The sequence below is a fragment of the Coenobita brevimanus genome, chromosome 85 (assembly GCF_032717465.1).
Source record: "Coenobita brevimanus isolate Jiangsu-jjx chromosome 85, ASM3271746v2, whole genome shotgun sequence".
Taxonomy (NCBI): domain Eukaryota; kingdom Metazoa; phylum Arthropoda; class Malacostraca; order Decapoda; family Coenobitidae; genus Coenobita; species Coenobita brevimanus.
Window position 1 is genome coordinate 8339047 of NC_137038.1, and position 144179 is coordinate 8483225.

General features: G+C 42.3%; 4 protein-coding genes and 1 non-coding gene across 5 annotated transcripts in view; 2 read left to right on the forward strand and 3 right to left on the reverse strand.

The window, feature by feature from the left end:
- Positions 1-9943: 9943 nt before the first annotated feature.
- sloth1 (sloth 1) lies at positions 9944-22217 on the reverse strand. Its single transcript, XM_080280499.1, has 3 exons — positions 22116-22217; positions 12340-12507; positions 9944-10453 (listed from the first exon to the last, which is right to left on the reverse strand). The coding sequence occupies exons 1-3, from the start codon at positions 22117-22119 to the stop codon at positions 10380-10382; spliced, it is 246 nt and encodes an 81-aa protein (XP_080136625.1). The 5' UTR covers positions 22120-22217; the 3' UTR covers positions 9944-10379.
- A 1041-nt stretch (positions 22218-23258) lies between these two features.
- Etf-QO (electron transfer flavoprotein-ubiquinone oxidoreductase) lies at positions 23259-100542 on the forward strand. Its single transcript, XM_080280568.1, has 11 exons — positions 23259-23292; positions 44808-44921; positions 54319-54471; positions 69821-69979; positions 70877-71073; positions 80307-80524; positions 81321-81491; positions 81867-82075; positions 82581-82763; positions 88130-88351; positions 98771-100542. Exons 1-11 carry the CDS (start codon positions 23259-23261, stop codon positions 98932-98934), a joined length of 1824 nt encoding a protein of 607 aa, XP_080136694.1. The 3' UTR covers positions 98935-100542.
- A 16332-nt stretch (positions 100543-116874) lies between these two features.
- LOC145410435 (putative transcriptional regulatory protein Cagg_2594) lies at positions 116875-124251 on the reverse strand. Its single transcript, XM_080280586.1, has 5 exons — positions 124071-124251; positions 123634-123746; positions 120562-120695; positions 117556-117703; positions 116875-117072 (listed from the first exon to the last, which is right to left on the reverse strand). The coding sequence occupies exons 1-5, from the start codon at positions 124237-124239 to the stop codon at positions 116875-116877; spliced, it is 762 nt and encodes a 253-aa protein (XP_080136712.1). The 5' UTR covers positions 124240-124251.
- Positions 124252-125034: 783 nt separating this feature from the next.
- On the forward strand, positions 125035-125153 carry LOC145410502 (5S ribosomal RNA). The gene has a single exon (XR_013899292.1). It is a non-coding gene; the product is annotated as a 5S ribosomal RNA (ribosomal RNA).
- Positions 125154-127945: 2792 nt separating this feature from the next.
- LOC145410416 (uncharacterized) overlaps positions 127946-144179 on the reverse strand; it is a 159657-nt gene continuing 143423 nt past the window's right edge. Inside the window, exon 14 of the mRNA XM_080280569.1 lies at positions 127946-128246. Within this exon, the coding sequence (XP_080136695.1) occupies positions 127946-128246 (301 nt within the window). The remainder of the gene's footprint in view (positions 128247-144179) is intronic.

Sequence of the window (144179 nt, forward strand, 5' to 3'; positions counted from 1 at the left end):
ATGTGACTGACCTTCAGACACCCATTAGGCTTCATTATATGAAATAGTGCTTTTAGATCTACTTGTCTTATTGAGGATTGTGTTTATGTTTCAGTGTGTGTATGATGACAAAGAGAAGGAATGTTACTGACAATTATTGTACTAAGGTAAAATATTCTGTACAGTGTGGCGTGTTAAAAACCTTGTTGCACTGACAGTATCTATTGATTATATAGAGGTTAAGTGGATGGGAAACTGAGAAAAGAAGGACCAAGAATGAGGTGAAAGGATAATGTGGAGTACACAAGGGAAGGCACCTTAAACCTTTTAGCTAGGATTTCTCTCAGCTGAACAAAATTCATCTGGTATTAGCATTTTAATTCCTAGGTATACCAATAGCAGAGAAAGTATTACTCAAGATGCTTTGTAAAGCCAGTAACTACTAGGATTTCTCACCTGAACAAAATCTGTCTGAGCCTAAATAAAATACCCAAGTACACTAGCCATAGCAAATGCATAAAATCTCACCATTATGATGATGCTTCTTTCATGTCATTCAAGCATATTATATCATTCAGCTCAGGATAGAATTTTCGAAGTGGTGGAGTTAGATATTGCCCTAACCAACCACTTCACTGCTGGGATGCTCTCATGAGCTCAATAAAACTGGACGGGATACAGGAATAAATTAAAAATGCATCATTGAACTGAAAGGGTTAAAGTGGTAGGAGTGACTGGGTTATTGTTATGGCCTTCCAGAATGTTCTCTGAGTTTAGATTTCTTGCAGCAGACAGACAGAGCTAACTAGTACAATATTTCATATCTTATTATATAGGTGTGCAGGAGTTTGGAGGAAAAAACTGAGGGCAAGACCTGTGTAGAGGGAAAGAATTCAGTTAGGAGACAGGGACCATGATTATAAGGTAGAGTATATTTATCTGTTTGGAGCTTTTTTCCTTGTGGACTATAATGTCCTGAAGTTATTAGGCTTGGTGGTTCATTACATGAAAAATGTTGTATTGTAGAAATGGTGATTTTGATGTTTAGGATGTGTAACATAATGAATATATATATTCCTCACTACTGTACATGAGTATAGTAGTTTTAATTAACCCATTTTAACCTTGCATACTAAATACATTAGCCCTTTCACCGTAAGAATTTCCCTTAAGAAAATAAAAAAAACTGGGTGCAGCAAGAATTGTTCATTCATTCATTCGTTCTTGAAGTCTCCAACATGCTTGCATGCATCAGCCTTGGTCACCTAATGGCGGCTCTCCATGCTGTCCGATCTCTGGCAGCTTCCCTATTCAGTCCCTTATCCATGAGGTCACACTTAATGACCATGTCCTAGGTGTTTTTTGGTCTACCTCTCACAATCCTACCCCTAGCATTAACACATCACTTTCTGCACCCAATTATCATCCCCCATCCTCTCCACATGCCCAAACCATCTCAGTCTCCCTCTCCTCATCACAACATCAATACACTCCAGTCCCATCCTACCCCTCAACTCTTCCATTGTAAACCTAGCCACCCCAGGCCTCACACTCAGGGATGCACTGCACATCCACCTAATCATTGTCATTTCTGTACATTTGAGCCCAAATACGGCATTACACTCCTAACACATGCTGCATACAAAGATCTCTTAGCATGTAGGGAGAGCCCTCTCAATGTCAGGAGAGGCAACAGCTCCCTGAACTTCTTCCAACCACTCCTCACTTGAGCCAACCCCACCTCCATCACACAACATGTCTCCCAAATGATAAAACTCTTCCACACACTCGTGAGACTCACCAGCAAGTTCAATCCTTTCACACCTGACAATCTCCACCTGCTCTCCCCAACATACCGCACACATGAAATCAGCATTATCTTGCAGTCTGCCTTTAATACCACTACATTTCTTAACCCGAGGATTGCAAGCCACAGCTCAGGCTGGGTAGCGTCATGTTGCCAGCCACAGCTCAGGCTGTGCTGGCCGTGCATCACCGTAAACAACTTGACCTCTACTCAAAATTTATGCATGGCACTACACCCACTGCAGATTGACTTAGGACCTCTACACAGAATTGCTATGGACGAGTTGTCTGTCTTTGCTTTGTGTTTCCACCTCTACCAAGTAAATTTTGGGGGCAAGAAGTAACTGGCAACTCCTCTGGTGTTGGTGGGAGGTGGTGAAACACTCAGCACGTCAGTGCTTGCCCAGAAGCGAGAGTGAGAGTATATGTTACCATCGCTCCAAGATTGCACCTCCCTCTTTTTTCGTATGCATTAGTTTGTCCTGTTATTTTCCTAGCGTCGAGTTGTCATGCCTGGAAAGTATTGCTCAAGGGATGAGAGGATCTATATCATTGCATGGAGGCAGGATAATGTCCCTATCAACACGATCTGTGAACATACTGTATGCGCAAAGTCGACCGTCATGAAGATTCTTGCTGCAGCGCGCGGCCTGCCACCTGATGTCGTACCAGAGCACAAGCATGGCGGTGGAAAGAAGAGGACAACTTCCAGAGGTACAGATATGCTTATGAAGAGGGAAATAATCATGAATCCTTGACTGACAGCAGCAGAAGTGAGGGGAATGCATCCCCAGCTGTTACAAGACATCTCAATTTGAACTATCCAACACCTCTTGCAGAAGCTGGGTTTGCCAAGCCACACCGCAGCCAAGAAACCTCTTCTCACTGACAGCATGAAGAAGCAGCGCATTCAGTTTCCCAAGAAGTATGCACACTGGACATCAGACAAGTGGAGAAAAGTTATGTTTTCCGATGAAAGCACATTTCAAGTGTTCAAGGTGCGTTCTGCCAGGGTTTGTCACCCTGCCTCCCATAGTCGATATGACCCTGCTTACATGGTGCCGAGTGTTCAGTAAAGGTATGGGGGTGTTTCTCTGGTGAAATGGGAAGGGGATGCCTTTACTTTCTTCCAAAGAACCTGATGATGAATGGTGGCCAGTACATTCAAGTTCTGAAAGATCATTTGTTAAACTTTTTTGCTATTCATGGGTCCGACTTTTTCATGCACGATTCAGCTCCATGTCACAAATCAAGAAAGGTAACAAAATGGCTTCAGGATAATCGGATTGAGGTCCTCGACTTGCCTGGCAACAGTCCAGATCCAAATCCGATAGAAAACTGCTAAGCAAAGATGAAGAAAATCATGGCAGAGAAGACACCCAATCCGGACAACCTCAAGACTGAACTGACAAATGTTGAGTGCAAAGAAATGTCCTTAGATTACTTTAGAAATCTAAGTGATTCCATGCCAAAACGCATCCAACTGGTCCTGAAAAACAAGGGAAACATGATTTCATATTAATGAATGGCATTTCATGAACATTGTGATATACTATGATTTCTGTTTTTTTATACCTTGTAGGGGGAGGTCCTAAGTTAATCTGCAGTAGCTGTATGCAAAGATGGAGAGAGAGAGAGAGATTTTTTTCTTTTCACCAGATGATGCCCTGGATGGTTATCTTCAAGTTTATCTATCTGTCTATCTATTGCCAGACGCCTTAATCCCGTAAGAGGTGGCCACAAACAATTTGCCTCCATGTCACCCTGTCCCTCGCCACTTTACTGCCCTGCTCACAGCTCACACCCCCTCTCTCATATACTCTCCACTCCATCCCTCTATCTCATCCTTGGCCTCCCCCTCCCTCTTCCCCCTTCCACCCCACTCACATACACTCTCCTCGTTAGTCTCTCACTCTCCATCCTCTCCACATGGCCAAACCACCTTAGTGTGTTTTTCCTGATGCTTCCTGTCACATCCACATCCACAGCACAATGATCCTTCACTTCTTTATTTGTCAATCTGTCTCTCCATGTGACCCCACATGCTTCTCTCAAATAACTCATTTCCACAGCTCTTACTCTTGACTTCTGTCCCTTCAACTAGGTCCAAGCTTCACTTCCATACATTAGAGTTGGTATCATAATACTGTCATGTAGTAACTTTTGTACTTCCATGCTCACTTCTCTGTCTCCTATCACTGCCTTCAAGGAACCAGCAACCTTTCGTCTTTGTTGTACCTTTTCAAGCACTTCACTCTCTAAACTTCCATCCTTACTCATCACACTACCCAAAGAATTAAACGCACTCACATTTTCCATTTCCTCCTCATCCAACCTCACTGTACATTCACTAACTTCATCTCTCTCGAAGACCATAACTTTACTCTTCCCTACATTCACCTTTAGATTCCCTTTCTTACATACTCTCTCAAACTCACCCACCAAGCCTTGAAGCTCCCCTTCGTCTTCACTTAACAACATAGTATCATCCGCAAACAACAGTACAGGGAGTTTCCAAATGCTGCCCTCTCTCACTAGGGCCACTCCACATCCACTGCTCTACCTTGTATCTCTTTTACAACCCCATCCATATACAGATTGAACAACCATGGAGACATGACACATCCCTGTTTCAATCCAACCTTCAAACAGAACAATTCACTGTTCACTATCCACATGCACTGCAGCCTTAGCACCCTCATACATACTCTTCACAGCATTCAACAACTTCCCATTTACTCCATATATTCTTAAAACTTTCCACAATCCTCGTCTATCCACACTGTCATATCTATCTATCTATCTATCTATTGCCAGACGCCTCAATCCCGTTTGGGGTGGCCACAAACAAATCGCCTCCAAGTCGCCCTGTCCCCTGCCATTTCACTACCCTGCTCCCAACTCACACCCCCCTCTCTCATATACCTCTCCACCCCATCCCTCCATCTCATCCTCGGCCTCCCCCTCCCTCTTCCCCCCTCCACCTCACTCACATACACTCTCTTCGTCAGTCTTTCACCCTCCATCCTCTCCACATGGCCAAACCACCTCAGTGTGTTCCTCATAACGCTCCCTATCACATCCACATCAACACCACAACGTTCCTTTATATCCTCATTCGTCAGCCTATCTCTCCATGTGACTCCACAGGCTCCTCTTAAATAACTCATTTCCACTGCTCTCACTCTTGACTTGTGTCCTTCCAACAACATCCAAGCTTCACTTCCGTACGTTAGAGTTGGTATCACAATACTGTCATGTAGTAACTTTTTCACTTCCATGCTCACTTCCCTGTTTCTTATCACTGCCTTCAAAGAACCAGCAACCTTTCTTCCCTGCTGTACCCTTTCAAGCACATCTCCCTCCAAACCTCCATCCTTACTCATCACACTACCCAAGTACTTAAACGTACTCACATTTTCCAATTCCTCACCATCCAACCTCGCTGTACATTCACTGACTTCACCTCTCTCAAAGACCATCACTTTACTCTTCCCTACATTCACCTTCAAATTCCATTTCTTACACACTCTCCCAAACTCATCCACCAAGCCTTGCAGCTCCCCTTCGTCTTCACTCAAGAACACAGTATCATCTGCAAACAACAGTACAGGGAGTTTCCAAACACTATCCTCTCTCACCAGGGCCACTCCAACATCCACTACCCTACCTTGTACCTCTTTTATTACCCCATCCATGTACAGATTGAACAACCATGGAGACATGACACATCCCTGTTTCAACCCAACTTTCAAAAAGAAAAATTCACTTAGTTCACCATCCACACGCACTGCAGCCTTCGCACCATCGTACATACTCTTCACAGCATTCAACAACTTCCCATCTACTCCATATATTCTTAACACTTTCCACAATCCTTGTCTATCCACCCTGTCATATGCTTTCTCCAAATCCATGAAAGCCGCATACAACTTCTTTTCCCTTCTAGAAACTCTTCAACTAAAGATCTAAGAATGAATATCTGATCTACACAACCTCTTCCCTTCCTAAAGCCTCCCTGTTCTTCTCCAACTAATTTCTCTGTTCTTTCTCTAACTCTGTCAATAAGTATCCTACCATACACTTTTCCTACTATACTAAGAAGACAAATGCCCCTATGATTACCACACACTTCTTTTTCCCCTTTTCCTTTGTACAAGGGAATAATTATACCTGACTTCCAATCCTCCGGGACTCTACCTTCCTCCCAGGCTAATCTGCACATCTTCCACATCCATTCTACTACTATCTCTCCCCCATGCTTCAGCATTTCACCACACACTCCATCAATTCCTGGGGCTTTCCCCGATTTAACTTTCTTCATTGCTTCCACAACTTCTATCCTACTGATTTCTTCCTGTCTTCTCACCTCTCTCCTTCTCCCAGCCATTCCCCAGCCACTTATACTCGTCATATGCTTTCTCCATATCCATGAAGGCCACATACAACTTCTATCTCTTCTCTAGAAAAATTTCCACTAAAGATCTAAGAATGAATATCTGATCTACACAACCTCTTTCCTTCCTAAAACCTCCCTGTTCTTCTCCAACTAATTCCTCTGTTATTTCCGTAACTCTGTCAATAAGTATCCTACCATATACTTTTCCTATTATACTAAGAAGACAAATGCCCCTATGATTACCACATACTTCTTTTTCCCCTTTTCGTTTGGACAGGGGAATAATTATACCTGACTTCCAATCATCTGGGACGCTTCCTTCCCCCCAGGCCAATCTGCACATGTTCCGCATCTATTCTACTATTTTCTCTCCCCCATGCCTCAGCATTTCACCACACACTCCATCATTCCTGGGGCTTTCCCCATTTTAACTTTCTTCATCACTTCCACAACTTCCATCCTACCGATTTCTTCCTCTCTTCTCACATCCCTCCGTCTCCCAGCTATTCCTCAGCCACTTATACTCGCATTACTTTCATTCTCAATGTTCAACAGTTCATTATAGTGTTCTCTCCATCTGCTCACTTTTTCTCCCTTCTCCACTAGTAATCTACTATTTTTATCTTTCACTCCCCAGCTAACGTCTTTGGCACCCTGTCTAACTCTCTTTACCTCTTTCCAGAACATTTTCTTAGATTCCCTCCACTTTACAGTCAAATTCCTTCCAAATCCCTCATCCACTCTCTTCTTACTCTCTCTTACTAATCTTTTCACCTCTCTTCCTCTCTACGTTGAACTCTCTCTTCCGTCTGTCAATTTCTTCCACGCCCGTTTCTCATCCATTCATTATATGCTATCTTCTTTTGTGCAACAGCCTCTCCCACCCCTTCATTCCATCATGCTGTTCCCTGCACCCCCTTTCATCTTCTCTTCACCCCACACACCACCTCACATGCTGCACAGATTTCTTCTGTGAATATCTTGCACACACCTTCCACGTCCCCCATGTGCTCCAATCCATATTTACCCAATCACTTCTCCACTTCCCTCTTATATTCTGCCTTTTTTTCATCCTCTTGTAACCTTTCCACCTTCCTTGTACGAACTACTTCCTCCTGTCCTTCTCTTCTTCTATTTCTCCATTTCATTTGGACATTGATTCTGACTACCACTTGGTGGTGGTCAGAGTCCACTTCCCCAACCAGTATATACTCTTGCATCCATTACACACTTTCTTATCCTGTAATCCACACATACATATTCAATCATCACCTTCCGTTCATTCAGTTCACTATCCACCCTTCTCATCACTCGCCACGTATACCTGTGGATCAATTTGTGCCTGAAGAGGGTATTGGCTATCACCAACCCTCTTCCGGCACATATGTCCACTAAAGCACTGCCATTCTCATCCATCTCTACAGGCACACCCCACTCACCATCTACTCCATCCACCTTCACATTTCCAACTTTTCCATTCATATCTCCAATCAAAAACACTCTCTCATTCCTTTCAAACTTCTCCATGCACACTTCCACATTTGTCCAGAACTCTTCTCTCACTGTGCTTGCATGGTCTTGCGTTGGCACATACACGCACATAATTGCCCACATTTGTAGTCCAACTTTCAATCTCGCCCATACAATCCTTGAGCCAACTGATCCAAACTCTCTTATATTCTCCTTCCATCTGTTACTCACAACAATACACACTCCTTCTTTTGCCCTCTCATTCTCACCTACTCCCGCGCATATACTCCATCCATACTCCCATTCTCTCATACTCTCACAACAAAAACTAAAAAAATACTTTTTCTTCCTTCGTTTTTTGTGCGCCACAGGATGGGATAAAAAAAAGGTCATTGTGCAATCCATGGGTTAAGCACCCACTTACCACAGAGTCACAGACTCTGCACAAGACAGAATTACTTCCCACATCCTTGTGGCAAATCGCACATGGCCACTCTCCCTCTTCTTTGACATTACCGTCACCAGCCCTAGATACCATCACTTTTGTTTCATCTGCATTAATTCTTAAGCCCTTGTGCCCCATACCTTCTATCCACTTCCTAAATCTTTCCTCCACCTCCCTTTCATTCTCTGCAGTCAAAACTAAATCATCAGCATACAACATCTTTCGAAGGCTTTCTCCAAATCAACAAAAACAAAGCAGTTCCCTTTTCTGTCCTATATATTTCCCTGAAGCTGTCGAACAATGAGTATGGCATCAGTGGTCCTTCTGCCTGGCATAAACCTAAACTGCATCTCATCAATATTTACTCTTTCCCTTATCATACCTTCTAGAACTCTCTCTATTACCTTCATTATTTGGTCTAAAAGCTTTATGCCTCTATAATTTCATCTTTCCAGGGCATCACCCTTCAATTTGTACACATTTACAATTACTGTACACTCTTCAGCCAATCATCTGGGACGACACACTCATATATAATCGTATATACATGCAATCAGGTTCAAAGGGTTAACACCTGTGTTGACTCAAGAGGAGAGGGCTGATGATGATACTGATAAGTTTACAGTAAATAACAGCTGAGTAACGGCCAGAAATATTACCCTACTGGGCTGGCGTGGAGCACTGGGTGGAAAGACACAAATGCAGCATCCATCCGGGAACCAAACCACACTCTTCCCCATGCCTTGCTATGGTGAGACACTGTCCACTGCAAGGGAACATTGGTTCACTGCACAGGATGGGCCCTGCAGGGGCAGTTGCTTGCCTGTAGTTGATGGGTATGCTCAGCCAGACAGATCAGGGTTCCTCAATGACAATGGAAACCTTTAATATCCTAGTTATCTGCCATTGTACCCTCGAAAGCTATAACTGGTAATCCCCCCAGAAGACGTCATGGTCACTAAACGGTGCAATTATTCTATCATGAAACAAACACCAACAGGTGAGAGCGAGGGTGAGTTTACATTGAGATGATGGGTAAGACAGTGGAAGGTGAATGAGAATACTGACCTATGATTTTGTCAGCTAGAGGAATAACAATTACTGCTTTCTTTTTTACCACACTGTTTACACAAACGACAAATGATAACAGATAATTTACGAAGTTTAAGCTCTGCATCTCACAAGAGAATGGACATATAGTATATACAAATCTATATATTATTTAGTTTTATTCACAAGTGACAGGGGGGGTCAGATATGACTATGTCAGTCCGTGTTATTATGTACAATCTTTTGTGTATTACAAGAAAAAAAAAAAACATCAATGATTCAGAATATTACAGACAATACCATCATACAATTTCAGATGAACTGGTAGCTATACAGTAATTACAGTGAAGATCACATGAAAACATCAGTTTCAATCTCCATTTTGAAATATTAAACAACATTAATTTATCATATAGCTACCATAATTCTTTACTAACAGTATATGTACTTTATGATCAAGCATTATGTAATCCAAGAGCCTTAGTAAGTTTTTGCTGAAATTAATTTACATACTCAATCAGCAATGAGGATCAGCTACCTTTCACCTTCTTCTCTTCATCTTTCTTTCTTTCTTTAGTTACTGTGTCTGTCTGTGTGCTTTCCATTAATCCTGCTTCTGTCCCAAACTCAGAGCGGAGCTTCTCCTTCTCTTTCTCGATCAAGGCTGCAATGTCCTCCATGGGCCTGTAGTAAATATGGACTGTCTGTGCCCCTGCCATCATAGAGAGGAATGCAGCACAGCTGTATCGCAAGTATGCACCCCACGTAACACCAGCAGGCATTTTGGAGGTACTGTATTTCACAGTCTTTTGTCAGTTGAAATGGATTCAAACTATTTTTACATACAACTGATTTAAAAATTATTTTCAATTTCTATATTTTCATAAAACTTTTACTTTCAAAAATCCAACCTGACTTGCTTTTATTGTATACTGTATAGCCTACCCTGTACAATACAGTACTAAAGTATTGATTGTTTTGTTTTCTCAATATAACAGTGCGTGTTGTATCAAGATCTGGTGACCACGTTACTTCTTGGTTTTATGATACCGTCCAGTACATACTGTCAGGATTTCCACTGCTTGGTATGAGTGTGTTTGTCTTGCAATTGTACCAACAAAGTACCTTAGTCTATATTCAGCAGTAGCACTTCAGTAAATACAGCCACTTAAACAGAGCACAACCATTTACACTAAAAGCACTATAAATTAATTTGGTCTGGTTAACTGTTTATGCACTCATTCGTTCCTCCTGCAACTCCTGAATGGCTGCCTCTTTAGCTTGCCGCCTCTTAAATGTACGATCTGAGGTGAAGAAAAAAGAAAAATAAATTAATTTACCATGAAAAGGATTTGTGGTTACAGTAACATTAAAAGGGCATTCACCACCCACTCACTCAATGTAGTGCTGCTTTGGGTATCTGCCCTTTCCTCTCTTCCTCCTTCCTCTTCTGTCCTTCTCTCCTTCATTCTTCCCTCTTCCTTCTGCCTGCAGGTGACTTTGCACTCCCTCTTCTGTCTTTCTTTCCTTCATTCTTTCCTCTTCCTTCTGCCTATGGTGACTCTACACTGGGTGGTAGCCATATAACCAATTTATGGCGCCTGGTGGTTTAGTGAGTCATTAAGGCGCTCCAATCGGATTGAGCTGGTGCAGGTTTATATCCAAGGAATGGTTGGAGTTAACTGCTCACGTAATGCCACTCAAGGATGAATGAGGCTGATCATTCTCATCTTAAATGTCAGGACCAACTTGCCTAGCCTCAGGCTCCAACGCTCCTCATGGGGCAACATAGGAATGGATGATGGATGGGTGAATGGATAAAATATTACTATTGTACTCTATTCTATGCATATTTTAAGCTTACAGTGGATGAGATAATGAACTGGTCACATAGACTACATTTAATTACATCTTAGGCAGTGATAATGGAACATTAAAGTAAGGTTAATGGTAAAAAGATGCATGAAAGACAAAGATGATCATGGTTTGATAAAGTATATATATATATATATATATATATATATATATATATATATTTTTTACTCGATATCTCCAGACAATTATATTCACCTAAGAACAAAATTTTCAAGCTGGAGAGGTTAGATGCAGCTTTCATTTATCCCATTAATACAAGATATTTTTCCCAAGTTAGATCAAATCAACTGGAGGCAGCATGAAATAAGTGAATACCTAAATTCTCAGGCTGAAGGGGTTTGAATACTTAAGATGATGAAACACACACACACACACACAATATTAAATGACCATTCTACTTCCCATGACAGCAGTACAAGACTGAAAAATCTCTCCAGTAACATCTTACAGATAGAACCTATGCAAGGCTGTCACCAACTGGGCTAATTTAACTACAGTACTAGATCATCAGCTGCTTTTTTTTTATTTTTTATTATTGTGCTGCAATCGGATTGAGCCGGTGAAGGTTTATATCCAAGAGGTGGTTGGGGTTGATTGCTCATGTAATGCCACTCAGGGATGAGTGAGGCTAGTCACCCTCATCTTAAATGTCAGGACCAACTGCCTAGCCCCAGACTCCTATGCTCCTCGTGGGGCAATGTAGGACTTGATGATGGATGGATGGATGGATGAAACCATTTACAAGGCAGGGTTGTAACCATTTAACCAGATCACTGAGTTAAGTGGAGCCGACCATGGTGCCCAAGTTAAATGGGTGGAGACACAAATGCAGCAACTACCCAGGAACCAAACCTCCACAATTTTCCCCATGCCTTGCTGTAGCGAGCCACTGTCAACCACAAGAGAATATCAGTTCACAGCACACGATGGCCCTGGGGTGAGGCAGTTGCCTGACAGTGGCTGATGGGTCTGGAAGCCACAAAGACTGTGACTGACCAAGAATAACTGTCTTTACATTTTGAAACAGTGGGCAAAATGTGTGAATATGTTCTGCAGAAAGTTTTGATCCATATTTGCTATGGTATTTTTATCAATACAGCCTACATAAAGAAATTTATATGTCATATGAGCTAAACCATTCATTCAAAAATATATGCTTGAGGAAAATATGCACTGAAGCCTTTGCCCAGGGTTGGACAAAAAAAAAAAAAAGCAACAACACTCATGGTGAAAACAATGATCACCTCATGCAGGGTAGGTATTTTTCTTGGCTGAATGTACAAGCCTAGTTTTCAATTTTCAGGGGATAACTTACAGAAGTTGACTTCACCAACATGCCAGTTGATCATGGAAAACTCCAGTGCAGCACCGAGACCAAAGAAGAGTGGAAGGAAGCGGTACATGCCAAGTGTCCTTTTGCCTGGCCACTTATCCAACAGATGCCTGAACTTCACACTGTAGAGCTTCTTACTAATACCCATACCTAAAATGAGGTTATTTATTACTGAAAAAAATATGACTGATGATTAATGAAATAGATGTCTATACCTGTTTTATAAATTTATCTTACTTTTAGCATCCTGTGTCCCACTGTACTAAACCTCGATCTTAACTTCCATGAATCAGCTATCAAAAACAAGGAGTACATCATCATCATCATCTTCGTTTAGCATCCTTCTCTTCCCAGTGCCGGGGTTGGACGTGATGTGAGTCATCTCCACATACCTCTGTCCTCCACGTCTTCTTTTCTCATATTTACATGTCTCATATCTTCCATAACCACTTGCCTCCAAGTTCTCTTTGGTTTTCCCACTGGTTTCCTCCCTTCTACTTCCAGCTCCATAGCCCTTCTCAAAATGTTATCTTGCTCTCTTCTGCGCACATGACTGAACCATCTCAATCTCATTCTCCGAATCCTATCCTCTATGCTCTCCACTCCACATCTTCTCACTTCCTCATTTGACACTGTCTTTTCACTTAACTCTTGCCATATACCTCAGCATCCTGTGCTGCCCATGTCTTCGCAGCATACAGCAGCACAGGTCTGATGCAGGCGCAGATCCTTGCACGGTGAACCAACAGTATCCCCTGGTTCATTAACAGACTGGCCATCTCTCTGCACATTCTCCAGGCGCTTGTGATCCTGGTCCTCACTGCTGCCTCTGCTCCACCCTCACAGCTCATGGTGTCACCTGGAGAGCAGAACTGGTCTACCACCTCCAACACACCACCCTCCACTGCTATCTCCTGTGGTCTCACTACTGGCCCTCTAACACACGCTGGGCACCTGAAGTTCCCTCCAGCTCTCCTTACGTTCCTGAGTCCACAGCATCTGCCACGGCACCACGTTGAGCAACCTGAACACCACAGAGTTGACACCTACTCCCCCTCCACACACTCCGCATGGATACATTCCTCTCTGTGGTCTCACTGCTCGCTCCCTTCCTACCACCATCAACTTTGAGTACGTGCAATGGCATATCTAACTTAATAATTTTGGGGTCTCACTAATCTGAATGACAATTGACACCGAATGACGAATGACAAGGGTAAATGTACAGTAAATAACAGCCAGCCCTACTTTCATTCATCATTCAGATTGGTCTGGCCAGGAAACCGAATGACATTAATATCATATGGAATGACAATGATATTACCTGTCATTCCAGTGTATACCCTCTGTCGGCACCCCATTGCATCTTTAGAAAACCGAATGATAATATCACATGGAATGACACTGATATTACCTGTCATTCCAGTGTCTATCCTCTCTCAGCACCTCATTTCATATCTAGCAAACTGAATGAGTGGTATCATATACATTGACACTCATATTACCTGCCATTCCAGCTTATATTTCCTCTATACACCTCATTCAATCTTCACGAAACTAAATGATATTAATATCACATGGATTGACACTGATATTAGGCTAACTGTCATTCCTGAGTCTAGCCTGTTTCTGCACCTCATTGGATCTTTAGCAAACTGAATGACAGTATTATCGCATGGAATGACACTGTTATTACCTGTCATTCCAGTGTATACCCTCTCTCTGCACCTCAGTCCATCTTTAGCAAAGTAAATGACAGTGGTACCATATCACATGTAATGACACTAATACTACTTGAAATATCAGTGGAAATCCTCTCTCTACACCTAATTCCATCTTTAGGAAAATGAATGACAGTGACATCACATAGAATGAGACTGATATTAACTGTCACTCTAGCGTATAATTTCTCTCTACACTTCAGTCCATTTTCACGAAACTAAATGACATTAATATCACATGCAATGACACATATTACCTGTCATTCCAGCAGACAGCCTATCTCTGTACTTCTTCCTATCTTTAGCAAACTGACTGACAGTGATATCACCTGGAATGACACTGATATTACCTGTCATTTCAGTCTATACCCTCTGTCGACACCTCATTGCATCTCCAGGAAACTGAATGACATTAACATCACATGGAATGACACTGACACCTCATTGCATCTCCAGGAAACTGAATGACATTAACATCACATGGAATGACACTGATACTACCTTTCATTCAAGCGAATAATTTCTCTCTACACCTCATTCCATCTTCTGTGGAAAGAATGACAATATTACATGGAATGACACTAACATTACTTGTCATTCCAGTAAATATCCTCTCCCTGCACCTCATTCCATCTTTAGCAAACTGAATGACAGTGATGTTACATGGAAAGACATGGATATAACCTATCATTCCAGTGTATACCCTCTCTCTCTCTACACCTCATTCCAGAATGACATTAATATGACATGGAATGACACTAATATTAACTGTCACTGTAGTGTACTCTGTTTAAACTGGAATGACAGGTAATATCAGTGTCATTCTATGTTAAATTAATATCATTCAATTTCCTAAAGATGCAACGGGGTGTCGACAGAGGGTATACACTAGAATGACAGGTAATATCAGTGTTGTTCCATATGATATTAATGTCACTCAGTTTCCAGGCCAGACTAATCTGAATGACGAATGAAAGTAGGGAGCAGCTAGTATTTACATTTATCAGATATCAGATATCACATAGATCCTCGACGCAGGCCAGAGGCCTCTATGTCCAGATCTACATAAACAATCCACGTACTGTACTCGCGTTATCCGGTGTCTAGCCAGCATAACCTCAAGTCTGCCTCGATATCAAAAACCACCTCCTGCCTTGACCAGTATCTACTGTATCTAGTCTAGCCTTGAATGCTCCCAAAGTTAAAGCACTAACAACCAGGTCTGGCAGACTATTCCATATGTTCACCACACGTGCAGTAAAATAATTTTGTCTAATTTTAGTATTGCTCCTTATTTTCACCATCTTATATGAATGTCCTCTTGTAATTCCATCTCCTCTAATATGTACTTTCAGTGATGCTGTGTGGTCATAAATACCTTTGACGATTTTGAATACGTTAACCATATCTCCCCTAAGTCTCCTATATGCTAGTACAGGGAGCTCAAGTTTTTGCAGGCATTCCTTGTATGACAAATTTCTTAATCCAGGTAGCATTTTGGTTGCCCTCCTCTGAATGTTTTCCACTGAAATAATATCTTTCTTTCTGTATGGTGACCAAACTGAATTACCATATTCTAGGTGCCTTCTGACTAGAGCAGGGTACAAGTACTTGAAGGACATGTGATCCAGATTTACAAAGGTCCTTCTAATTAAGCCCATCATTTGGTTGGTTTTGTTGACCTTCTGCTGAATATGCTCTTCTATCTATTGCCAGACGCCATAATCCCGTAAGGGGTGGCCACTTGACTTTGAGTTTCCTGTTTTACGGGGAGGGGCACTAACCCCCACCAACCCACTTGTTGACACGTAGGGAGCACGCATGGGTTGGTTATATGGTAACCACCCAGCGTTGTAAATGGTTTCTTGGCTTACAGGAAATCATTTGGCTTGTCACTCAATGTAAAGCCACCTGTGAAGGAAAGAAAAGCAATACGTGGTGACAGGAAAGATGGGAGAAATAGGAAGAGAGGAGGACTGACACAGAAAAAGAATGATAAAGGCTAAGGAAGAGGTAGGTAGCACTACATCAAGTGAGTGGATGATGGTCGCCACCACCTACCAGATCTTCAGATCTTAAATTTTTATCAACTATAATTCCCAAGTCTTTCTCTAAGCCAACCCCTCTGAAATCCTCTACATAATCATTCCTGAAAGCATCCACATCTTGCACAGTATAAATCCTTGGATACTTAGTTTCCCGTCTCAAGACTGTCATTGTACAACATTTGTCTGGATGAAGTTTTACATGTTACTTATCTGACCACGTTAACATTTTATTTATATCCTCTTGTAGCATTTTCTGATCACTGTCTAAGTCAGTCTCTCAAAAGCACTTTGTGCCATCCGCGAACATGAACATTGGAGAACTGATTTCATCAGGGAGATCATTTATGTAAATCAGAAATAGAGTTGGACCAAGTGCACTCCCCTGAGGCACCCCACAAGTTACCTCCACCCAATCCAAGTACTGTACTCTCCTACTACCCGTTGTGTCCTGCCTTTTATAATATCTCAATCCATCACAGTATCTTTCCCCTGATTCCATACCCTCTTACTTTTTCCAATAAACACTGTAGTGGCACTGTATCGAATGCTTTTCTGATATCGAAGTACGTCACATCTACCTCCTTATCTTCATCCAAGACTTTCGTCCACATGTCCATCACTCTAAGCAGCTGCAATGTGGTTGACCTACCCTTCATAAATCCATATTGGTTCATACTAAAGAGCTAATTTTCCACCATATGCTGTACAACTTCATCTCTAATAAATGATTCAAGTAATTTACACACAACTGACGTTAAACTAACGAGCCTATAATTACCCAGGTCTTGTCGACTGCCTTTTTTTTGTATATTGCTGTTACATTAGCCTGTCACCACTGTTACATTAGCCTGTCTTACTACTGTTCAGTGAATTGTTAAATAATATAGCCAAGGGCACACTTAGCTCTCTGCTTAACTCACTCAACAACCTTGGGTGTACATCATCTGGTCCCTGCGATTTATCCATCCACACTTTCACCAGTTTCCTCCTGACTACCTCCGGAGTGATTTTTATGTTTGCAATTGATTTGTGCCACATCTTGCCTCCAAACTCTGCTATAGTTCCCTCAGGTTCAGTTGTGTAAACACTACCAAAATAGTCAGCCAAAACCTAAGCTTTTTCCTTATCTGAATTTGTTTTATCCCCATCCTGTCTTTTTCTTTTCAGATCTGCTACTCCTGTTGTTACCTTCATTCATTCTCTGATGAACCTCCAAAGATGTTTTGGGTGATCCCTAACATGTCTTGCTATCTCTCAAGCTCTTTCTGCTGGGCCTGTGTTCTTCATCTTACCTGGTTTCTAAGTTTGGTATATTCCTTGTACTTTCCCAGCTCCCTGGTCTCGATATACCTTTGCCATGCTCTATGTTTTTTCTTGACCTTGAGATACGTTTCATCATCCAGTTTCTCCTTGTACCGTCCATCACTTCCCTGTCCTACTATTTGACTAGGCACTTACTGTTCCCGTGCATCCTTCAGTAAATTTTCAATTTTCTCCTATTGTTCTTCTACATCCAGATTTGCTACCTCTTTGTTCCAATTCCTGTCTCATAAGGCCCAAATTTCCCTATAATTTCCTGTGTCGTAAAGATATCTCCTATTTTTTATTATTTTCTCTGCCCTGCAATGTAGGTTAAACATTAACAAGCAGTGATCACTCTTACCCAGTAGAGTGACATGCTTGACATCAGAAACCATGTGCTGTTCACTAGTGATTATCAAGTCTAGTATATGTGGTACATCTGATCCCCTACCACGAGTTCCCTGCTCAACATGCTGATATAAGTATGCATTGCGTAATGCCTCAACACACTTAAATTCCTCTGAATCCATGCTACTTTTGACTGTCCAATTTGTCCAGTTAATGCCTGGATAATTAAAATTCCCAGCTATCAGAATAGATGCAGTCCTATTTTCCCCTACTTCGGTCAGTAGCTTCCTCAGTTTCTTATTGTTGTCAAGGGTACTGTTTGGACTTCTATACACACGGCCAATGTTACTGTTCTCATCATTTTGCATTTTCAATTTAATCCACAGCATTTCCATGTGGAAAGGATGGAGGGTGAAAGACTGACGAAGAGAGTGTATGTGAGTGAGGTGGAGGGGGGGAGAGGGAGGGGGAGGCCGAGGATGAGATGGAGGGATGGGGTGGAGGTATATGAGAGAGGGGGGTGTGAGTTGGGAGCAGGGCAGTGAAATGGTAGGGGACAGGGCGACATGGAGGCGATTTGTTTGTGGCCACCCTGAATGGGACTGAGGCGTCTGGCAATAGACAGATAGATAGACAGATTTCCTCAAAGTCTGTGCTGACTTTTATCTCTCTTGCCGATAGGGAAACCTCAGTACGGTACTGTATACGTTGCCTCCCCCCTTTCTGAGCCACTGCAGTTTGACATACCGGTATATAACTCACACCCAAGAATTTTATATTCTGCAGGAGTCGGGACATATCTAGTAGATTTGGGGTACACTTCAACCACAAGAATAACCATAGGTTTGCTTTCTCCACAGCGAACTCTCAATCTTAATTCCTCCATTTTATTTAGTAGTGAGTCTGGATTGGTATACAACACTCTGAGTACGGTACATTTTGCTCTTTCTTCACACTGCAACTACCTAAATTTCTGCTCCTTGTCATCTCTGACTTAATTTGATTGGGATGTGATGCACTTACTTTTTTTTCTGAATCTTCATTGTCCAGAGGCTGTCTGATGTACCTCTCACTCTGTATATATACTTTCCCGATTGGCCCTCTCTCTCTCTCTTCATTTCGCTTCCTTCTGTAATGCCTGCCTGTTTTCCTGTGGTTTGAGTATAGTCATGGTCAATCGAAATTCCAGCAAATTTACCAGTAGCATTTGCAAGCAAACTCAATCTGCTCATAAACTTGTACTTCGTGGCCTCAGAGTCCAGCTTTACTAACAGTGGCCTATTCTTACCATCTTCCTTCTTTCCTAGATGCATTGATGATATTATATTGGCTGGTGTAACATCTGGGATATATAGCAGCCTCGAGTTTAATTCACTCACATATCTTTTATCCATCTCAATAGATAGATAGATAGATAGAACTTGTTCTGTTCTGTCCACACCTTCCATCTCCTCATCATTAAATATGACCAGATTCTTTTTACGGCTTTCCTCATCCCGTAGCTCTCTTATTTTTTTGTCCACAATTGCTTCATGATCTCCGACAACACCCATCCCACTGTTCTCACCTGCATTATTTTGTTTAACTAGACCTATGGTCCCCTAGTTATACCCTTCCTTAGCCAATCCATTCTGCACCATTTTAGTGGCCTTTGGCAATGAGCAATCTATTGCATCAGGAACAGCAACCTCTATTTCCCTTGAAAGATTCTTCTGTATGGAAAGATCTGGAGCTGCCACCTCGTCCGTCAACTTTCTCTCAAATTGCTGCTGCCTCCTAGTCATTTCACTGTATTGTTGTCTCCCCAAGTTGATCACCATGTGGAATACTTGTTCACACAACTCCTTACAGTGGCTACAGTTCCAATGCAGCTGTTCTCCTGCTTTCTCCTCAGTGAAGAATTGGTATTATTTTACATGTTGCCGATATGCAGTTCGGGAACTTTAGCACCATTAAAGTATAGTATATTCCCTAAGGATCAAAATGGACCCCTATAACCCCATTTGGAAATTTATATTTTCAGAGATAATGAATTTAATTTAAAATTCCAAAAAATACATACCTTGGATCTTCACTCGGCCAGTCTGTGTTAAAAATGCATGCATTCCTTGTTGTGTTTCTCTTCCCTTTGACTGTGCATGCATCTCGTAGGTCTGTATCACCCACTCATAGGCCTACTTTAGGTCACGTGATGGTATTCTACCAATGAATTTGAAGAGCGGTCATTGATTCCTTGTGGATAGAAAATTCAAATCCTTCTCGGTATGGCCTCTGAAGAAGAAAGATGTGCTGTGTGTCCCAGGTGTGATATTGATTATTTACAGGTGTTTAAGCGTTTCCACTCGGAACCTGAGGAGGCTACTGAGTTTCTTAGAAGACATGGCGCAATACCTCTGGAAGTTTATTGTCCAGACTGTCAGGAATTGTGTAAATTTAGAAGACAGACATCATGGGTACTGTGGTCAGTATAAAAAGTACGCAAAAACCAAGAAACGGGTAAAGACCCTCATCCTGGACCATTGTATCTACCGTAGGTAAACATTCCCCTAGGATAGGTTAGGTATGTTGGGTTTGGTTTGGTTAGGTTTAGTTTGTTTGGTGAGGTTATGTTACGTATTCTTCTAGGATAGGTTAGATATGCTGGGTTAGGTTTGGTTATGTTTAGTGTGTTTGGTGAAGTTACGTTACATATTCCCCTAGGATAGGTTAGGTATACTGGGTTAGGTTTGGTTAGGTTTAGTGTGTTTGGTGAGGTTACGTTACGTATTCCCCTAGGATAGGTTAGGTATGCTGGGTTAGGTTTGGTTAGGTTTAGTGCGTTTGGTGAGGTTACGTTACGTATTCCCCTAGGATAGGTTAGGTATACTGGGTTAGGTTTGGTTAGGTTTAGAGTGTTTGGTGAGGTTATGTTACATATTCTTCTATGATTGGTTAGTGATGCTGGGTTAGGTTTGGTTAGGTTTAGTGGAGTTACGTTACGTATTCCCCTAGGATAGGTTAGGTATGCTGGGTTAGGTCTGGTTAGGTTTAGTGTGTTTGGTGAGGTTACGTTATGTATTCCCCTAGGATAGGTTAGGTACCCTGGGTTAGGTTTGGTTAGGTTTAGTGCGTTTGGTGAGGTTACGTTACGTCTGTTTGGTTAAGTTTCGTCTGTTCGGTTGCATTAACTGGTGGTGCAGTATATTTTTTTGTTGGTTTTTGATGTGATCTGAGTTGTGTTTTACTTCATTTTTTTTGGAAAATGCTTGATTTCACCTACTTGTCCAAAGTTCATGATTGGAAAAGGGGAAATGAGGCATTTCCAACAAAAATGAAGGTCAAAAACATTCAAATCGCATCAAAAACCACCAGAAAAATATATTGCACTAACTGGGGGGTGTACTGGCAACTTTAATTTGTATACATGGGGCAGGATGCCCTCACAATTTGCATGACACTATTTTTGACATATCTCACACTGCAACGCACTACCATCTCCTCTGATCTCCCTGCTACATGATCTACACATATTTGTGGTTTTCTCACTAGCTGAATCCTTAAGGTGCTCACTTTGCTTGCCAGTTGTTTTAGGCCTGCAACTAATTTCATTTCCACCTACCACTGCTCCTTCATCCACCAGGTTACCTGGACCGCCATTTTCATCTCCCACTTCACTCTTTTTCTCCTTTCTCCCTGCATTCCACAAACTGCTGCTTCTAGTACTCATCTCCTTCATCACAAGCACCAAACTGACCAATATCCAGAACAAGCTGAGTGTACCTACTCTCAATCACTTAAAAAATATACAATTTCCTGGAACACCACTAGCCACGTCCTACTCCGCCAGACGCCAGAATGAAAGTAGGATGTGGCTATTATTTACATTTACCCTTGTCATTCGTCATTCGGTGTCATTTCTCATGCAGATTAGTGCGACCCATAATTTTCAAATAGGCAATGACATAACTAAATAAAAAAACAATTACAAGACATTTTCATTCCCTCTTACTGGAGTTCTCTCATGGCTAAGTGGCTACCTGGATTCACTAGATGCATTCACGACAATAAATTTGTACTACTCGTTTCCATTTTGTTTTTCACTTTACCAAGTTTACTATCTATTATTGATTAAAGAATTACATTTGTTCACCTGAGTTAGATTAGGTTTGATTTGGTTAGGTCTGTGAAGAGTGGTAACCATATTCTACAAGAGTACCCAGGAAAAAAAAGGTTACACTCTTTAGAGGACGAGTTGGGTTACCCGGTGAAAGTTAGATAATGTTCCTAGGCTTGAGCAAATATACCTGGCTTTATGGAGACACAGTGCGCTTTAGAAAGATGTTTTTCTACATTAACTCACCCATTCACCTGATGATTCTGATCAACTTCTTAAAGAACAACGCGATACTTGATACATTGCAGTGGTCAGGCACCGGTCACTCAAAATATGCACAACTGAAACAGCACATACGCAAAAGTTTTCGAGTGCAAGATTTAAAAATTCAGCAGTTACAGTACTTTATAGTAAAATACGACTAAACATTACACTGTAAACTGAAGTACTTTTGCATCAAAGTCTAATGTAGTTACGTCATGGAGTCTAGTGCGCTCAATGTCCAATAGGTGGCATTGTAAGACAATAACAAATAGTTCGTGTTGCTTGCCAAAGGGTGAGAAAGTTAGCTTTTTAGAACCCCCCCCCAAAAAAAAGAAAATCTCACAACGACGGGGGAGGCACTTACTATGGTTGGACGTAGAGTACTATATGACCATTTCTTTGGTGCCAAATGCACTGAAACAGTTACGTGTGACTCCACCCAAATGTTGTACAAACAGCTGATGTAACAGTTGCCATGCAGGCTGTTAATTCTCTGTTTGCTCACATTTCAGTTAACATATGTTGATTAAATATTAATGGTTAATGATGAAAGGTATATGAAAGAAAACAAGCAAAAAGGAATATTTCATGTTCTTCCCTACTCTTTATAACGATATGGCAACAAAACTAGAAGACAAGTGAGAACTGGGTATGAGCTTGCATAACCGTATTTTCTCTTCAGAGTGTACCAGTCATTTAAAAAAAAAAAGTTTAAGAAATATGATATAAATAACCAGTATTTTCATTTAATATAATGAACACAGAAACTGGATTAGTTATCTCTGTGATTCTATAAACATAGAATCTGACACCTAGAAATGTGATACAAAGTTGCCATTAATTCGTAGTATTTACTTCCACTGGAGACCATGGTTCACTTCTAACGACAAGAAATCGTGTGATATTCACGATATCTACTCACCTTTATTGATAATCTGGAGTTTTTAACAATTTTATATATATACATATATATATATATATATATATATATATATATATATATATATATATATATATATATATATATATATTCTTTTTTGTGGGTTTTGTATTTAGCGGTATTAGCGAATTCCAAGTTTAGCGGTATATTTGACTTTCGAGTTGGCAACTTTGTTTATGGGCAGGATGGCACTCGTATGGAGGTGTACTTCTCTAGCAGGTGGGAATTTAACTTGTTTCTTTTTTCTTTTATTTGCTCATCTTAAGTTTACCGACAAAACTATATACAGGATAGTCTTGTGATTCATATTTGTCTGGTGAAAGTCATGAAAAGGTGATGGTGGGGATGCTTGGGGCCTTAGTTAACGGAGGGTTACGAAATCAGTGATGCAATGACCCAAATAGTGGGAACAGTAGGAAAAATCATGCAGCACGTTTAGTACAGAATCAAATGCCATGCAATGGAGTTGCTCATCGTAAAGCTTAGGTAGCAGATAGTATAGGTTAGGTAGCAGCCGGCTTTTCACTTCCCGCCTACCAGTGTGGTAGGTTAACTTCTGTCAATTTAACTATGTGTATTGCTAAGTACTCCATACCTTGGCTTAGAATACATGGTGTGAAAACTTGCAGTAATTTTCCTAATAGAAGACCTACCTGATTTGATGGGACTGGCAAAGAGCATAAGTGAAGAAGCTTACCTGACTAAAATAGTGTAATAATTCTTTAGTGGAAAAGTTTCCAAAGAAGGGTTTGGAGAAAGTATGTGACAGGGTGGATCGACAAGGAATGTGGAAAATATTAAGACTATATGGAATAAATGAGAAGTTGTTGAATGCTATGATGAATATGTGTGAGGGGGCAAAGGCTGCAGTGTGTGGATAGTGAACTGAGTGAATTTTTCTGTTTGAATGTCAGACTGAAACAGGGATGTGTCATGTCTCCATGGTTGTTCAGTCTGTATATGGATGGGAATATAAAGAAATACTAGGTAGGGCAGTGAATGTTTGAGTGGCCCTAATGAGAGAGGGGAGTGTTTGGAAACTATTGTTGTTTGCAGATGATACTGTGTTGTTAAGTGAAGGCAAAGGGGAACTGCAAGGCTTGATGAATGAGTTTGGAAGGGTGTAAAAAACAGAATCTAAAGGTGAATGTAGGGAAGAGTAAAGTTATAGTCTTCGAGAGAAATGAAGTTACTGGCTGTACAGTAAGGTTGGATGATGAGGATGTGGAAAATGTGAGTACGTATGCAGGTTCAGGTTCAGGTGTTGTCGGAGGTATTGCCTTTGCAACGGCACCTCCTTTCTCTGAGCTGTCTTTCTTCTTCTTTTATCCTCTTCTGTCTTCTAGTCCACATCTGATGAAGTACTTCTTTTTTCTCTTCCATTCTCCTTTTGTCAAATAAAAATTTTTCAATTATTTGTATTTCATTTTCCTGGTATGGCTGCTGTAGTTCTGTGGAAGTGAAGCTTGGACCTTGTTGGAAGGACACAAGTCAAGAGTGAGAGCAGTGGAAATGAGTTATTTGAGACCGCTTCCCGTCCGATCAGCGAAGTTAAGCAACGTTGGGTCTGGTTAGTACTTGGATGGGTGACCGCCTGGGAACACCAGATGCTGTTGGCATCCCTGCGTGTCAAGTGGGGTTGGTGAAGGATTAGTGCCCCTCCCTGTAAAACAATTAACTCTAAGCCCTTGACCACCCCGTCTGGGATACATGGCGTCTGGCAATGGATGGATGGATGGATTTGGAGTTACATGGAGGGAGAAGCAGACAGATGAGGAAGTGAAGGAGCATTGTGGTGTGGATGTGGATGTGATAGAAAGCATAAGGAGAACTACACAGAGGTGGTTTGGCCATGTGGAGAGCATGAGACCAATGAGGAGAGTGTATGTAAGTGAGGAGGAAGGGGGAGAACAAGGATGAGGTGGAGGTACGGAGTGAAGTTTATGAGAGAGGGGGGTGTGAACTTGGAACAGGGCAGTGAAATAACGGGGGACAGGGCGACATGGAGGCAATTCGTTTGTGGCCACCCTTTATGGGATTAAAGTGTCTGGCAATAGATAGATAGATTGACATTTTTCCCCCTAAGATTTAACCCTCTCCCCCTGTGCAACTGTAGACATTTTTTCTCCCATATAATCCCCTCCTGCTCTTCCTGCCTCAGCTGGTTTTATAACACGTACCTACAGGTGTAATTCTTCACAGATAAAAATTGCTGTTAATACTATACCAGTCTGTAGAACTGACTTTTTTTTTTCTTTTTTTTAAAATAAAGAACAGTTATTGCCATACTACTTTCTGGTTATGCTGGTATGTATATAAATGGTGTTGTGTTAGGGAGGGAAATATTGGATACACTTTACATTTAGGTTGAATACAGTTCCTTATGGCACTTGCACATATGCTGACTGACTCATACTTTCTGACTCATCTTGGAGAACTACAAAGATCTGGAACAGCCAGTCTGAAAGTTGTATAGTGGCCTGTCACTTTTTTGTATGGTTGGCTATATATTTCCTGAAGCAGGGCAAGGGTCACAAGAGCAGTCATCCTTTAATGCAACAGTTAGAGTCTACAGTGATGGATGCTTGTGACAAGCCAGGTGAGAGAATGCACGATTCTAGATTTCACGTACTGTAAATTATTTAAGTGATCTTGTAGTAGTAGTAGTAGTAGTAGTTGTTCCCTAGGCAGTCTGACCGAACAGCCCCCAGGTCCCTTAGGAAGGCTATGGCCGAGACCTGGCTTTCCCACAGAGCTCTCAGAGTGTATGTTGTGTTGTTGGTGTAGGTCAGGGGTCGGCAACCTTTTCAGTGCAAGGGCCAGAGAAAGCTTCTAAGAGTAGCCTGCGGGCCGGAGTGCCAAAGAGAACCCAAAAGTGATAGTGTACAAAAATTTTATAGAAAAGCAGGCAAACTAGTGACTAGATTATAAGAAATTTATTGAAAAACATGCAAATCATTGACTGCCAAAAACAATTTGTGACAATATACCCCCCAAAAAATATAGAAAAGCAGGCAAACCATTGACTAGATTACAAGAAATTTATTGAAATACATGCAGATTAGTGACTGCAGAAAACAGTTTATGACAATATACAAAAATTTTATAGAAAAGCAGCCATGATGATTGGCTAAAAAGAAAGAAAAATAAAGAATAAGCATGAAGTGCGAAATAATGATCCACATGTTTGACACGAATACATGCAAGACTTTTACATAGTTAAAAAAAAAAAATCCATCTATCTATAGTCCGACGCCCTAATCCCGCAAAGGGTGGCTGCAGACAAAATGCCTCCAAGTTGCTCTGTCACCCACCATTTGACTACCCTCCCCCCAACTCACCCTCCCCCTCCCTCATATACCTCTCAACTCCATCCCTCCACCTCATCCTCAGTCTACCTCTCCCTCTCCCTCCCTCCACCTCACCTACATGCACCCTCTTAGTCAGTCTTTCATTCTCCATTCTCTTCACATGTCCAAACCACCTCAGTGTATTTCTCCTAATCTTCTCAACCACATCCACATCCACCCCACAGCGTTCCTTCACTTCTTCATTCGTCAACCTGTCCCTCCATGTCACTCCACATGCTCCTCTCAAGTAACTCATTTCCACTGCTCTCACTCTTGACTTGTTCCCCTCTTGCAAGGTCCATGCCTCGCTTCCATACGTCAGGGTAGGGATCACAATACTATCATGCAGTGACTTCTTAACTTCCATACTCACCTTCCTATTTCTCATCACTGCTTTAAGTGTACCAACAAGCTTCCTTCCCTGCTGTACCCTTTCACGCACTTCATCCCCCAAAGTTCCATCCTTACTCATCACACTACCCAAGTACTTGAATGCACTCACATTCTCCATATCCTCACCATCCAACCTCACTGCACACTCTGTGACTTCATTCCTCTCAAACACCATAACTTTACTTTTGTTTACATTAACTTTCAGATTCCTCCTCCTACACACTGTCCCAAATTCATTCACCAAACCTTGCAACTCCCATTCATCTTCACTCAACAGAACTGTATCATCAGCAGACAGCAACACCGGAAGCTTCCAAATCTCACCCTCATTCATTAGAGCCACCCCCACATCCACTGCCCTACCCTGCACCTCCTTTACAACCCCATCTGTGTATATATTAAACAGCCATGGAGACATCACACAACCCTGTTTCAGTCCCACATTGAGATCAAAGAACTCACTCAGCTCACCATCCACTCGCACCGTAACCCTAGCTGCCTCGTACATACTCTTCACAGCACTCAACAATTTCCCCTCCACTCCATATATTCTTAATACCTTCCACATACCTTGCCTATCTATTCTGTCATAAGCTTTCTCCAAGTCCATGAAGGCAGCATACACTTTCCTTCCCTTCTTTAGATACTTCTCCACTAAACATCTTAGAACAAATATCAGATCTACACACCCTTTTCCCTTCCTAAATCCCCCTTGTTCTTCAACTAGCTCCTCTGTCATATGCCTAACCCTATCAATGAGTATTATACCATATATTTTACCAGTCACACTAAGTAGGCCAATACCCCTATGGTTACCACATACTTCTCTCTCCCCTTTTCCTTTGTATAAAGGAACAATTATACCTGATATCCAGTCCTCTGGAACCCTTCCCTCTTCCTAAGGCAATCTACACAACTTCCATATCCACTCCACAACAATCTCACCCCCATACCTAAACATTTCACCACACACTCCATCAATTCCTGGGGCCTTTCCCAACTTAATATTCTTCATCGCTTCCACTACTTCCGCCCTACTGATCTCTTCCTCCCTCCTCTCATCTCTTCTTCTCCCAGCCATTCCCCAACCACTTATACTCGCACTGCTTTCACTCTCCACATTCAACAAATCCTCAAAGTGCTCCTTCCATCTCCTCAGTTTCTCTCTCTTCTCCACCAACAATCTATTATTCCTATCTTTCACTCCCCTACTATTTCCCCTTTCACACTGCCTTACTTTCTTTACCTCCTTCCAAAACAATTTCTTACTCTCCCTCCATTTCACACTCAGATTCCTCCCAAACTCCTCATCTACTTTCTTTTTACTCTCCTTCACCAGTCTCTTAACCTCTCTTCTCCTGCTCACATATACCTCTCTCTTCTCTCTCTCATCTTCTCCCCTACCTCTACTAGCTAACCTTTAACTATATGCCTTCTTCTTTTGTTCCACAGCTCGTTTCACCTCATCATTCCATCATGCTGTCCCTTGCACACCCTTGCATCTCCTCCTCACTCCACAAAAAAAATGCATACAGTAATTAAAATTACGATACAGATGTCCACACAGTATTTTGTGACATAGAGTTACGCCCCTGTGTTGGGCATGGGCGTGCATGTGTTTGAATGGGCGTGTTTGAGTGTGCGCGCATGTGTTTGAGTAAGGCTCAGTAAGCCATTGTCTGATTTGGGCGGGCGGGCGGGACAGGACCTACCAATACGAGTAACTAGTGAGTGTGAATGTTGTGAGCTTGGAGGCTGGGTGAAATGGGTGAATGAAGAGAGAGAGAGAGAGTAGCAGCAAGAAATGCACTTTATATTATCCACATTTCCTAATGATAAAAGTACATTTCAGACTAAGAAAGTTTGATGCATACCTCTTCTCAGTATGAACTCCTACGCCACGGAGACTGGCTGCTGGCATGACCGTTATGACTGGTGAGGGAAGGCTGCTCATGGGACGTCACATGTAATGCAGAGTTGCCAGATGCCACGATAGTGGCCAGTCCCACGTCGGTGCCTCTTGACATGATCACGTGTTGCCATGTAGTCATTTTCTCCCTGATGATTTTCCGTGGTGCTTCTGTGGTAAAGATCTCAGTCATGCAAATTTGCCCCCCGCTACCTGCCGTGATCACGTTGCGAGGCGCCGACTTACTCATTTAGTTGGCTAGGCTGCTGCGGGCCGGATTGTTATATAAATATCAAGCAGGGTGACAGGCCATGAGTTCGGACTCTGCGGGCCGGATCTGGCCCGTGGGCCGGAGGTTGCCGACCCCTGCTGTAGGTGATTGTGTGCAATGCAGTTGTCCATAATGTGCTTAATAGTATGGTGTGCTGTGTTGCATCCTGGACAGGCATCAGCGACGGAGTCATCCAGCCTCTCCTGGTAGCTTAAGAGGGCTGGATGGTGCCCAAATCTCAGCCTGGCCAGGTGGACCCTGTCCTCACGAGGAAGATAGGATTCAGAAGGGTGGATGTCAGGAGGCTGTGCATGCAGTGACTGAATGGAGCGGTGAGTGATCTGAGTGTGGATATGCTTCTGGAAGCTGGTCTGAGGTGGGCGAGGGGGGAGAGATGGCAGTATTTGTGTATGGTATCGTGTGCTGGGTGTTGTTTTGATGTTCCTTGGTGTGGGTGGATGTGCTGCCATGTACCTGTACTGTAGTGGATGTTGTGGGTTTGTGGACGGCTGCAGCAAGAAACTGGGTGCCTCTCATGTCTAGGTGATCCTTGACTTTGAGGACTTTGGTTTCTTGATGTAGGTGGTCTGTGGGTGTAGTAGCTGTGCAGCCTGTGATTATTTTTAGGGCCTTGTTCTGTATGGTCTGTAGAGTGTTGTAGTGTGTTTTGGTCAGATTAGAAGCCCAGGCAGGGCTTGCATAATTCATCACTGAACGTATGTATTGTTTGTATACTGTGGTAGTGGTTTCTTTGTTGTGTCTGAATGTTGTATGGGCAAATGACCTCAAGGCATTGAGTCTTGGTGTTATTTTATTTTTAATGTCTGTGATGTGTTGTTTAAATGACATTGATGTATTGTATGTTACACCAAGAATTTTGTGTGTGTCTGTGTGCCTGTGTGGTAGGGGAGTGTTGTTTATGGTGAGGTGTGGGATGTGACTGTGTTCTGCTGTCCATTTTGTGAGAAGAGTCACTGTAGATTTGGCTGGGGCTATTTTGAGCCTGTTTGTAGTGAACCATTCATGTAGTGTGTTGAGGTAAGGTTGAATGATGTGTGCAGCTGTGTTTGCATTTTGGTGTGTACATGTAAGTTTTATATCATCTGCATAGGAAGCTATGTGTATCTGTGGTGTGTGGGGTGTGGGTATGTCATGCATGTATAGGTTGAAGAGTGTAGGGAACAAAGTAGATCCTTGGGGGATGCCGTTTGTGAAGTTTCTGATGTTAGAAGACTGACTGGCAAATGTTATGTGTGCACTTCTGCCTGCTAAGTAGTTTGCCAGCCATCTTTTTGTGTTATTGTGCATGTTTGTGTTGAGTATTTTGTTTGTGAGGTTGTGGCGGGGGATGGCATCAAAAGCTTTGCTAATGTCTAGTGTGATTATGATTGTTCTGTGTGGTGGCCTAGTTGAATTCATGCCATCAAAAACTCTCTGTGTAAGGTCTGTAAGAAGGTTGTTTGTGGAGTGTAGTGGCCTAAAGCCATGTTGTGACTGCACTAGGGGAATGTGAGGTGTGACTAGTTGTAGTACCTGTCGTTCAGTGACTAGAGGGGATGCAGAGGAGTGTGATGGGGCGATGTGAGGAGGGTAATGTGGGGTCTTTGTTGGGTTTAGGGATAGTGATGATATTGCCATGCTTCCAGATGTTGGGTATTATGTTGTGTGAATAGCTGTAGTTTGATATGTTGGTGAGTGCTTGTATGCCTTGTGGTCCAAGGTGTTTAAGGTGAATGTTGCTTATGTTGTCTGGTCCACAGGCAGATGAGTGCTTGAGGTTGTTAATGATGTGCTTCGTCTGGTTGTAAATGAAAGGTGCGTAGTCTGGGTCTGTGGGGAACTGTCTCATGTCGGATGATACATCGGTCTTCGGGATGGGGGTTTAGATGGCTGGCTTGTGAAAAGTGATTGATGAAAGTGTTTTCTTGTTGTTTGTTTGAGGGTATGGTGTCTGTTGTTGTGATGGCAGTGTGTGATTTTGTGGTGTTGCTGTTGGAAAGTGTGATGCTGTTTAGTGTTTTGTAGAGTTTGCTGATGTTTGTTTTATGGTCAAGTGTTTGGAGGTAATTTTTCCAATTTAGTGTTTGCTGTTCTGATATTTTATTGTTTATTTGAGTGTTGAGTTCTTGTATTTGTTGTACGGTGTCTTGTGTATGGGGTGTTGGGGAATGTCGCAGTGTGTCCTGTTGTCTGATGAGGCCTTGAATTTCTGGTGTGAAGTTGGGGTTATGTCTCTTTCTGTTGCCTCTAGGGATGTGTCTTTTGTCTGCATTTTGTATAATTGTATTGAAAGTGTGCACAGCGGTGTTGATGTTTGTGATGGGTGTACTGTTTAGTGTTTTGAGATGTTGTTCTGTTTCAGTTACAAAGGCCTCCCAGTTGGCTGTCTTATAATTAGTGTGTGTGTGTTTGTGGCCAGCTGGGGTGATTCTGGTTTTGGTAGTGATGATGATTGGGAGGTGTTCAGAACCTAGGGTTTTGACCACTCTCCATGATGTAGTGGGGGCAAGGTTTGGGGAGCAGAAGGTGATGTCTGGAGATTATCTTGTAGAGTAACATGGTGTAAATTCCATGTTTCCATGGTACTGGCATCTGGCTAGTGAGTGAAGCCTACACATTGGGTGTTGGTTGTTGGTGTTGTGGTCCCATGCTTATATAAATGCATACCCAGTGGACTGCAGGCTGAAATTATTCTTCTCTTGCAAGTAGAGACATTCATTCATTCATTCATTCATTCATTCATTCATTGCCAGACGCCATGTATCCCACACGGGGTGGCCAAGGGCTTAGAGTTAATTGTTTTACAGGGAGGGGCACTAATCCTCCACCAACCCCACTTGACACGTAGGGACAAGCTGTGTAAATGTATTGAATATTTTTGTCCCAAGCAGTAAACAAAATATGTAACACAAGATTAATATGATGATGCCAGTCATACTGTATTAAAAAAAAAAATAAAAAAAAAAAAAAATAATATATATATATATATATATATATATATTGCCAGATGACTTAGTCCCATAAGGGGTGGCCACAAACAAATCGCCTCCATGTCGCCCTGCCCCCCATCATTTCGCTGCCCACCCTCCCTGCTCATACTCCCCACTTTCATTTATTGTACCTCTCCACTCATCCCTTCATCTCATCCTTGGCCTCTCCCTTCCTCTTCCCCACTCCATCTTACTCACATACACTCTCCTCATTAGTCTCTTGCTCTCCATCCTATCCACATGGCCAAATCACCTCATTGTACTTCTCCTTATGCTTTCTATCACATCCACACCACAATGGTCCTTCACTTCCTCATTTGTCTGTCTCACTCTCTCTTCATGTAACTCGACTTGCTTCTCTCAGATAACTCATTTGCACTGCACTCACTCTTGACACGTGACCTTCCAACAAGGTCCAAGCTTCACTTCCAAACATTAGAGTTGGTATCACAATACTGTTATGTAGGGTAGTGGCGTGTTTTTTTTTTTTTTTTTTTTTTTTTTTTTAATAGTACATCCATGCTCACTTCTCTTTTTCTTATCACTGCTTTCAAAGAACCAGCAACCTTCCTTCCTTGTTGTACCCATTCTAGCACGTACTCCTGAAAACTTCCATTCTTACTCATCACCACCCAAGTACTATATTTAGATGCACTCACTTTTTCCATTTCCTCATCCTCCAACCTCGCTGTACAGTACATTCAGTGACTTCATTTCTCCTGAAGACCATGACTTTACTCTTCCCTATATTCACCTTTGGACTCTGCTTCTTACACACTCTCCCAAATTCATTCACAGGCATTACAGTTCCCCTTCATCTTCACTTTACAATACAGTATCGTCTACAAACAACAGTACAGGAATTTTTCAAACACTGCCTTCTTTCATTTGGGTCACTCCAACATCCACTCACCTACCTTGTTCCTCTTTTATAACCCCATCCATATACAGATTGAAAAACCATGGAGACAACACATCTCTTTTTCAGTCTGACACTCAGAAAAATTCACTCGGTTCACCATCCACACGCACTGCAACCATTGCACCCTCTTACATACTCTTTATGACATTCAGCAACTTCCTATTTACTCCATATATTCTTAATATTTTCCACATTCTTTGTCTGTCCGCTCATGTCATATGCTTTCTCCAAATCCTTGAAGGTTGCATACACTTTCTTTCCCTTCTCTAGAAAAATTTCCACTAAAGACCTAAGGATGACTATCTGATCCACACAACCTCCTCCCTTCCTAAAGCCTCCCTGTTCTTCTCCAACTAATTCTGATACAGTAATTAGAATGGTGCAATAACAATTTCTGTTTTTAAAGTACTGGATCACAGTTTGATATGTGTTGTTGTACCAGTCATGGTAGGAGGAGGAGGAGGAGGAGATAATATATATATATATATATATATACAGTAATCCCTCTAATATCCGGACGCCCAATAACCGAACATCCCCACTAACCGAACCTTATCGTCCTGGGATCAAACATTCCCAAAATGGTCCGAAAATCCAAAAAAATTGGAAAAAAAATCGATTTTTTGCCGTCCGTAATTTGAACTTGCCGCGCGCGCCGCGTGAGAGCATTGTTTTGGTTCGTCATTCCTCCGACGTCCGATAGAGCGCCGCTGCATCCTCCCCACTTCCCGCCTGTCTCTCACCGCGACAAGACCTACGCTCTTCGTCATGGCTGCCCACGTGCTCGCTTTTGTAGTGGTGCCGTACTTGCTGCAAGGCCTCCTGCTGCTCTCTGCCCTACTCTTAGTGTGTGTGATGATGGCCCCGCCTCCTGAGAAAAGGAAGAGAGTGGTGTTGACTCTGGAGAAGAAACGGGAGATATTGGAGAAGGTTGATGCGGGTTGGTCTTCCTCTCGCATTCTCCGCGAGTTCAACCTGGCCCGGTCGACTTTGTTTGATATCAGCGTTCCCAGAGACAAGCTCATGCAGTACACGGCTGACTTCTCGTCGAGAAGCAAAGCGCAACGTGGAGAGGAAGGTTATGTTTACTCCCAAGTATGCAGAGATCGACCGCTCCACGTTGATTTGGTATCGACAGCAACGTGCAGCTGGTGTGATGGTACGTGGAACGGAGCTGAAGGCTGCTGCTGAGAAGTTTGCAAGGCTTCACGACGCCCTAGACTTCAAGGCATCCGAGGTTGGCTCTTCGCGCGTTCAAGTTGCGACATGGCCTTACTAACCGTAAAGCACATGGCGAAGCATTGGACGCTAACGAAGATGGAGTGGACGAGTTTCGGCACAAGGTGAAAGGCTTGATCGACAGGGAGGGCCTCACTCTCGGTCAAGTCTATAACGCTGACGAAACTGGCCTATTCTATCGCTCGGTGCCAACGAACACTCTCGCCGATGAGACGGAGAAGCGTGTACCTGGCCGCAAGCTTTCTAAGGAACGGATATCTGCTTTGTGTTGTGCCAATGCTAACGGCATGCACCGGCTTAAGCCCGTTATTGTTGGCCGTGCAAAGCAGCCTCGGTGCCTTCGTGGGGTGATGGATGTCCTTCCTGTCGTATGGTACCATTCTTTGAAAGCATGGTTCACAGCTGTGATTTTCAAAGACTGGTTTCACCATCACTTCGTCAAGGAGGTCATACATTACCAGACGAAGACACTGGGAATTCCTCGCGACCAGGTAAAGGCTCTCCTTCTCCTCGACAATGCACCTGCCCACCCGTGCGACAAGGACTTGGTTGCTGAGAATGGCCGTATTAGGTGCATGTTTCTGCCACCTAATACGACTGCTCTCATTCAACCAATGGACCAAGGAGTGATCGTGGCAACAAAGCGCCTGTACCGTCGGAAGTTCCTGGACGAGGTGATGGTGGTTCTCGAGGACGAGGACGAGCGCAGGGAAGGACGTGACACTCGAGGCAAGCGGACTTTGGAAAACCTTCGCCGCTACAACATCAAGTCTGCGCTGTACAACTGGGCTAGTGCATGGAAGGAAGTCCCTGTGAAAACTCTTGAAAATGGTTGGTCTCGTCTGCTTCTCGGAACAGATGTGGAGTACGATTTCCTAGGGTTTGACGTGGATGACTTCCATGCACGGCTGCGTACGCACGGCGACGATGTTGATGTGGACGATGTTCGTGAGTGGTTGGACGACGACGAGGGCGATCCTGGGTATCAGACGTTGTCTGATATCGAGATCGCGTCTTCGGTTGCTGGTGTCAGTCCCGAACTTGAAGATTCCGACGACGTGAAGGCGATGATGATGCAGATTCCGCCCAGCAGGACACTACTCCAGCCATCCCCAAGCTGAGCGCACTCCGGGAACATCTAGAGTTCGTCCTAGACTACCTGGAACACCCGGACTGCGACAGGGAGATGGGGCCCTTGGGACTCGTGGAGGAAGTGCGTGCTTTCCGGCAGCGCATCATCAATCGCCAGAATCGTCGGTCCTTGCGTCAGTCAACGATTGACAGTTTTTTCAGGCCAGTGACCCCCGCTGTGCCAAGCCCTGGTTCCACTCCGTTGCCTCCCAAGACAGGCCCTCATGCTCCGAGCCACAGCCCAGCACATCAGCTACAGTGGAGTCACCGCTCGACGTGAGTTTGCGGCTGTCTTCAGAGTCTTCTGTAGTCGGTACGCCATCACCACTACCCACCGATGCACCCCTTGGACGCCTGCCAGTGATACTCTCGGGCTCTGACAGTGAATAAACAGCAAGAACTTCTCCACTAGACCACACGGGAATTTTGAGTGTTGTGCAGTGAAAAAAACGGTGTGTTGTGTTAAGGTTTTCAAGTTGGGAGAAAAGACTAAGTAGAAAAGAAATTTAACGTAACTAACCTTCTTTGTTTTGGCTTTGGAAACTTAAAAAATCTTGGGAAAAGTTAATGTGCAACACTTAAATTTAATGGAACATTATTTGGACTAAAGTGAACACTGTGAAAAGAACGGACTTCTGTGTGTTAGTGACTAAGTTCAGTGCAAGACTTCAGGAAGAGTGTAGTGCAAGTGCTTCAGGAAATCGTTCTTACTGTCAGAGTCCGAGAGGAGGCGGTTATTCATCGAGGTGGCCAGGGACTTGCTGTAAGTAGCCAAAATGTTTCATGTTGTACTATTTTCCATACTATATTTACCAGAATGTTTCATATTGTATTTTTTCCCATACTATACTTACCAGAAAGTGTCATACTGTACTTCTTTCCATACTAAACTTACCTCATGCATGTGCAGTAGGAATGTGTTTTTCAGAGTTCGGTTAGGTTCGGTTAGGTTAGGTTCGGTTAGAGTCCATAAGTACCAGAATGTTTATTAATGTATGAACATACTTCTAAACCCACATTTTATGTGTCTATTGCATTTATTTCAGTCATTTATGTGCCTTATTGGTGTGATTTGGGTGTTAAATAGGTGCTATGCATGTCCGGAGGGAGTTGTATAGGTGTTTCTCTGTGTTAGGGTCCGTAAGTACAAGTCCATAAGCTGGGGCCCAATATCCGGACAAAACCAATATCCGAACCTACCGATGGCTCTATTGATCCGGATATTGGAGTGATTACTGTATATATATATATATATATATATACGGGCAGGGGAGGGGAGAGGGTGGACTAAGTCTGGGTGGGAGGAATGTCTGAGGGATACATGTTCAACCACCAGAATAATAGGTACCATTTTGTTAACTCATTGAGACGAGACAAAATTTTTAGTTTTTTTTTTTTTTCTCCAGCTGAACTGGTTTATTCAGTTCAGAGGGCATCTTAGTTGTGAAGGAGGCCAAAGAATGTTGTATTTAACCACCCCAGTTTCAGTTGTTTGTCCTAAGATAAATGAAATTGTCAGGAGATGGCAGGAATGTAACGGAAAATCCATCACTTGATTGAAGGGGTTAAGGTCAGGGAGGAAGACCATATGCAGTCAGTCTAGCAGTCTTAAATATGATTATTATAGAAAACAACACTGTCTCATGTACTCTTGGTTGATTTTAGAGCCCTTTTTAATTGTATAGTACAGTACTGTAATCTTGAGTAAATGCTAAAAAGTTTTTTGAACATTAGGTAATCCAGGCAAAAACAGTCACAAGATAAACATACAAATTAAGGTCAAAAAGTTAGATTTGTATAGCAAAGGGTCCAGAAATGTAATTTAGCTTCAGTATAATCAGGTCAGACACAGTTCTGCTATTGGTACCACGTAATTCAATACAGTAATCCCTCTAATATCCGAACGCCCAATATCCGAACATCCCCACTAACCGGACATAATCCTCCTGGGATCCAATATTCCCAAAATGGGCCAAAAACTGCAAAAAATTCGAAAAAAATCTGACTTTTTTCCCTCCCATAATTTGAAATTCCCGCCTGGCGCCAAACAGCTGTTACACCATGGTCCCTTCACCCCTTCCTTCCTCCCCCTCCCCCCTCCCCTGTCAGGTTGCCATTTGGTATTTTTCATTACCAAGTGTGGGCCAATTTGGTAATGAAAAATTCGTTTGGTAATGCATTAGAATAATGCATTACCAAATGGATTTTTCACATGTATGAGGATACACAGGATGGAGATGGTGGATTGTTTGCTCTCTCTGATTAATCTGCTACCCTACATAGTGTGAAAATAATCAACATGGTGTTAGTTATAAGGAGAGTGATTACATGTATTTCCACTTGTATATATAATTAGTGAAGAATATATGCTAGCTTTACGAATTTGGTAATGAAAAGTTATATTTGACAATGAAAGTTGAGGAGATTGGTAATGTGGCTGTTGCGATCTGGCAACTCTGTTACCCCACCAACATCAACAGTCACAGCTTAACTCCGATGGAGAGCAGATACTCATAACAATGCAAGCCACAGGTGCTTGTTTTTTGTGAATAAACAGTGAATAAACTGCAATACCTTGCCACTAGAACACACAGGAATTTACAGTGTTGTGCAGTGTTAAGAAATTCGAATTTAGAGTGCAGAGGATTAACTGTGGACTGCAAACTGGCGGTTCAAACCAGTCCAAGACCAAGGGACTTGTAAGTACCCAGAATGTTTAATATTGTATAAACTCACCTCTAAAACCTCATTTTATGGTTCTTTTGCATTTATTTCAGTCTTTTATGTCCCTTATTGGTGTGATTTGGGTCTTAAATAGGTGCTATGCATGTCCAGAGGGAGTTGTATAGGTGTTTTTCAGAGTTAGGGTCCGTAAGTACTAGTCCATAAGCTGGGGCCCAATATCCGGACAGGACCACTATCCGGACCTGCCTATGGCTCTATTGATCCGGATATTGGAGGGGTTACTGTACTACGGTACCTGTTTCGTGGTTGGATTGTCAGTGACTAAACCAGCACCCCCACTAGTCTAGGCCAGTGAGGAGGGTGACTAGACACCCTGCAGAATGAAAAACAAGACCTGTCAAAGGGCCGATGAGCAATTTATATCCTCGGCCATCTAGTAGGGTAGGTGGAGCTTGTTAGCCTTGGTAGGCAATCCACCTAGGAAAAGAAAAACTTTGAGGTGAAACCTGGGTAGCCATAGTCAGGGATTCCACTCCCCTGTCCGTAGGCTAGTGGTGAGCCCTCTCCTGACTTGGGAGGTTGGGGTGGGGTTTTGCATCCCCTCACTGTAAAAAACAACCTCACACATATCAAGAGAAGGAAGAGGGATAGGGGTCAGTGCTTACACCTAACCCAGTCCCAGTTTTCCCGGGAGGTCCTCCCTCAGGTGTCGGCCTGGCAGGGCTTTTTGGGTCCTGTCTTGCTGACACCCACCATGGTGGCTGTTGGGTAAAGCCTACAGGACCCCAGCAACTGGATGATGGGGGGGGGGGACCCCCTAGCCCAGACGCTGCTTTTGATTTGCATCGGGGTTGCGCAGAGGACAAGTGAACCTGAGGCCCAAGCGTGGGGTTAGCCTTTGGAAGGCATTGCAGGTGGGAGCTTGGAATGTTCTAAGTGTTTAAAGGATGATTGACTGCCTTTGTTGTCAGTAGAGTTAGGGCGACTTGGGGTCAGCATAGCTGCACTCTCTGAAGTGAGGTGATCCAGGCATGGTGAGATCAGTAGGGATGGTTACACATACTACTGGTCTGGCTGTGACGATGGTGCTCATCTTAGGGGTGTCACTGTGGCAATTGCTGCTCACTTTATCTCTTGTGTTGCCAGGGTTACTTCAGTTGATGAGTATAATGCTGGTGAGATTAAAGCACTCCTTGGGCTTCATCTCTCTTATTGCAGTGTATGCTTCAGCTGAGATGAGTGATCTTGAGGAGAAAAAGTCATTCTACACCAAGCTTGACTGTTGTGGAACATTGTCCTTAATGGGATACACTCCCTTTCTTGGGCAATTTCAGTGTAGTTACTGGCACCTACAGGGAGGGCTTCAGGGATTGTGTAAGTCTCCATGGCAGTGGAACCAGGAATTCCAATAGTTCTTACCTTCTGGATTTCATAAAATCCCGTATATAAGATAAGAATTGCTGGATCCTGGTTCCAGCAGTCAAATCTTCACCACTGGACTTGGTATTCCAATACAGTACCAGAGGGGTTGCTAAGGAGATTGATCACATTCTTGCTAGTACTCCCTGGAGGATCCTTCAGAACTGCAGGGTTTCCATGTTCCATTTTGAGAAACTCAGGGATGAGGAGTGTGCAAATGAGTATGCAGTTGCTGTCTCAAACTGGTTTGAAGTGCTCAGTACTGTTGAGGATCCTATTGAACAATGGGATACCTTTAAGCATGCTACCCTGTCAGCAACTGATGAGTGTATTGGAGACTGCCTGAGATCAAGGTGGGGATTCATCTCACAGGGGACGCTGACCACAATTGAGGAGAGTCATGCCGCCAGACTGGCTGGAGATTGGGAACAACACAGACTTCTGTCTCGACGGGCACAAGTTTCGCAGAGATGGGACAAGGAGAGGTATGTCAGGGAAATTTCTGAGCAGGTGGAAAGCTGTTTTCATGCAGATGACCTTCGACCTGCCTACTGAGCCCTGAAGAACCTCCACTCCAGACCCACCTCTCAAGTTAACTATTATCGCGCCTGACGGAGGATGAGGATCTCCGGTGTCTGGGTGCAGGGAGGTCCCACCCGGGAGTCTGAGGGGCGGTCGGGAGGTTGCGGTCACTGCAGGTTGGGGACGCCGTCAGGAGTGAGCTGCGGTGTCGGGGTCCGTCAGGGGCATCTCCACCGGCTGTAGGGAGAAGAGCCTGGTGGTGGTCACAGGGCCTCTCCAATACTCCTCCTGGCTGGGGGCTCCCTCCAGGTCATGGGTAGGTGGACCAGGCTCAGCACCTGATGATGGAGCGGCTTCAAGCTGTCTCGGGCGGTAGGGCCCGGCTACTGGCCATGGCTGTCTCGGGACATCTTCGGAGCTGCTACCGGCCGCCTCCTGCAGGAGGGTAGAATGGCTACAGGCCGTCTCTCCGGAGGCACCTTCAAAGCGGCTTCTGGCTGTCTCCTGACTGGCCTCTGGAGCGGCTTCAGGTCATCTCTTGTAGGAGGGTGAGCGGCTATCGGCAGTCTCTCCAGGGGCGCCTACAGAGCAACTTCCAGCCATCTCCTGATGAAGGCGGGAGTGGCTACCGGCCGTCTCCTGATTGGCCTCCGGAGCAGCTCCTTGCGAGCGGCTTCAGGCCATCTCCTAGTTTCCTCCTGAGCGGCTTCTGGCCGTCTCCTGTAGGATGGTGAGCGGCTGTTGGCCATCTCAGGGGTGCTATTAGGAACTGGAGAAACAGTTCCACCCCGGTCTGATCTGTGGGCAGCTCGTCGGGTAGGTCGTCTTGTATTCCTGCTATGGTGGCGGCTGACAAGTTCCGTGTCATAGGGGCGCGCGGCCTGGGTGGACTTAAGCCGTTTCCACCTGGAGCTCATTCGCTCCGTGTACACTCCTCAGTGGGCTCCTTCTGGTGGCTCGTTTTGATGTCCTGCTGCATTTTAATATGCAAAGTACTTTTCCACCTCGTAGGAGAGTCATGTATAACACTTAGCAAAAGTTCCTGCAGTCAGTCCTGGATCTTTTTAAGTTCATCTTGAGCCATTGTTGAATGATAAAAATGAGAAGCAGTTGAGTGGCACTTGCGAATGATATCACCAGTTTCTTTTTTTGAAGCTGTTCCATTTTTCACAACTAGTTGGATCTTATGTACAGTGCAGTCTACATTATTTACACCTTAGAGAAAAAGAGCCTTTTTCATGTTTGCACCGGCATCACATAAGACACAACGAACACCAACTCCACTACACTGTGACTGCAGTGCTATAATGATAGTCTATATTCTATAACTTCCAACACTATGGTAAATGCTATACAGCTATATTCTTTTTCATAATACTGTATTATTTAGAATACCAGTAATTTATATATATATATATATATATATATATATATATATATATATATAGTACCCTCGCCTCCAACACGGTAATATTGTCATGCATGGGTCACGTGTTGGACCAAAAACGTGTTGGACAAACAGTAGAGCTTATGGGGAGAAATGAATTATGTCAGCAACCCTAGGAAAAGTCACCCTAAATACCTACCATATACCTATACATATATTGGTACTATTGTAATTATAATAAATGGTACTGTGCTATGAATGATACTAACCTTTTAGGATAGTGTTGGTGGGCTTGCTGGGAATGGAAGGTGGTATCCAAGGCTGTAGGTAGTCCTACTGGGTCCCTGGAGGATGGCTGCTGGTGTCTCTAGCGGGTAATGGCTGCTTCTGCTCCCCAACCTCCCTCATAAATCCTTTGAAATCACACTCAGAATCACTATCTTCGTCCACAGCCATGGAAGGTCCTGCTTCTGCCTGTCCTAGCACTCTGTAAGCCTTCACTGCTGCCAGGATCTTGTCTTGGTTTTTTATTATGGTCCTCATGTTGGCTTCATTCATGTCGTAGCCCTTGGCAATGTCAACTTTCCTCTCCTCTTTCTTTTTCCTCTTGATGCTTTTTAGCTTGGTGGCCTGAGGGAGGTCCCGACGCTTCTTGGGGTTCTCAAAAGGCTTCCTAGGCATCGTGAGCAGGGTAAATTGCAGTAACAAGGGTAGAAAATGCAGCAAGAAAAAAGCACCTTCCAATGCGAATTATGTGACTGAGTGGCGCTGTGGCGGGAGAAATTTAAACAAAACATCACGTGAGAGTAGAAGCGTTTTTAATTGGGCGGCATCACGATCACGTCATGATAGCGGGCGGGGAAGGCTACTTGATCAGAAGTTTTCATTGGGTATCATCATCATGGGAATGTCCAGTATGACCATGTTGGACCGGGGGTGATCGTGCTAGAGGTGAACTCTGCGGATTTCGCCCACTTCTCGGAGCTCTGTGCGTGTTATGCTAACACACTCATGTTGCAGTAGTTAAATCGTATTAAATAATACTAATTATTTGCTCCCCGTGCTGGACTTGAATCGTGCTGGACTAACGCGTGTTGGACGCGAGGGTACTATATATATATATATATATATACATATCATCATCATCATCAGCCGTTTGAGTATCCACTGCAGGACCGGCCCATCCCAACTGAAGTGGGGACGATACAGCCAATGTGTCTCTACCAAGTGGCTTAGGCTGTCTGGTAGAGGCTGTATGTAGGGTATGAAGTGCTTGTAAGTGTAATAGTTGTGTTGGAGTGGCTTTGGATGTGTGTGTAGTCTGTGAACCAAGTATAATCGGCTCATGCAAGCTAACTGGGTGCAAGCATACTTATATAGTAAGTGACAGAGGAATTAGTTGGAGAAGAACAGGGAGGCTTTAGGAAGGGAAGAAGTTGTGTAGATCAGATATTCATTCTTAGATCTTTAGTGGAAAAGTTTCTAGAGAAGGGAAAGAAGTTGTATGTGGCTTTCATGGATTTGGAGAAAGCATATGACAGGGTGGATAGACAAGGATTGTGGAAAGTATTAAGAATATATGGAGTAGATGGGAAGTTGTTGAATGCTGTGAAGAGTATGTATGATGGTGCTAAGGCTGCAGTCCGTGTGGATGGTGAACTAAGTGAATTTTTCTCTTTGAAGATTGGGTTGAAACAGGGATGTGTCATGTCTCCATGGTTGTTCAATCTGTATATGGATGGGGTAATAAAAGAGGTACAAGGTAGGGTAGTGGATGTTGGAGTGGCCCTGGTGAGAGAGGATAGTGTTTGGAAACTCCCTGTACTGTTGTTTGCAGATGATACTGTGTTGTTGAGTGAAGACGAAGGGGAGCTGCAAGGCTTGGTGGATGAGTTTGGGAGAGTGTGTAAGAAATGGAATCTAAAGGTGAATATAGGGAAGAGTAAAGTGATGGTCTTTGAGAGAGGTGAAGTCAGTGAATGTACAGCGAGGTTGGATGGTGAGGAATTGGAAAATGTGAGTACGTTTAAGTACTTGGGTAGTGTGATGAGTAAGGATGGAGGTTTGGAGGGTGAAGTGCTTGAAAGGGTACAGCAGGGAAGAAAGGTTTCTGGTTCTTTGAAAGCAGTGATAAGAAACAGGGAAGTGAGCATGGAAGTGAAAAAGTTACTACATGACAGTATTGTGATACCAACTCTAACGTATGGTCATAACAAGTTACACATGGTGGCCTCAGTAAGGTGAAAGTGAGGAACCAAGTACATTGTCTGATCCAGTTCCTGTAGAGGAAGAAGAGGATGCAGTCTCAGCTGTGTCAACATTGGACTTCAAGGGGTTTTTAGCCCAAGTGACTGGGTTAGAGGCTCGTGGGGAGGTGCTCAAGAGGAGTCTAGTTATGAGGAGGAAAGTGTTGGTGTGGTGGGTGGTGTGGCGGCCGGTGTGGCTGGGGCATTCTAAGTGTGTTGCCGCGCCTCGGAGCCCCTGCTATTTAAGTCCATCAGACCTGTCGTCTACTGTTCTTATGGTGACTGACCATAGTTTTGTTATTTTAGCTATATCTGTATTATATGTCCTAAAAATTTTCCCTTTTTTATGTCTCTAAGGTTAAAAAATTTTCAAGGTTTGAGGGGGTCCTGCCCATATGTTATTATTCCCATAAGATTATCTATTCACAGTGCACGAGGTCGTGGACTGCCCATCCACTTGCATATTGTGCGAGCCCACTGTGTATATACAGTATACAGTATATAATATCAGATTCTGGTTATATGGGTATATAGTTGATGAGGAAACTCTGAATGGTAGGTATGCATATATCCCTGTCAGCATCTATTATACTTTAGCAGTAATTTACTTTTTGAAAAATGTCTTTTTATCTATTGCCAGATGCCTTAATCCCATAAGGGGTGGCCACAAACAAATTGCCTCCATGTTGCCCTGTCCCCAGCCATTTCATTGCCCTGCTCCCAGCTCACACCCCCCTCTCTCATATACCTCTCCACGCCATCCCTCCATCTCATCCTTGGCCTCCCCCTCCCTCTCCTCCCCTGCACCTCACTCACACTCTCCTTGTCAGTCTCTTGCTCTCCATCCTCTCCACATGTCCAAACCACCTCAGTGTGCATCTCCTAACGCTTTCTATCACATCCACTTCCACACCACAACGCTCCTTCACTTCCTCATTTGTTAGTCTGTCTCTTCATGTAACTCCACATGCTCTGCTCAAATAACTTATTTCCACTGCTCTCACTCTTGACTTCTGACCCTCCAACATATGCAGAGAGACAGGAAATGCAGTTTTCATTGGTTTCTAATTCTGTTCATGTCATGGCCAGAGCCGCAGAGCCACACCCACTATTGAGGTACCGTTATGTTGCAGTTTATGGGTTAAGGGTAGATAACTGGCCTGCTTCTTGTAATGACATTATATGTTTTATAAAAAAATGAAAAAGCTACCTCTTAGAGATTGATCTTTGACAAAGGAAGTATAGCACTGAATATTTCCTTTTTTGACAGGTCAGAGGTTATGCAGAAGCAGGTTAGGCTGGCGATGGTTGTCCAGTGCTACTGCACAACGTATCACAACACACTACACTGTTTTACCACGTGACAAAGATCCTCGTTGGACAGGTGGGTATCCATTTTAAATACAGGTACAGTAAGGATTTATTACTTTATTTGTTGCCACCTCCCCCCCCTTTTTTTTTTCTCATGGATTTTTTCTTTGAGATACTGTACTCTCTTTGTCATTATTACAGGTATTATGATCTTTAATACAGTTATTATGTTACCATATTCTCTTAATGTCCTTTTTATACCTTGCCATTTGTGTTGAGTCCATTCTTTATGTCCCTTTTTTGGCTGTTTACTGTAAGTCCTCATTGTATGTTGCCTTTTTTTTTTTTTTTTTTTTTTTTTTTTAAATATATTCTTTCTTTATGTTCATCCTATTTGCATGGAGGGACAGTAAGTACTTTATTTTTATTTTTTAATTATGACCACAGTAAGCTACATAAATATTGATTGATTAAGTTCTATTGTTACCTCTAAAGCTTATTATTCTAATTTCCTCCATTATTGATTATCATCTGTATGGAATAAATTATATTTTGGGGCACATCCTTGTCTGTAATGAATATTGAAGCCCTGAAATACAGTGTCATTTTTATTTCAGTAAAACTACTTCCAGATGATGATGTTCAATCTAGGAAACATCGCAATCAGTGAATGGGTTAATTAAGGCTGTACCTAACTCCTCCTGTTAGAAAAGTCTCTCTGCAGTTAAATAATATAATTTATTGATAGTAAGAATAAAAATTAAGTCACCAGATTGAAAGGGCTAGTTAAGGCTATATCTAACTCTTCCTGTTTGAAAAGTCTCTCTGCAGTGAAATCTGTCTATCTATCTATTGCCAGATGCCATAATCCCATAAAGGGTGGCCATTTGACTTTGAGTTATTTGTTTTACAGGGAGGGGCACTAACCCTCCACCAACCCACTTGTTGACACGTAGGGAACACGTATGATTTGGTTATATGTTTACCACCCAGCGTTGTAAATGGCTTCCTGACTTACAGGAAACCATTTGGCCTGTCATTCAATGTAAAGCCACCTGTAAAGGAAAGAAAGCAATAAGAAGTGACAGGAAAGATGGGAGAAACAGGAGAGGAGGGCAGGGACAGAAAAAGAATGACAAAGGCAAGCAAGAAGCAGGCAGCACCACACCAAGTGAGTGGATGATGGTTGCCACCACCTACCACTAAGCTATTATTACTGTTAAGATAATGTGTGAAATTGCTTATGCAACAATTTTCAATAATAATTACAGTACAATCCCTGCTATCCGGTATCCAGACAAACGGAATACTCAGAAAAACGGGAAAATTCAAGGGCTGGTAAAAATGTCAGTAAGTTATAACTGTGCGCCATTTTGAATGGACCACCAAACCGCCGTTTTATCTTATCATGCGAGGCTGGGTGAAGTCGGACTAAGCAAGGTGAAGGCATTTCTGGCTAATGTAAATCCCTAGTAAATCCTCTTAACCAGCCCTCCTCTTCCCTCTTTCCTCCTACTTGAACTCAGTCATCATCCACACCCTCTACAATTTCCACAAATCACCAGTCTGCTTTTTACCACCAGACAGTAAACAAGCTCTCTTGCTGTTGTGTTGCTATGAATGGATGGTAATTTCAACACTCCAAAATGCCTAAAGAGCAAACTAAATGTAAGCGTGTCGTGCTTACCTTGAAACAGAAGCTGGACATATGCAATAGACTTGAAAAAGGCAAACATTATAAAACACTGATGACCTAATATAATGTAGGAAATCCAACGATTTGCGATATCAAGGCCCAAGCATCCATGCTCAATGAATTTTTCATGAAAAGCGAGACAAGTAAGTCCATTGAAAAAAGGCATACTCTTCATCGTTCGAGTGGTTTTGCTTAGAAAGATCTAGGGGAGCACCTATTTCTGGTCCTCTTATACAAGAAAAGGCAAGAGAGTTTCACAGTAAAATAAATACAGAAGTTGAATGTGATTTCAGTGTCGGATGGTTAAATCGTTTCAAAGACAGGCATGGAATTTGTAAACCAGACATCTCGGGAGAGAGCAAATCAGCAAACGCCGGTGTTTTTCTTCCTAACGGACCGACTTTAACTTGCACCACATAAATTCATCTTAGAACGGATGTATGCTGGCAGAGATGGAAAAAAAAAAATGTTAACAGGAATGAAGGTTTACTTTGTTGGAAGAAAAAAATATATACAGTATATGCTTGCACTTCATATGTACATCATGTATTTTATTTTGTGCAAAACAGCTGATTGGCAGCAGGTGAAGGGTGGAATGGTGGAGCTCAGTCGGGGCCGGGACCGTAAACAAAGCTTGTGTGGGGGCACAGGTGTGATAATTCTACAGTGCAGTCTTAACATCAGTTCACCAATAAATGTTCAAGAGTTTATTTCTTTATTTTTCCACTTTTATGAGTACAGCACATACAACGAATACTTCGGTAGTTAACAGAATGGTGCAAAACAGTGACAGAATGGTGGCGGTCAGTCGGGGCCAGGACCGTAACAAAGGTGATGTGGGGGCACAGGTGTCGTGATAATTTACCAATAAATATTCAGGATTTTATTTCTTTAGTTTTCCACATTTATGAGTACAGTACATACAAGAAATTATTCGGTAGTTAACAGAGTGGACTTGTGCATTTTGCAGTACCGGTACTGCAAGGCATTACATGCATGTGCATTATGACCATGGTGTGTGTTTACGAGGCAATATTTCAGGTGGAATCTCTTAGTGTGCCCTCTGATGTGAGTGGAGAGTACCTGAATTGTATTTACTGCTGTGATAATGATCGCCTTTGTATAGATTTGAATATCAGAACTACGGGAAAAATCTGTAACCAGGAAGGTAAATTCCCCAAGCCGCCCGGTTAATTGGGATTGTACTGTATTTAGAAGATTGAGAATTCAAATGTATAATTACCAAAGGGTAAAATGCTGGGTATAGTCACCGAGGGCATCACAACGCCCCCAGGAGGAGCCTATGGAGGGGCAGACAGAGCGCAACCCGACCCCGGGCGACAGGGACATAAGTCCGCCCGGGCCGTGCGCCCCTATGAACTCGCCCGCCGCCACCATAGCAGGAAACGGAGACTACCTTGCAGGTGAGCTGACCCTCGACAGGATCGGGGTGGAGCTACTTCCTTAGCTCCAAGCAGCACCCCAGCGATGGCCAGCAGCCGCGCCCTTCGTGATACGGCCAGTAGTCGCTCAGACCTTCAGGAGACGGCCTGTAGCCACTCGGAAGGCTTCCCAGAGATGGCCTGCAGCCGCTCTGCCCTTCAGGAGACGGCCGGTAGCAGCTCCCCCTTAAGAGCCACGGCCTGTAGCCAGGCTCAGGCGACAGCCGGTAATAACCATGCCCTTAACCCCTTAACCGCGGGGTGTCATTTTCGTGACGCTTGGGAGCAAGGGATCTTACCGCAGGGCGTCACTTTTGTGATTCTGTGTTATTTTGAATTCGCCTGGGCCCTACCTCCCTTCCATTACCCTCTCCTCTCGCCTGCCCGGCCGTGCTACGCTAAGTAAATCTTCCCTGGAATTTCCATTGATTTCATCCATTGAAATAAGCCCTATCCCCTATTCTTATACCAAATAATATATACAAAAAAGAAATAAGGTAAGTGATAGTGCCATACACCTGGAATTGGCTAACTATCACCTGACAACACCTCACGTGCACTCGTTCGCTAATTTTCGCTGTTTATTTCCCCTTGAAATATGCCATATAATTTATTCTCGTAATAAAAATACATATACAGTAAGAAAAGAAGGGAGAAGCCTACGTGATATTTACATTCACCTGGAACTACCTAATTTATTATGTATTGTCTAGATTTCCTACCAATCATTTCATAGCGTATATATTAGCAGCTGTCACCACGCTGACATTGGCAGCATTGCACTCCCCCTAGGCTACCAGTCCACCACACTGTATTCAGTTTACTGTCGTCTTTCAAGGTGAAACAATGTCGGATTCGCGCTTGTCCAATTCCGCTGTTTTTTAGCCCCATGCAAAGGGCCCTGTGACCTCTACCCCCTACTAAACCTCGTGTGGAAAAGGGTAAAGGGCTAAGTGACTGCTGTGGAACGTGAACTGGCTAATTTATCAATGAAAATGGTGGACAGTGACTACGATCTTCCTGGTGAGTAAAACAGTGCAAGTGGAAATGTAAATACAGTAATCACTCTAATATCCGGACGCCCAATATCCGAACATCCCCACTATCCGGACATAAGAATGTTTCATACTGTACTTTTTTCCATACTATACTTACCTCATTTCATTCTTGAATGCCCTTTATTGGTGTGAATAGGGTGTTAGGAGCTATGCATGTGCAGTAGGAAGGTGTTTTTCTGAGTTATGCTAGGTTAGGGTCCATAAGTATCAGTCCAGGAGCCAGTCACCAGAATGTTTATTATTGTATGAACCTACTTCTAAACCCTCATTTTATGTTTCTTTTGCATTTATTTCAGTCATTTATGTGCCTTATTGGTGTGATTTGGGTCTTAAATAGGTGCTATGCATGTCCAGAGGGAGTTGTATAGGTGTTTCTCTGAGTTAGGGTCCATAAGTACAAGTCCATAAGCTGGGGCCCAATATCCGGACAGAACCAATATCCGGACCTACCTATGGCTCTGTTATGTCGGATATTGGAGTGATTACTGTACCTGTAATGTGTAAACAGCAAGTGAAAGCAATGAATGTAAATATAAGTGAACAGTGGAAAATAATTTTATAAGTTACTGCAAGTGACAGTGCATAACACAGTGTAAATAAAATAGAAATGTAAATAACGTAAATAAAATAAAGAATGTAGATAGAAATGTAAATGAGTAGTAATATAAGAATATGAGTATATATGCTAGGAGTAATGAAAGTGAAAGTTTCACTGTAGCATGTATGAATACTATGAGTTATGAAAGTGGAAGTGAAAGTGACAGATTCACTCTCAGCGCTAGTATTCGTACTGTATACAGGACGAGAAAGTGAATGCTACGTATTTTACTGAAAGAGAAATTGAATGCCTACAGTGACAATAAACTACTATTACTGAAGGAAACTTATGGATAATGACTGCAGATATATATAAGTGTTATATAATAATAGAAATATAAAGTGTGAGTGTTTTTATGAATAATAAATGACAGAACACCAGCGGCGAACGAGTGAAAGTGGGAAGGACATACGCGCTCGTAATTTTCATTGCTTTCAGTGTTTTATTTTTTTTTTTGGAGTATGGATTCCAAACTATTTGAAAATCATAGAATAGTGTTTCTAGTGATAATATCATTCTGTGGTAATCATATTATGGGGTGTCGGGAAGTGTAAAGTGGAGACTTCGTTACCCAACTTCAGAGGTCTCCACAAGTCCTACGGTACTCGACAAAGGCTCAACAAACATCCCAGGAGAAAGCTGAAGGTATGTGCCATATGCATATGTAATTTTAGTATTCTAGGACTAATAACTGATTTTTGTCTAATAATTTTAGAGAGTCTGTCGAAGCGCGAATGTGCCCGAGAGACGCGCAAGTCAAGCAGAAACAACCCAGTGGTTTATGGGTTAAAAGGCCACAGCCTGTAGCCGGGCCACACGGCAGGAGATGGCCGGTAGCCACTCCCCCGTCAGGTGCTGCTATACCCCCCTACAGGAACCAGCGACGGCCGGTAGCTGCGCTGGGGAGAGAAGGGTATGTCCCCTCTCCTCGTGTAGTTGCCACAGAGGACAAGACACAGGCGACGGCCGGTAGCCGCGCCCATTGGCAGGAGACAGCCTGTAGCCACGCCCATTGGCAGGAGATGGCCTGTAGCCGCTCCTCATTGGCACGTCATCCTCCACACGGGACTTAAGCGACGGCCGGTAGCCGCATTTCGCCTGCATCCCCGTCAGAGAGTCGGGCCCAGGCGACGGCTGGTAGCTGTGCCTACGACGAAGGGACGGCCAGCAGCCGCCCTCGTTTCGTTGCCCACGGGAACCCAGCGACGGCCAGCAGCTGCGCCAGGGAGGAGTACCAAAGCCCCTCGTCCCTTGTGACTCCGCTACGAGAGGGCATTCTGCCATCAGACCTGCTGACCGGCGGGGGTGCAGACGACCCTAATGATATTGTTTATTGATAGTAAGAATAGAATAAAAAGTAAGTCACCAGATCGAAGGGGCTAGTTAAGGCTATATCTAACTCCTGTTCGAAAAGTCTTTCTGCGGCATAATAATATTGTCTCCTGATAGCAAGAATAAAATAAAAAGTAAGTCACCAGATTGAAGGGGTTAATGCAGTCCTCATGTAGCTCATTTACCTTTTTCTGTGGTAGGAGGTGGCAACCATCAACCACACACTTGATACAGTGCTGCCTAATTTCTTCACCTTTATCATTCTTTTCCTGTGTCTGCCCTCCTTTCACTATTTGATCCATCATTCCTGTTACATTTTATTACTCTTCTTTCCACTTCAGGTGGCTTCACATTGAGTGACAAGTCTAATAGTTTGCTGTAAACCAGGACACCAGTTATAACACTAGGTGATAACTATATAACCAACCCATGTGTGTTCGCTATGTGTCAGCAAGTGGGGTGGTGGAGGGTTAATGCCCCTCCCTGTGAAACCGCTAACTCAAAGACAAAACTTCCACCCCTTATGGGATTATGGTGTCTGGCTGTAGATAGATAGACCTTTTCCTGTATGGGTTTCTCTGGCTGTAGTTAGACAGACCTTTTACTGTTAACACAGTTAATTATTGTTAACTATTCTTAGTCTAAATGTAATTCCGAGGCATTGAAAGGATTGCTATAGATACTTATAAATATATTTTAGGGTATACTCAGAGCAGAGAAAGAGTTACAGGGTGCATCTACATTTATTACCTCTAAGATGTAGATGGGGTGAGAGATGCTGATGTTGCCAGTGTTGTGATGATGATGATTAATAATAATAATAAAAGAATAAATAAAACAGGATGATTTCTGTTAGAGTGATTGTTTTTCAGATGTGGACATGGAGCCGTATGCAGATGAAACAGATGTTGTGATGATAATAATTAATGTCAGGACAACTTGCCAAGCCCCGGGATCATATGCTCCTCATGGGGCGACATAGGATTGGATGATGGATGGATGAATAATTTCATTCATTCATTCATCATCTAATCCAGTGTTGCCCCATGAGAAGCATAGGAGCTTGGGGCTTGGCAAGTTGGTTGTGACATTTAAGATGAGAGTGACCAGCCTCTCTCATCCCTGAGTGGCATTATGTGAGCAGTAAACCCCAACCACCCATTGGATTTAAACCTGCACTTGCCCAATCCGATTGGAGCGCCTTAATTACCCACTAAACCACCAGGCGCCATAATTCGGTTATATGTTTAATAAGCACATTGTTAAACATAATTAGTGATAGACTATATGGTTTTCGCCACAAAAGATCCACCATTGACATACTCAGTGTCCTGCCTCATACCATCCATTAATCAATTGACCTACATGGAGAAGCTCATGCAGTAGCCCTTGATATTTCTAAAGCTTTCGACAGAGCATGGCACTGTTCCCTGCTGTCCAAACTCCCTTGCTATGGACTAACATCTTTTGTTCCTTTGATTTCTTCATATGTTAGTGACAGAAAAATGAGTAAAAGTAGATGATGTATATTCCAATTTCCACTCAATTAACGCTGGCGTTCCGCAGGGATCAGTCCTGGCGCCAACCCTGTTCTTGGTTCATATTAATGATCTCTTATCTGTCACCCACAATCCCATCCACTCATATGCAGATGATTCAACACTACATAGTTCATTCACACTCAGACACCCAGTTACAAAGTCTAATATCTCTAACTCTCAACCCAGTACATCCATCTCCATAAATAAAGACTTATCTACGATCAGTGAATGAGGACAGAACAACCTTGTCTCATTTAATGCTAGTAAAACTAAATACAGTATATACAGTTTACTAATAGACAGATATTGCCAGATTCGTATATTACCTTCAGTTCTACTAATGTTCCCATCTCCAAAAGTATTGAAATTCTTGGTGTCTCACTTGACAATGCCCTCAGCTGGACCTTTCATGTTAGATCACTTGCTAAAACCACCTCAAAGAAACTTGGATTATTGTACAGAGTCCGTAACTTCTTCACTGACGAGCAGTTAGCTATAATTTATAGGAGTCATGTGCGCTATCAGCTTGAATATTGCTCATCCTTGTGGAATGGATGTGGAGAGGTTACATTAAAACAACTAGACAAAATTCAGAACAAGGCTGTTAGAATTACAGTAAGACCTTACTATAACGGACTAATTGGGGCCAAAACCATTCCGAAAAATGCGAAATTCCGATAAAAGCAACATCCGGACTTCCCCCTGCTAACCCGAACTTTTTCCAATATATCAGACATTATTCCAGATTGCACCATTGGTTTATAATCTGTTTTGACAACCATTGCAGTACTGTACTGTGTTATACCTTCACTACAATAATCAAATGGTATAACATGTATAATAATACTGTACTGTACACTGATAAAGATGTCTTTTATTTACCTTATTGTGGTGAACATAGCTGAAGTGGTCAGGCAGTCCGGACTGCTTCTGGCTTTATCAGACTTTTTCCGATATATAGGAATTTAGTCCAGTGGCTCCACGATTCCAATAAAAGTGAATTCCAGTCTCTTGAAGTCTGTCATATCGAGGTTTTACTGTATTAACAACCCTGCCATTACAAATAAACTACCTCCGCTACAAGTAAGAAGTAATGTTGCCCCCCTTGCATTATTTTATTGATATTTTTATGGCAAATGCTCAGACAAAGTTGTGTCCATGGTGCCACCTCTCCATGCCTTCCCTCGTGCTGCATGGGCATCTGGTAGTGCTCATGACTGGAATGTCACTCAGCCATATTGCAGAACTTCTTCCTATCAGAATTGTTTCATTCCTCGAACTGCATCTCTCTGGAACTCGCTTCCCCAGAGTTGTTTCCTTCCAAACTTTATTGCAGAACTTCTTCCTATCAGAATTGTTTCATTCCTTGAACTGCATCTCTCTGGAACTCGCTTCCCCAGAGTTGTTTCCCTCCAAACTTAGTCTAACTGTTACAGATATCTTATGAACAGAGGACACCAGTAATCTGGTGTGTGGATTATTTTTTTTTACTCATTTGTTTTTCCTTCCTCTGTTCTGATATTAAAAAAAAAAACTAAAAAAAAAGAACAGGAAACTGTTTGGCTTGTCACTCAGTGCAGAGTCACCTGTAGACAGAAGGAAGAAGAAAGAATGAAGGAAAGAAAGAAAGAAAGACAGAAGAGGAAGGAAGGAAAGAAGAGAGGAAAGGGCAGGTACCTGAGAGCAGCACTACATTAAGTGAGTGGATGGTGAGCGTCCCCACCTACCACTAGTAATAATAATACTAACAATTACCGGTATTAATAAAACAGGATGACTTCTAATAGAGTGATTGCATTTCAGATGTGGACATGGAGCGGTATGCAGATGAAGCAGATGTTGTGATTGTTGGTGGTGGTCCAGCTGGCCTTAGTGCCGCCATCAGACTAATGCAGTTGGCACAGGAAAAAGAACGGGAGCTGAGAGTTATGGTGGTTGAGAAAGCTGCTGATATTGGTAACTTCATTTTGTGCATATATATATATATATATATATATATATATATATATATATATATATGTATCCATCCATCCATCCATCATCCAATCTTACATTTCCCCATGAGGAGCGTAGGAGCCCGGGGCTAGGCAGTTGGTCCCGACATTTAAGATCAGTGACCAGCCTCACTCTTCCCTGAGTGGTATTACATGAGCAATCAACCCCAACCATCCCTTGGATATAAACCTTCACCGGCTCAGTCCGACTGGAGCGCAATAATTACAGGTACTCACTAAAACCACCAAGCGCCAAAATCTGGTAATATGGTTACCACCCAGGGTAGTAAATGCTTTCCTGGTGTACAGGAAACCATTTGGCTTGTCACTCAGTGTAGAGTCACCCACAGGCAGAAGGAAGAGGAAAGAATGAAGGAAAGAATGACAGAAGAGGGAGTGTAAAGTCACCCATAGGCAGAAGGACAAGGAAAGAATGAAGGAAAGAAAGACAGAAGTGAATGGAAGGAAAGAAGGATGGAGAGGAAAGGGCAGACACCCGAGAGCAGCACTACATCGAGTGAGTGGATGGTGAGTGCCCCCACCTACCACGGCTGTACCTGTACACGAGTATGCAGGACTCAATAAAACTCATTTCCGAGCCTTGGTGATCATTTTAATGGCGAAATTCGTTGTTTCCACATCAAAATCTATCATTTTAGAAAAAAAAAAAAAAAAAAAAAAGGTCGAAAAATTTCCGGCACTGGGGTGACCCATAGGGCTAAAAATAGCCAGCATGCGGTGGGATAAATCAACCTAAACGCACAATTTTAGTCTAAAATATCATAAATATCGGTAAAAAAAAAAAAAAAAAAACCCATTGTTCAACCGGGGTTTGGCTATCGCTAGGAGGGGTATAGTGGTATTTCTACCCCCATCATTAAGCCGGGGTATCGCATCTAGGGGCATCATATATCGAGGTACAATAATCTCTCCACTATCTGATGTAATAGAGCCAAAGGCATGTCCAGAAAGTGGTCCCATCCGGAAAGTGGGCCTCTGACTGCTGGACTGGTACTTATGGACCCTAAACAAGCCTAACTTTGAAGGCCACCTAAATAACTCCCTACCAGACATGCATAGCACTTATTTAAACCTATTTAAGACCCTATTCACACCAATATGGACATAAAGCATGAAATAAATGAAAAGGAACCAGAGAATGAGGAATTAGAAGTGAATATGGGAAATACTTAGACCTAGCAGCGTACAGGATACTGTACCGTACTTACAGCATGTCTGTGGCAGCCTCCTCTAACTCTCTAAGGCTCTGGTAGTTGTGAAAATGCTCTTGAAGCACATACAGTAATCTAGTGTTGTGCTACACTTAATTCTTTTGCACTGTGAGTTATAACTGTTTAACACTGCACATTCTTCTTAAACTGAACCACACCAGTTTCAGCCGCCAGTTTCAACAGCCAGTTTGCACTCCACACTCACCCCACAGTTAATCCTTTGCACTCTAAATTCATATTTCATAACACTGCACAACACTGTAAATTCCCATGTGGTCTAGTGTCTAGGTATTGCGGTTTATTCACAAAAAACGAGCACGTGCGGCATCGATTACGATGGACGTCTTCCCTGAACGAAGGTTAGGCAGTAACTGGGACCAGGGTTGCCAGATCTGAACTCGGCCATATTACCAAACTCCTCAGTTTTCATTACCAAATTCTTAAAGGAAGCATTTATTCTTCACTAATTATATATACAAGTGGAAATACATGTAATCACTCTCCTTATAATTAACAGTGTTGATTATTTTCATGCTATATTGGCTAGCAGATTAATCGGAGAGAGCAGACAATCCACCATCTCCATCCTGTGTATCCTCATACATGTGAAAAATCCGTTTGGTATTGCATTATTCTGATTCATTACCAAACAAATATTTCAGTACCAAATTGGCCCACATTTGGTAATGAAAAATACGAAATGGCGACCCTGACAGGGGAGGGGGGAGGAAGGAAGGGGTGAAGGGTCCATGGTGTAACAGCTGCTTGGTGCCGCGCGGCAATTTGAAATTACGGTGGGAAAAAATTTATTTATTTATTTATTTATTTATTTTTTTTATTATTATTTTTTTTTGGGGGGGTTCCGAAGGTCCAGGCCCACAATATCTGGTAAGTGGGAATGTCCGGTAAGTGGGCGTCCGGAAAATACAGGGATTACTGTATTCTGCAAATGAACATACGTAGAATTTACTGCTCTTTATCATGGTTCTTACGGGAAATCGATACGTCCAGTAGTTTCGGAGTAATTGGCCAACAGACGTAGAATACTCCTCACCTGCACGCGAGATAAAAAACATTTTTTCCCTGCCTCACTCACGGCTACGTATTTTTGCTCGTTATGTTTTATTATTTTCTTTTTTTACTCAAAGTATACACGTAAAATATCATAAGGTTTTTGATAGTGCTCTCAGAAACTCGACATGACCACTAGTCTTTTTGCTAGGTTCTGATACTGAATCAGAACTTTCGTCCATCTCATATGTGTGTATGTTAAAAACATTACTTATTTGTGTAAAAAATATTGAACTATAGATATAGGTTAATATACAAAGCAACAAAATACGGGTAACTCACTTCCCCCAGAGATGTTGAGATGCTGGCAGTAGCTTGAAGATGAGGAGTTATGTAGTGTGTGAGCATGTGCGTGTATTTACCTATTTGTAGTATACAGGAATTGAGCAATGCTCGTGTTGTCCTGTCTCCATATCCACATTTATCAAGTCTACCGTTACACACATGAATGTTTTTCTCATGCACCACCTCTTTGTCTAAGTCGTTCCAAATATTTAAGTATTTACCTAATATACCTAATTGTGATATGCACGGAATGTACTATGCTCGTGGGTTTCCGTCGCTGTTTCTCAGTAAGTCGAATTTAACTTTAAACTCGTTTAAGTTTTTAGACTGGACGATCTCTTTGTCCAGGCTATTCCATAAGTCTATACTTCTGTAAGGAAAGCTATATTTCTTGATATCCTTCAAGCAGCTTGACTTTTTCAATTTCATTCCATGTCCTCTTGTTGCTCTCTTATCCCATACAAACAGATCTTCTTTGTCAATTTTATCTATTCCCACCATGGTCCTGAACACCGCAATCATGTCTCCCCTCTTTCTCCTTTCCTCTAAGGAAGGCAAATCCAGTTTTTCCAGCCTCTCTCTGTATGACAGGTCTGTCAGACTGGGGACCATCTTGTTTGCTGTTCTTTGTATTCTCTCAATCTTGTTTATATCTTTCTTTTTGTGTGGGGACCACACTACCGCTGCATATTCTAACGTGGGGCGGATCATGGCCACTATCAATTTTTTCATCATTTCCTCATCCATATAATGAAATGCTACTCTTATGTTAGTCAAGAGTTTATAAGTCTCTCCAACTATCTTGTTAATGTGCTTTTCTGGTGACAAACTATCTTGGACCAGCACTCCCAAATCTTTCTCTTCTCTCCTTTTTGTGATTAATTCATTACCCAACAAATAATTCAGTGATGGTCTCCTGGTACTTTTACCCATTTCCAATATTTTACATTTCTTTACAATAAATTTCATTTCCCACGTCCGGCTCCAATTGTGTATCCTATCCAAATCCTCCTGCAGTATTTTACAATCCTCCTCAACCTCTATCTTCCTCAAGATCTTTACATCAGCATCAAACAGACTTGCATAACTGTTCACTCCATCTACCATATTCATTCATTCATTGCCAGACGCCATGTATCCCAAACGGGGTGGCCAAGGGCTTAGAGTTAACTGTTTTACAGGGAGGGGCACTAATCCTCCACCAACCCCACTTGACACATAGGGATGCCAACAGCATCTGGTGTTCCCAGGCGGTCACCCATCCAAGTACTAATCAGACCCAACGTTGCTTCATTTACGTAAATCAGGAACATTACTGGCACCAACACTGAGCCTTGAGGGACTCCACTTGTTACTTCCCTCCATCCAGACATCTTTTCCTTTATTACTGTCCTCATTTGTCTGTCTCTCAGAAAGTCTCTCATCCATTCCAGAAGTTTCCCCTTTAGTCCTCCTATATATTCTAGTTTCCACATTAGTCACTTATGAGGTACCTTGTCAAAGGCCTTCTCTAAGTCTAAGTACACACAATCCACCCAACCATCTCTCTCCTGTACCACATCAATCGCTCTTGAGTAAAAGCTCAACAAGTTAGAAACACATGACCTTCCACTTCTGAATCCAAACTGACATTCAGCCAAAATATTCATCTCTTCCAGATATTTTATCCATCTGTCTTTCAGGATTCTCTCACACAATTTTGCGACCATGCTGGTTAGAGACACTGGTCTATAATTCAGGGGTTCTTCCCTGTTTCCTCCCTTGTAAATTGGTACCACATTTGCCCTCTTCCATTCTTTTGGCACTTTCCCCTCTTCCAGTGAGCATACAATTAAGCTGTGAATTTTATCTGCCAGTTGTTCTCTGCATTCCTTCAGTACCCAATTAGAAATTCCATCAGGTCCTGGGGCTTTCCTTACATCTTGAGTTTCCAGTAATTTATACACTTCCTGTACCTCCACTTTTATATCTTTCATCACCGGAACATTTCTAATCACTCCCTCCCCTTCCACAAGCTCCTTTTCTTTAGTGAAAAGTGACTGGAAACGTTTGTTCATTATTTCTGCTTGCATTGCCGCATCCTTAAAGACCTCTCCTTCTACTTTCAGCTTGGTGATTCCTTCCTTTTGTTTCAGTTTGCCATTAACAAATCTATAAAACAGTTTGGGTTCATCCTTGCATTTGTCAATTATACCTTTTTCAAAATTCCTTTCTTCTTCTCTACGTATTCTTGTGTATTCATTTCTTGTTCTTTTATAATCTTCCTTTGTTCTGTCGTTACCTCTCTTTCTCCAATTGTTCCACGCCTTATCTCTCTCTTTTTTTGCTATCATACACCTTCTATTAAACCACTCCTTTTTCCTGTTTTCTTTCCCTCTTACTCTTGGTACAAATTTTTCCACTCCCAAATTATAGAGGTCTAGAAAGATATCACACTTCCTCTGTATCTCTCTTGTTTCTCTGAATTTTCTCCAATCCGCATTTTCAAAAAAGTTTCTCAATCCTGTAAAATTTGCTTTCCCAAAGTTGTATCTTCCCTGTCTATGAAGCTCGTCTCTTGGCTCGACATTTCCTATTAACATCTGGAACTCAATGACCACGTGATCACTTTTTCCCAAAGGACAGAGATATTCCAATGATTCTGTTACATCGGGTTCTTTGGTGAACAGTAAATCTAACCTTGCTGGTGTGTCCTCACCTCGAAACCGTGTCTCTTCTTTGACCAATTGCATCATCACATTATTCATTATTATATTTAATAACATAGTACCCCACGAATCCCCGCCGCTTCCCGAGTACCATTCCTCCCAGTTCACCTCTTTACAATTAAAGTCACCCACCAAAATTATATTATTGCTTTTCTCAATTATTTTTTGCAAGTAGCTAGCCATATCTGAAAACATCTCATGGTATTCGTCATCCTTCCATGCTCTCGTCTTTGGGGGAACATACACTACCGCCATATCTCTCTTAACATTCTCTCCAGTTTCTAATTTCATATATATCACTTCAGCCCTGCCTTCTCCCATTTCCACAGTATCTACATTTATGTTGTTCTTCACTGCTATCATCACTCCTCCTCCCTTTTTTTCTTTTCTGTCTTTTCTCCACAGTTTGTATTTACCATCTCCCAAATGAACATCAATATCTTCTCTTAATTTGGTCTCTACAAAGCACATGACATCAGGTTCATGTTCTCTCAAGAAATCATTAATTTCGATCCTTGTCGATATGAAACCATCAACATTAGTATATATCTATCTATCTATCTATCTATAGCCCGACGCCCTAATGCCGCACAGGGTGGCCGCAGACAAAACGCCTCCAAGTCACTCTGTCACCCACCATTTGACTCCCCTCCCCCCAACTCACTCCCCCCTCCCTCATATACCTCTCAACTCCATCCCTCCACCTCATCCTTGGTCTACCCCTCCCTCTCCCTCCCTCCACCTCACCTACATACACCCTCTTAGTCAGTCTTTCATTCTCCATCCTCTCCACATGTCCAAACCACCTCAGTGTATTTCTCCTAATCTTTTCAACCACATCCACATCTACCCCACAACGTTCCTTCACTTCTTCATTCGTCAACCTGTCACTCCACATGCTCCTCTCAAGTTTGGTGAATGAATTTGGGACAGTGTGTAGGAGGAGGAAGCTGAAAGTTAATGTAAACAAAAGTAAAGTTATGGTGTTTGAGAGGAATGAAGTCACAGAGTGTGCAGTGAGGTTGGATGGTGAGGATATGGAGAATGTGAGTGCATTCAAGTACTTGGGTAGTGTGATGAGTAAGGATGGAACTTTGGGGGATGAAGTACGTGAAAGGGTACAGCAGGGAAGGAAGGTTGTTGGCACACTGAAAGCAGTGATGAGAAATAGGGAGGTGAGTATGGAAGTTAAGAAGTCACTGCATGATGGTATTGTGATCCCTACCCTGACATATGGAAGCGAGGCGTGGACCTTGCAAGAGGGGAACAAGTCAAGAGTGAGAGCAGTGGAAATGAGTTACTTGAGTTACTTGAGTATATATCACCTTCAAATTATTTTTGACATTATTAATACCCTCTTCTCTCCTCTCTGTCCGTACCACTTCCTCAGCTTCTGATCTTTCACAACCATCCCCCTTAGTTTCCTTCACTTCTATTTCCTTAAATACCATTTCCTTACTTTCATATCCAATACTCTCCAAAAAAAAGTATTACATTCTTCCTCTGTCCTCTTATCATTTTTTTCCTTTACTTCTTCCTTTAATGATTTTAAAACTTCTCTTTCTTCTTCATTCAGATCTTTTCTTATTATAATATTTTCCATCCCCGCCTCTTTGCTTAATTTCCAGGTCACTTTAAGTATCTCATTTATTACACTTTCTGATGTAAACTTGACTCTCATTGGTCTTGTTTCCCCTTTCTTGTAAGGCCCTATCCTCCTTACTTCCTCAATTTCTTTTACCCACTTGTCTCCTTCGGGGTCAATCTTGCCTAATATTCCTCTCACCATGTTCGTGTCTCTCTCGAGTCTTAGGAACCTAACCTTTTCTTCCTCTTCCCTGTTTCCAAATACTACCACACATCTGTTCCTTTCTACAGTTTCTCTCACTATTTTCTCTTTTTTCTTCAGTATTTTCACTACATTTTCTTCCATTTCTTTCTTGTTCATTTCCCTTTCTTCCTGGATGATCTCTCTTAAGCTGACCACTTCTTTCTCTTCTTCTTCTACATGTGCCCACTTTGCCTTATGTTCTTCTAATACATTACTGACCTTCTCTGTTTTATTAGTACTCTCTTCTAGTTTCCCCCTCAGTTCAACATTTTCCCGCTTCAAATTCCTAATCTCTTCATTGGCTGTTTCATTGGACTGGATCAGACTCTGTATGTTGGTTTCCGTATTTACTGACACATCCTTTATCACTAGATTCTCTACTTTCTTTTCGAGTTCACTAATCCTCATAATTAATGTTTTAACCAGGTCCATGACATTGGTATTAGCATCAAATCCTTGAAATTCCAGTCCCTCATTGTTTATATTTTTGGCCATGTTTGATGTTGGTTAAATACCAAAACAGCTGTTACCGAAAAAAAAAAAACTACAAACATTCATGTACAATCTAGTCAGTAAATCTTTACATTTTTGGTAGTCTATTAACTTTCATTATTTTGAATTTAAAACAAGAGTGTGTGTGTCTGTGTCTGTGGCTGTGGCATATTTTCTTCTCTCCTTGCGATACATTTGCCTAAAACACACGCAGTGCACACAATAGATCTCTCCACGAACATTCGCTGCACAACATACGTATGTGTATGTGGCTGTGGCATATTTCCTGCCTCTGACACTTGCGCTATGTTTTAGCTAAGTCAGTCAGTGCATGAAATATTTGTCTGTGAACACTCTCTGCACTATTTTACATGTATGTTTCACACTAAAAAATACACAATATAAAACACAATCACATGATTCCATCTCAACCTCCTCTATTATGCCCGACTCTATGGTGTTCGTGACCGCCTGTTTCCTTAGCGACTGTTGCATATCTCTGTGGCATGCATAATGCCTGCTGTGGTAGGTCAGTTATTTCACCAATCCAGGCACTATATGTTTCACAGATATAAGTATTGGCATTACCATATGAAGGTAAAATACTCACATCATTTACGGGCAGGGTGAAGCAGAGTGGAAACCTCGTTATAACATAACACACTCCTGCCTGTAGGCTTAACGGCTGGTAACAGGCCCCAATTATTTACAGACAATATATCTATGTTCCATAGACAAAATCACTTCACATTGTAGTAAAAAACACTGTACAATCACAATATTTCAATAATGGCTTCTGCCTCGGGTGGGAGGGGGAAAATGGCGAGTTTAAAGGGATGCTGACAGCTGCGCTACTCTCCTGCCCGGCTGGTCGTGAGATACTGAGATATTTCTGCTATGCATTGTCTCATCAGAGCAGTCACAGTGTTGCCAAATGCTTACCTCGGAAAAGAGATGCACACGCTAGAATGCAGTTTTTTATAATGCCCTAACTCAACATCATTGACACCGAAACAGTGAAGTGTCGTTCAAGGCTGGCAGCTATGAAGGGGTTAATGGAATATTGTATGAAAAATTTAAAATGGGCGCAGTGCACAGTGCTGCACTTGCTTGCTGAGAGAAAACGAACTAATCCCTCTCTGGTAAACAAATTTTCGCGTGCTTCTCAGTTGAGTCCACGTCCTTCCTCTCCTCACAGCCTCGTTGTACGTGAGGATATTTTCACAGCCCTTCACCTTTTCGTATTGTTTCGCCATGCCTCCTAAGCGCCCTGCATCATCTCCAGCATTGGGGGAGCCTGCTGCAAAGAAGCAGCTGCACCGTACTCTATTTCTGGAAAGGAAATTGGAAATTATAAGACCCCATGAGGAGGGGCAGGGAGTCTCGGAGATTGGGCGTGCTTTAGGCCTTGCTGTTTCCACCATTGGGACTGTGGCGAAGAAAAAGGAGATGTACAAGAATATGGCCACCTCCTTCTCTACAATTGTATACAGGTATTGCTTACTTCTTAATAGGGGGGGGTAATGTTTAGGTGGGGGTCCGAGGGGGTCCTGGGACGCATCCCCCCATTTATATGTATATTTCAGTGGGGAAAATTGTTCTGATATACGAAATTTCGAATTACGAAAGTTTTTTTTGGTCCCTATCTCTTTCGTATATTGAGGACTCACTGTATATAAACATTTTGTTAGTGCTTGTTGAATGCTCTACAACTTTCATTAAACAAGCATTGACAAAATGTTTATATATCTGTGAGAAATCAACATTAAATAAATGAGGGAATCATAAGATATGGGAATTTATTTTCTCTCTCTCTTTTTTTTTTTTTTTTTTTTTTTCATTAGGAAGTTCATTTATTCATTTTTAACGTGTATCAATTTCATAACAACACAGTTATAAATAAGGGCAGGGGAGAAAGTTGAATGATGCAGCCAAAAATCGTGGCAAAAAAATACCGCAACCTGTATGGTTGACGCAGCCTGAGTCGAAAAAGTGCGAGTGGTTGGATTTCATATACTGCAACATATATGGTTGGATGCAACCAGGATCGAAAAAGTGCGAGTAGTTGGATTTCACGTGGATGCAGTCTGCGTCGAAAAAGTGCGAGCTGTTGAATTTTTTACCAAGCCCTCATGTATAAGGGGGTAAATGGATGTCCGTGCTTTTTGCCAAGGCCTATGATGCACCGCTGGAAATTGTTCGGTGGCAAACAGCCCAACCAGTCACTCTCAGACCCAGAGAGACATGCTGGTGTTCGTGGCATGCGTTCAAGAAGTTAATCACCTTTCTTATATCCTCGTGGCTCTCTCCATGGAGAAGTCTTCTATCTATCTATTGCCAGACGTCTCAATCCCGTTTGGGGTGGCCACAAACAAATTGCCTCCAAGTCGCCCTGTCCCCCGCCATTTCACTGCCTTGCTCCCAACTCACACCCCCCTCTCTCATATACCTCTCCACCCCATCCCTCCATCTCATCATCGGCCTCCCCCTCCCTCTTTCCCCCTCCACCTCACTCACATTCACTCTCTTCATCAGTCTTTCACCCTCCATCCTCTCCACATGGCCAAACCACCTCAGTGTGTTCCTCATAACGCCTCCTATCACATCCACATCCACACCACAACGCTCCTTTATATCCTCATTCGTCAGCCTCTCTCCATGTGACTCCACAGGCTCCTTTTAAATAACTCATTTCCACTGCTCTCACTCTTGACTTGTGTCCTTCCAACAACGTCCAAGCTTCACTTCCATACGTTAGAGTTGGTATCACAGTACTGTCATGTAGTAACTTTTTCACTTCCATGCTCACTTCTCTGTTTCTTATCACTGCTTTCAAAGAACCAGCAACCTTTCTTCTTCCCGGCTGTACCCTTTCAAGCACTTCACCTTCCAAACCTCCATCCTTACTCATCACACTACCCATGTACTTAACGTACTCACATTTTCCAATTCCTCACCATCCAACCTTGTTGTACATTCACTGACTTCACCTCTCTCAAAGACCATCACTTTACTCTTCCCTACATTCACCTTTAGATTCCGTTTCTTACACACTCTCCCAAACTCATCCACCAAGCCTTGCAGCTCCCCTTCGTCTTCACTCAACAACACAGTATCATCTGCAAACAACAGTACAGGGAGTTTCCAAACACTATCCTCTCTCACCAGGGCCACTCCAACATCCACTACCCTACCTTGTACCTCTTTTATTACCCCATCCATGTACAGATTGAACAACCATGGAAACATGACACATCCCTGTTTCAACCCAACTTTCAAAGAGAAAAATTCACTTAGTTCACCATCCACATGCACTGCAGCCTTCGCACCATCGTACATACTCTTCACAGCATTCAACAACTTCCCATCTACTCCATATATTCTTAACACTTTCCACAATCCTTGTCTATCCACCCTGTCATATGCTTTCTCCAAACCATGAAAGCCGCATACAACTTCTTTCCCTTCTCTAGAAACTTTTCCACTAAAGATCTAAGAATGAATATCTGATCTACACAACCTCTTCCCTTCCAAAAGCCTCCCTGTTCTTCTCCAACTAATTTCTCTGTTCTTTCTCTAACTCTGTCAAAAAGTATTCTACCATACACTTTTCCTATTATACTAAGAAGACAAATGCCCTTATGATTACCACACACTTCTTTTTCCCCTTTTCCTTTGTACAAGGGAATAATTATACCTGACTTCCAATCCTCCGGGACTCTACCTTCCTCCCAGGCCAATCTGCACATCTTCCACATCCATTCTACTACTATCTCTCCCCCATGCTTCAGCATTTCACCACACACTCCATCAATTCCTGGGGCTTTCCCCGATTTAACTTTCTTCATTGCTTCCACAACTTCTATCCTACTGATTTCTTCCTGTCTTCTCACCTCCCTCCTTCTCCCAGCCATTCCCCAGCCACTTATACTCGCATTACTTCCATCCTCTATGTTCAACAATTCCTTAAAGTGTTCTCTCCATCCGCTCACTTTTTCTCCCTTCTCCACTAGTAATCTGCCATTTTTATCTTTCACTCCCCTGCTAACTTCACTTCCACCCTGTTTTATTTTTTTCACCTCTTTCCAGAACATTTTCTTACAGTCCCTCCACTTTACACTCAAATTCCTTCCAAATTCCTCATCCACTCTCTTCTTACTCTCTCTTACTAATCTTTTCACCTCTCTCTTTCTTTCTACATATAACTCTCTCCTCCGCCTCTCAACTTCTTCTACGCCCCTATGTCTCATCCATTCATTGTATGCTTTCTTCTTTTGTACCACAGCCTGTCTCACCTCTTCAATCCACCACGCTGTTCCTTGCTTCCCCCTCCGTCTTCTCTTCCTTCCACACACCACATCACATGCTGCACATATTTCTTCTGTAAATATCCTACACACACCTTCCACGTCTCCCATCCGCTCCAATTCATATTTGCCCAATCGTTCCTCCACCTCTCTCTTATACTCTGCCTTTTTCTCATCCTCTTGTAACCTTTCCACTCTCCTTGCAACTACTCCTTCCTCTCGTCTTTCCCTTCTATTCCTCCATCTTACTTGAATCCTAATTCTGGCCACCACCAAGTAGTGGTCAGAAAGTCCACTCCCCCAACGTCTATGTGCTCTTGCATTCATTACACGTCTTCTCATCCTTTCATCCACACACACATAATCAATCATTGCCTTCCTTTCATTCAGTTCATCACCCACCCTTCTCATCACTCGCCATGTATACCTGTGGACCATTTTATGCCTGAAGAGGGTATTGGCTGTCTCCAACCCCCTCCCAGCACAGTGTCCAGTAACGCACTCCCATTCTCATCTATCTTAGCAGGCACACCCCATTCACCAACTATTCCATCCACCTCCACATTCCCAACTTTACCATTCATATCACCGATCAAAAACACTCTCATTCCTTCCAGACTTTTCCATGCACACTTCTACATTTGTCCAGAACTCTTCTCTCACTCTTCTAGCACGAACTTGTGTTGGCGCATACACACACACAATCGCCCACATGTGTATTCCAACTTTCAACTTTACCCACACAATCCTTGACCCAACTGATCCATACTGTCTTATGCTTTTCTTCCATCTTTTACTCACAACTATACATACTCCTTCCTTTGCCCTCTCATTCTCACCTACTCCTGCACATACAGTGCTCGTCAGAAGTATTCAGCGTTGTCCGCCGGGCGCGCAATACTTATGGCCAAAAAAGAATCACCCATTTTTGGGGGTAAGAATTGAGCCACAAGTTTGAGCTCCGAGCATGACGTCACGGTAGCCTGGGGCCTTCTGACGCGCTGGTTGGTTCCCGCCTCAGTCGCCCACGGGCTGCCTGAGAGAGAGGAACTCCGCCGAGTGTCCCTCTCAAATTGCGCCATTTTTTACCGAGTGTCCCGCAGTGTTTTGGCCTTCAAAACTTTGTTATGGCACCTACCCGTGAACTATCAAGTGAAATCATATCCCAGATCATTGCTCTAAAGGAGGCAGGCCACCAGACAAAGGAAATTAGTGAATTGGTTGGTGTGGCACGATCGACAGTGCGTCGTTGGTGTGCGCGGTTTCGGGAGGAAAACAGTGGTGAAGTTCCCACAAAGAAACCAAGGTCTGGTAGGCCTAGGAAAACTTCCCCAAGGTCTGTTAATGTTTTAAAACGTGCAGTGGAGTTTAATCCTCGTGTGAGTGCAAGGAAAATTAAGGAGAGCAACCCAGAAGTGTTTGGTGAGGTGTCAGTGAGAACAGTGTCTCGTAGGGTGCATGAGCTTGGTTACACAAGTCACAGGCCTGTGAAAAAGCCTCTTCTCTCTAGCAGCCAGAGAATTCGTAGGCTTGCCTTTGCTAATAAATATCTAAATTGGGGTGAGGAGCAATGGTTGTCAGTGTTGTGGTCTGATGAGGCAACGTTTAGTGTTACCTGTAACAGAGGAGCATGCAAAGGTAGTGACCCACTTGACCCACGGTATGTAGAAAGCACAGTTAAACATCCTGATTCACTCATAGTATGGGGTTGTTTTTCAGGGAAGGGTTTGGGGAAGCTTGTTGTACTTCCCAAGAACCTCAGAGTGAATCAGGATGTTTACCTGGAGCTTCTGTGTGATCATTTACCAGACTCCTTCGAGCTAACAGGTGCACGAGTGTTTCAGCAGGACGGTGCACCTGCTCACAAGGCCAAATCGGTCACCAATTGGCTTCGTGACTGCGAGGTATCATTCATGACAAACTGGCCAGGAAATAGCCCAGACCTCAACCCGATTGAAAACCTCTGGTACCTCGTAAAGAAGAGTCTCCAAGGGAAGGACGTGAGCTCTCTGCCTAAGCTGGAAGCCGCCATTCGTGACTCCTGGGACAAAATACCGCTCCAGCACCTCAGGAGCCTCGCCCTTTCACTTCCAAGACGTCTCAGGTCCGTGAAGAAACGTAAAGGCTACCCTACGAAGCACTAAAGGTAAATAAAATGCATTATTTATATGTTTTTTCAATGTTGAAAGGTTTGTTTCTCAGGAGGGACGCAGGGCGCTCCATACTTCTGACGAGCACTGTATACCCCATCCATACTCCCATTCTCTCACACTTTCTCCTCTCCATTTTGTTTCAGTTATTCCACATACATCCACTTTCGCACCATCAAGCACCTGGAGAATCTCTCTCTCTTTCACCTCATCATTCGCTCCTCTTACATTCCATGTACCCATTACCAAGTCCTTTGTCTGGTCCTTGGTCATTATCGTTTGGTCAGTCCTTTTCCGAGGCTTCTTGTTTGTTTTTTTAGTTAGTTGTTTTCCGGGGAGGGGCACTAACCCTCCGCCAACCCTTTTAATCATCTTTTATGACGAGCAGGGATACTGGGGGAGTATTCTTGAAAAACCCCCCTACCCTCAATGCTAAATGTGAGTGTTCGGCAGTGTTCCCCATCGCACCTATGGATCCCATGACCACAGGATGTAGAAGTTAGGATTTTATACCCGGTGTTAAGGATGACCCCCAGAGGTTTAAGAATCGTCATGTACACCGGCAAGTACGGTAACATAGAAAGAAAGACTGAGTTATGGAAATTACCGGTATGACATTTCTAGCACCTTAACCTTGTACTGGACTTCATTAGTACAATATTTCTGGTGCTAGTAAACTTTTGGTATTTTTGTTATAATGATGTCATTTGTCTGCAGGTTAATGCATGCAAATTCTTGACAGTCAGATGGAAGTGGTGCTGTCTTATTTTGGGGGTCAACTTCCTCAGCAGATATAGGCCTGAACCTGAATTACACCTCAGAATTTTAGGGGTCGACTTATACTCTGGGTCAGCTTATGCACCAAAATATATGGTATATACACCCAGGTGGTATGTAAATTTCATACTTCAAGTATTGTCATTTTAAACCATTTTCTACCACCCATCAACCTCTTTATTTATTTATTTATATATATTTTTAGTGTGTGTGGTGGTTGCGAGAGTTGTCTGATGTCCCATATCTGTTCAGTATACAGTACAGAGTTATCGCATTATCCATTTATACTGTAATTGGTTCTGAACCCCTGAGATGAGAATTGCAAATTCATGAAACAAATGCCTAACCATATGCTTTCCCCCCCTTCCCCCCCCCCAATAAATGCTCTTAATATTAACCTTTTCTATAAATGGTCACCCTACTAATTTTTCTTCTTTTTTTTTTTTCTCCCCCCCCAGGAGCACACACACTCTCTGGTGCCTGTCTTGAGCCACATGCCTTGGAAGAATTGTTTCCTGACTGGCGAGAGAGAGGTGCACCCTTAAACACTCCAGTCAAAAAAGACATGTTTGGATTCCTTACAGAGAAGGGTCGCATAAATATACCCATACTTCCTGGTGAGCAATGAGTGTAGCATTAGTTGTTGTTGTCATCATCATCATTGTTATCCTAGCTTTAAGTCTCACCAAAAAAATGGGATGTAGTAGAATCAGGAAGCAATTATTACGACTACCTCTAGCCAGGTGACTGAGAGACCTAGGAACGTGCTATAAAGGGAAGGGGGGGTTAGTTTAAGGTAGAGTTACGACCGTACAGTAGTTTCCCTGTAGTTTTACTGTAATGCACAACAAACATCACAGTCATAATTCTTATTATATTTACAATACAAACAGAGGAGAAATAAAAACAGCAGCAACTGTACAGTACATACCACAAGTTGAGATGAAACATGGCTGCTGGGGCAAGGCTTTGGGAGGGAGATGTGAGTGGGCAGCACTTTGTTGATCCAGATTCTGTGTGCTGAATTCTGACTAACTACAGGTTAACAAGGAGCTCTCTAAGGTTTCTTGTGAGCTCAGTTTATCCTGAGAATTGGTTAAAATAGACTGTCTTTCCTTCTGGTTATTCTGGATTAAGTGATTGTTACTATGGTACTTTATTATTAGGACCAGCAGCTGTGGTTATGTTAACATACTTGTGGATTAAAGGATATAATATGCAAAATTGGTTGCCGAGAGGAAAGATGTTATAAATCCTCTGCCACTTAGAACAGGCCTATAACCTAAGCTGTCCAGTTGTAATTTTTTAACTGTTACATAGAACTGTGCTATCTGTAAAATGAACCTACACCAAAAGGATTCACACAGTATTCATCATCATCCCAACATTCTTTCCCACTCATGGATGGTGTGATGTAGGACCCAGAGAGCAGGAAAAAACCTTATTGATGGAGATGTACTCAATGCCCAGTTAAATGGACCACACTTTCACTCACCATCCTGAAATACTACCAGGGATGCCGATGCACAACCATGGGAACTACATTGTACGTCTGGGCCATCTGGTAAAGTGGCTGGGTGAGCAGGCAGAAGAACTGGGTGTGGAGATTTACCCTGGAACCCCAGCCTCCGAAATACTCTACCACCCTGACGGTTCTGTGGCAGGCATCGCTACCAGTGATGTGGGCATTGCTAAGGATGGCTCTCCAAAGGTACTGTGTTTTGTTTTAGGGCTTTATACAGCTAGCTGTAACTTAAAATACTCAACCATTCAGATGGGGTTGTGGCAGGCATCACTAAGAACAGCTCTGATACGGTACTTCATTTATTTTGTTTGCTTTGAAAGGCTTTACAACACTTCTGAGATACAGTACTGGACTCTGTTTAGTTTTGATAGGCTTTTTACAGTAAGTCCTCACTTATAATACTCAACCACCTTGATGGTTTTATAACAGGCATTGCTCTGGTCAGCTCTCAGGTACAGTGAGTCCTTTTTATAGGTCATATGTTTTATGTCCCCCCCTTTTTTATTATTAACCTTTTCATTCCAGTGATATAATATTCATTTTATTCTTGCTTTTACACTATTCATTTTATTCTTGGTTTTACACTTAATTTATTAATTAATTTATTTATATGTGGTAGGTGGGGGCGCTCACCATCCACGCACTCGATTTAGTGCTGCTTTGGGTGTCTTCCCTTTCCTCTCTTCCATCCTTCCTCCTCTGTTTTTCTTTCCTTCGCTCTTTCATCTTTCCTCTGCCAACGGGTCACTTTACACTTTATCTTCTGTTTTCTTTCCATCATTCTTTCCTCTTCCTTCTGCCAATGGGTAACTCTACATTGAGTGACATGCCAAATGGTTTCCTGTACCCCAGGAAACCATTTACTACACTGGGTGGTAACCTTATAGCCAGTTTATGGCACTTGGTGGTTAGTGGGTAATTAACGGTGTTGTAGTCAAGACCAGACCCTCCAAGACCAAGACCAGACCCTCCGAGACCAAGACCAAGACCAAAACAAGATCCTCCAAGACCAAGACCAAGACCAGACCCTCTGAGACCAAGACCAAGACCAAGAGGTCGAGGAGTTTCTGGGAAGACAGTTACTAAGAAGAATGAAAGAGAGAAGAGGGCAATGGGGATAATTCCCAGGACCAAAACTCAAGAGTATGGAGGGACCAAGGCCCACACCAGGACCGTGACAATTTTTCTTCTTTTTCTGGTCTGTGTCAAATGTTTTCCAGGCAGCCCAGGGCGTGGTCATAGCTCTCTACGGTCCTGCACACCTATGTTACGGCTTTTGAAAGTTAAGTTTTTAAACTTCTGAAAGTATGGTTTTGAAGTTATAATGTGTGGGGTTGCATACTTTGTCAGTGCCATCGTACTCATGGATAGCTGTATCATCCTCATGCAAAAGCTGGTTTTTGGAAGACTAATTTTTGCACTTCCCTCCGAGCTTTACTCATGCCCAAATGTTCCATACAGAACATATTCATCTTTTGTTTCTCGTGAACAGTCGAAGGGGACTACCTATTTTTAAGGATAATTACACAAGAGACCGAAGGGGTTTCGGGATACAGAGGTGGGAAGCAAAAATTTTTTCATAAATATAAAATATATACAGTAGTTTACTTCCGTAAGTGCTCCAAATGCTTCTTACAGTCGTACCTACAATTTGTTTAAGAGAACAGTTTTCACTGACTTTCATTCTTAAAAGGGGCCCTCATTCGATTCTGGTCACTGCCCTTCTTGCTACTACAGATGATTTATTAGCTCCCAGGTATGGTCCCCCCCCCCCTACTTTAGTGGGGCTAGAAATGCCACTGGGCCACATGGCCATGGCCCCCCGCTTATAGCTAAGTTGTATGAAACATGAGGGTGGCTGTGAAACTATCAATCTATCTATCTATTGCCAGACGCCTCAATCCCGTTTGGGGTGGCCACAAACAAATTGCCTCCAAGTCGCCCTGTCCCCCGCCATTTCACTCCCCTGCTCCCAACTCACACCCCCCTCTCTCATATACCTCTCCACCCCATCCCTCCATCTCATCCTCGGCCTCCCCCTCCCTCTTTCCCCTTCCACCTCACTCACATACACTCTCTTCGTCAGTCTTTCACCCTCCATCCTCTCCACATGGCCAAACCACCTCAGTGTGTTCCTCATAACGCTTCCTATCACATCCACATCAACACCACAACGCTCCTTTATATCCTCATTCGTCAGCCTGTCTCTCCATGTGACTCCACAGGCTCCTCTTAAATAACTCATTTCCACTGCTCTCACTCTTGACTTGTGTCCTTCCAACAATGTCCAAGCTTCACTTCCATACGTTAGAGTTGGTATCACAATACTGTCATGTAGTAACTTTTTCACTTCCATGCTCACTTCCCTGTTTCTTATCACTGCTTTCAAAGAACCAGCAACCTTTCTTCCCTGCTGTACCCTTTCAAGCACTTCACCCTCCAAACCTCCATCCTTACTCATCACACTACCCAAGTACTTAAACGTACTCACATTTTCCAATTCCTCACCATCCAACCTCGCTGTACATTCACTGACTTCACCTCTCTCAAAGACCATCACTTTACTCTTCCCTACATTCACCTTTAGATTCAGTTTCTTACACACTCTCTCAAACTCATCCACCAAGCCTTGCAGCTCCCCTTCGTCTTCACTCAACAACACAGTATCATCTGCAAACAACAGTACAGGGAGTTTCCAAACACTATCCTCTCTCACCAGGGCCACTCCAACATCCACTACCCTACCTTGTACCTCTTTTATTACCCCATCCATGTACAGATTGAACAACCATGGAGACATGACACATCCCTGTTTCAACCCAACTTTCAAAGAGAAAAATTCACTTAGTTCACCATCCACACGCACTGCAGCCTTCGCACCATTGTACATACTCTTAACAGCATTCAACAACTTCCCATCTACTCCATATATTCTGATTTCTTCTAAAAAGGTCACAGAAGTCACTGCAGGCCTCTGTGATAGCCATTTGGAAACTCTGGTTATGACTCAAAAGGTTGGAAACCACTGATGTCTGATTTGGGCCCCATCGCTCCAAAATCCTGGCTGTGCCCCTGTAAGGGAGGAAATATATTTACAAAATTTAATGTGTGTGAACAACTGAACATCTAGGTAAAATATTTCTGCTTTCATTGTTTCATTGGCATGAAAGAACAATCATAGGAAAATAGAAATTTTTGTGGATATGTTTTCCTAGTGAACTAGCAAAACCTGTGGTGTACATGTACAAAGGGTGCGGGGACTGCACACACCATACACTTATACAAAGTGCATGGAGGTGAACAGAGCTGCAAATATGCGTCCGTGCAAACGGAGATTATCACTGCGAGAATGGCCACGTCATGCATGCTCTCTCTACTTGCACGCACTCTATCGGCGCTTACAGGGCTCAGCTCGTGCATCATCACTGCAGCGCTAGCCAGACAGTATCTATAGACAGTACAACACTGTATGGCGCGCCATGAATTGAATCAGCCATGATTTTTCTCCATGTACGATTGTAAATTCTGACCTTCCTCATGCCACGAGACACTTTGTAATGCTGGTCTCGACCTGGTCTCGAGCCAAAACTCTGAGACCAGAAGCTTTGAGACCAAGATCAAGACCAAGACCACATCAAGCGAGACCAAAATCAAGACCAAGACCACATCAAACTGGTCTCGAGACCAGTACCGGTCTTGAGACCTACAACACAGGTAATTAAGGTTCTCCAGTCGGATTGAGCCTATGTAGGTTTATATCTAAGGGGTGGTTGGGGTTTATCGCTCATGTAACGCCACTCAGGGATTAGTGAGGCTGGTCGCTCTCACCTTAATTGTCATGACCAACTTGCCTAGCCCCAGGCCTCTACGCACCTCATGGGGCGACATAGGATTGGATGATGGATGGATGGATATATTTATGTATTTATTTCTTACTGAGGTTTTTGACCGGGTTAAGTGTCCCTTAGATTCCCCTATCTAAAAGCACTAAATCATGGCAGACGCTTCGGAGGACCTAATACCTGCCCAGGGCCCCAACTAAATGGGCAGATTTGCATGGCCATGTGAAATGTGTGAGGTGTGAATGAGGAGAGCAAGAGTGTGGAAGTGGTGAATGTGTTCAGGAGTGCAAGATATGCCGTGATGGCATTGTGTGAAACAAAGACGAAAGGGTGTAAAGTGGAGGAGTGGGAAGGCATAAAATGCGTAAGGTCAGGCATGAATGGGTGAGGAAGATGCCAGGAAGGAGTTGCTTTGTTGATGAATGAAGTGTGGCAGAGTGGAATGAAAGACTACAAATATGTCAGCTCGAGATGTATGAATGTATGTCAAGTTCAAGTTTGAGAAGGTGAAAATGACAGTGATTGTGGCATATGCACTGTATGATGACAGGAGTGACACAGATACAGACAGGTTTTGGGATGAGCCAGATGAAGTAGTAGGAGAAATACCCAGGAGTTATAAAGTGTTTGTAATGGGCAACATGAATGGGAGAGGAGGCACTGGTCCTGTGAATAATATAATGAGTAATAATGGAGTACCAGGAGAGAATGATAATGGGGAGCAACTGAAGGACATGTATCAGGAAAGGAGGTTGTGCATTTGTAACTTATTTCAAACACAAACGTTTCGTTTCGTTTTCGTTTTTAAAGGCTCCAACATGCTTGCATGTGTCGGCCTTGTTCACCTAATGGCGGCTCTCCACGCTGCACGATCCTTTGCAGCCTCCCTGTTCAGTCCCTTAACGCTGAGGTCACACTTAATGACCTCGTCCCATGTCTTTCTCGGTCTACCCCTCATAACCCCACCCCCAATATTAACACTTCTCACCTTCCTCACCCAATTACCATCCCCCATCCTCTCCACATTTCCAAACCATCTCAATCTACCCCTCCTCATCACAACACCAATACACTCCAGTCCCATCCTACCTCTCAACTCTTCCTTCATAAACCCAGCCCCTCCAGGCCTTGGACGCAGGGACGCACTGCACATCCACCTAATCATTGTCATTTCTGTACGTCTGATCTGGCGAATATCTTCCTCCTTCACTGCCCAGGTGTCACTACCATACAGCATTACACTCCTAGCACATGCTGCATACAAAGACCCCTTAGCACATAGGGAGAGTCCTCTCAATGTCAGGAGAGGCAAGAGCTCCCTGAACTTCTTCCAACCGCTTCTCACCCTAGCCACAGAGCTAGCTCCAGCCCCACCTCCAGCACACAACATGTCTCCCAAATAACAAAAGTCTTCCACACACTCAAGAGATTCACCAGCAAGTTCAAACCTTTCACGTCTGACAATCTCCACCTGCTCACCCCGACACGCCGTACACATAAAATCAGCATTATCTCGCAGTCTACCTCTGATACCACTACATCTCTTATGCACCTATTTATCACACTCACTGCACAAGATGCACATAAATCATAGTATAGAGGGAATGGAGTTTGTGTTGAAAGTAGCCTGGTTGATTACGTGCTCGTGAAGAAATCGGCGCTGGGAAGTGTTGCAGATATGAGGGCAGTGAGAGGACAATGTGGAGATTTGTCAGATCATATGATTGTGGTGTGCAAGATCAAGCTGAGAGGAGTGAGGTGGACCAGGAGAGAGAGGAGCAGTCAGGGAGAGAGACTGAAAGTTGAGAAGCTGAGGATCAAAGAAATGGCAGATGAATACAGGGCCAAAGTAGGGTAGAAGTTAGAATCAGTGAATTGGAATGAAATGGATCTGGATAGCTTGTGGAATTCATATTGATTGCATAGTTAGGATTGCTAAAGCAGTGTGTGGTGTGGCAAGAGCATCAACAAAGAAGAAAGGTACAGCACGGTGGGATAAAGAGGTTAAGAGAGCATTGGAGAAAAAGAGGAAGAACTGGCTAGAGTGGATACAGGACAGGGATTCAGTTGAAATAAGAACTGGATATATTTAGAGCAAAAGACACATAAAGAGACTAATGAAGAGGAAAAAGAAGTAGGTAAGTGATGATCTTAGAAGAAAATCCATCTATCCATCATCCAGTCCTCTGTGGCCCCATGAGGAATGTTGGAACCTGGGGCTAGGCAAGTTGGTCCTGACATCTAACCCATAGACATACCAATGACAACCTGGGTCGTCATGCGTTTGTCAACGTCTGATGTCAGTATGACGACTTTGCCCATCGTCCGATGTAATCTCTAAAGAAATATTTAGGGAGTCGTCATTTTTGTTGGATGATGGGCAAAAGTGGGCAGAGCTAAGCCTGCCACAGCTGGTGCATGCGTGCTTACTTGGTTTGCTCGACTCAGTGTGGTGTGAGGTTCCTCACAGTTAGGATGTACACTTCTTGACCTCCCACCGGACACTTATGCTCCTTTTTTCGTGTCTATATGCAGCGTTATTATGTAAGAAAATGAAACAAAAAATGCATTACTGGAAAGGAAATTTATTCTGCTACGTATTGAAGCAAAAAATATTATTACTTCTTGATTTTTTTTTTTTTTTTTTTTTTTTTTTTTTTTGTGAATATTTTTTTAAAGTGTGTAAAACTTTAGAATGTCAGCTAAATTCTTCTCAATTTTTTTGCATTTTATTTTGTATATATTGTCTTTTTGGACAATGTACGGCAGAGCAAAACTCTTCATCTTCAAAATGAGACCAAAGTGGGTTTTCTATGATGAATAGTAACTTTCCTACGAGCGTTAGAAGTAAAATATCTCTACGCAACTGTTCTGAAAGCTCGAGTGAGAGTTACGTGCACAGCCAGAATTTACTCTCCTCCCTTTACAGGATAGGGTTAAGATGAGAGTGACCAGCTTCACTCATCCCTAAGTGGCATTACATGAGCAATAAACCCCAACCCCCTCTTGGATATAAACCCTACACAGGATCAATCCGATTGGAACACCTTAATTACCCACTGAACCACCAGGCGCCATAATTTGGTTATGGTTACCACCCAACATAGTAAATGGTTTCCTGGTGTACAGGAAATTATTTGGCATGTCACTCAGTGCAGAGTCACTCACAGGCAGAAGAAAGAAGGAAAGAAAGACAGAAAAGGGAGTGTAAAGTCACCCGTAGGCAGAAGAGAGAGGAAGAAAAATGAATGCAAATTACTCCAAAAATAGGAAGTTATTTTGGAAAGAGGTGTGGAAATGTAAAAGTGACAGTGGAAAGAAATGTGAAAATGTGAAGGATGTAAGTGGTAGATTATTAACACATGGGGATGAAGTAAGGACCAGATGGACAATGTTTTGAAAGCCTGATGAATGGGAATGGGGAGAGCAAAGTGACTGTTAACTTGATTTGTCTTAGGGGTGTACAGAGAAGGAATGCAATTCCAGGAAACGTGACACTCGCACGGGTGAAGAGTGCCGTGAAGCAGCTGAAAAATGAGAAAGTAGCTAGGGTTGATGAGGTGTATGCAGAGATGATTAAATGTAGTGGAGAGAGTGGAATGAAGTGCTTGTTGGAGATATGTAAGAAGGCATGGATGAGTGAAACTGTGTCAGCAGAGTGGAAAAAGGCTGTGATTGTACTCCTGTACAAAAATAAAGGTGAGTGAAGTGAGTGCAAGAATTATGGTGGCATAAGTCTATTAAATGTTCTAGGGAAGGTATGTGGAAGAATTATTATAGAGAAAGTATGAGAGATATCAGAAGTCTTAGTGAGTGATGAACAGAGTGGCATTAGGAGTGGCAGAGGATCAAATATTTGCAGTGAGACAGATGGTGGAGAAGGCTTGTGAGAAGGACTATAAGGTGTTTATGACATTTATGATCTGGAAAAAGCATGTGACAAAGTAGATAGAGAAGGATTGTGAAAGGTTTTGTGCATGTACAGTGTGGATGATTAGATGCTAGGTGCCATCAAGAGTTTTCATGATGATAGTGAGGCATGTGTAATGGTAAATGGGCATCTAAGTGAATGGTTCACAGTCAGTGTGAGTATGCTACAAGGTTGTGTGATGTTTCCATGGTTGTTCTATATATATAATATATGGATTGGGTGACAAGAGAAGTAAAAACACAAGTAATGGAATGAGGGATGGTGTTGGTAATGAATGGTGATGGACGGAATATCTCAGGTTTGTTGTATGCTGATGATGCAGTACTACTTGCAAATACGGGACAAAAGCTTGGTGGACTAGTGCAGAGTTTTGTAGATGTCTGTGAGTGTCATACCTTGAAAGTAAATGTAGAAAGGAGCAAAGTTATGATAATTGAGAGAGAAAGTGACTCCCAGTGTGATGTTAAAGTGAATGGAGAGAGACTGGAATTGGTGAGAGTTCAAATACCTGGGTATAGTGATAGAAGAGAGAGGAAAATGTGCAAAAGTAGAGTGGCACAAGGAGAGGAAAATGTGCAAAAGTAGAGTGACACAAAGAAGAAAAATAGCTGGTGCAGTGAAGACCTTGATAAACTGAGGCTTGAGTGTTGCAGCTGTGTGAGGCTTATGTGAAGGAGTGTTAATGCCAACTTTAACATATGGATGTGAGAGTATGGTGTGACATGAAAATGAAAACACAGGAGTGAGAGCAGTGGAGACTGGACTGCTGAGGAATGTATGTGGAGTACAGAGAGAGTGGATAGGATGTGGAATAATGTGATTCATGAAAGATGCAGAGTGAGGAAGTCTGTGGACACTAGAATCGAAGAGAGTGTTCTGAGATGGTATGGTCATGTGGAGAGAATGGATGACAATAGAGTGGTGAAAAAGATATATCTGAGCAAATTTGAAGGAGGGAGGGGGTGGGGTAGGCCAAGGAGAAGGTGGAGGGATATGGTGGATGAGTGTGTGAGGAAGTGAGGTATGGAAGTTGGTGAGGCTAATGGTCTGACAAGAAATCGAGCTGGCTGGATTAAGTTTTGTGTGGAGAAGTGCATCACCGGGGATTTGGCACCCCTTTTTAACGTGACATTGTTTGGATTGACTCTATCAGACAGGTGTTTGTGAAGCTACAGAACGTGGTGAAATTTTTTTGGCCTGTCAGATGGAACTAGGATTTTGAGGGCTTGAATGACGAGTGAGTGGAAGCCTGGTCCATTGAATTGGGCAAATTTTGGTTGTCTGCACGATGCCACTGCTTACCTTGCCCTAGGGTGGGAAAGGAGGTCTGGATGATGATGATGATGATTTTTTATTGGTGGTCAGATAATGACTGGTACTGTAAATTGGGAGAAACTGACAAGTCAACTTTTGAATGGTTCTCAGCCACTAGACCACCAGGCACCTTAATATTCAGTATAATTCACTTACTAGAATGGCAAGTGAATGAGTGTGAGGCCCTTTTATTTATTTTGGCATGCTGATGATTAGTTTCTCTCTCTCTCTCTCTCTCTTTTCAGAACCCTTCCTCACCACAGTCTTGAGTGGGGGGGGGGGGGGAAGAGAGGTCAAGGTAATGATGATGATATTAATGGACTTCCTTGCAGGATTCATTTGCACGAGGTATGGAGTTACGAGCCAAATGTACCATCTTTGCGGAGGGCTGCCATGGACACCTCGCCAAACAGCTTTATGACAAGTTCCAGTTACGTGAGGGATGCGAACCTCAGACCTACGCCATTGGTCTGAAGGAGCTGTGGGAGGTGCGGCCTGAGAACCACAAACCCGGCACTGTTGAACATACTGTGGGATGGCCATTAGACAAGTTAGTGTCAGGGAGTTTAAGTACACTATTTTTCCTTTGTCATTGTAACAGCTGAGATGTTTTTCAGTACAATAACTTCCAAGGAATATGAAACTCACTGTGGGGTGGGAATTGGACAAATTAATGTCAAGGCATTTAAAGTAAAGGCAATTCTTGTAACACCTTTGTTGATGTTCAGTTTTTTATTAACTCCAGTGGAAATTATAGAACACTTGCTTATTATAGCTTCATTGCTACCTCTAATGCTGATTTGTCAGTTTCCCTCAATTTTCAGTTGCAGTTGTACAGCAGTGGGTGTGATATTTTGGTAACATCCGTGGCTTGTAATGAGGACTGCCTGTATCAGTTTCTCCTGCTGATTATTACAGTGGCTGTACAGTTTGTCCTTGTTTGATGTTGTTTCACTTAAAAGTTGTTACATTATTAAGAAGCTGATGAACGAGTTGCATTTCTTCTCCTAACTGTACATTATCTATCCTCACTAACCTGTAACAGCGACCAAACCAATAGTATCCTGTCCAAACCTAGCCTGTCTTAACTTTGGCCTAAACTAATCTTAACCACCTCAATGTTTACTTCAACCGTACCATACCTTAATGTAATGCAACCTAACCTCACCTGACTTATCCTTCTCTACCCTACCCTTCCCTACCCTTGTCCCATCCAATCTTACCCTACCGTACCCTACCCTACCCTACCCTGTCCTATCCTGTCCTATCCAGAACCAATCACCCTAGCCTAAGTTTGCCTCACCTACCTTCACTTCACCTCACTGACCTGTTTCAATCACCAACAGGCACACATACGGGGGTTCGTTTGCGTACCACCTGGCAGAGGAACAGCCGCTGGTCGCCCTTGGGTTTGTTATTGGACTTGATTACACCAACCCTTACCTCAGTCCGTTCTTAGAGTTCCAGAAGTTCAAGCATCACCCTTCAATCGAACCTATGCTGAGGGGTGGCACCAGGTTACTATTACCACAAAATTTTTGTTCTATGTGTAACCTTTTTTGTTTATTACATATTTGTCACTGAAGAAGGCCTCACTATGTGATACCTTTTCTTTTATGTCACTGTTACTACAGCAGATATTCATTATGTTACCTCTTTGACAGTCTTGTTTTGCTCTGTAAGTCCTGTAAGTTACAGAAAAAATTACCCATTAAAATTCCATGGATACCTACCTGTATTGCTAATTTGTCAGTTTCTTGTCATCCAGTGGGGCTGCTTGTTTGTATTGGGTATATCGGTGCCACCATATGAAGGCATTGTGTAACATTTATAGACTTGTTTATCTTGAACATTAGCATAGAGCCTTTATGAATAATTTCCCTGCTTTTCAGAATCTCATATGGAGCACGTGCCTTGAATGAGGGCGGCTTGCAGTGTATACCCAAACTGACTTTCCCTGGTGGCTGTCTGGTTGGCTGTTCCCCTGGCTTCATGAACGTTCCCAAGATCAAGGGTACACATAACGCCATGAAGACTGCCATGATTGCAGCAGAGAGCATCTTTGACAAGCTTCAGGATGAGGCTAATAAGGATGCTGACTGTAAGTGACAGGATTTATATGCTGGGTGGTCCCCTAAGTAATATAGTGTACAAGTGAGGGAGTGCAGGACACTGTGGTGTTAGTGTGGATATAATGGAAAATATTAGAAGTACTTTGAGATTATTTGACTTGTGGAAAGGATGGAAAGTGAAAGACTAACTAGGAGAGTATGTGTATGAAGAGGTAAGGGAGACCAAGAATGGTGTGGAGGGATGGGGAAGAATTGTATGAATTAGGGTACTGTGTGGAGAGAGGGGAGCCCAGTGGTGGAGATTGGGTTGACTTGGAGGTGATTTGTTCATGGCCACCTCCTCTGTGGTTATTGGTGCTAGTATTCTGGGGCTTGAATAATGTATGAATGAGTGTCTGGCACCTTTCACTGGGCATGCTGTTGATAGTTTTCCCACTTTTGTTCTTTCTCTCCTTGTTTTCTGGACCCTTCTTCTCTTCCTCATTGTGTTTATTGATGTTATTATTATCACTCTAATTGTGATTATGATCACAGGGATTGAACCAAAGAGCTATGAGGAACGAGTACGTAAGTCCTGGGTGTGGAAAGAGTTGCATTCTGTCCGCAATGTGAGGCCATCCTTCCATAACCCATTGGGCCTGTATGGAGGACTCTTGTATACGGGACTCTTCTATGTGCTCGGCCGTGGCAAGGAACCTTGGACCTTAAGTCATGGAGGTGAGTTAAATGTTCTGTCATCTCCACTATCATCATCTTCCCTGTCATCATCATCATTATCATTATCATTATTTATCAGTGGTAGGTGGGGGCACTCACCATCCACTCACTCGATGTAGTGCTGCTCTTGGGTGCCTGTCCTTTCCTCTCTTCCTTCCTTCTACTTCTGTCTTTCTTTCCTTCATTCTTTCCTCTTCCTTTTGTCTGTGGGTGGCTCTGCACTGAGTGACAAGCCAAATGGTTTCCTGTACACCAAGAAACCATTTATTATGCTGGGTGATAACCACAGAACCAAATTATGGCACCTGGTGGTTTAGTGGGTAATGAAGACGCTTCAGTCAGATTGAGCTGGTGCAGGTTTATATCCAGGAAGTGGTTGGGGTTTATTGCTCACGTGATGCCACTCAGGGATGAGGGAGGCTGATCACTCTCATCATATGTCAGGACTAATTTGCCTTGCCCCAGGCTCCTACGCTCCTCATGGGGCAACACTGGATTTGATGATGATGATGATGATCAATATCATCGTCATCATCCATTGTAGTGAAAAATGCTAAAGTCATCCTCCTTCCCTCCTCTGTGTTGATACCATGTCTTTGCTGCCAGGATTACAGTCCTTTCAGTGGACATATTGCTATTCACTTTGTGGTTATGTTGGACGAGAACTCTTCCTTGTTCAAAAGTGATTCTTCTATGCATTTGTGTGTATTTGTACATGATGGTAACGCTAGGAAAAAGAGTATCCATCCATCCATTATCCAATCCTATGTCACCCCATGAGGAGCATAGAAGGCCGGGGCTAGGCAAGTTGTTCCTGACATTTGAGATGAGAGTGACCAGCCTCACTCATCCCTTAGTGGCATTACGTGAGCAATAAACCCGAACTATCCCTTGGATATAAACCTACACAGGCTTAATCCGGTTGGAGCACCTTAATTACCCACTAAACCACCAGGTGCCACAATTTGGTTATATGGTTACCACTCAGTGTAGTAAATGGTAGCCTGGTGTACAGGAAACCATTTGGCTTGTCACTCAGTGTAGATTTACCTATAGGCAGAAGGAAGAGGAAAGAACAAAGGAAAGAAAGACAGAAGAGTGAGTGTAAAGTCACCCATAGGCAGAAGAATGAGGAAAAAGTGAAGGAAAGAAAGACAGAGGAAGAAGGATGGAAGAGAGGAAAGGGCAGACACCCAAAGCAGCAGTACATTGAGTGAGTGGATGGTGAGTGCCCCTGGAGGAAAAAGAATAAAGGTGAAGAAAAGGATAACCCTGGTGAGGCTTACATGAGTGCAAATATGGGAAGGCATGGACCAGCTAGAAATAACTGGTCAGATTGCAAGTGCAGTTGTGTGGGCAGGCTTGGCTGTGATGCTGTTCAGGCACTCATCTGTAAATTCTGCAAAATAATTAAATAATAAGATGTGTAAGAAGTGATTCATATGCCACACATGGAGTTCAGAAAGACATTTTTGCGGGTCCCAAACTTTTGTTTATAATGTGTGAGCTACTGACACAAGATAGTAAAGCTTGTGTTCATGCATTTCAGGTTATTCATGGCTTGAAACAGAAGAGGATCTGCATTTTAAAAAACAAAATGTTATTACAAGGATGGTGGATAGGGACCAGAGGAAGCCTGGTGGGGTAGAAAACAAGGCGGGGAAGCAGGAGAAAATGTGTAGGGGAAACAAGGGAACAAGGGAGGGTGAAAACAAGAGAACCGTGACAATGAAGATATGTTCGTGAATCAGAAGGATACTCAGTCTAGGCCCCAGGGGGTTAAGCCAGACAGCATCATCCTCAGCTACTAACCTAAGTACAGCACAACTTCAGGGCCAGTGAGTTTGATGTTGTTTTAATCTTTATGTACTAAACACTATCAATTATTACATATAACAGCTGTCTTGGTGATGGATATTCATAATATAGCTACTTTTTGTACTTACTGGTATCTTCTTACATACAGTACGTAAAATTATGCTTTATGGATATTGAAAAAGAAAATTCTTGTGAAGCCATGTAATCTGAGACCAGAACAAGAAGCGGTTTTAAGGCACAGCATACTCGTCCCTGGCAGTCGTTATAGTGCTGATGTATAAACTCAACAGGATATGTAGTCAAAGATGTCATCATCATCCAGACCTCCTTTCCCACCCTAGGGCAGGGTGAGGAGTAGCAGTGTCCAGACAGCCCAAATTTGCCCATTCCAATGGGTCATGCTTCCATTCACTCATCGTTCAAGCCTCCAGAATCCTGGCCTATCGGATATGCCAAAAACATTCTCCATGTTCTGTAGATTCACAAAAACGTATCCGATTGAGTCAATCCGGATGTTGCCACGTTAAAAAGGGTGCCAAATTCACGATCATGCACTTCTTCTCACAACATTCATCCAGCCAGCTCGATCTCTTGTCAGTTCCCTAGCCTCATCAACTTCCAGACCTCTCTTCCTCACACACTCATCCACCATATCTCACCACCTTCTCCTTGGCCTACCTTGCCTCTTCCCTCCTTCAGATTCGCTCAGATATACCTTTTTCACCACTCTATTGTTATCCATTCTCTCCACATGACCATACCATCTCAGCACACTCTCTTCGATTCTGGTGTTCACTGACTTCCTTACTTCACGTCTCTCATGAATCACATTATTTCATATCCTATCGACTCTCTGTACTCCACATACATTCCTCAGCAGTCCCATCTCCACTGCTGTTACTCTTGACTTTTCATTTTCATGCCACACCATAGTCTCACATCCATATGTTAAAGTTGGCACTAACACTCCTGCATGTAAGCCTTGCGCAGCTGCCTTTGTTTCTTATCAAGGCCTTCAGTGTACCAGCTACTTTTCTTCCTTTTGTCACTCTGCTTTCAACTTCTTTTGCACATTTTCCTCTCCTTTTTTATCACTGTACCCATGTATTTGAACTCTTTCACCAATTCCAGTCTCTCTCGATTCACTGTAACTTCACACTGAGTCACCTTCTCTCTCAGTAACCATCACTTTACTATTTTCTACATTTACTCTCAAGGCACAACACTCACAGACATCATTAAAACTCTGCACTAACCTACCAAGTTCTTGTCTGGTACTTGCAAGCAGTACTGCATCATCAGCATACAACAAGTTTGAGATATTCCATCCATCACTATTCATTACCAACGATGTCACATATAAAATTTGGAGTAAATCGGGTGAAAACTGACGAGTTTATGCCCATTTGAAATCTTAGGACCAAGCCACCTGACATTGACTACCCTACTGCTAACTGGGGGGTGACCTCCCGTAATACAGTGAGGCATGTTATAGGATGCAGGTTTGAAAGATGCACCTTTAGGTTTTGTTTTCATGTCAATATGACGAATTCTAAAGGATGGCAATACAGTATATATATATATATATATATATATATATATATATATATATATATATATATATATATTCTTCCCCAACAGCCTGAGCCTTGACCCAATTTGGCCCAAAATTTAATTAGTTGATCAAAAGATCATAGCCCATCATCCCTGTAATTTAGTCAGAATTGCACCAGTAGTTTTTGTGTAAAGTTGTTAAGAGACAGACAAACTGAGAGAAAACAATATCCGTCCCCAAGACTCCCTGGGGCGGGGTGGGTAAATATCAGAATTGATGATGTGTTATCTTAACAGTATACATTACTCACTGTGACTCTGACTATGATTTCTCAGTATCTGTCATAAGAATTATTAACCCGTAAAGACTTATGGCTGTTGAATGACAGTTACCGAAAATGTCGCATAAAGCCCTGTGCCTGTAACTGGTGGTAGGTAGCACTGCCTCCTTTATGATGTATGTGGGACCTTGCCAATGGGAACCAAGAGATCGGATGGTGGGAGGCATGATTCGGTCCCCTCCCCGGGTGTGGGGACCCCCCCACCAGTCCATCTCTCCTCCTCCCTTTGCCCTATTGGATCCTGCCTTCTGTGTCCCCTGCCACCCAAACTACCCCCCATATCCCCTCTAGACCATATTGGGTATGTGTGGCAGACATATTCCATTCCTTCTCCCCACCTTACCCCCTTGATGCCCCACCACACTCTTCACCTTATTCCCCTTTATTTTTGTGGTCGATTGTGCAGTAACCATTAGACATATGAGAGTGAAATATTTTCTGGTGTGTAAAATCAAGCTCTTCAAATCTATAAGAGCATAATTTACTTTGGTGCAATATTTTTTTCTCTTTCTTCATACACAGGGGTAACAATTTCTACTTCTGTTATTCTTTGATGGTTGATATTGTGGTAACTGTGTCGTATGAGAGTGAAACATATGTTTTCAGGTGCCTAAATTCAAGTTCTTGAAACCTGTTAGAAAAAATTTTCCATTAGTGGTAGATGGTGGTGACCATCATCCACTCACTTGATGTAGTGCTGCTTACTTCTTCCTTAGCCTTTATCATTCTTTTTCTGTGCCTGCCCTCCTCTCTTCCTATTTCTCCCATCTTTCCTGTCACTTCTTAATGCATTTCTTTCCTCAATAGGTGGCTTTACATTGAGTGACAAGCCAAATGGTTTCCTGTAAGCCAAGAAACCATTTACAATGCTATGTGGTAACCATATAACCAAACCATACGTGCTCTGTAGGTGTCAACAAGTGTGTTGGTGGAGGATTAATGCCCCTCCCCGTAAAACAAAAAACTCAAAGTCAAATGGCTACACCTTATGGGATTATGGTGTCTGGCAATAGGTAGATAGAAAAGTTTAAAAATTGGACCCTTTTTGTGGTTTTGGGGATGGAGGGATTGGGAGGTTTGCGGTCTGTAGAGGTTAAACAAACCCGATAATCTTAAAGTGTTAACTTATAATTTTTTGGCTGCAAGTGAAGGAGCATTGTGGTATGGATGTGGTTGTGATAGGAAGCATTAGGAGAAATATACTGAGGTGGTTTGGCCATATGGAGAGGATGAAAAGTGAGAGACGAATGAGGTATATGTGAGTGAGATGGAGGGGGGAGGCTGAGGATGAAGTGGAGGTATATGAAGAGGAGATTATGAGTTGGGGGAAGGGCAGTGAAATGGCAGGGGGCAGGGTGAAGTGAAGGCAATTTTTTGTGGCCACCTCTTACGGAAGGGAGGCGTAAGGCAGATAGATAGGTTGGTTAAAAAAAAAAAAAAAAAAAAAAAAAATGCTGCCAACACAGAGCTGTAAGCATCAGAACTTTTAAGTTCATTTTTCTTGAAACTGTTTTGTTGATACATATATACTTCTTTTTCCAATGTTTTCATATTACTGATCAGATAAACTCAGTCTGTCTGCTGACAAGTTAATAAAAGGTGCCATATCCTTATCATGGTATTAGCTAGTTCATCTTACAACATCCTTTGCAGGTGCTGATGCCAAGCGACTGAAACCAGCCTCTGAGTGCCAACCCATCTCCTACCCTCGGCCAGATGGGGAAATCAGCTTTGACCTCCTCAGCTCAGTGGCTATGACTGGAACTAACCATGATCATGACCAGCCACCACACCTCACCCTAAAAAATGATGAAGTCCCTGTTGAGAGGAACTATGGTATATTTGACGGACCTGAGGGGCGCTTCTGTCCTGCTGGTGAGTCTGTTATGTGTGTGTCAGTTTGTCTGTCTGTCTGTTCATTATTTATTCATGTATCTGTCTTTAGCCTGACTTCTTAACCCTTCACCTGAGAATTGCAGCTTGCATCACTTGATGCCCATTAGGTGATTACAATATACATCACTTGATGAAGCTAAAAAAAATTTCATACATTGTTTGGTACGAATGTGTTACCAGTGACTCGAAACAAAGTGTTTGATGGCACGTGGAGTCGTTTGCAGGCGCTTTCCTTTCACATTGCTCCCCCACTCATATTTTTTCATGAGTCCTCCCAGAAATTTGAATTTTGAACCTCTTGCTTTGATCGTATTGATCTAAAAATGACATACATACACTTGAAAATATGCTGCTTCCTCTCGTCAGATACTGTACAAACTGACGAAAATACAAATTACATGCGTCTCTGTCCAACCCAGCATACTTTTTTTTTTTTTTTTTTTATTTTTTTTTTTTTTTAAATACAGACAAATCCAGGCACTTAAATTGTATCAATACCAAACTATGAGTGATACAGACTGTCAGAGGTGGGCACTGCAAACAAAATTCATTTCTGCAACACAAATCTGCAAACTCAAAAAATTGCCATCTGCAACTGCATATCCACAAAATTCTTGAAATCTGCAGTTCTGCAAATGCAAAAATGCAAACAAGCTGTTTTTATATAATATTGTAGGTATTGTAAAATTAAAATATATATATTTTAGTTATTATTAGTAGTATACAGTATAAGCCTGTTCTTACTGCAAAACAAGGGTAAATCCTTCACTGTTGTTTATAAATGAAATAAATTATTACATTTCACAGATCACACTTGACAAGTTGACACACCAGTCCACCTTTGTTCCTCAGCTCTAACCTCCCCAGTCCTCACTTCTTAGTTACAGTCAGACCCTTCCAACAACTGAGACAAGTCCAACATACAGCCTTACCTTGTCTAACCTGGTTAATTGCTTCTGCACCCCTACCATGTTAGAGAAATTTCATGTTACAGGGACTCTTGAAACCCCTTATTTCCTTGCACACCCCTGCCCAAAGTCCACTTTTCCCTCCTTGTGATGCAAAAAATTTTTATAACCTCCAATTTTAACCTCCTGGAAATCATTAATATGGTTCAAAAAATTGTAAAGGAGTAGTATTACAGTAGGATCTCCCCAATAGCGACTTTGACTATAACGTTATCGACAATAACGAGAAGTATTTAGATACCGTATTTGCTGGTGTATAAGGCCGACCTGTGTATAAGACTACTCCCAATATTTCCATACAAAATGTGGGTTTAGAGGTATACTCTGTGCATAAGATGACCCCCAACTATGGCACACCTAATGTCTGACTTGGCTCGTATCTCTGACTGGGGTAAAAATAATCTGTTTTTTTTAATACATCAAAGACTCAGTTTTTGCACCTATCAACCCGACAAAATCATCCACAGGTATACCCACTTATGTTTAATAATACTCAACTTAATCCTGCATCATCCTTGAACATGCTTGGGGTTTCATTTGCTCGGGACTTGTCTTGGAAAGATCATATTACATCTCTTGTAAAATCTGCTTCCAAGAGATTGGGTGTGTTAAGCCGACTCCGTTCCTTCTTTGCCCCAGCACAATTGTTGACTCTATACAGGGGTTTTATCCGCCCCTGTGTGGAGTACAACTCTCATGTGTGGGGAGGCTCCCCACATACAGCTCTTCTCAATAGGGTGGAGTCAAAGGCTTTTCGTCCCATTAACTCTCCCCCTCTTACTGACTCCCTTCAACCTCTGTCTCTTTGCCGCACTGTTGCATCTTTATCTCTTTTCTATCGCTACTTCAATGGTCACTGTTCCTCTGAACTGTCTGCATGCATTCCTCCACTTCTATGGCAGGCGCGTAGCACCCGTCTAGCAGCAAACTCTCACCCCTTTTCTGTCCAACTCTCTAATGCAGGAGTTAACCGTTACTCCCAGTCCTTCATTTATGCAACAGGTCAACTCTGGAACTGTCTCCCTCTGTCTGTATTTCCTGCTTCCCATGATCTCCAGTCTTTCAAACGCAGTGTGTCCAGGCATCTCGAAATGAATGGATCTTGAATTTGGCTCTCTCTTGTACTTTGTTTTTCTTTTGGAAGGAATGGTTTTGCAGGCTCATGGCCTTTGGTTCCTTCTTCCTCACAAAAAAAAAAAAAAAAAAAAAAAAAAAAAAAAAAAAAAAAACAACCTGGGAGCCTGCTGCCCCAGTAACCCCAGTCCTTTGTAACTCTTCCCACTGACCACTGAAATGATCCTAATAACACGCTGCTATGCAACACAGCCTTTGGTTAGGTTTTACTTTAAACTAGCTTCTTCTATGGGTTTTACAGGCTATCTAGGCTGCATGTGCCACCTCCAATATCAAAATGGATTATACATATAATATTCGAGTATAAATTCATACTGTATTAAAAACTTAAAATAATGTTACTGTGAAATTTATACGATAGGCTAAAGGAAAGTTACATTTTTTAAAGTCATCGCATCAACTGTCAGTGATTAAAAACTTTCAAAATCATTATCATTCACATCTGACATCATCAGTTCATCAGTTTCATCCTAGGTTAAAGTTTGCAGTTCTTTGTCGTAAGGATCAGACTCTGAATTCAAAGGTGTAGTTTCAGCATTGGCTTCCTCCTCATCCGCCCACAAAATGTCATCTTCTATGCCATCCACTGAATTGGATATTCCACATTTCTTGAAAGAGTTGATGACTGTTTCCACAGAAATATCATTCCAATCCTTGATGATAAAATCACAGCACATCCAGTCCTGGAGCACGTATATTCCCACCACTTGTATACAACTTTTTACCGCTGATCATCCACTCGTTCCATTGCTCAAGGATGCAGTCTTTGAATGGTTTATTCAGACGGACATCAAGTGGTTGTACGACTGAAGTTAATCCACCAGGAATAACAGCAATGTCACTGTTGTTTATCACTTGGTAATGAGCCCTGCTTTAGAGCTGGCAGCCCTGCACATGGTGGTAGTTTGTAAACAACCCAGCCAGTTGTTGCTGAGACACGCAAATGTGTTCATAACGTGGTACTCAGCAGGTTACTCATCGTTCTTGTGTCCTCGTGGTCGTATCCATGGAGATATTTTTTATAAAAGTTTGCCTTCATATAGAAAACAAGTTGTGTTTAATGATGATGTTAGTAATTTCAACAGTTTTTGACAGTATGTGTACGATATTCAGGGAAACAAGGGTCAAGGTGAGTACAGTAACCCCTCCAATATCCGGATCAATAGAGCCATAGGCAGGTCCGGATAGTGGTCCTGTCCGGATATTGGGCCCCAGCTTATGGACTAGTACTTACGGACCCTAACTCTGAAAAACACCTATACAACTCCCTCTGGACATGCATAGCACCTATTTAAGACCCAAATCACACCAATAAGGGACATAAAAGACTGAAATAAATGCAAAAGAACCATAAAATGAGGTTTTAGAGGTGAGTTTATACAATATTAAACATTCTGGGTACTTACAAGTCCCTTGGTCTTGGACTGGTTTGAACCGCCAGTTTGCAGTCCACAGTTAATCCTCTGCACTCTAAATTCTAATTTCTTAACACTGCACAACACTGTAAATTCCTGTGTGTTCTAGTGGCAAGGTATTGCAGTTTATTCACAAAAAACAAGCACCTGTGGCTTGCACTGTTATGAGTATCTGCTCTCCATCGGAGTTAAGCTGTGACTGTTGATGTTGGTGGGGTAACAGAGTTGCCAGATCGCAACAGCCACATTACCAATCTCCTCAACTTTCATTGTCAAATATAACTTTTCATTACCAATTTCGTAAAGCTAGCATATATTCTTCAGTAATTATATATACAAGTGGAAATACATGTAATCACTCTCCTTATAACTAACACCATGTTGATTATTTTCACACTATGTAGGGTAGCAGATTAATCAGAGAGAGCAAACAATCCACCATCTCCATCCTGTGTATCCTCATACATGTGAAAAAGCCATTTGGTAATGCATTATTCTAATGCATTACCAAACGAATTTTTCATTACCAAATTGGCCCACACTTGGTAATGAAAAATACCAAATGGCAACCTGACAGGGGAGGGGGGAGGGGAAGGAAGGAAGGGGTGAAGGGACCATGGTGTAACAGCTGTTTGGCGCCAGGCGGGAATTTCAAATTATGGGAGGGAAAAAAGTCAGATTTTTTTTGAATTTTTTGCAGTTTTTGGCCCATTTTGGGAATATTGGATCCCAGGAGGATTATGTCCGGTTAGTGGGGATGTTCGGATATTGGGCGTTCGGATATTAGAGGGATTACTGTATTTATCAGTGTTCCTCATCACGCCGATGGATCCCATAACCACAGGATGTAGAGATTAGGATTTTATACCCAGTGTTTAGGTCGACCCTCAGTTTAGGGCATTAAAGTTCAAGAGTCGCCCTATACACCAGCAGATATGGTACCCAGTTTCTCTAATAGCGTTTGGATTCACTTGAATAACGGTTATTTCGCGAATGCCAAGTTGTTATACTGCAGATACGTCCATAACAAGATGAGGAACGAAACAGACAAACAAGAAGAGATGAAGGAAATTGTCAAATATGTGAGCAGTAGCAAGGAGGAGACAGATGATCCTCCCCTCGCCACCTCCTTTGACTCGCCCATCGCTGTCCCCTCCACCTCCACTGCCCCACCTGACTCACCAGCTGCCTCACCCTCCACCTCCACAGTCCACCTGACTCACCTGCTCCATCTGACATACCTGCAACCCCCACCAGAATAACTGTTGCTGCATTGTGGAAGAAATATTACATTTGAAAGGCCATAAATTTCTTCATCAAATCCTGGAATACAGTATTGGCAACTGTTAGATATGCCTAGTTGGCATTCCTGTCACAACTCAAGTCTGTTGAGACAGAGAGAGAGTGGCCATCAGAATTAATGACTAATGATTGGACTTGTAAATCAAATTTCAAGAAAATACCAGAAACAGTATCACAACCGAGTGAATGCCTGCCATCAGTCACTCATCTCTTGCTTCGTTTCACAATGTTGGCCAGCCAAGGAAGAACAAGAGAGAGAGGTTGAGTAGATGATGACATTGGGGATTTTCGTGATGATTTTGACTTCGTGGGGTTTAATGAATTGTTGACGGAAGTGAGTGACCCTGGCGTGAGAGGCATGAGTGGAGATGAGGCCAGCGAGGGGCCAGGGGGTACGTCACAGTAGCCTCCCTGCGCAAGCCTCGAAACAGTCATCACACCAAACTCCTCATTAACTCCTTTAAGGTGGATTTTATATTACTCATGTCAATTTGATAATTCCATCCATCCATCCATCCATCATCCAATCTTACATTGCCCCATGAGGTGCATAGGAGCCTGGGGGTAGGCAGTTGGTCCCAACATTTAAGATGAGAGTGAAATTTAATAACTTTTCTTCTTAATTCAGCTGAAAAAGGTAGTGATAGGCAGGCTTCAGATGGGAAAAATGAGTAGATGTCCTGGGGTGGCAGCACCAATAAACCCTTTATACATGTCTTTTAATGTCAAGTAAATAACATTTTCGCTAATAACGGCATTTTTCTGGCACCAATTAGACATTATTGGCGAGATCCTACTGTATAGTAAAAAGCCACATTTTATTTACCTTATGGGAGGATAAGAGGAGATACACTATGCCGGAGAGGAGTAAGTGGGGAGAACACTGGTTAAAATCCTTCAAAGTCAGTAGCACTTATAACAGTTCTCACATCATCATCAATGCCATGGCTGGGTAGTTCAAAAGTAAGAATGCTGAAGCATGATAGGCTGGGGAAAAAACCTTGTTAGCTTCATCAATGGCCGTGTAGGAACGGATATTGCTTCCAGAAAATTGTACCGTGTTAGACCATTTTTGTGTTAGGGAAAACTGTTAGGCAAGAATAGACTGTACAGTATATCTGTCTGTCAGTCTGTCTGTCTATCTGTCTGTCTGTCTATCTATCTATCTATCCATATTGATACCACGTGGGGAAAGGTGGTTGTCTGATAAGAAAAATGGTAAAATTGTGCTCAGTTTCATATTGTATGTTTCTTGTTTAATCCGTTATTTATCTCCCTAATGGTTTTTGTTGAGAATGAAAAACTGGCACTGGCAATGCTGTAAGTCTGGCAAATTTGAAATTTAGACTAAAGGTCATATTCTAGGTGGACTGGGAGGTTTCTTTGCACATCTTTGCACTTTTCATCTTGTTACTGGCTTGTATGCTAAACGAGCCTTTCTAGTATCAACTTAGTTATGGTGGTAGATGGGGGCGCTCACCATCCACTCACTCGATGTAGTGCTGCTCTCGGGTGTCTGCCCTTTCCTCTCTTCCATCCTTCATTCCTTCCATCCTCTTCTGTCTTTCTGTCTTTCATTCTTTTCTTGTCCTTCTGCCTACGGGTGACTTTACACTCCCTCTTCTGTCTTTCCTTCATTCTTTCCTTTTCCTTCTGCCTGTGGGTGACTCTACACTGAGTGACAAGCCAAATGATTTCCTGTACACCAGGAAACCATTTACTACGCTGGGTGGTAACCATATAACCAAATTTTGGTACCTGGTGGTTTAGTGGATAATTATTGCGCCCCAGTCGGATTGATGCAGTGAAGGTTTGTATCCAAGGGGTGGTTGGGGTTGATTGCTCATGTAGGTCCACTCAGGGATGAGTGAGGCTGGTCACTCTCATCTTAAATGTTGAGACCAACTGCCTAGCCCCGGGCTCCTACGCTCCTCATGGGGCAATGTAGCATTGGATTGGATGAAAAATCTGGAAAATAAATTGATCTTGAATTAGGCTTTATATTTTTCTATATCTATTGGGGGAAAAAACATCATTGCTGGCTTTTATCCTTAGATTCTTATTTCTTACCCTTCCTTCAGAAAGTGCATACAGTAAATCATTAATATAATGTAGTGAGGAACCCTCCAATGTAAAGCAGAATATGACTTGCTGTGGCGATGTTATGTTTTATTATTTAATCATGAGTACAAACGTTGCCCCCTCTTGGCCTATACCCATTTTCATTCCTTTCCCCGAGAGCTTGGTATGAAGCCACTGAATATCAAAAAGAGATGAATCTGATCTTCAGCTCTCTCTCTCTCTCTATCTCTTTCTCTCTTTCTTTCTTTCTTTCTTTTTGATGGAATCATAAAATTATCATACAAAATGTACAATAATGAAAAATACTATTGTAGATCGTAACGAAGGTGAATTTATTGTATATATACAGTATTTATCGTACACATGGCAGGAGGCGTCGGCGACTCACCCAGATGCTGTGTGCTGGGCTAGACCACGTAGATGTTCGTGGGCAGATTTGCGTTTGCAGGAGTGCTTCTGCAAGTGCAAAGCTGGGAATTTGTGAAGAATGTGTTGCAAATGCAAATATGCAAACGAAATCACACTTCCGCAGTTGCAGAATTTGTGGCTTGCAGAAGTGATTGAGGAAGTGCCCAGCTCTGCTGAGTATATTAGCCACACCCATGCTTCAGCATATTCTCTTTTGTATTAAGGGAGAGATGTTGGTAAAGTAACATTATTTTATTATTAATATTGCCCATCCCCGCCCTGGAGGGGCTTGGGGATGGGTATTGTTTTCACTCGGTTTGTCTGTCTGTCTGTCTTTTATCAACTTTACAGGAAAACTACTGGTGCGAGATTGATTAAAATTACAGGGATGATGGGCTATGACCTTTCGATCACCTGTTAAATTTTGGGCCATATTGGGCCAAGGCCCAGGCTGTAGGCCCAAAAAATGTAAAAGAAAAAAATAAGAGTTCATCATCATCATCATCAATAAAAAAATTAAAGGTAAAAAATATATATATTTTTTGCCATAACTCCTTTCAAATTCAGCTTACTGACATGAAACCAAAACCTAAACATGCATCCTTCAAATCTGCATCCTATAACATTCCTCATTACATCAAGGGGGTCACCCCCCAGTTAGCAGTAGGGGGGTCAGTGTCAGGTGGGTTGGGCCTAAAATTTCAAATGGGCATAAAATCGTCAATTTTCATCCGATTTACCCCAAATTTGATATGTGACATTTTTGACTAGATATCCTGTTGTGTTTATATGTCAGCACTAAAATGACTGCCGGGGACGGGTTTGCTGTGCCTTGGCACTGCTTTTTTATTTTATTTTTTTTCTTTCCCACAGGAGGATCTAGAAATCCTCAAGTTGAAGTTTATGGGTTAATCTTCAAGAGGGTGGCCACAAATAAATCACTTCCATGTCATCCTGTTTTTTTCCTTCTTTATGATCACTTGCTTAAATGCCGCCTTTGGCAGCCTCAACTCGATGTCAGAAGGCCAGAAGCAAGTCATAACTCAGGAACTGGTGGCCCAACTGGACTGGAAATTGTTTTATTCTTCAAGTTAGAGCATTTTAACAGTACTCTGCTCTAACAAAAATTGCTCTATGTTGCTCCATTTTTTGTTGTGTTACGGTAGCAAACAAACCAACAAACACACAGAAATCAGATCATTATAATATAGATTGTTGTCATCACTGTCTGATGTCTTTCTCCCTCGTGAGAACCCTGAAACAGGAGGTGGCCATGACAACCACCTCCAGGCCACTTTGTCTTTGTATACATCTCATACTTTTGTAAACAGTTTTCATCCTCTTCTCTCACCAGTGTACTGCTCCACTCTCTTCATCCATACTACATCAGATCTGCCTCTCTTTATCCGTCATTCAGTCTTTTATTCCCACATCAGGAGCATAGGGGCCCAGGGCTACGATATTAAGTCCTAACATTCGAGGTGGAAGTGACCAGTTACTCGTCGAGGATTGCCACAGTGTAGTATGTGAACACTAAACCGCAGCCACCACTTGGATGTAATCCTTTATTTAGTCAGCCACTTCTTGTTGGTTTGCCATCTCTCACTAGACCATGGTTACAACCCAAGTGTTTAAATTGTTTCCTAGGCTGCAATAAACAGTTTGGCTTGTCACTTAGTGTCGTCACCTGAACTTGGAACTAAATCAGGCAAGTTGGTGGGGGACACCCTTTACATGTAACAGTTATTTATTTATTTACATATTTTCTAAGAGATATTGTTGCAGTCAAAGGGTGAATTAAGGACTGGCTAGTACACTTAGAACTTAAAAAAGGGTAATAATGAGTGAGATGTGTAATTACTGAATGGATAAAAAGGAATACAGTGGGCTCGCACAGTACGCAAGTGGATGGGCAGGCCTGGTCCTCGCAAACTGTGAATACATAATCTTATGGGAAAAATTACATATGGGCGGTACCCCCCTCATACCGTGACATTGTATGACCCTTTAGAGACATAATAAAATTTTTCAGACATACACTAAAGATAAAGGTATAGTAACAAAAATATGGTCAGTCACCTTAGCAACAGTAGACAACAGGCCTGATGGACTTTAATAACAGGGGTTCTGAGGCACGGTAACAAACTTAGAGTACCCCCTCCGCTGCCCTGGCCGCACCACACTTGTTTAACGGTTGCCTGTGGAATGTTACATTTCTTCTAGAATGCAGCAACAGTCATTATGATGGAGGTTGCAAGTATGCCAGGTGAAGCAGGTGAGTCAGGTGGGGCAGTGGAGGTGGAGGGGACAGCAGCGGGCGAGTCAGGGGAGGATCCTCCATCTCCTCGCTACTGTTCACATTTTCGGCAATTTCCTTCATCTCTTCTTGTTTGTCTGTTTCATTCCTCATCTTGTTATGGACGTATTGGCAGTATAACACCTTGGCGTTCACGAAATAACCGTCATTCAAGTGAATCCAAACATTATTATAGAAACTGGGTATCTATTCTGACCTCCTGTTATTGCTGAAAATGTTATTGTTGAAGTCATTATTGGCGAGCTCTTACTGTAGACTCCTCTTGAGCACCTTCCCCACGAGCCTCTAACATCACAATGGGCGCATCATGCAGGGGGGACAGGGCGGGGGGGTCGTGTAGTCTGGGAAAACAGCAGTTTTGGGCCACTCCTTGCCTCTGCTTCGCGTATTGTGGGCTAAACTTGCGCATTCTGGATATGATTTTTGGCCACTTGCATACTATGCGATTCGCGCACACTGTGATCACACGTACTGTGTGAGCGAATGGTACATTGAGATGGTAGATGTGTATTCAGTGAATGCAGATAGATAGTGTTGAGGGCAGTGTTGTGAGAGCCAGAACATATGGTATGTGGCATGGAAGACAACAGTGATGCAGTACATTACTGAGAGACAGGAAAAGGGAAGGGAAGTGTATGAGAGAGTGAGAAGGGTATATAATGGCAAAGTAGCCTTGAGGCAGTCATTTCAGGCCATTCTCAATTGAGGAGCTCCCAAGAGGTAGTAAGGTTTAGTATTGATGATGAACTGAAGCACTTGGTTTATCCCACAGGAGTCTACGAATATGTACCTCAGGAGACAGGTGATGGAGTGCGATTGCAGATCAATGCACAAAACTGCATCCACTGCAAGACATGTGACATCAAGTGTCCATCTCAGAACATCAACTGGGTGGTGCCTGAGGCTGGTGGGGGACCAGCATATGATGGCATGTAGGCATAGTAATATTCTACTAGCACCTCGCTGTGAGTGAGTGTAAAAGATTTGAAAGGTGGCACATTGTAAAGGTACAGTTAATCCTCGTTTAACCCATTCAGATCTTTCTTTATTGTTGATGTAACTGTAGGGTGCAGGGTAATCACATCTAACAATGACAGATAATTTGTAAATGTGATGATTGTAAATTTATCTGACCATTCTTTGTTGTTGCCCAGTAATGTAGGATGCAGGCTGATCACATTTAACTGTTACAGTTGTTCAATTAAATGACTCAGAAATTAGGGACATACACCTTCATCTCATTGAAAGATGCTCAGTTTGCCGACATACAGGTATACTTCACCATAGATTCTGTGTTGATCAAGTACTGAAAGTTTTTGTGCGTGTCAAAAAATATGTTTCATGTAAGAAGACTACCGTACACTAACATACTGTGTCAACACATAATGGAATAATAATATAAGGAGAGATACAACACTTTTGGTGTGATTATTGGGGAGCTACAAAACTTTTTGCCTGACAGACCTTTGTCATCCTTCCCTGCTACCCCTTCTCTTTCATATTGCACTGTTAAATGTAAACACTTATGCTCAGTCCATATTCTTATCTGAAAAGGGTCAAGTCAGACCTTTTCATATTTGAGTGTAATTCTTCCACTTCAACATAATAAAGTTTGTTTTAAGCCAATGAGAACATAATATAAATGATTGGTTACTGTGGAATGATTAGAGTTTTGGGTGTTGGAATCTCTTGTGCGATGATACTGCAAATGATACACTGCTTTTGTATACAGTATTTGTATACTGTAGTGCCTGTTAGTGAGAGACAGAGTAATTGCATTCAGGGATATATTTGCTCAGATATACAGTACAGTAAAACCTTCATAAGTGAGAACACATAGGAATTTTACCTTTTTAACTTATCAAAATTCTAATCAGTTTTGGCCTTTGTAACTTAGCAAAACTTTGATTTTCAAGGAACTTTTGCCTTCGTTAATTCTTGTCACTGAAACGGGATTCAAATCTTGGTGCATATAATGTGTGTTGTATCATTTTGTATCTTTTATAAGGGTTCCAACATGCATGCGTTGGCCTTGGTCACCTAATGACGACTCTCCATGCTGCTCAGTGTCTGGCAGCCTCCCTAATCAGTCCTTTATCTCTGATGTCATACTCTGATCTCCTCCCAGGTCTTTTTTCTGTCTACTTCTCACAACCCTACCTCGAACGTTAACACTTCTTACTCTCCGCACCCAGTTGTCAACTTCTGTCCTCTCCACATGCCCAAACCATCTCAGTCTGCCCCTCTTCATCATATTACCAATACACTCTAGTCCCATCCTTCCTCTCAACTCTTCAGTTGTAAACCTATCCCCCCCAGGCCTTGTTATCAAGGTTGCATTACACATCCATCTTATCATTTTCATTTCAGTAAGTTTGAGCCTGCAAATATCCTCTTCCTGTACTATCCAGGTCTTACTACCATACAGCATTACACCCCTAATGTGTATGTACTGCATACAAAGATCCCGTAGCACAAAGAGAGAGCCGTTTCAGTGTAGATTGAGATGGTTTGGGCATGTGGAGAGGATGGGGGATGATAAGTTGGTGCAGAAAGTGAGAAGTGTTAATGTTGAGGGTAGGATTGTGAGAGGTAGACTGAAAAAGAAAAGGGACGAGGTCATTGAATGTGACCTCAGGGATAAGGGACTGAATAGGGAAACTGTCAGAGATTAAGCAGCATGGAGAGCTGCCACTAGGTGACCAAGGCTGACACAGTCGAGCATGTTGAAGCCTTCAAAACTGAAACGAAGTGAATGAAACACTTACAGCACTGCATGTAAAGATTGATACTTCTTTTAACATTGTATCATGTGACAGAGGTATGGGTGGTGACTCGACTCTGCAATTATTTATACAGTGCTCGTCAGAAGTATGGAGCGCCCTGCGTCCCTCCTGAGAAACAAACCTTTCAACATTGAAAAAACATATAAATAATGCATTTTATTTACCTTTAGTGCTTCGTAGGGTAGCCTTTACGTTTCTTCACGGACCTGAGACGTCTTGGAAGTGAAAGGGCGAGGCTCCTGAGGTGCTGGAGCGGTATTTTGTCCCAGGAGTCACGAATGGCGGCTTCCAGCTTAGGCAGAGAGCTCACGTCCTTCCCTTGGAGACTCTTCTTTATGAGGTACCAGAGGTTTTCAATCGGGTTGAGGTCTGGGCTATTTCCTGGCCAGTCTGTCATGAATGATACCTCACAGTCACGAAGCCAATTGGTGACCGATTTGGCCTTGTGAGCAGGTGCACCGTCCTGCTGAAACACTCGTGCACCTGTTAGCTCGAAGGAGTCTGGTAAATGATCACACAGAAGCTCCAGGTAAACATCCTGATTCACTCTGAGGTTCTTGGGAAGTACAACAAGCTTCCCCAAACCCTTCCCTGAGAAACAACCCCATACCATGAGTGAATCAGGATGTTTAACTGTGCTTTCTACATACCGTGGGTCAAGTGGGTCACTACCTTTGCGTGCTCCTCTGTTACAGGTAACACTAAACGTTGCCTCATCAGGCCACAACACTGACAACCATTGCTCCTCACCCCAGTTTAGATATTTATTAGCAAAGGCAAGCCTACGAATTCTCTGGCTGCTAGAGAGAAGAGGCTTTTTCACAGGCCTGTGACTTGTGTAACCAAGCTCATGCACCCTACGAGACACTGTTCTCACTGACACCTCACCAAACACTTCTGGGTTGCTCTCCTTAATTTTCCTTGCACTCACACGAGGATTAAACTCCACTGCACGTTTTAAAACATTAACAGACCTTGGGGAAGTTTTCCTAGGCCTACCAGACCTCGGTTTCTTTGTGGGAACTTCACCACTGTTTTCCTCCCGAAACCGCGCACACCAACGACGCACTGTCGATCGTGCCACACCAACCAATTCACTAATTTCCTTTGTCTGGTGGCCTGCCTCCTTTAGAGCAGTGATCTGGGATATGATTTCACTCAATAGTTCATGGGTAGGTGCCATAACAAAGTTTTAAAGGCCAAAACACTGCGGGACACTCGGTAAAAAATGGCGCAATTTGAGAGGGACACTCGGCGGAGTTCCTCTCTCTCAGGCAGCCCGTGGGCGACTGAGGCGGGAACCAACCAGCGTGTCGGAAGGCCTCAGGCTACCGTGACGTCATGCTCGGAGCTCAAACTTGTGGCTCAATTCTTACCCCCAAAAATGGGTGATTCTTTTTGGGCCATAAGTATTGCGCGCCCGGCGGACAACGCTGAATACTTCTGACGAGTACTGTATATGATAAATCAGAATATTCCAAATTTTTATTCTTGAAGTTCCCATAGCATAACTAGTCTGACATATCTACAATTGCAGCTTACTGAATGGAGACTGAATGAGGTTTTCTGCATATATTTACCTATTAGGAGTTTCATTCTACAAAAGGTATAATTTGACCGTTAGCTAGAATGAGGTCCTGAGTGTGTTGAATTCCTGGGACAATGTTGACTGAGGTAGTTTTTGAAGGTCTTCTTGCTGGGGGTTTCCCCATGGTGAGTCATCTGCCAATAACAGCAAGAAAATCAGAATTGCATTTATTCCATGCTTGCAATTTAGCTTGTACTAAAGTATGTTACATAAATGTCTTTTTTAGTAGTTTATGGGTTGAGGAAAAAAAATTGTCCTGTGTGAGGATACTTGCCTTTCTGTATGGCTCATAATTTTGTCATAACAGTGTCAGTGGTATACTTCAGTTTAAAGTAGCCTAAAATTGACCTCTCCCCTTCTTGAATGCCGAGCTGTAACACAAGATAAACAGTAGATGCTAGTGCGGTCACAAGGTAAGTGTTTATGAAAGTATGTTAAGCTGTAATATTGCCTTGTTCTGCTGTTTTGGAACAACAAGAGATTAACCTTAGAATATGGTGTTAGGAAGAAGAGCTATGGAAGGGATGTAAAGCCATAGTATTATCTTATGCTGCCACTGAGTTACGGAAAGTAAGCTGCAAAGAATAAAAATTTCAGCCAAATTACATTGGGCAGAGTACTGTATAATACTATAATACTAGTTCCTGAATGCTGTTATCACCCTTGTGTGGGAAGGTGGTCAGGTAGTTAGAGAAATGAACTGCTGTCTGCAAGTGGGATTCTTGACTGGGGCAGGGAGCAGGTTAATTGTAATTTCATTAAAGTACACTGTATTGATCTTCCATAGGACCCATCAACATATCTTAACCTTTCCCCCCCCCATCTGCTAATACCATTGCAGAAGTCCTGAATGGGACAGCCCTAACATGTATTCAGTATGGACAGTAGATATTAGCACTGAAATGGTATGGGTATTTTAGTGTATATTGTTAGTAACCCCTTCACTCTGCTAACATTATTATTATTATTATTATTATTATTATTTAGTTTATTTTGCAGTTGCCAAATGATAGTATGGCATAGGAGAGACTTCTTGATCTGGGGGATTTGATGTAGCCTTCATTAACCCCTTCACTGATCAGGTACTGTGCTCGTATAAGCTGAATACCATTGTCTGGGAGCAACAAAAGTGGGGGGGGAAGAGTCACTGAATTTAAGGGGTTAACAGAGATGGTATTAGTATTGCAGTGTTGATGATGATGATGATCTAATAAGCTGATGGTAAGTTTAAAATAGTGTTGTGATAGAGATGATAGTGGAATAGTGGTGATAAGTTTTGAAAGGCTAAACCTACCTCTCTTGACCACCCTCCATTCTTGCTAAGTCACTCCTGTTTACTGGTCAATAAATATAGAAATGACCCGGCTCTAGAATGTAGTGGTGTTTAGCGAAGTCAGTCTTTAGATGATGACCGATGAACTCGTGTGCCTTGTGGGAACACTTAGAGTCAACAGAGTTCCATCCAAGTGACATTAAATGGAAGCGGTTTCGACTCGTCATAATTGTCACTTACTACTTTAATCATTTACCAATTTAAAACTACGGTTTATTATTCCATGAAATTAACAACATAAACACAGTTCATGAGCTCACTTCAGTTTTTATATAAAAACTACTACCAATTTCAGTATTAATATTATTGGAGCTCTTCCTGTTTTATTTCTGGACAGTTCCACGTTCACAGATGGTAACTCGTGAATTTTAATTCATGGCTTGGTTCCTTCATAAATAATAATAATTATATTAACCTCTTTTGTGCAAATTATATACTGTACATTTTATTTACAACACAACTGTATGTCAGATGTAGTATTTAGTTAGATGATATTCAAAAGGAACCTTTAGCCAACAAAAGAATTAGGTCTTGGGTTGCAAAACCACTTAGAACCATCATTTTGTGGCTTAATCCTCTGCCTTCAGCTTATGACAATTGTATCTAAGAGGTACAGTACTCATTCACTGCTCACATGCAGGACCTCTTAATAGGGGATAAGTTTCCACATTGGTAATGTTGGTAATGATAATAACAGAGATGCAACTGGTATGGATAGTGTTGTATTAAACAGAAGTGGTATGTGTAGTGTTGCTTATGATAAAGTAATTCACAGAGATGGTATGTTTATTTTAGTATTGTAATAAACAGAGATGGTATGGATATTGTAGTGTTGCTTATGATAATGTTAGTCACAGAGATATATCAAACTCTCAATTATCCTGCATAATTCAGCCAAGCCCAGTGCTGAATAATGTGAAGCACCGGATATTGCTTAGGACCCCCCACCGGCTCAACATTCACATCGAGTTGGATACTGTGCTAGTGTCCATCTCAGCCCTCTATCTCAAAAACTTTCCCATGAGTAAAAGATGAAAATTAAGCATAAAATACAATAAAGTATGATACAGTACAGTAATACAGCACTGGTTGGCTACCAATTATGAGCTGGTTGATACACCATGACGCTGGATATTGTATAGAACCTCTGGTTTTGTCCCATTTTGGCGCCAGATATTGCTTTAATAAAGCCGAGCCAGCAGCACTGGATATTGTGTTGGCCCAGATATTATGACGGCAGATCATTGAGAGTTTATTGTAATATTGTAATAAAAAAAAGATGGCATGGGTATTGTATTGTTGCGTATGATAACGTAATTCACAGAGATGTGTTTATTGTAGTATTGTAATAAACAGATGGTATGGGTATTGTAGTGTTGGTGATAATGATAATATTCACAGGGATGGTATGTTTATCATAATGATATGACAAATAGAGATAGTTTGTGTATCTTTTGTGATGATGATGATATATTACACAAAAATGATATTACTGGAAGCACAGTGGCTTGATGGCTAGATACTCTCTTGTGATGCATTTGTCCCTGATGGAAGGGGAACACCATCGGCAGAGACAGGACCCAGGATTTGTGTGACATTTCGCCCTGAGGAAGCTGTCACTGGTGAAGCCTTCAAATAAATCGTGGGTCCTGTCTCTGCCTATGATGTTTCTCCTCCAAACTGTTACAGCCAGTGTTGTTTTTTCTATGATTTGCCCCTAGTATATGCTTTGAGCCCATGCCATGTGCAACATATGAGTGGATGCAGATGGTACGTCTTTTCATATGCTGATTATGCTTCTGTCATGTCACTTCTAACTGGCATAAAGAGACTTTAACATACACAAACATCAGTAACAACACTTTGACTTTCACATTCATCACTCTTCCTACAGACACCACATACCCGTTTTTACTTCACCAGGATGGAGAAGGTTAAATTCCATCTATCAGTCTTGTCCTGCAGTGGAGCATATACGAACTGAGAGATATACAGATACAGGTATGTGTATTGTAGTATACAACTGTAAGCCCTTCATATATATTGCCTTAAAAAAATATTTTTTTTTTAAGTTACATTCACAATAAATTGCAGACACTGCCTGTTAAAGTTGTAGTGCTGCCTGTAAAGATGCTTTGTCAGTTTCCCCTAAGTTGTAGTACCAAGTGAATAAGATGTATCACACATCCATTGGCGTTTATATAATGAGGGCTTACTTGTGTGCTTTTTGAAGAATTGAAAATGGTGGTTGGAAAGAACATATCCATAAGTGGAATGGTCAGGGAAGAATAAAATCATCTGGAAATAGCAAGAATAAAGCACAGTATAAAAGAAGTTAACTTGCTAAGGAATGGCATTTATTGAATCTTGCCTAGCCTGCATAGCTTTGTATCCTTGAATCAAATTATTGGTTTGTTCTTGCTATTTCTAGATAATTTTAATTAACTTAGTCTTGCATTGCAAGGCATTCAAGGTGGTGGTATTCCTCCACATGCAGAATTTAATGGCCATACTATTAAGATGTCTGGTATAGATAGATACCGGTAGTTTGTTTATTCATGCAGCCTGGGGGAGGGATCTTGTTTTATTCTTATCTTCCGACAGTTTTATTCGGCTTAGAATAGACCTTTGAACTGGAGGGGCTAGCTATTGCTGTAATAAACCCCTTCAGTTAGAGAAGCCTTCCATTATCAGAGGAAAATCATCAGGTGTCAGCAGGAATAAAATAACATACACCATCGGATTGAAAGTGTTAATAATGAACAGTATTGTGCTGTGTGGAAAGTGTTCCTGTGTTAATTTATATTGATAGTATTATTTTGAAAAATATGTTCATGTTAAGCGAGGAATTATTGTACAGTACAGTACTTTATTGCGCGTGTTATTGCGGCAGAGTTGAAACTGGCTTGTGATGATAAGATGAAGCTACCACTAGTGTCAAAGTACAATATGTAGCTAGAGAAGCTACAGTTCGTCCTCATTATATGTTGCTCTCTCTCTCTCTCTCTCTCTCTCTCTCTCTCTCTCTCTCTCTCTCTCTCTCTCTCTCTCTCTGTTTTCACTTAGTATTAAAAGAAAAAGAAAAAAGAAATGCCTTATTAAATAAAAAAGCAAAAAGAAATGCCTTTTCCAGGTCCATTGTTATTTGATATTGCTGATTTGTTCATTTCCTCCATTTTGCACTGCTAATTTTATGGAGGAAAAAATGTGATTTTGAAGAACACTCCTGACCTTTTAATGTCCTTTTTAGCAATTAAGTCTGAAGTTAAATTATGAAATTGTTACCTGTTAAAGTTCCATTATTACTTTAAAAAGCTGTATTTATCTCTTTTCCCCCAATTTACAGCACCAGTTAAAGAAAAAGTGTCATGTTTTGAACAAATCCCTGACATATAATGAGGACCACTTTTAACTGAATTACGGCAACAAAACAATGCAATAGAATTAAGAGTACTTGTAAATAGAAGTTTGTAAATAGGTATGTAGGCAACACATTTGAGAAATAATGTAGTATTTTCATTACCCTTGCTGTAGAAGTGTAATATGTTCATACTAATACCCATTGTGTTAACTAATGTAGTTAGATAGATGGGAGAGCTTCGGGACCCTAATACAGGGCTTCATTTAAAACTTGTCGGAGTGACACACCTTGTTTCCATATTATTAATGATAAATGGACAGAACTGTTCCTGGAAAATGCCCCCACATCAAAAAACAGTGTATGTTACAGTAAAACCCAGATAAGTTGGACAATATAGGGCTATGCCTTTGGCATGAAAATTTTGACTTACCAAGATACTTTTCCCTCAGTTGCTTCCCTCCACAATCAGACAACATGCCCCCATGTATCACATATGAATGATGGATGGACCACTTATCAGCACTGCATGTGAGGATTTATGCTGACATCATAGTAGGTGACACAAGAATGGTTAGTGACTTGGTTTGGCTATAATTTTATAGAAGTCAGAACGATAGTGAGAAAATGGCAGAGTATAAGAGCACTGTGGAAGAAAGATTGGGAAGGTATGAGTTAGAGCAGATGGAAGGGGTGGAAAACTTATGTAAGATATACATGGAAGAGGTAGGCACAGTATGTGAGGTGGTTTTTGGAGTTAGGAAGAGATGCAGGGGTGTGCAAGGGACAGCATGGTGGAATGATGAGGTGAAATGAGCTGCGGAACAAAAGAAGAAGGTATATGTGAATGGCTAGTGAGTAGAGGTAGGGGAGAAGATGAGAGAGAGAAGAGATAGGTATATGTGAGCAGGAGAAGGGAGGTGAAGAGATTGGTGAAGGAGAGTAAGAAGAATTTCGGAGGAATCTGAGTATGACGTGGAGGGAGAATAAGAAATTGTTTTGGAGAGAGGTAAAGAAAGTAAGGCAGTGTGAAAGGGGAATTAGTAGGGGAGTAAAAGATAGGAATAATAGATTGTTGATGGAGAAGAGAGAGAAATTGAGGAGATGGAAGGAGCAGTTTGAGGATTTGTTGAATGTAGAGAGAGAGCAGTATAAGTGGTTGGGGAATGGCTGGGAGAAGAAGAGATGAGAGGAGGGAGGAAGAGATCAGTAGGACAGAAGTAGTGGAAGCAATGAAGATTAAGATGGGAAAGGCCTCAGGAATGATGAAGTGTGTGGTGAAATGCTGAGGTATGGGGGTGAGATTGTACAGTAGTGGATTGGATATGGAAGTTATGTACATTGGCCTGGGAAGAGGGGAGGTTCTGGAGGACTGGAAATCAGGTATAATTGTTTCTTTATACAAAGGAAAAGGGGAGAGAGAAGTATGTGGTAACCATAGGGGTATTTGCCTTCTTAGTGTGACTGGTAAAATATATGGTAGAATACTTGTTGATAGGGTTAGGCATATAACAGAGGAGCCAGTAGAACAACAAGGGGGATTTAGGAAGGGAAAAGGGCGTGTAGATCAGATATTTGTTCTAAGATGCTTAGTGGAGAAGTATCTAGTGAAGGAACAGAAAATGTATGCTGTCTTCATGGACTTGGAGAAAGCTTATAACAGAACAGATAGGCAAGGTATGTGGAAGGTATTAAGAATATATGGAGTGGAGGGGAAATTGTTGAGTGCTGTGAAGAGTATGTACGAAGGAGCCAGGGCTACAGTGCGAGTGCATGCTGAGCTGAGTGAGCTCTTTGATCTCAATGTGGGACTGAAACAGGGTTGTGTGATGTCTCCATAGCTGTTTAATATATACATGGATAGGGTTGTACAGGAGGTGCAAGGTAGGGCAGTGGATGTAGGGGTGGCTCTAATGAATGAGGGTGAGATTTGGAAGATTCCAGTGTTGCTGTTTGCTGATGATACAGTATTGTTGAGTGAAGATGAATGGGAGTTGCAAGGTTTGATGAATGAATTTGGGACAGTGTGTAGGAAGAGGAATCTGAAAGTTAATGTAAAAAAGAGTGTTGTAGTGTTTGAGAGGAATGAAGTCTCAGAATGCACAGTGAGGTTGGATGATGAGGATATGGAGAATGTGAGTGCATTCAAGTACAGTACTTGGGTAGTCTGATGAGTAAGGATGGAACTTTTGGGGATGAAATGCTTGAAAGGGTACAGCAGGGAAGGAAGGTTGTTGGTTCACTTAAAGCAGTGATGAGAAATAGGGAGGTGAGTATGGAAGTTAAGAAGTCATTGCATGATAGTATTGTGATCCCTACCCTCACATATGGAAGCGAGGCATGGACCTTGCAAGAGGGGAACAAGTCAAGAGTGAGAGCAGTGGAAATGAGTTACCTGAAAGGAGCATGTGGAGTGACATGGAGGGACAGGTTGACTAATGAAGAAGTGAAGGAATGTTGTGGGGTGGATGTGGTTGAGAAGATTAGGAGAAATACACTGAGGTGGTTTGGACATGTGGAGAGAATGGAGAATGAAAGACTGACTAAGAGGGTGTATGTAGGTGAGGTGGAGGGAAGGGAAGACCAAGGATGAGGTGGAGGGATGGAGTTAAGAGGTATATGAGGGAAGTGGGAGTGAGCTAGGGGGAGGGTTGTCAAATGGTATGTGACAATGACATGGAGGCGTTTTGTCTTCGGTCACCCTTTGTGGGATTAGGGCGTCGGGCTACAGATAGATAGGTAGATAGAAAATTTGTATTATTTAAAAATTTAAATTATGCTGATCATGCAGTGCTACTTGCAAGTACTGGTCAAGAGCTTGGTAGACTAGTGCAGAGTTTTGTAGATGTCTGTGGGCATCATGTTGTAAGAGTAAATGTAGATAAGAGTAAAGTGATGGTTATTGAGAGAGGTGACCCAGTGTGATGTTACAGTGAATGGAAAGAGACTGGAACTGGTGAGAGAGTTCAAATACCAGGGGACAGTGATAGAAAAGAGAGAAAAGTGTGCAATAGAAGTGGAAAGTAGAGTGACACAAGGAAAGACAGTAGCTAGTGTTATGAAGGCCTTGATAAAAAACAGGCTTGAGTGTTGCAACTGCACGAGACTTTCATGAAGGAGTGTCAGTACCAACTTTAACATACGGATGTGAGAAAGGGAAATGCTCCCCCGAGCAAGACCTTATTAGATCACATAGCCTTGTGAGGTGACAGGAGGGCGCTACCCGTCCCAGCATGGCAGCTACCAGGCGTGGCTCAAATTCAGGACCCCCTGGTCCCAAGTCCGACACTCTACCACTGAGCCACCCTGCCCCCTAATACGAATGTGAGACTATGGTGTGGCATGAAAGTGAAAAGTCAAGAGTAACAGTAATGGAGATGGGACTGCTGAGGAATGTATGTGGAGTACAGAGAGTTGATAGGATACAGAATAATGTGATTTGTGAAAGATGCAGAGTAAGGAAGTCTGTGGACACCAGTATCGAAGAGAATGTACTGAGATGGTTTGGTCGTGTGGAGAGAATGGATGACAATAGAGTGGTGTAAAAGGTATATCCGAGCAAATTTGAAGGAGGGAGGGGACGAGGTAAGCCAAGAAGGTGGAGGGATATGGTGGATGAGTTTGTGAGGAAGAGAGGTATGGAAGTTGGTAAGGCTGAGGGACTGACAAGAGATCAAGCTGGCTGGATGAATTTTGTGCGGAGAAGTGTATAACCAGGGATTGGCCCCCCTTTTTTAATGTGACAGCATTTGGACTGACTATCAGATAGGTATAAGTGAAACTACAGAATGTGATTTTTTTTTTTTTTTTGGCCTATCTGATGGAGCCAGGATTCCATGGGCTTGAATGATGAGTGAATGGAAGCATGGCCCATTGAACTGGGCAAACTTAGGCTGTCTGGGTGTTGCTACCTCTCACCCTCCCTGGGGTGGGAAAGGAGGTCCAGATGATGATGATGATAAAAGTTTTAGCCATTCTGGCTTATCTCAAGTTATTACTAAGAGGTTTTCTTATATTTAGTGATTTTAATAGCAAATGTTGTTGCTTACATGGATGAGCTTTGTACATCTGATGACTTTTCTATACAGCCACTGAAAGGGCAATGTCCCTGGCTCACTAGTCTGTGGTTCAGGTCCCTGGTGATCTAGTACCGTTGTACTTAGAAGGCTCCAGTCAGGGTGATGGTCATGACATACTTATGTTTGATCGATAAGAGGTGACTGGAGGTTCTTCAATAACGTAATGCTATCAAGGGAAGTAAACTGGCCATCTATCCTTCAGTGTGCTGGACTGTGGTAGACTAGCTTTGAGTCCCTGCTCTCGGAGATTGACAGGATGAAGTGAAGAATGGTAACTCATTAGCAGCTTAAAGTTTAAACAACCTACACTGTAGTTTTGATTCCTTGAACATTCAATCCATCCATCCATCATCCAATCCTATGTTGCCCCATGAGCAGTGTAGGAGCCCAGGGCTAGGCAAGTTGGTCCTGACATTTAAGATGAGAGTGACCAGCCTCACTCATCCCTGAGTGGCATTACGTGAGCAATGAACCCCAACCATCCCTTGGATATAAACCTAGAGGCTCAGTCCGATTGGAGTGCCTTAACTACTCAATAAACCGCCAGGTGCCACAATTTGGTTATATTGTTACCTCCAAGCATAGTAAATGGTATCCTGGTGTACAGGAAACCATTTGGCTTGTCACTCAGTGCAGAGTCACCCATAGGCAGAAGGAAGAGGAAAGAATGAAGGAAAGAAAAACGGAAGAGGAAGGAAGGAAGAAAGGAAAGGGCAGACACCCAAAGCAACACTATGAAGTGAGTGGCGGGTGCCCCCACCTACCACATCTTGAACATTCAAAAAGAAATAATAATAAAAAAAGTAAAAAAATAAAAGCTAATAGCCAATCCCATACTGTATTATCCCTTCTGAGGTGCAGGGGCCCAGGGCTAGGCTACTGTGGTCCAGTACAGTATTACTGAAAGATACATGACCAACTTGTCTCTTAATGGCATTACGTGATCTGAAAGCTTAAAGTCATGTCAGGGATCTGACTGTGCAGTGCCATCACTCAACTGGGGCACTTCAACCAAGACCACAGCTGAATAATTCAGTGTCTCTCCATGTGTATCACCTTTCTCTTTCAGATTTTGTCTCTATATTTTTTCAGAATTTCATGGTTGTGTCCCTTTACATGTTCCTTTGATACAGTGCTATCAGATTGCTCTCCATCACTGCTGCAGGTTCATCTGAATCAAATACATTTTCATCATCACTGTCATCATCCTGACATTTTTGCACATTTAGGGATGACATGAGGCAGGATCCAGAAAATGGAAAATGAAAGCACAAAAGAGAGAGAACTATCAACAGCATGCCCAGTGAAATGGGCAAATCACTCATTTGCTCACCATTCAAAAGACCCAAATCCTGGACCTACTTAACAAGCCTGACCATTTGCACATATTTTTTAGGGGTGCTTTTCCTTTCCCGATGCACTTTATATTAGCTGCCAGAAAAATTTCATGAATTCTGATGTTTTCTTACGTACAGTACGTGGTAAAACAGACATGGTAATGGCCAGTCCCACATCCCTTTAGGAGCTTAGAGGTTCCAAGTGGGATGTATTGCATCATCATTGTCACCACCAACACTACCATCCTCCTCCTCATCATAATCCTTTCCCACTTATATGGGGTGAGAGAGAGACAGAACCAGGAAAAAGAAAATTTAAATGTAGAGGTATGGACAGGGTGCCCAGTAATAACAGACCACATATCCATACTTGTGATATTCTTGGCTCCACCTCGCAGGTCAAACTATTCACATAACATTTTGTTCCATAAGCACGTGGACATACCACTTCACTGACCCTTGAGTTTAAAGAAGGGGATGCAACCTTTGTCATGTACAGTGGGTCACAAAAGTATTGGTGCACAGGGGGTCCAACGCCTACTGAAAACATTCATACATTACCAAGGTCTCATTGTTATATAAATATAACATTTGCTATATATATATATGCAAGAGGATATTGCTAGTTGGCGATATATGACACCTCCCGACATCAGGACTACCAATATGTAGGTAGGACACTAGTACAGTATTTCAGTGACCTTCATTCTCTGGTCCCAAATGTTTCATGCATACTGTGCACCGACACTTTTGTGACCCATAGTACGTCTCCATACATACTTCCGCCATCAACCTCTGCCCTGTCAATTGTATGAAGGCTAATAAAAGTGTATGATAAATAATAAATAATTTTAATTACAAACTTAAACTTTTAAGTTCTATCCACTGAGCTTATACAGTATTTACGCACTTGTAATTAAAGTAAGATGATAATGATGTATTTAGAGTAACTTATGCTGTCTGGCTGATGTCAGCAATTTGTCAACTCTGCTCTTCAAGTCACTTTTTAACTTACTGTGCCTGTGGATGTTGTTTACATTATACTCTCGTCATCTGATTATTATTATTAATTTTTTTCCGCTAACAAAAAACATTTCAAACTGAAGAGGTGAGATAAAGCCTTCATTAACCTTCAGTTCAACAGATGTATCATAAGCTGAATTAAACTGTCAGAGGGCAAGAATTAAATGAAAAAGATATTCCCTGGCTGAATGGATAAAAAAAAAAAAAAAAAAAAATCTTACGGGTCAGTAAATAAATACTGTACTGCATTTAATACATTTTAAGAACACCCTCTAAATAGGATAGACACTTAAAACATTTTTTTTATATGGATGCAGTTAAAATACTGAAAATATTTTTGATGGTATGTTTGCTTGAAATGACAAAAAAAGTTTAATTTCACCAAAACACACCACCTACTATCTACACACCACAGGCAGTGACACTACTTCTTGGCTTACAGTGCCATCGCTCCTTAGAAAGGTGATGACACCACAACCAAATCAGCACCTGGGATGTTGTGAGCATTTTTATTTTCATAATGTGTAATCAAATTATTGTGGTAGATAGGGGCACTCACCTGATGTAGTGCTGCTCTCAGGTGTCTGCCCTTTTCTCTCCTCCATCTTTCTTTCCTTCCCTGTTTTCTTTAATTAATTCTTTCCTCTTTGGTCTGCTTGTGGGTGACTCTACATTGAGTGACATGCCAAATGGTTTCCTGTGCACCAGGAAACCATTTACCGTGCTGGAAGGTAACCATATAACCAGATTTTGGCACCTGGTGGTTTAGTGGGTAATTATGGTGCTCCAATTGGATTGAGCCGGTGAAGGTTTGTATCCAAGGGATGGTTGGGGTTTATTTCTCACATAATGCCACTCAAGGACAAGTGAGGCTGGTCACTCTCATCTTAAATGCCAGGACCAACTTGCCTAGCCCCGGGCTCCTACACTTCTCATGACGCAACGTAGGATTGGATGATGGATGGATAGATCAATGGTAATCAAATTATTTTAGCTCTATACTGTAGTTTGCTGAACTCAGCAGAAAATGGGCTTTGGACTGCATGCCATATCATGAGAGGCTAGAAAGCTTGCATACACCCTATTACGTAAAATTGTAATGGAAGCAGCTTTTACAGACATATTACCATGACTGTAAACTAATGGTAACAATCAACTTCTTTTTTACTTTCTTCTGAGTACAGACCTGAGACCAGGCTACTGTGGTTCAACACATTTAAGAGTAAATAACCAGCCTAGTTCCCTTTGTGGCATTACATGAATAGAACCTCCAGCCACCTTTTGGGGAACGAACGTATGGAAGGCCATCACTCCAACTAGGGCAATCTAGCCACAGTACTAACAGGCCCACTCTAAGTACTTAATGCAGTGGAGATAACTTGTGCAGTGAGCCCTTATTGTCTGTTTGCGATGTCTACCAAAATATCACAACTTCTTTCATAATTATAATGTACTATAAACTGGGAGACTTGACATCAACTTTCAGAGCTGCTGATGGAACTTTAACAAGATATTTACCGTATGTCATTTGCTGTGGACTTAACCCGTTGACCCTGGAGACATGTTTATTTTATTCTTGCCATCTCCTGATGATTTTACTGAGCTTGGAGAAGAGTTTTTGAACTGGAGGGGTTAGATAGACCCTTAACAGACCCTTTCAGTCAGTATACAACACCTGTCCTACTCTGAATACAATTATCTTAGCAGCAAGAATAAACAGTAAATCATCTAGCTGCAAGGGGTCAAAAAAAAAAAAAAAAAAAAAAAAAAAAAAAATCAGTTGGAACAAGGACTCACTGTACAAACTTTTATGTGTCTTGATATTACAGTGGCAAAAACTGCTGAAATAATTATACTTAAAAGGCTGTCTTTATAGGACATAACAGTTTCCACCCAACTTGCACCTTCTTCAAGTCAGGCTAAAGCTGTTGTCTCCCCCCAAAAGGAACTTTTCTTCATGTGGGTGTTATTCTTCATTTTACATGCCATCATAATCATCAACGCCCAGACCACTCCAAGAAAAAAAAAAAAAAAATGACATGAGAAATCAACCAGGTCAGCCCAACATATATAATTTTCCCCCAAATGTGTGTATTATCTTATTCATGTACATACTCTAGTTATAGTAAATTCACATCACCTACATAGTACAAATGTGTGTGTGTGTGTGTGTGTGTGCGTGCGTGCGCACGCGTGTGTATTTACCTAGTTGTGATATACAGGAAATGAGCTACGCTCATAGGGTCCCGTCTCTGTTTCTCAGTATGTCAAATTTTGCTTTAAACTTGTATAAGTCTTTAGACTGGACAATCTCTTTGTCCAGGTTATTCCACAGGTCTATACATCTATACGGAAACCTATATTTCTTGATATCCTTCAAGCAGCTTGGCTTCTTTAGTTTCATTCTGTGTCCTCTTGTTACTCTCTTATCCCATACAAACATTGATCTTCTCTGTCAATTTTATCTACTCCCACCATGGTCCTGAACACTGCAATCATGTCACCCCTTTCTCTCCTTTCTTCTAAGGAAGGCAAATTCAGCTTTTCCAGCCTCTCTCTGTACGACATCTGCCAGACTAGGGACCATCTTAGTTGCTGCTCTATGAATCCTTTCAATCTTGTTTATATCTTTCTTTTTGTGTGGGGACCACAGTACTGCTGCATATTCTAACCTGGGGCGGATCATGGCCACTATTAATTTTTTCATCATCTCCTCATCCATGTAATGAAATGCTACTCTTACGTTAGTCAGAAGTTTATATGTCTCTCTAACTAACTTGTTAATATGTTTTTCAGGAGACAAACTATCCTGAACCAGCACTCCCAAGTCTTTCTCTTCTCTTGCTTTTGTGATAGGTTCATTACTCATCATATAATTCAGTGATGGCCTCTTGGTACTTTTACCCATTTCCAATATTTTACACTTCTTTGGATTGAATTTCATTTCCCAATTCTGGCTCCAATCATGTATCCTATCCAGATCCTCCTGCAACATTTTATAGTCCTCCTCTGCCTTCCATCTACTTTCAGTTTGGTGATTCCTTCCTTTTATTTCAATTTGCCATTGACAACTCTATAAAACAGTTAGGGTTCATCCTTACATTTGTCTATTATACCTTTTACAAAGTTCCTTTCTTCCTTTCCACGTATCCTTGTATATTCATTTCTAGTTCTTGTGTGTGTGTGTGTGTGTGTGTGTGTTTATATATATACATATTTATATATTCACATTACTTTTCGAAATGTGTATAGTTTTTTTTTACGTGTACAGTAGTTGTGAACTTTTAGAATGTGTGAAGTTTCCTATTTACATATCATTACAAATTCACATGACTTATCCAAAACTATGCGTATTCCTATTGATGTGCATTATTATAAATTTACATGAACTTTAACAACATCTTGTACTTTCTCAATTTTTTGCATGATGATAGAGAGCTCCTTCTCTTCCTCCTCAGAGATGGAAGTGAGTATTTTTGGAAGGAAGTCAATGCTGGCATGGATGACTGTCAAGTTTTGCTGCTCCAGCCCTTGCCTCACCTCATCCAGGTCTCTGGGGGAGCACATAAACTGAAAAGGGAATTCGTTAGTTAGTCTATCAAAGATCTAGAGAACTCTAACAGGTCTGTCTATGAGATGAAGGAAATGGGAGCCTACTGTACGGTGGTCTCATTTCCCTTCCCTCACACACACTGACCTCGTTCAGCTCAGTTCACACCACAGCCCTGAAGAAGAGATCCAGTCACTGGGTAAGGGTCCTGCCCAAGAATAATGACTGTATCTAGTTACCAAACCTGTAGACACATTTCACTCTTGTGGTACTATGCTACCTCACAGGGTCGATGCTAGGCAACTATTAACTTAATCCTTCTGGGCTACAGACAGACTAACATAGATGAACGGATCTTGAATTTGGCTCTCTGTTGTAATGTTTTTGTTTTTTCTTGGAAGGAACAGTTTGTGGGCTCCTGGCCTTTGGGTTTTTCTTCCTTGCATTAAAAAAAATAAATAAATAATAATAACTGACTTAAGCAAAAAGGTTAAGGCACTAACCATGAGGGTGTTGTCATCATGAACCACCTCTTCAGCACCCACACTGATAGCTAAGTCTGTTGCCGCATCCAAGTCACATGATGCCTCGGTCACCACAACACCCTTCTCTTCAAACAGCCCCTTCACACTGCCTATAGCCTCACTAATGCTGTGATAGACAGACAAAGAAATACATGGACAGACTGATAATCATTCTTCCACCACCCACCACCATCATTATCACCTTGCTATAGCATACAAAACATGATCATCATCATCCTGAACTCTTCCCATCTGAGTGAACTGCGGGACAGTTTAGAAGACAAGTGAAAAAGAAACATACACACACACAACAGTGGGAGAACTATTGACAGCATGGCTAGTGATATGGGCCAAACACTCAGGGCCTCACCACTCAAGCCCTGAGAATCCTGGCTCCACCTCACAGGTCTAACCATCTGCACATACTTTTCCAGGTGTTTCTGTGTGAAAGTGCTTCAAAGGTCTAACCTATTTATCTATCTCTATCTACTGCCAGACACCTTAATCCCATAAGGGGCAGCCACAAACATATCGCCTCCATGTCACCCTGTCTCCTGCCATTTCACTGCCCTGCTCCCAGCTCACATCCCCCTCTCTTATTTACCTCTCCATCCTTCCATCTCATCCTTGGCCTCCTCCTCCCACTTCCCCCCTCCACCTCACTCACATATACTCTCCTCATCAGTCTCTCACTGTTCATCCTCTCCACATGGCCAAACCACCTCAGTGTGTTTCTCCTAATGCTTCCCATCACATCCACATCCACAACACAACACTCTTTCACTTCCTCATTTGTCAGTCTGTCTCTCCATGTGACTCCACATGCTCCTCTCGAATAACTCATTTCCACTGCCCTCACGCTTGACTTGTGTCCCTCCAACAATGTCCAAGATTCACTTCCATACATTAGAGTTGGTATCACAATACTGTCATGCAGTAACTTTTTCACTTCCATGCTCTCTTCTCTGTTTCTTATCACTGCTTTCAAAGAACCAGTAACCCTTCTTCCTTGTTGTACCCTTTCAAGCACTTCACCCTGTAAACTTCCATCCTTACTCATCACACTACCCAAGTACTTAAAATGCACTCACATTTTCTATTTCTTTCTCATCCAGCCTCACTGTACTTTTGATGACTTCATTTCTCTAAAAGACCATAAGTTTACTCTTCCCTGCATTTACATTTAGATTCCGTGTCTTACACACTCTCCCAAACTCATTCGCCAAGCCATGAAGCTTCCCTCTGTCTTCACTTAACAACACAGTATCATCTGCAAACAACAGTACAGGGAGTTTCCACATGCTGCCCTCATTAGGGCCGCTCCACCATCCACTGCCCTCTCTCATTAGGGCCGCTCCAACATCCACTGCCCTCTCTCATTAGGGCCGCTCCAACATCCACTGCCCTACCTTGTACCTCATTTATAACTCCATCCATATACAAATTGAACAACCATGGAGACATGACACATCCCTGTTTCAATCCAAATTTCAAACAGAAAAATTCACTCAGTTAACTGTCCACTCACACTACAGCCTGAACACCCTCATACATACTCTTCACAACATTCAACTTCCCATTTACTCCATATTATTCTTAATACTTTCCACAATCCTTGTCTATCCATCCTGTCATGCTTTCTCCAAATCCATGAAGGCCGCATACAACTTCATTTCCCTTCTCTAGAAACTTTCCCACTAACAACCACGAATGAATATCTGATCTACATAACTTCTTTCCTTCCTAAAACCTCCCTGTTCTTCTCCAACTAATTCCTCTGTTATTTCCCTAACTCTTGCAATGAGTATCCTACCATATAATTTTCCTAAGAAGACAAATGCCCCTATGATTACCACACACTTCTTTCCCATTTTCCTTTGTACAAAGGAATAATTATACCTGACTTCCAATCCTCCGGGACTTTACCTTCCTCCCAGGCCAATCTGCACGTCTTCCACATCCATTCTACTACTATCTCTCCCCCATGCTTCAGCATTTCACCACACACTCCATCAATTCCTGGGTCTTTCCCCATTTTGACTTTCTTCACTGTTTCCACAACTTCCATCCTACTGATTTCTTCCTGTCTTCTCACATCCCTCCCTCTCCCGGCTATTCCCCAGCCACCTATACTCGCATTACTTTCATTCTCTACATTCAACAATTCCTTACAGTGTGCTCAATCCATGTGCTCACTTTTTCCTCACTTCTCCACTAGTAACCTACCATTTTTAATTTTCACTCCCCGACTAGCTTGTTTAACACCCTGTCTATCTCTCTTTACCTCTTTCCAGAACATTTTCTTACATTCTCTCCACTTTACAAATTCCTCATCCACTCTTCTTACTCTCTCTTACTAATCTTGTCACATCTCTCTTCTTCTTCACATATAACTCTCTCTTCTGTCTCTCAACTTCCTCGACATCTCTGTTTCTCATCCACTCCCTACCCGGTATATGCTTCTTCTTTTGTGCCACAGCCTCTCTCACCTCTTCATTCCACAGTGCTGTTCCTTGTACCCCCTTTCATCTTCTCTTCACCCCACACACCACCTCACATGCTGCACAGATTTCTTCTGTGAAGATCTTGCTCACACCTTCCACGTCCCCCAGCTACTCCAAATCATATTTACCCAATTGCTCCTCCACTTATAATTTTCTTTACAAAACGCAGTCAAAGGTTAAATACACCGTGTCTAGGCATCTAAAATGAGTGCATCTCAAAGTTGGATTTCTCTTTGTTCTGTTATGTTCAGAGAGGACAAACTTTGCAGGTTCTCAGCCTTGCAATCTTTCTTTTTTTGTACTAAAAAAAAAAAAAGTGACAATTTCTCATACAAACATGTCATATGTCACTATGTGTTGTGCTGACCTGACTTGACAGCACAAGCTTAGCCTATCCTAACATAACCAGACCTAACATAATCTTTAATGTAACCTAACCTAAACTAAACCAACCTAAACTAATCCAGACTTCAGCACTTACGTAGTCTTCTTAATGACACTGTTGATGGCACTCCTTGTGCCCTTAATGTTGTCTGTGTGCAATTCTACCAACAGGAAGAGTCCACCCGGCCCCTTCAGCTCCATTAAGCCTGGCTGAGCATTGGCCTGCGACTTCTGAGGGCAAAAAACACAAGGTACTATACTAGATGATCATTATACGTGGCATTTTTTTTTTTCCCAAGTTCTACGGGGAATAAAAACTGGGTAGCTAAATATCCATCCATCCATTGCCAGACGCCATGTATCCCAAATAGGGTGGCCAAGGGCTTAGAGTTAATTGTTTTACAGGGAGGGGCACTAATCCTCCACCAACCCCACTTGACGTAGGGATGCCAACAGCATCTGGTGTTCCCAGGCGGTCACCCATCCAAGTACTAACCAGACCCAACGTTGTCATAATTATACATACAGTACAGTAAAATATCAAATTTCGACAGTTTAGAATTCGATTATTTGAATTCAGATGCATTTTGGAATGGTCTGCCTACCTCACTTTTCGATGCAAAATCGCAAATTTCGATACTGTCACGGGCTTCATAAGCAGAAACAGTCAAAGATCATCACCTTCTTCAGGCCAATTACTAGGGTGTTGCACGATATAACTATCCAAGAGGGTGAGGAGGAAGATGTTGACACTGCAGATGTCCAGATACTCAAGGATGATTTTCAATTTGAGGAATTTTGGTTGGATACCTCCACAGAAGAGGCTACTTCAACTAAGTGGTCCACCCCTGCCACACACCACCAACACCAGCCAGCCAAGTGATAATATTCTATAGCCTAAGGTTAGTACTGAACTGTACAGTGTGCCGTAACAACTGTAATAAAAACTGTGACAGGATACTGACAAACTGTAACAAATTTTGCTGTATTCTGCACTACAGTACAGTATGGCAATACAGTGCAGAACTACAGTTACTTAACCACATTTATAGTTCATAAAGATTACAGGGGGTGTGGGCAAAAAATCATGATTTTACGTAATGAAGTTGGGAGGCACTGGACCCAAATTGATTTTTCCCATAGGAAGTTCAGTTTAAATTTCGATGCTTTGAATTTAGATGGGTAGTGGATGTTGGAGTGGCCCTGGTGAGAGAGAATAGTGTTTGGAAACTCCCTGTACCGTTGTTTGCAGATGATACTGTGTTGTTGAGTGAAGACGAAGGGGAGCTGCAAGGCTTGGTGGATGAGTTTGGGAGAGTGTGTAAGAAACGGAATCTAAAGGTGAATGTAGGGAAGAGTAGAGTGATGGTCTTTGAGAGAGGTGAAGTCAGTGAATGTACAGCGAGGCTGGATGGTGAGGAATTGGAAAATGAGAGTACGTTTAAGTACTTGGGTGTGTGATGAGTAAGGATGGAGGTTTGGAGGGTGAAGTGCTTGAAAGGGTACAGCAGTGAAGAAAGGTTGCTGGTTCTTTGAAAGCAGTGATAAGAAACAGGGAAGTGAGCATGGAAGTGAAAAAGTTACTACACGACAGTATTGTGATACCAACTCTAACGTATGGAAGTGAAGCTTGGACGTTGTTGGAAGGACACAAGTCAAGAGTGAGAGCAGTGGAAAGGAGTTAAGAGGAGCCTGTGGAGTCACATGGCCGAGGATGAGATGGAGGGATGGGGTGGAGAGGTATATGAGAGAGGGGGGTGTGAGTTGGGAGCAGGGCAGTGAAATGGAGGGGGACAGGGCGACTTGGAGGCGATTTGTTTGTAGCCACCCCAAACGGGATTGAGGCGTCTGGCAGTAGATAGATAGATAGATAGAATTTAGATGCGTTTTTTTTTTTACATATGTCCATCGAAATTTGAGACTTTACTGTACTTTTTTTGTCCTTTAAAGGGAAAAAAATGGGTACCAGTGGCTAATAAAATATGTAGTCACCATTAGTACTTTTTTTTTTTTTTTTTTTTTTTTTTTTTAACTTCTAAAAGGAACAAAAATATGGTAAGCAATGTGGTAAGTCATCATTATACGTATCTGTTTTGCGTGACTTCTAAGGGGAAGAAAATGAGGGTACCAGTAATATAGTACATCGCTGTTATATATATATATATATATTTTTTTTTTTTTTTTTTTTTTAACATATATCCCCTTAACTTATTTACTCCAATGATGTATTTTTCATATTCCTGCCACCACCTGGAAATCTGATTCTACTTTAGAGTTAATGGTAGGTATATCTAACTCCTCTACTCTGAAAGACCCTCTCTAATGCTGAATATATAAACTGTTTGCAGATACAAAGACTAAAATGTAAACTATGTCATCAGATGGAAGAGACTGAGCTAAGTCCACAGGAAACAACAAAAACATTTCCTAAAGAAGCTCCTTGTTATCTATAAAGGTGTTCAAGCTTTCCCTAATTTACCGTTTCAGTTGTATGGATACAGTTGCTCCTTTTGCTGAATTGATAAAGCTGATATTTTTACTGAATGTATAAGGTTGATATTATTTACTGAGCTGATAAAGCTAATATCTTTACTAAATAGATAAAGTTGATATTTTTAATGTCTGGATAAATTAATATTTTTACATTACAGTACTGACAGGGACAAATGGAGGCAATGTGTTTGTGGCTATCCCTTATGCGATTAAGGCATCTGGCTGTAGACAGATAGTCAAGACATACTGATTTTCATACATCAAACCACAATATCAAATCAACCTTGTGGGATCAGACCTGTGCCGGGCTGCCTCTCTGACTACAGTGTCGCCATACTGAATGGTTTAACAAGTAGTCGCCTTGCAATTTACCATGGTTTAACTGGAAAAAAACGGTATTAAAAAAAGGTAATAATAACTATGTATCTATTGCCAGACACCATAATCTACTATATAAAATATGGCAGTCTGATGGTTACAATGCCTTAGCCAGAGAGAGATTCTTAAATATGTCTGATTCCCAAGAAGCAGAAATTTAGGGAAGTAGGTTGGTCATCTAACCATAAGTGTACTAAACTACAGTTGCTAGCCTAAAGTCCTAACCTCAAAGAGGGTAACATGGGATTGGCAGTTGCTTTTTCACTTACTGCACAAGCAAACCCTTTGTGCACCAAACCTGTAAGTTCTGTAGAGTGTTGTTGATAGATGCTGTAGGCATGTTGTTGCTGCGTGCAAACTCTATTGCTTTGGCCAACTTGGTGTTCAATTTGGGGTCAGTAGATCCACCTTCTGCAACATAGAGTTATCAACATAAAGAGTTATTCTAAGTGGCTTTGGAAATATCACATATCTTCCATGCTAATTTATTTTGTACAATATACCTTATTATCTCTCTGTATGTTACTGATGCACATTATGTTGCTATAAGAACAATACAGCATACCAGAGAGCCCTGCAGGAGGAAAATGCACATCAGGCCAGTAGCTGAGCTGGACAGAGGACAGGGAACCCAAAAGCCACACTGATATCTGGCCACACAAATCATTTACCCTTCCATCCCTCCCCCCTTCACTTCATCCTTGGTCTCCCTCCATGATTTATCATACCACAAACCTTTCACAGCAGTTTTCATCATGTGGGACGCCTTTTCAAATACCGATGCTCTGGCCAAGTCTTTGCTGGCCTTGATGTGTCGGATGTTGGACCACTTGCTATGTCCGGCCATTGTTCTTGTCTGTTCTGGCACCTCCATCCCCTGCCTCACCCCCATCACCACTGCCATCCCCTGCCTTAAGACTGCCCCCTGCCTCACCCAGCCTAAACAGGAGGCAGCCCACACACCCTGCAACACCTGTGAACAATATGACACATCTTAACTACCATCCCCCATCTTATGCTTGCCGTACCCCATTTCCCTCCAACTCACCGTTGTCATACCCCATTCACCCTTGCCATACCCTGACTCACCCTTGCCATATCCCATCTCAGCCCTGGCTCACCCAGCCCAGAGAGGAGGAGCCAACAGCATACAGCACAGTTCTACCAGGCACCATGACCTGCACACACTGTTGGATTATCAAGAGAACATTGCATCCAGAGCCTAGGAACAAAAGTTGTTTAGTTTTGCGGCCTGTTCCTGGATATTACACAAACCAAACCTAAGAACATACAGTAGTTAACTTTACAAGTCTGGACAGGTAAGGTTTTTCTGATACTTTTTTTTAGGTAGCCAAAGCCAATGCATGCAAACATGTTGGAGTTTTTATAAACGATATTGTATAAATGATATGACAACCTAACCTACCAAAGCTTAACTTACCTAAACTGACCAAGCTACCCTGACTTAATCTAACTGAGACGTGTGAGTCTGGAAATGTAATACTACCACAATCCATTCTTAACTGTGACAACCACGGACCAGATACTTGAACCCTAACCAAGGGAAACAAAGGTAAAATTATGGTTTCAGCCAAAAACACAATTATGAGATTTTGATCCATTATTTTGGTATTCTGGACAGTTTTCAGACACATTTCTCCTATGGCACTTTCGTCCCAAATTATTTTTAATCATATAACCTGACGGCCATACCACGTTGAGTACACCGCTTCCTGTCCGATCAGCGAAGTTAAGCAACGTTGGGTCTGGTTAGTACTTGGATGGGTGACCGCCTGGGAACACCAGATGCTGTTGGCATCCCTACATGTCAAGTGGGGTTGGTGGAGGATTAGTGCCCCTCCCTGTAAAACAATTAACTCTCCTTGACCACCCCCTTTGGGATACATGGCGTCTGGCAATGAATGAATGAACCTGACCTTACTTAACCTTCAAGAATAAAATAAAAATAATTTTAAATCCCATAAAAGAAACGTGTCTTAGAACTGACTAAAATACCGAAAAAAAAAAAAGAAAATCAAAATCTTGTAATTGTTTTTGGCTGAAACTATATTAGCTATTTCTCCCATCTTTCCTGTCACTTCTTATTGCTTTTCTTTCCCTTACAGGTGGCTTTACATCGAGTGACAAGCCAAATGGTTTCATGTAAGCCAAGAAACCATTTGCAACGCTGGGTGGTAACCATATAACCAGAACATACGTGCTCCCTATGTGTCAGCAAGTGGGTTGGTGGAGGGTTAGTGCCCCTCCCCGTAAAACAAATAACTCAAAGTCAAATAACCACCCCTTACGGGATTATGGCGTCTGGCAATAGATAGATAGATAGATATATTAGCACCGTCAGTTTTTTTTTTTTTTTTTTTTTAATACTGCCCTTTTTGTCGATATGGGCTAAAGCACTGTCCATGGGTACAGGACTTAGGTTTTGGAGCATGTAGCACTTTTATGACTGGATGCCCTTCCTGAAGTCTACCTATGACCCTTGGGTGGTCTTGAACCTCTGACTTTTCGGTCAGAGTGCTCTAACCCACTGAACCACGGCTGCTACAACCAGGTAGGTGACAGGAGAGCACTACCTCTCCCAGCATGGCAACTTACCCGGGCACAGTGCAAACTCACGACTTCGGCCTAGAGCTACTTAATATCTATAAGTATGGCTACCGGTATGCAACTGAAATTTATACTGTATTTACCAAAAAGTTTGCCAACAACATCCTGCCATCCACAGGCTATTTCTCATTCCTCGTTGATCATCAGAGAGTATCTTATACTCTTGGGTATTTTTGCAGTTTTGGACAGTCATGCCTCTGGGTGAAGTTAGTTTAGTTTCCTTGGGTTAGATAGAAATGGCCTGATCAGTGAGGATAGTTCAGCAGTTTGATCAATTAAGGTTAGATTGAGTTAGAAAAAGCCATCAGAGTAATCTTCACTGCCCAAAACTTCACATTTGCCTCTTCTGTGTACTGTATATAGTTATAAAATATTCAGGGGCTTTTTTTTTTATTTTTTTTTATTTTTTTTTAGAACTACTGGTATCATGGACTTCTGAATTTAACTAGGCCTTCATCATGTAATACAGCGGTATCCCAAGAACTGAATTAATACTGGTTGAAAGAGAGAGATAACAAGGAAAATCAAAGGTATTATGTAATAGGTACTTCAAGTAATACCATTTGTACAGCACTTCACTATATCCTCTCCTTTCGCAACACTTATCAGGTCAACTTGCATTGTTTTTTAAAGGCCCATATTCCGAAAACGCGCAGGATAGGATAAAAGCGCAGAGAATAATTACTTATTAACTTGGGCAAGTGTGGGCTTCTTCTTCACTTCCTAGCCCAATCTCAAACTGCCAGAAATGGATAATAGCCTTCTTAGTGTTGTTTTTTTTTTGGGGGGGCCGGTTTTGGCCTTCACTCTCCTCTCTAGTCCAGTTCCCAAAACGCGCAGAAATATTCTTTTGTTGAGCTGTAACGGTTTCTTCGAAGGGAAAAATGATATAGTAAGGGATAAACAGGCAGACAAAAGGAAGTTGATTGTAGGGTGTTAGTGAAGTGTACGTCGAAGCAGACAGCAACAATCCACCAGAAGGAGCCCACGGAGGAGTGTACTGTACAAGGCGCGAATGAGCTCCGGGCGGAAACGGCCTAAGTCCACCTGGGCCGCGCGCCCCTATGACGCGAAACTCGCCCGCCCCCACCATAGCAGGAGTACAAGACGACCTGGCGGGCTAGCTGCCCATCAATCAGACCAGGGTGGAACTGTTTCTCCAGTTCCAAACAGCACCCCTGAGACGGCCGGTAGCCGCTCACCCTCCTACAGGAGACGGTCTGAAGCCGCTCTCGAAGAAACGAGGAGACGGCCTGAAGCCGCTCCCACCCTCGCCAGTAGACGGCCTGCAGCCGCTCGGAAGGTGCCCTACAAAGAGACAGCCTGTAGCCGCTCGCCCTCCTACAGGAGACGGCCTGAAGCTGCTCTGGAGGCTAATCAAGAGACGGCTGGTAGCTGCTTCCACCTTTGTCAGGAGACGGCTGGACGCTGCTCTGAAGGTGCCCATGGAGAGACAGCCGGTAGCTGCTCACCCTCCTACCGGAGACGGCCTGAAGCCGCTCCGTAGGCTAATCAGGAGACGGCCAGTAGCCGCTCCCAACTTCGTCAGGAGACGGCCAGTAGCCGCTCCCACCTTCGTCAGGAGACGGCCGGTAGCCACTCCCACCTTCGTCAGGAGATGGCCGGTAGCCGCTCCCACCTTCGTCAGGAGACGGCCAGTAGCCACTCTGAAGGTGCCCCTGAGATGGCCGGTAGCCGCTCACCCCTCCTTCAGGAGATGGCTGGTAGACGCTCCCCCACACGGGCCATGGCCAGTAGCCGGGCCCCTAAAAGACCACAGCCAGTAGCAGGGCCCCTAAAAGGCCACAGCCAGCAGCCAGGCCCTACGGCAGGAGGCAGCCAGTAGCCGCTCTCCCATCAGGTGCTGCCACACCCCCACGACGTGACATCCTCCAGGAGGAGGGTTCCAGTCCCGAGGACCTGTGGAAAGGCCCTGTGCTATCCCCAGGGTTGTATTCTGCCCAGCCGGCTCCAGAGAGACCCTACCTGGCGGACTCTGACGACGACCAACGCCGCAGCTCACTCCTGACAGCGTCCCCGACGGCAGGAGGCCGCAGCCCCCAGGCTCCTGAGGCCGCCCCCAGGACCCCCTGGTGAGGCCTCTCCCCACCCCGGCGCAGACGACCCTCGTACTCCGTCAGGCGCCTAAGTGCGCGCTTCTGGAGGTTGTTCGGCCCAAGCCCTGAGGGCCGCACTCCAACTCCCAGCCCTGACAATGCAGGGCCCTTCGCCGACCCTAGCCCCGGACAAGAGAGGACGCCCCTACGAGTGATTCCGTGGCCGCTGGATACAAAGGCCACAGGCGGGACTCAGCCCCCATCAGGAGTCGGGCTGTGAGTCCTCCCGCCGCCCCACCGACGGCAAGTGACAGTGAATAGTGCAATGACAGGGCAGGCAATATCCAAGTGGACTTGGACTAATGTCCAAGGCCTAGTAATGTGTGATCCAGGCGAGTAGTGACATAGTGAGATTAGGAAGAGAGATCTAATAACAGTGCAGTGATTTCAGTAAATATCAGACTCGGCCTTTATAGTGTAATTCCTCTGCATTGCAAGACCAGTGAAATACTTGCCCAGCCTAAATACAGTTTCTATTTCCCTCCAAGTGACAGTGATCTATTCCACCGCCCGAAATACTACAAACACTATTTATTGTCTTTCACCTGGTATCCTGAACTATTGTCTAAATAGTATCCTGTGTGATACTACGATACTAGTACATGAATTAATTACCCAGGTTCCTGTTGTTGTGACATCTACCAGTTCCACAAGGAATTAGTCAATACACGTGTAAGATTGTTGCCTTGAGTTTTGTGTCCTGCCTCTCTCTTGTTAGGCGTTCGAGGAACGGGAAGCTGACTCTTAAACACCTAGCATAACAATTATTATTATTATTATTATTATTATTATCATTATTATTATTATTATTATTATTACCACTTTCTTACACGATTTTAAGGTCGATGGTGCTGTTTGAGAAAGAAGAAGGGAGATAGGATCAATGTAGCCCATTTTTAAATTATTATTATGATTTCGATTTTCCTGACAACAAATAATTAAATTAAGTGGTTGACGGCAAGGATACACGAAATTTACTGATTAACGAGTGCACAAGGGGAGGAATGTGACATGGCGGATCGGTTACGTATAGATGGCCGAGTGACCGTGAAGGTGTTATCGTTTTCCTAGATAATGGCGTGCCTGTGTGAACGACTGCATCGCCACCATCACCTCGTTTGATTGGTGAGTACTATTGTGATATTATATTGCTTGCACTGTTCCATGTAATCAGAAGTCTTGGATTAGGTAACTTGGCATGGTGAACCCTTTGGCAACGAATTCTTTGCGTAATTTTCAGCGTATGTCAGGCGATTTTTCTTTACTCGAATGAAGCCTAGTGCACCAGGTATATTTCAGGCTATTATAGTTCACGTCGTAGCCGAAACTACAAACTCTGAACTTTGAGTCGGCTCAAAGATGGACGATAATATTGAGTGGAAACTTATGGCAGCCAGATTATCACGTTAATTTCCAGCTTAGTTTCATTGGAAATACTTCAGCAGTTGAATTGTTATGATTGTTTGGTACTGTTATTACCTTTACACCTGACTAATGTCGGGAAAATCAATATATATGCCTAGATGATAATATGCAACATTTTTTTCAAACCCCGCACGTGAAACCTTTACATGGGTTTGTTTACATAGGACGCAGTCGTCGTACCTGTAGGCCGCCTCTTACCTGTGTCCTCAGACAAGATAAGGTATTATGGTTAGGTAAAGGTTAGCTTTTCGAAAGACTTTTGATCAGATTACTTGAGGTTTTAAATATTCATCCCCGGTATCAGTGGAGGCAAGCATGCCGATCCTTTGTAAAGACGCCAGTTTAATATTTCGGAAACGGTTTATTTCTGTAGAATGTTTATAGAAGAACATTTTGCGGTATACTTTCCGTAGTTCACATATTTAGAATTATAGGCAGTACCCAGTAATGTCGACGTGTTATGGGGTTATTCCACACCAACTCACCCGGAATTGAGAACTTTTCCCAGTTCCCAATAAATTTTCTTGAAGAATTTTGGAAATTCTATCATATCTATTGCCAGACGCCTTAATCCCGTTTGGGGTGGCCACAAACAAATCGCCTCCAAGTCTCCCCGTCCCTCGCCATTTCACTGCCCTGCTCCCAACTCACACCCCCCTCTCTCATATACCTCTCCACCCCATCCCTCCATCTCATCCTCGGCCTCCCCCTCCCTCTTCCCCCCTCCACCTCACTCACATACACTCTCTTCGTCAGTCTTTCACCCTCCATCCTCTCCACATGGCCAAACCACCTCAGTGTGTTCCTCATAACGCTTCCTATCACATCCACACCACAACGCTCCTTTATATCCTCATTCATCAGCCTGTCTCTCCATGTGACTCCACAGGCTCCTCTTAAATAACTCATTTCCACTGCTCTCACTCTTGACTTGTGTCCTTCCAACAACGTCCACGCTTCACTTCCATACGTTAGAGTTGGTATCACAATACTGTCATGTAGTAACTTTTTCACTTCCATGCTCACTTCCCTGTTTCTTATCACTGCTTTCAAAGAACCAGCAACCTTTCTTCCCTGCTGTACCCTTTCACGCACTTCACCCTCCAAAGCTCTATCATTATTCATCACACTACCCAAGTACTTAAACGTACTCACATTTTCCAATTCCTCACCATCCAACCTTGCAGTACATTCACTGACTTCACCTCTCTCAAAGACCATCACTTTACTCTTCCCAACATTCACCTTTAGATTCTGTTTCTTACACACTCTCCCAAACTCATCCACCAAGCCTTGCAGCTCCCCTTCGTCTTCACTCAACAACACGGTATCATCTGCAAACAACAGTACAGGGAGTTTCCAAACACTATCCTCTCTCACCAGGGCCACTCCAATATCCACTACCCTACCTTGTACCTCTTTTATTACCCCATCCATGTACAGATTGAACAACCATGGAGACATGACACATCCCTGTTTCAACCCAACTTTCAAAGAGAAAAATTCACTTAGTTCACCATCCACACGCACTGCAGCCTTCGCACCATCGTACATATTCTTCACAGCATTCAACAACTTCCCATTTACTCCATATATTCTTAACACTTTCCACAATCCTTGTCTATCCACCCTGTCATATGCTTTCTCCAAATCCATGAATGCCGCATACAACTTCTTTCCCTTCTCTAGAAACTTTTCCACTAAAGATCTAAGAATGAATATCTGATCTACACAACCTCTTCCCTTCCTAAAGGCTCCCTGTTCTTCTCCAACTAATTTCTCTGTTCTTTCTCTAACTCTGTCAATAAGTATCCTACCATACACTTTTCCTATTATACTAAGAAGACAAATGCCCCTATGATTACCACACACTTCTTTTTCCCCTTTTCCTTTGTACAAGGGAATAATTATACCTGACTTCCAATCCTCCGGGACTCTACCTTCCTCCCAGGCCAATCTGCACATCTTCCACATCCATTCTACTACTATCTCTCCCCCATGCTTCAGCATTTCACCACACACTCCATCAATTCCTGGGGCTTTCCCTGATTTAACTTTCTTCATTGCTTCCACAACTTCTATCCTACTGATTTCTTCCTGTCTTCTCCCCTCCCTTCTTCTCCCAGCCATTCCCCAGCCACTTATACTTGCATTATTTCCATCCTCTATGTTCAACAATACCTTAAAGTGTTCTCTGCATCTGCTCACTTTTTCTCCCTTCTCCACTAGTAATCTACCATTTTTATCTTTCACTCCCCTGCTAACTTCACTTCCACCCTGTCTTACTCTTTTCACCTCTTTCCAGAACATTTTCTTACAGTCCCTCCACTTTACACTCAAATTCCTTCCAAATTCCTCATCCACTCTCTTCTTACTCACTCTTACTAATCTTTTCACCTCTCTCTTTCTTTCTACATATAACTCTCTCTTCTGCCTCTCAACTTCTTCCACGCCCCTATTTCTTATCCATTCATTGTATGCTTTCTTCTTTTGCGCCATAGCCTGACTCACCTCTTCAGTCCACCACGCTGTTCCTTGCACCCCCCTCCGTCTTCTCTTCCACACACCACATCACATGCTGCACATATTTCTTCTGTAAATATCCTACACACATCTTCCACGTCTCCCATCTGCTCCAATTCATATTTGCCCAATCGTTCCTCCACTTCTCTCTTATACTCTGCCTTTTTCTCATCCTCTTGTAACCTTTCCACTCTCCTTGCAACTACTTCCTCTCGTCTTTCCCTTCTTCTATTCCTCCATCTTTCTTGAATTCTAATTCTGGCCACCACCAAGTAGTGGTCAGAAAGTCCACTCCCCCAACATCTATGTGCTCTTGCATCCATTACACGTCTTCGCATCATTTCATCCACACACACATAATCAATCATTGCCTTCCTTTCATTCAGTTCACCACCCACCCTTCTCATCACTCGCCATGTATACCTGTGGATCATTTTATGCCTGAAGAGGGGATTGGCTATCACCAACCCCCTCCCAGCACAAATGTCCACTAACACACTCCCATTCTCATCAGTCTCAGCAGGCACACCCCACTCACCAACTATTCCATCCACCTTCACATTCCCAACTTTACCATTCATATCACCGATCAGAAACACTCATTCCTTCCAAACTTTTCCATGCACACTTCTACATTTGTCCAGAACTCTTCTCTCACTCTTCTAGCATGATCTTGTGTTGGCGCATACACACACACAATCGCCCACATTTGTATTCCAAATTACTTGTATTCGATCCATGTAACCATGGAAAATCATAATGCTGTAGCTACTCCAAATAGTTTTTTTAGTTATGAATTTTTGAAGTTCGGCCCAAAGGGCTAAATTATTGTTTTTCAGCCATTTTTAGTCTGTGCATTCTGAAAATCACCATGTGCTTATTTCCAGCTGGAGTGAACTGAAGTATTCTCAGAACAGTAAAAGTACCATTAGACTAATTTATAACAGGTATGCAGATACATTTTTGCCGTTGAACTTGCAGTGTGAAAATTAATCAAGGAAATTTTTTTTTCTTTTCCTAGCAAGAATTCCTTAATTTAAAAAATTCATTACCTCAGCCAGTTTCCTAGGTTTTTCAACAAAATTTTGTTTTGGTGCATTATTATTATTATTACGGTATTATTATTATTATTATTATTTCCACCCCGTACGGGATTATGGCGTCTGGCAATAGATAGATAGATTATTATTGCCCTACCACACCCAGAAGGCATTTAGTCCTACATGAAAAATTGAGTGCCACAGAGGTAGCTAAATATGGCCCTGGAACTGCAACCCCCCCCCTCCCATTTTTTAAAGCAGATTTTGACTATTTTCTCATGAATGATTGTTTTTATCTGTTTGAAACTTTTTTCTGGGAAGTATAAATATCCATCGCACACATGTATAAAATTTTAAGATGTTGTATGACTCCTTCATCGTTCAGTAGTTTTTCATAAACAAGCATTCATTCAACAAAAAATACAGTGAGTAAAATCTGAGGAATAAGCAACAGGTACCAAACATTAAAAATGTCCATTTTCTTGAGGCCTAGAAACAAAAATTATTAAATTACAGTCTTTGGCTGTTTAACCCCTTAACTGCGGGGCATCACTTGCGATGCTTGGGAGCAAGGGATCATACCGCGGGGCGTCACTTTTGTGATTCTGTGTTATTTTGAATTTGCCTGGGCATTCAAGTGGTGGCTTGTATCATCTATCAGTACTGCCTATGTCCAACACTAGTCAGCACTCCTAATCTCATCTGTACTCCCATCCATTGTTGACAATTTAGCCATTTCTCCCCGTTCTTGACTCCCCTCCCTACCTTCCCTCCATTACCCTCTCCTCTCGCCTGCCTGGCCGCGCTGCGCTAAGTAAATCTTTCCCGGAATTTTCCACTGTTTTCATCCATTGAAATAAGCCCTATGCCCTATTCTTATACCAAATAATATATACAAAAAAGAAATAAGGTAAGTGATAGTGCCATACACCTGGAATTGGCTAATTATCACCTAACAGCACCTCACATGCACTCATTCGCTAATTTTCGCTGTTTATTTCCCCTTGAAATATGCCGTATAATCTATTCTCGTAATAAAAATATCTATAAGAAAGGAAGGGAGAAGCCTAAGTGATATTTACATTCACCTGCAACTACCTAATTTATTATGTATTGTCTAGATTTCCTGTCAATCATTTCATAGCGTATATATTAGCAGCTGTCACCACGTTGACATTGGCAGCGTTGCACTCCCCCTAGGCCACCACAGCATTCAGTTTACTGTCGTTTTTCAAGGTGAAACCATGTCGGATTTGCGCCTGTCCAATTCCGCCGCTTTTTAGCCCCATGCAAAGGGCCCTGTGACCTCTACCTCTACTACACCTCGTGTGGAAAGGGAAAAGGGCTAAGTGGCTGCTGTGGAGCGTGAACTGGCTAATTTATCAATGAAAATGATGGACAGTGACTACGATCTTTTTGGTGAGTTAAACAGTGCAAGTGGAAATGTAAATAATTTGTAAACAGCAAGTGAAAGTAGTGAATGTAAATATAAGTGAATAGTGGAAAATAGTTTTATAAGTTACTGCAAGTGACAGTGCATAACACATTGTAAATAAAATAGAAATGTAAATAATGTAAATAAAATAGAAAATGTAAATAGAAATGTAAGTGAGTAGTAATATAAGAATACGAGTATATATGCTAGGAGTAATGAAAGTCAAAGTTTCACTGTAGCATGTATGAATACTATGAGTTATGAAAGTGGAGGTGAAAGTGACAGATTCTCTCTCAACGCTAGTATGCAGGATGGGCATCCGGTCATAAAATGCTACATGCTCCAGTCCAAAAGTCCTCTACCCAGAGGCATCGCCTTAGCCCTTCGGGGATACCTGGCGTAAAACCATTTTTTTTTTTTTTTTTTTTTTTTTTTTTTTTTTTGAGTGCCTACAGTGACAATAAACTACTATTACTGAAGGAAACTTACGGATAAAGACTGCAGATATATATAAGTGTTATATAGTAATAGAAATATAAAGTGTAAGTGTTTTTATGAATAATAAATGACAGAACACCAGCAGCGAATGAGCTCAAATGGGAAGGTCATACGCGCTTGTAATTTTCATTGCTTTTGCAGTTTTTTTTTTTTTTTTTTTTTTTTTTTTTTTTTTTTTTAAAGTATGGATTCCAAACTATTTGAAAATCATAGAATAGTGTTTCTAGTGATAATATCAGGCTGTGGTAATCATATTACTGGGTCTCGGGAAGTGTAAAGTGGAGACTTTATTACCCAACTTCAGAAGTCTCCACAAGTCCTTTATGTACTCGACGAAGGCTCAACAAACATCCCAGGAGAAAGCTAAAGGTATGTGCCATATGCATATGTAATTATAATATTCTATGGTCCGTCTATTTTATGAAGAGTGTTTGGGCGTTGTCCCTCTTGGGAATTTCCTAGGCCGCCTCTCTACCAAACGTGTACACCTCTCTTTCTCATGTCAGCTATTTACTACTAAATGAAGTTTATTTACTGTATATATATATATTTAATTCTTTATTAAGGCTATATAGTGTTATAAATGTCTTTTTTTTTTTTTTTTTTTTTCAATACCAATTACTTTTTATAAATAACCACAACACTTGGCAACGTTGCTTTCCAATGTTGCCATGCTTGTAAGGGTAGAGTGACCGTGTTAATCCAGGTCATTGCCACACTGGCCGCCACCTGAGATGGATGCTCCTACTCCTGCTACTTGCTCTCGTGTGCTCCACAGTAGAGAAAAAGAACTTATTTACAACATAAATAAGTATCTTTTAGAAGAGAAGGCAAACAGAGGACATATAATTGTTCCCTCAGAAGCTGTTGATAAGGCCTCCTTGGGAAAACCTCTATAGAAAAAAACGCACCTTGACTTTTACCTCAAAGGTGGTGTGGAAAAAAAGTCGAAATTATAGAGAACAAATAAAACATCATACTTTATGGAAATATCACATTCATAAGAAAAACATAATGTTGACAGTCAGTAACAGAGAGAGAGAGAGAGAGAGAGAGGAGGCTCCTGGGAAGGGAATGGAGATAAGGGGGATAGGCAGACAGCAAGGGAGGAAGGTTGGAGAGACCTGAGATAAGGGAGAAAAGGCAAGACGGAGGGAGGGAGGGAGGGAATGTGGTGGAAAATGAATAGGAGCGCAACAAGACAATCAGGAGGCTTTTCCTCAACCTCAAAGGTGGTGTGGAAAGTAAATCAAAATTATAAACCACAAATAAACCTCACACTTTAGGGAGAAAATCAGTCATTAAAAAAAAAAATAATGTTAAAGAGAGACAGACAGACAGAAACAGAGTAGGGGGAAAGGTCTTGGAGAAAGAGAATGAATAAGAGCGCAACAAGACAGACAGACAGTCAGTCTGGAGGCTTTTCCTCAAATTCTAAAAATTCATGAAAGTGTATAGACTTTATATAGAAATAAATCTATAAAAAGTGCAATTTATATATGCAGAGAGAGAGAGGAGAGAGAGAGTGGTGTGCTGGGAGGGAGAGTTGTCATTAGCGCCTTTTCTCTAATCCGATTAAGTTGCTCAGTACAAAGTATGGCAACACTGTGGGACGGGGACTCCCCAGGAGGGACAACGCCCAAACGCTCTTCATAAAATAGACGGACCATAGGACTAATAACTGATTTTTGGCAAATATTTTTAGAGAGTCTGTCGGAGCGCGAATATGCCCGCGGGACACGCAAGTCGAGCCAAAACAACCCTGCGGTTTAGGGGTTAAATGTCAAATAAGCAGCACATTCATTTTATATATATAAAGTTGTTGTCAGGTGTTTCATGAATTGAAATCACACAGCATAGAAGCATTATCAGATTAATTTGTATAATGATTCAGTTTGTCTTTATAATTCGTGGACAAGTAGTACTGTCTTCCAGTTCTTGTAACTGGGGGATCAGCAATGCAAAACATCTTGTAAAGGCAGCCAGCAAGTATCCTTTCTTGCAGGCCAGTGAAAGGATTTTGCTGGCCCTTAAAAGTGCATGAAATTGACTAAGATATCCCCATCGTCATCAGATGTTTCCAGGACTGATCCAAGCCACATCTTCCCATCATTCGTACACGCGAGGTACTTTGCCTACAACACACTAGCCCAAACAGAGTGCGTCAGACTCGGCTACGGGTAGCCTATTACAGTATGATAAGCTGCAACATGCAAATTTCATGCACTCAGTGAAGAAAGGCTCAACAAGTACCCAAAAGAGATATTATGTTTAAACCTTTATAGTATGCATTGTACAGATAACAACCATGGAAGAAACACAGTTAGATGTCATATTACAGCTAGTAAAAAATATGAAGGATTGGCTGTTTTCTTATACAGTAATTATTGAATGATGAAGGAGTCATATTACATCTTTGAATTATTTTGTGTGTGATGGATATTTATACTTCCCTAGAAAAAAGTTTCAAGCAGCTAAAAATAATCCTTTATGAGAATAAAATCAAAATCTGCTTCCCAGAAGGAGGGGAGGGGTTCAGTTCCGAAGCCATAGCCTATTTAGCTACCGTGCCCCCTGGGGGTAGGTTTTTTTTTCAAGAATACTCCCCCAGTATCCCTGCTTGTCATAAAAGGCGACTAAAAGGGTTGGCGGAGGGTTAGTGCCCCTCCCCGGAAAACAACTAACTAAAAAAAAAAACAATAAGCCTCGGACAAGGACTGACCAAATGATGACGACCAAGGACCAGACAAAGGACCTGGTTATCGGAACGTGGAATGTAAGGGGAGCGAATGATGAGGTGAAAGAGAGAGAGATTATCCAGGTGCTTGAGGGTGCGAAAGTGGATGTATGTGGAATAACTGAAACAAAATGGAGGAGAAAGTGTGAGAGAATGGGAGTATGGGTGAGGTATATGTGCAGGAGTAGGTGAGAATGAGGGGGCAAAGGAAGGAGTATGTATAGTTGTGAGTAAAAGATGGAAGAAGAGCATAAGACAGTATGGATCAGTTGGGTCAAGGATTGTGTGGGTAAAGTTGAAAGTTGGAATATAAATGTGGGCGATTGTGTGTGTGTATGCGCCAACGCAAGATCGTGCTAGAAGAGCAAGAGAAGAGTTCTAGACAAATGTAGAAGTGTGCATGGAAAAGTTTGGAAGGAATGAGAGAGTGTTTTTGATCGGTGATATGAATGGTAAAGTTAGGAATGAGAAGGTGGATGGAATAGTTGGTGAGTGGGGTGTGCCTGCTGAGATAGATGAGAATGGGAGTGCGTTAGTAGACATTTGTGCTGGGAGGGGGTTGGTGATAGCCAATACCCTCTTCAGGCATAAAATGATCCACAGGTATACATGGCGAGTGATGAGAAGGGTGGGTGGTGAACTGAATGAAAGGAAGGCAATGATTGATTATGTGTGTGTGGATGAAATGATGCGAAGACGTGTAATAGATGCAAGAGCACATAGATGTTGGGGGAGTGGACTTTCTGACCACTACTTGGTGGTGGCCAGAATTAGAATTCAAGTAAGATGGAGGAATAGAAGAAGGGAAAGACGAGAGGAAGGAGTAGTTGCAAGGAGAGTGGAAAGGTTACAAGAGGATGAGAAAAAGGCAGAGTATAAGAGAGAAGTGGAGGAACGATTGGGCAAATATGAATTGGAGCAGATGGGAGACGTGGAAGGTGTGTGTAGGATATTTACAGAAGAAATATGTGCAGCATGTGATGTGGTGTGTGGAAGGACGAGAAGACGGAGGGGGGTGCAAGGAACAGCGTGGTGGACTGAAGAGGTGAAACGGGCTGTGGCACAAAAGAAGAAAGCATACAATGAATGGATGAGAAATAGGGGCGTGGAAGAAGTTGAGAGGCGGAAGAGAGAGTTATATGTAGAAAGAAAGAGAGGGGTGAAAAGATTAGTAAGAGAGAGTAAGAAGAGAGTGGATGAGGAATTTGGAAGGAATTTGAGTGTAAAGTGGAGGGACTGTAAGAAAATGTTCTGGAAAGAGGTGAAAAGAGTAAGACAGGGTGGAAGTGAAGTTAGCAGGGGAGTGAAAGATAAAAATGGTAGATTACTAGTGGAGAAGGGAGAAAAAGTGAGCAGATGCAGAGAACACTTTAAGGAATTGTTGAACATAGAGGATGGAAGTAATGCGAGTATAAGTGGCTGGGGAATGGCTGGGAGAAGGAGGGAGGTGAGAAGACAGGAAGAAATCAGTAGGATAGAAGTTGTGGAAGCAATGAAGAAAGTTAAATCGGGGAAAGCCCCAGGAATTGATGGAGTGTGTGGTGAAATGCTGAAGCATGGGGGAGAGATAGTAGTAGAATGGATGTGGAAGATGTGCAGATTGGCCTGGGAGGAAGGTAGAGTCCCGGAGGATTGGAAGTCAGGTATAATTATTCCCTTGTACAAAGGAAAAGGGGAAAAAGAAGTGTGTGGTAATCATAGGGGCATTTGTCTTCCTAGTATAATAGGAAAAGTGTATGGTAGGATACTTATTGACAGAGTTAGAGAAAGAACAGAGAAATTAGTTGGAGAAGAACAGGGAGGCTTTAGGAAGGGAAGAGGTTGTGTAGATCAGATATTCATTCTTAGATCTTTAGTGGAAAAGTTTCTAGAGAAGGGAAAGAAGTTGTATGCGGCTTTCATGGATTTGGAGAAAGCATATGACAGGGTGGATAGACAAGGATTGTGGACAGTGTTAAGAATATATGGTGTAGATGGGAAGTTATTGAATGCTGTGAAGAGTATGTACAATGGTGCGAAGGCTGCAGTGCGTGTGGATGGTGAACTAAGTGAATTTTTCCTTTGAAAGTTGGGTTGAAACAGGGATGTGTCATGTCTCCATGGTTGTTCAATCTGTACATGGATGGGGTAATAAAAGAGGTACAAGGTTGGGTAGTGGATGTTGGAGTGGCCCTGGTGAGAGAGGATAGTGTTTGGAAACTCCCTGTACTGTTGTTTGCAGATGATACTGTGTTGTTGAGTGAAGACGAAGGGGAGCTGCAAGGCTTTATGGATGAGTTTGGGAGAGTGTGTAAGAAACGGAATCTAAAGATGAATGTAGGGAAGAGTAAAGTGGTGATCTTTGAGAGAGGTGAAGTCAGTGAATGTACAGCGAGGTTGGATGGTGAGGAATTGGAAAATGTGAGTACGTTTAAGTACTTGGGTAGTGTGATGAGTAAGGATGGAGGTTTGGAGGGTGAAGTGCTTGAAAGGGTACAGCAGGGAAGAAAGGTTGCTGGTTCTTTGAAAGCAGTGATAAGAAACAGGGAAGTGAACATGGAAGTGAAAAAGTTACTACATGGCAGTATTGTGATACCAACTCTAACGTATGGAAGTGAAGCTTGGACGTTGTTGGAAGGACACAAACCAAGAGTGAGAGCAGTGGAAATGAGTTATTTAAGAGGAGCCTGTGGAGTCACATGGAGAGACAGGCTGACGAATGAGGATATAAAGGAGCGTTGTGGTGTGGATGTGGATGTGATAGGAAGCGTTATGAGGAACACACTGAGGTGGTTTGGCCATGTGGAGAGGATGGAGGGTGAAAGACTGACGAAGAGAGTGTATGTGAGTGAGGTGGAGGGGGGAAGAGGGAGGGGGAGGCCGAGGATGAGATGGAGGGATGGGGTGGAGAGGTATATGAGAGAGGGGGGTGTGAGTTGGGAGCAGGGCAGTGAAATGGCGGGGGATAGGGCGACTTGGAGGCGATTTGTTTGTCGCCACCCCAAACGGGATTGAGGCGTCTGGCAATAGATAGTTAGATAGACCTTTGTAGCACTCAATTTTTCATGTACCGTAGGACTAAATATCTTCAGGGTGTGGGAGAACGATAATAATAATGATAATGCATAGAATAAAAAAAAATTGTTGAAAAACTAAAAACTGACTGAGGTATTGAATTTTTTAAATTAAGAATTCTCGCTTGGAAAAGAAAAAAAAAAATGTTTCCTTGATTAATGTTCACAATGAAAGGTCAACAGCAAAAATTTCTCTGAATACCTGTTATAAATTAGTCTTATGGTTCTTTTAATGCCCTGAACATATTTCAATTCATTCCAGCTGGAAATAAGCAAATGGTGATGCTCAGAATACACATATTAAAAATGGTTAGGAAAAAAAAAAATGTAGCCCTTTAGGTCACACTTTAAAAATACATAGCTGACAAAAAATGTATTTGGAGAACAACTTTAGGATTTTACATGGTCTATCTATCTATCTATTGCCAGACGCCTCAATCCCGTTTGGGGTGGCCACAAACAAATCGCCTCCAAGTCGCCCTGTCCCCCGCCATTTCACTACCCTGCTCCCAACTCACACCCCCCTCTCTCATATACCTCTCCACCCCATCCCTCCATCTCATCCTCGGTCTCCCCCTCCCTCTTCCACCCACCACCTCACTCACATACACTCTCTTCGTCAGTCTTTCACCCTCCATCCTCTCCACATGGCCAAACCACCTCAGTGTGTTCCTCACAACGCTTCCTATCACATCCACATCAACACCACAACGCTCCTTTATATCCTCATTCGTCAGCCTGTCTCTCCACGTGACTCCACAAGCTCCTCTTAAATAACTCATTTCCACTGCTCTCACTCTTGACTTGTGTCCTTCCAACAACGTCCAAGCTTCACTTCCGTACGTTAGAGTTGGTATCACAATACTGTCATGTAGTAACTTTTTTACTTCCATGCTCACTTCCCTGTTTCTTATCACTGCTTTCAAGGAACCAGCAACCTTTCTTCCCTGCTGTACCCTTTCAAGCACTTCAGCCTCAAACCTCCATCCTTACTCATCACACTACCCAAATACTTAAACGTACTCACATTTTCCAATTCCTCACCATCCAACCTCGCTATACATTCACTGACTTCACCTCTCTCAAAGACCATCACTTTACTCTTCCCTACATTCACCTTTAGGTTCCGTTTCTTACACACTCTCTCAAACTCATCCACCAAGCCTTGCAGCTCCCCTTCATCTTCACTCAACAACACAGTATCATCTGCAAACAACAGTACAGGGAGTTTCCAAACACTATCCTCTCTCACCAGGGCCACTCCAACATCCACTACCCTACCTTGTACCTCTTTTATTACCCCATCCATGTACAGATCGAACAACCATGGAGACATGACATCCCTGTTTCAACCCAACATCCAAAGAGAAAATTCACTTAGTTCACCATCCACACGCACTGCAGCCTTAGCACCATCATACATACTCTTCACAGCATTCAACAACTTCCCATCTACTCCATATATTCTTAACACTTTCCACAATCCTTGTCTATCCACCCTGTCATATGCTTTCTCCAAATCCATGAAAGCCGCATACAACTTCTTTCCCTTCTCTAGAAACTTTTCCACTAAAGATCTAAGAATGAATATCTGATCTACACAACCTCTTCCCTTCCTAAAGCCTCCCTGTTCTTCTCCAACTAATTTCTCTGTTCTTTCTCTAACTCTGTCTATAAGTATCCTACCATACACTTTTCCTATTATACTAAGAAGACAAATGCCCCTATGATTACCACACACTTCTTTTTCCCCTTTTCCTTTGTACAAGGGAATAATTATACCTGACTTCCAATCCTCCGGGACTCTACCTTCCTCCCAGGCCAATCTGCACATCTTCCACATCCATTCTACTACTATCTCTCCCCCATGCTTCAGCATCTCACCTGACTTTTTTTTTTTTTTTTCCAAAACAATTTATAACATGAACAGGGAGGATTTAGGTGAGTTGGCATGGAATAACCATTTTCTTTTCCTGGTACAAGTTTGGTGTAAGGGTAAAAATTTACCCTGCTTTTGATAGTTCCACGATGTATCCAGTTATTTGGCGAGAAGCAATCGTTTTCTGTAAATATTCCAAATTAAGGTGAAAATCTCTGAAAGTTTCCATTTATACAAACAGTTACGTATATTTTTCTTTTTGAAATACAACCTGATTATCAAATTAAAAGCAGTACAAATTTGCATCAATAGCTACGTAATTTTAAAAGTTGCAGCAAAGCCTGATTTGAAAGTTGTTGAGAGCCTCATGAGTTTTAACCTGTCCAAGACAAACAAGACAACCTTACAATGAAACAACACTTTTTCCTCTTCTAACCATATATTGTGTGGTGTTCCCTCTCACTTTTGCCAGTTTCAGTCGGAGGATTTAGTTGGCCACGGGTAATCTTCTTTTATTATTATGGTACTGTACTGTAATTTAGTAACATTTGTGCAGAGGCTGCGTAGCACACAGACCGACCGGCCTACAGCAGTTATCCCCTTCGTTATTATTATTATCTCGTGGGACGGAGTCCGGAGAGAGATTGGTTTTGGTCATGTTTCTTTGTATGTTTGTTTCTTTGTTACCAGCATTACGGAAAAACGGTTGAATGAAATTACATGAAAGTTTCAGGATGTGTGGGCACTGGTTCCCAAAGGAAGTGGTCAAATTCGGAGGTAATCGAGTGACCTTGAAAGGTCAAAATCAAGGTCACGGATTTTCAGAGGGCTATAAATTGAAACGGGTTGAAAATAGAGATATTTACTGTTATGAACATACAGGAACTCGTAATATTGGCTTTCATTTGACACCAAGACTTTGAATGACCATAAAAAATCAAACTCAAAGTCACGGATATTCAGGGGGTTATAACTCGAAACTGATTGAGGATATTTACTATTACCAACGTACAGGAAGTCCCATATGGGTTTTAAATTGGTACCATGACCTTTAACCGTAACGTAAGTGAGCTTGAAAGGTCAAACTCAAGGACACTGATGTTAAGGGGGCTGTAACTCGAAACTTGTTGAAGATATATTTACTATTGTCAAAATATAGGAAGCCTCATATGGGCTTTTATTTGGCAGCATGACCTTTGACCTTGAGTGACCTTGAAAGGTCAAATGCAAGATAATAGATTTTCAGAGGGCGTACCTTGAAAACATTTGCGCCATTACCTTAGACTTTACCTGTGTACCGTACTGGCACTAAATTTAGTCCCGTTTCTGTTTTTAACGACAGTAAAACAACTGCTGTCGGGCAAGGTTTGTTATGCCTGGCACCACTTATTATTATTATTATTACCGGTATTATTATTATTATTATTATTATTACAGGTATTATTATTATTATTATTATTATTATTACCGTTATTATTATTATTTATTATTATTATAATATTATTATTA

Coding starts and splice junctions, on each gene's coding strand:
- LOC145410435 (XM_080280586.1), bottom strand. CDS start 124,239: ATGGCAGTGGTGATGGGGGTGAGGCAGGGGATGGAGGTGCCAGAACAG. Junction 117,704..120,561: donor AGTGTCATTAAGAAGACTAC/GTAAGTGCTGAA, acceptor TGTCTATCACAG/CATTAGTGAGGCTATAGGCA. Junction 117,073..117,555: donor ATGATGACAACACCCTCATG/GTTAGTGCCTTA, acceptor TTCCCTTTTCAG/TTTATGTGCTCCCCCAGAGA.
- Etf-QO (XM_080280568.1), top strand. CDS start 23,259: ATGGCACTCGTATGGAGGTGTACTTCTCTAGCAG. Junction 71,074..80,306: donor CTAAGGATGGCTCTCCAAAG/GTACTGTGTTTT, acceptor ACTTCCTTGCAG/GATTCATTTGCACGAGGTAT. Junction 88,352..98,770: donor GGGGCGCTTCTGTCCTGCTG/GTGAGTCTGTTA, acceptor TTTATCCCACAG/GAGTCTACGAATATGTACCT.
- sloth1 (XM_080280499.1), bottom strand. Junction 10,454..12,339: donor TGTTGGTGAAGTCAACTTCT/GTAAGTTATCCC, acceptor TCTTCACCTCAG/ATCGTACATTTAAGAGGCGG.